The sequence below is a fragment of the Electrona antarctica genome (assembly GCF_951216825.1).
Source record: "Electrona antarctica genome assembly, chromosome: 11".
NCBI classification, from domain to species: domain Eukaryota; kingdom Metazoa; phylum Chordata; class Actinopteri; order Myctophiformes; family Myctophidae; genus Electrona; species Electrona antarctica.
This window is the reverse complement of record NC_136792.1, coordinates 37,270,420-37,410,716: the sequence shown is the minus strand read 5'-3', so window position 1 is coordinate 37,410,716 and position 140,297 is coordinate 37,270,420. Positions and strand designations below refer to the sequence as shown.

At 42.2% G+C, this 140,297-nt stretch overlaps 3 protein-coding genes across 4 annotated transcripts in view; 1 reads left to right on the top strand and 2 right to left on the bottom strand.

Moving 5' to 3' along the window:
- ccdc92ba (coiled-coil domain containing 92Ba) overlaps positions 1-4,159 on the bottom strand; it is a gene marked incomplete at both ends in the record, with an annotated part of 9,696 nt that extends 5,537 nt beyond the window's left edge. The window contains 2 exons of the mRNA XM_079513840.1: positions 934-981; positions 4,024-4,159. Coding sequence (XP_079369966.1) covers positions 934-981; positions 4,024-4,159 — 184 coding nt within the window. The remainder of the gene's footprint in view (positions 1-933; positions 982-4,023) is intronic.
- Positions 4,160-24,655: 20,496 nt separating this feature from the next.
- On the bottom strand, positions 24,656-57,163 carry tlcd2 (TLC domain containing 2; the record flags this gene model as incomplete). Its single annotated transcript, XM_079514297.1, has 4 exons — positions 56,894-57,163; positions 56,079-56,161; positions 48,505-48,587; positions 24,656-25,039 (listed from the first exon to the last, which is right to left on the bottom strand). Exons 1-4 carry the CDS (start codon positions 57,070-57,072, stop codon positions 24,656-24,658), a joined length of 729 nt encoding a protein of 242 aa, XP_079370423.1. The 5' UTR covers positions 57,073-57,163.
- A 4,335-nt stretch (positions 57,164-61,498) lies between these two features.
- Positions 61,499-85,482, top strand: aifm4 (apoptosis inducing factor mitochondria associated 4). 2 transcript variants are annotated; one of them, XM_079514327.1, is made up of 19 exons: positions 61,499-61,794; positions 65,004-65,064; positions 65,233-65,342; positions 65,529-65,638; positions 66,193-66,237; positions 66,348-66,429; positions 67,611-67,723; positions 69,479-69,565; positions 72,987-73,078; positions 73,871-74,001; positions 74,919-75,034; positions 75,508-75,579; positions 75,884-75,947; positions 78,333-78,409; positions 81,103-81,220; positions 81,445-81,540; positions 81,689-81,764; positions 83,332-83,436; positions 84,385-85,482. In XM_079514327.1, exons 1-19 carry the CDS (start codon positions 61,677-61,679, stop codon positions 84,413-84,415), a joined length of 1,704 nt encoding a protein of 567 aa, XP_079370453.1. In that variant the 5' UTR covers positions 61,499-61,676; the 3' UTR covers positions 84,416-85,482. The 2 variants fall into 2 exon arrangements, with proteins under 2 accessions (XP_079370453.1, XP_079370454.1); XM_079514328.1 differs by having other exon boundaries at positions 61,674-61,799.
- The last annotated feature ends 54,815 nt before the right edge of the window (positions 85,483-140,297 follow it).

The window sequence follows — 140,297 nt, the reverse complement described above, 5'->3', positions numbered from 1 at the left end:
CTCAAAACGAACACAAATTGTTGTCACTGCACGTACTCGTACAGGCTGGGGTAGTGCCTGACAGTGAGGAATGTTGAACGGGACGAGTACTACGGTGTCCTCTCAGTGGGGGCTGGCAGGTGAGCCAGTAGGATACAACAGCAGTGGGAGAAGAAATGAAAGGGGTAAAATATAATTGGCTACTGTCAAATAAACTGCAAATACCACAGCATGGTTGTATGCAGAATACATCCATCCGCTCCACCTCAGCACAATCCATCTCCCAGGGCTCTAGTAGCACATTGAACGGGGATAGACTCCCTGCATGCTCTGGCTGATACCGACAATAAAGGCCCACACATACTCCAGTTTTAGGTGATAAGCTACTCACCTTTAAGGTTGTTAAAAACAGAGAGATGTGTTGGAGTGAGCGGTGAGTCGCTTATAGCCGCGGTGTGACATCATGTTGTACAGTAGTTTTCCCAACCACCGCAGTGAGTTATCACTCAAAAGCTGGAGTATGCGTCCCGCTTTAGCCTCTCCGACATACTACTACTATGATAAAAGACACGTAAATGCCCCCTTTCCATGCCTTAACCAAAGGCAGAATTCAGGAGAATTGCCTTTTCCAAACTCTCCTCCTGAACATCAATGCAGCATTTTATGTTGAAAGAATTGCTCTCTGCTCTGTGTATAAAATCCATGCCGTATCTCCAGGAAAGGCTGTATTATACTTAATAACTTATACTGAAAATGGACGATCTGCGTGACGATCTATTTTCGCTATGCTTGACTAAAGTGGCCCTTTTTAAAAACAATTTCAGGCCATGCTGCTCATCTCACATTCTCTGCACCACCCTGATAAGAAGTGAGAGGTACAGTATGAATACAGTCAGCAGCAGCATGCACTATGTACAGCAGCACAGTAATAGACAGAAACATTTTGTGACGTACCGATTTGGCTCCTGCCCGGAGGCTTCACCTCGTACTCCGTAGTCAGCTCTGAGAAACACAGGAGGAAGAGACACTTCAGGTTTATTTGAGTGACAGTGAGAGAGAGTGAGACAGACAGACAGACAGAGACCTGCATGGGACAATGATAAGTCAAAACGCCAAAATGACAGACAGACAGACAGACAGACATACAGACAGACAGACAGACAGACAGACAGACAGACAGACGAGCTGACTGCCAGTAAAGTATTGATTGACGTGTGCTTCCACAGCTGCAGAGATGGATACAGTACGAACACAAAACCCTGAAGCAGCTTTCTTTTTTTTAAACACAGAAAGAATTCCAAGCTTGTTCTTATACCATACCATGCTGTCTTATGCCGGGCTCACTCCCTTTGTATCAGCATTTACAAAACTGCTATTTTCAGCGTAAAAATAATAATCAGTTTTCAGTGTTAAAACTGACACATCTTCCGATTTTAACCCATTTCAAACCACCTAGAAATGTTTCTCAAAATCTGATTAGCAATTATTATTTTTGCCGTTCAAGCCTGATTCCAATCCGGATTGGCCAAAAATCGGGACTTTGGCTGACATTATCATTATCCTGCTCATTACTGTGTAATGTATTATATATACATAAATATTTGTGTTTGAGCACAAAATGCATTTTAAGAACTCACAAATCTTTTGCGTGCGTGCTTTGCGCGCACACTGTGCGGCCCCCCACACACAATCATTCTACAGTTGTGGCCCCCGGCCTAATCTACTTGAATACTGCAGCAGAGTTCACCTGTTCAGCACCCTGGACAGCTCCACCAGTGACCATTTCAAAGCAGTACTTTGCTAGAAAGTGAAAGGGAGTATTTTCTAGTTTCTAAGTCCCTGGGAGTTGTGTGTGGGAATTGCTTCTTCTTCTGCTTTGCCCAGCCCATGGCTTCAACATTATACAATGACTTGTATCATACTGGCAACCTTCCCATTCCCAGAGTACAGTACAGTACAGTACAGTACAGTACAGTACAGTACAGTACAGTACAGTACAGTACAGTACAGTACAGTACAGGTTGACTACCCACTCAGCTACGGCTGGGTTGGTTTACAATGGAATGTTTCCATTGGCCTTTGGCTACATTAACCCATTAAGGCTGATTCTACAAATGCCTCCTGAATAGTAGTTCTCAAATGTCGGGATATAAATCAGGAGAGAGAATTAATTATTATTAGTATAAAAGATAAACAGCTGAAATTGGAAGTGATGAGTCTGAAACAAGCAGACAATATTGGGACTGGAACACTATAAAAGAACGATTACCATCAGAATACTTTAACCTTTTAACAAAAAAACAAAATATTTCACTTGACACTTGACCCTACAGGGCCTACACATACAGGCTTTTTGACCGGATGTAATTGTGGAGGACAGTGGACAGTGTCAACTGACACCAGATCTGAGTCGTCCGTCCGTCCGCCCGCCCGCCCGCCCGCCTGCCCGCCCGCCTCTCCATATAGAACAGTGGAATTTGTATAGGTTACTGTGTGTAAATGGATTATGTATGATTTATTGATTGACTGATGCTATATTTGTGCTGTGCACTGGCTTGCATTTCGTTGCTGTCGGGCAGAAACCTTGTATCGCCATATTTCAGTTGTTTCTTTTTCTCATATTTCAACGCGCTACTTCACCTTACAAGAGTGTCGGACAAAAGTAGCAAAAATAGCATATCTACACAAGCTCACAGCGTGTGATACAGTAAGTCTGTACAGTGGATAGGTCTGTGGGGTTTATGAATATTAAACCCACAGTCCTGTGCCTATGTCTTTGGCCGATATGGGTGCTCAGCTGATAAGGTTAACTCAATAAGATGAAATCCACAGAGGTGGAAAGAAGTGGCACTCCAAAGTAAGTTACCATATTCTTTATTTCGACATTATGCCTTCATCATAGAAAGTAGAAAGTTTAAAATGAATACACATTCACACGACCCCTTTTTATAGGGCATGACATCGATCCTCCCCACCTGCAGGGGGATGTTTTAGTTTGGGAGTGTGACATCATTCAATCACAGACAATAAAGGAAAGTAAACGGTTGTTACGATAACCATCCATTTGACAGTGTAGTATAATAACTACATTTGGATCCATTGGAAACCCAGTTTTTTCCCATTTCCTGAAAAGTAACTGTTTAATTTGTACATACAAGGTTTCCACCCGACAGCGACGATATTCATGCAGGACTCGTAATAAAGCAGAAAGCCTGGATGTCCATTATGACCCATAAGCAGGAAATGATGTAATCTACAGGAACTATAGGATGACATCAGCGTATGTTGTCATTCATTGGGTGTGATGGATGGTCCAACAGACATGCAGCAGAGTAGCAGACAGTGACAGCTTTCTAATGGCCCTGCAGTCTCGTCTATTAAAACTGTAGCTGCTGCTAACTCAATAGTATAGAAGTGTATAGGCTAGGTCAGGGGTTCTCAATGTGGGAGCAAGGGTTCCTTGGGGGGAGGGGGTTCCAAGGGGTCCCCAGCTAAATGACTGATACAGTTAGGAGTAACTCTGCGGAATGTGTAAATCGAACCAAATGGACCCCTTACAGGTACACTCTCAGACTAACATTAAACACTGAGGATCTTACAATGTAGATTTGTGTCCCCACGCACGCACGCACGCACGCACGCACGCACGCACGCACGCACGCACGCACGCACGCACGCACGCACGCACGCACGCGCACACACACACACACAGTAAAGTGGTGGTTCCCAAACGTGGTTTGCCCGGGACCCAAACTAGTGAAGATAGCAGATCTACAAGCTCACAACGCGTAGCTTCGATCCGCATTGTGAGCTATTTTCACTACATCTTCAAAAATAAATTCCATAACTTATTTTCAAATCTTTGGAATTTCTTTGATTTCTTCGTTAAATAATATCATTAAAATCATTTTTAATTCGTGTTTTGAAGTGTCCGCGACCCACAAATGTGTCCCACCGACCCACTGTTTAAGAAACTGTTCCATCCAGCGCTGCAAGTAAGTAGTAAGTACAGTAGTAGTCAGTATTACTCAGTAAGTGTCTTACCGGAGCATCGTTTCTGCAGGGAGAGGATCTCCATGTGCAGGCCGTGCAGTAAGGTGAGGTGTTCCTGCCTGAGGAACACCATGCTCCTGTCCACCGCCTGGATCTGCCGGGTCAGGGTGCTGTCCGCCGTCTCCATGGCCCCGACCTCCCCACTCCTAATGTACACCAGAGGCAACACACACCCATGAAGAGGAGAGACATCCGTGTCCATGATGGCTGCTCCTTGCCTCCTTCCTCGCACCTGCGCCCAGGACAACAACAAAAAGAAAGACATGCCATCTCCGGTTTACTTCCCGTATCTGCGTGAAGTATAGGGGGTGCATCTCTCACTGAGAGGAGGTAAGATGTATAGGAAAGTGCTTGCTACCAGGAAGACTTTCCAGGAAGACATGACACTTTAGAAGAATTTACGTCCCACTTCTCTAAACAAAATGTCCTCTGCTTTTCCTTTCCTTTCCTCTCTCCTCTGCTTCATGCAAGGATGTGTAGTAAATGAGGATTTAATTTAAGTTAAATTTGAGATGCACCCTATACTGGAGGCTGCCTTATTAGGAGACTGGAAGCAGGTTGGAGTCTATCCTTATTTCCAATTGGATAGTGAACGTGAACACAGCTTCCGCCCCATGGTCACTAACTAAATATTAGATGCGATCACCATGCACAAAGCCACACAATATTTCCAAGATTTTCATACTAAAAATTTTCAGAGAGATAAATCTACTTTATTATCGATCTTTCTCTGTCCCAGCAACACACTAGTGGACTAGCGCCAGTAAACATAGGATTACTGCGAGATTTTCCAGACGGCAGCACCCACTTAGGAGACCATTTGGATTTGTGTACCATTTCGCCTCTAGTGGCTCCATTTAGGATGGTGTTTCTTCATAAATTAACCATCTTTGCCCCTACACACACTGGAGACAACACACACACACTGGAGACAACACACACACACACACACACTGGAGACAACACACACACACTGGAGACAACACACACACTGGAGACAACACACACACACTGGAGACAACACACACACACTGGAGACCACACACACACACTGGAGACAACACACACACTGGAGACAACACACACACTGGAGACAACACACACACTGAGACAACACACACACTGGAGACAAAACACACACACTGGAGACAACACACACACTGGAGACAACACACACACACACACTGGAGACAACACACACACTGGAGACAACACACACACACTGGAGACAACACACACACTGGAGACAACACACACACACTGGAGACAACACACACACTGGAGACAACACACACACTGGAGACAACACACACACTGGAGACAACACACACACACTGGAGACAACACACACACTGGAGACAACACACACACACTGGAGACAACACACACACTGGAGACAACACACACATCTGTCCCTTTACAGAATCATTATGGTCACATCACAGGTTTACTGGTTTAGATCTAAATCATATTTTTAGTTACCGTATATGCATTTGTCATGTGTACAGTGCATGCAGTAATTTCAGTATTTGCTAATGTACTGTATTTAAGTACATTTTGTATACTTCTACAACCCTACATCCCAGCTAGTGGTAGCCTAAATGGCGTATACGTTTTAGCCACTACATTTTTTTAAATGATTACAAAAACATATATTTTACTTAGTCTCAATTCACAAATAGCTACATATCTACAAGTTTGCATGCCATCATAATCCTGGCTATATGCGCTCGTAGATCGTCTATTTAGAAAAAAGTTTGGCAAATGTTGAACGATTTTGATCAAAATTATGAAATGGTGACATTGTAAATAATGAGTAAAGTAGCCTAAGTAGGGCCTATAATTCAGAGTATACTACTTTCCACCACAACTGGACTGGACAGATCATGGTTAATAGCCATATGCTTTTGTGTCAGCCTTGGAAGACTATTATACTGTAGGTATGCTATTTCATTTTGTATACGAAAGAAAGTCAGACTCGTCCAAATACATAATGATAGGCTAGTCTCGATCCAAAGCTACTTTTGTGTATTTGCCTGGAAGAGAGAAGAAAGCTAAATTAAAAGTCATTATTCATGCGAACAAGTGATAACCCTTTCTGTCTCAACATTAAATGAAGAGAACCGGATCAACTGCAGGATCAACTGTGCACAAGCTAGGCTACATCTTTCTATTGAGGTCATGTGGCATCGAGACAGATTAAAATGACATGCAGACAAGCAGCAACGCATTAGATAGCATCTCCAATTATTCAAAGCGCTCCATTAGCCTAGAGAGAGAGAGATGCTGCAATGATGATCTGATGAGGACGAATATTAAATGGTTAATATTCGACGTGCAACGACGGTGCGCTTACCTTTTCCAGGAAATTATGTTTATGTACCAAATCTCATGAAATATGATCCGATGATGAAGCTCTATAAATAAACAAGTCGCTCGACCACCGGAGCATGCTGCGGTTGTTTGCTGGGTTGGTACCATAAATCATGAAGGCTGCGGGACGTCCACCATCAAAGACGTTTCAATAGAGTCAAGACAAATAGCTGCATATATGTGCCGACGACGTTTTTCATGGTGATAGAAAAATAAATGATCAAGGAAGTAATCAATGCTATAGCCTTATAGGCCTCCTCCTCCTGCAAGAACCAGAAATACGGTAAACACTGCCTCTTCGGCGCTGCTGCACCACAAACTGTCCTGTTGTAAAATAATGGTCCCTTTGCTGCAACATCTGCGTCAGATCAGAGAGGATTTCTGTTTAGATGTTTAGAGAGGAGGAGAGGAGGTCAGTGGAGGAGAGGAGGAGATGATGATGATGATGATGATGCGCAGTCCGTTATGGAGCACATCTCTGGACCTGCGCCCGCGGAGCAGACAGACAGACAGACAGACAGACAGGCAGACAGACCGGCAGTCAGTCAGTCAGTCAGACAGACAGACAGACAGACAGACAGACAGACAGACAGACAGACAGACAGACAGGCTGTAGAATGATGAAAACAAGCCATCGTGACCGGAACAATTGCATCGTACGACAGACCTCACAGTGCATGCTGATTGGAAGATTGCTTCGGCAATGTCACGTGTTTTCTCATGCCAATAAAGCTCCTTTGAATTGAAATTGAATTGGAAGACCCCCCCCCCCCTCCCTCCCCCCTTTGGAGACTTTGGCGAGAGGATGGATCGTGTCAGACTCAGAGCCATAGGGTCAGAGCCCCTGCGAAAGTAGGCAGGCGGCAGGCATATAACAGTTCGTAGGCCTATCAATAAACATTAATGTTAGTTATATTCATATATTATTTATAACGTTCTAGACTACACAAAACACATCCTCCCCCCCAACGGCAGCAAAGTGCATTAGGCTATGGACCATGCATGCAGAGCTAAGCCTATAGGGTCCCCAAATTATTTTTGTGGGCCCCCAGGTGATTAGCTTATTAGTTTACAAAAGTAGTTTAGTTTAGTTTTAGTTGACAATATATCATTTATCAGAGATTGTGAGCTTTTAGATCAGCTATTTCAGAGCGATATACCTGAGCTCAACCAAACATAAAATTACTTGTCTTTTAGTTCTGGATCCAGACAGTAGGCCTATAGTCCCTCTTAACATTTTAGTCTATTTGTTGATGAAATTGTCAATATATATTTATCATTACATCACATATATCACTGAAAAAAGGTATTCAACTAACATTTTTTAAGGGACTAAGCCCTTCTTCCTTCTTCTTCTCCTTCCGCCTAAAATAGCAGTTCTGGCTCAATCGTTTTTTGCGAAACTTGGCTATATGGTAGAGGGCTATGCCAAACGGTGAGGATGCAAAGCCTACGACCATTGGCCAAAGGGTGGCGCTATAGCACTCAACTGAAAATGCAAACTTTGAACAGGCATAGTTTATGAACCGTTTGTCCGTCGGGAATAAAACTTCGATACACATATGAGTCTCCTCATGCTTAACAACTTTCGTGTTCTGACTTTTGACTTTCGACCTCTGATCTTTAGATCACACGCCATTTTGAATTATATGAAACACAGTTAAAATCGATCTCCTCTTGGGATCTTTGATGCATGAAACTTGCTACACGTGAACTTTGGACGAATATCTAAAAACTGGTGTCTCCTTTTTGTTTTTAACTCCATTATTGCTCGCTAGGTGGTAGCATAAGCACATCAAACCTGTGCCACCCGTCCGCTCTCACTCTATGATCCTTCTTTCATTTCCGGGTTCTCAGTGAGGTGCATGGGGGCTGTTGTTGTGAGGACATTGATCGTTAGCCGTAAGCTCATATATACCGTGTAGCTCTCGTTAGAAGCAGTTACATTTCCGTAGCGATGTTCACGGTCGTCGGGATGCGCAACAGATCACCATGGACAGCGCTTGAAGCTTTAGAGATACAAGGCTTTGAAAATCCTGTTATAATGGAGGCTTAATGGAGCTGGATTTAAAAATCCCATAGCTAGTGAGGACGGAGGCTCTCCATAGCAACTGGAGCAATAACTGTACGGATATAACTAAACTTTGCTGTTTCATAGCTTTGCTTAATTACTGATTCAGACCCTCCGCAAAGGGGTTATAACAAACAGGTCTGGTAACTGTGATTTAACACACACCAAGGTAACATTTATATTACTCAAACACACATAGCCTCGACGTTGCAATAATGCCCGTAAACAATCACTTGATTTTGGCCATTTTATTACTATTATCTCATAACACACTCACACACGTACAAACATACTTCTACTACACTTGTGTACAGTATAAAGCCTTATTTGCCTTGTCTGGCCCGTGTTAGATCTAATACAATAGCATGATGATCATTACAACAAAGGAATCTGGGACCGTGGCGTTTAGGTAATAACTGCGAACACAAGGGAAACACAAGATACATACTATTAATTCACAGATATAGCGACTGCATAGATGCATCATTTATGACTGAATTTAGAGCATTTAACGAACATATAACACATTAAAAGGACTTACTTAAACGCGTCATCCCGTTTGCTACATTGTTTCTGTAGGAATGAACGAACACATCGTGCCCCCTGGTATAGCTCGCCCCTTCCTCTGTCACCCGACACTTCCTATCCCCATACCATGTCCTGTCCTAGTATGAACTCGCATTCCTGGTATATAGTATTAGTAACACATTGGTAACACATTTACCCCCCAATTAGCTGTATTAATATCTACATCCCTGAGATATACTGCAATTGGTTGATAAGAGGATCTCTGTTCTTATATAACACAGAGTATTTACTGTATAGGCAGTGAACTTCATAATAGCACCAACACTCTATACATAAATGACACAACATGAAGTTACAAATATAAGCTGGGCCGGCACTTAATATTATAATGATCCCACTCACGGAATAAACCCGACACCTCCCACTTTTAGGCTACGGTTTGAAATAAACCCAGTAGGCTAAATAGATTCCCCACAATCATTTGCAAACAAAAACATTCAAACAAAAATAAAAAATAAGTATATCAATCATGCTTCTAATCGATGAACGCCTCCGGATGGCACTCACCAGCTGAACTTATGAAATAATAAACCTAGTTTACTTTCATGCACTGAATTAATTTTGATCTCAATCTGACTGTAGGAGGTAGGCACCACCGCTTTGCTCCTTACTGAGTGACAAGTATGCCCCATCACCCAGCTGCCTCAAGTAAACACCCACTGACTAGTCTTACTCGCGCAGCATGCATATGGAAGAGTTCGTTAGGGTATTTCTCAAGAGGACTTTCTAGTCTAATTCACTGATCTTCAACCGGGATTAGGACAACCAGCCGCCGCACATCACGATGGAGGATGACGGATGGCCATGCCACCACGTCTTTCACCACCTGCGACCAACTGATGGGCAGACTTGGACATGTCCGCACCTTTACGTCCCTGACGACACCCTGGTTATCTGGATTCACCTCCACGACACGACCCATCCGGAATCGACCTCGTAGAGCATTCTGGTCCGCGACCCACACCAGGTCGCCGACGGCCACATTCCGTGCTGGAACGTGCCATTTCTCTCGGATGAAGAGATGAGGGCCCGCCAGCTGGCTCCACCGCTTCCAGAACTTGTCCACCTCGCGCTGTACCGCCCGAAGACGACTGTACGGGTAGCTAGGGAAGTCAAAGCCCAGGATGTCTCCCCTGGGCCCTGCCCGCCCCAACAGCAGAGAGTTGGGAGTGATGATGTCCACGGAATCCTCGTCGACTTGAGTTCTGGCTCCGATGGGTCTTTCGTTGGCCAGGTTAGCAGCAAGGTAGAGTAGAGTCTGGAACTCCAACGCCGACAGATCATCGGTGTCGCCGACGCTGCTCAACGCCCTTTTCAGAACATGGACGGCAGCTTCGGCCGCCCCGTTCCGATGCGGTGAGTCCGCTGGGCTAAACTCCCATGCCCAGTCGGTCCCTGCAACTGCTGCTCTTTGCTGGATCTGCTCCTTGTCAATGTCCCCTAGGAACTTGTATAGATCCTCCAGTGCTGGCCTCGCGCCAACAAAGTTCGTACCCTGATCAGACCACAACTTTTTTGGATGGCCTCTCAGAGCAGTGAATCGCTGGTAGGTCTGCAGAAAGCCTTCTGTAGACAAGTCCTCAACTAGGTCTGCATGGACAGCCCGTGAGGCCATGCAACTGAAGACCACGCCCCAGACTTTTCTCTTAATGCGTCGCTTCACAGTGCCCCTGACAGTGTAAGGACCGAACAAATCCAGCGTTGTGTACTCGAACGGAGCTGCTGGACTTGTGCGCACTGTAGGAAGATTAGCCATCACTTGACTGGATAGCTTAGCCCCCCGTTTGCGACAAAACAGGCAAGAGTCGATCACCTTACGTGCGACCCTTGGCCCCTGAACCACCCAGGCTTTCTTCCTGACTCGCAGGAGTGTCCCAGCCACGCCCTCGTGGTTTGCACGATGGGCCTCCTCACACAGTAGTGTGCTGAGTCGTGCCTCGTAAGGAATGATGGGCACGCCCTGGCTTTCTTGGTCAATGGTCTGAACCCGGCCTCGGCATAGCAAGAGACCTGTCTTGTCGTTCTTACTAACTACAAGACGGTTTAGTGTCGTTGTCGGGAAAGAAATTCCCTCTTGGGCGGCAAGGCACAGCTCCTTAAATGCTGTGTCCCGCTCTCTGACAGAGAGCACCGCCCCCCACTGTACACGACTGCCGGACTTGAATAAGCCTCCGTGGCCGTGCAACACTCTGCGGACGTAGCCAACTGCCCCGCAGAGTTTTGACAGTGTGCTGCATCTAGCCAAGTCCATTTGGTTCACAAGGCCTGACCCCCACAGCTGTTCAGTTTCGTCATTAGATGCTGCCACAAAACCCCCATCACTGACTGGTGAAGGACCCCTGCTGACCGCTGGAGACCCCCCATTGTCTGGTGAAGATCTGCCACTGACTGGTGAGGACCCGCCACTGTCTGGCAGTGGCGCGGACCCCTGGTTCTTAGTTTGGGATCTAGTAACAGCAGCAGAGAATGCTTTCATTTTGAACACTTTTCTCTGCAATGTACTCACGATTTCCCGCGAGGAAGCAGCCACCTCAGCAGCTGACTTCATAGGCCATTGGTCGACTGGTCTGGCTAGGAACTCTGGTCCCTTTTGCCACAGGGAATCACTGTCTAATTGCTCAGGAGAACCCCCCCTCGTGACTAGATCAGCTACATTTTCCACCCCGGGAACCCACCACCAGTCAGTCACAGGCCCCGCCTTCTGGATTTCCCCAACCCTATTGGCGAAGAACGTTTGGAACCCATAACTGTCCCTTTGAATGGCACCCAGCACTGTCTGGCTGTCGACAAAGTGATACCACTTCTCGATTGTCAGCCTGCTATGCTTCAGCACGTACCCTTTCAGTCGTGCGGCAAAGACAGCCCCGCAGATTTCAGCTTTCACTGCATCACCCTTTTGGTCTAGAGGAGCCAACTTGGCTTTTGACTCCACCAGACGAGTCTCCACCCCGCTAGCAGTTTCCCACCGCAGGTAGAGCACCGCTCCGTAGGACTCTGAGCTCCCGTCGGAGAAGGTGATGCCCCAGGGTTTCCCCACCCATCCGGGCGGAGTGATACACCTGGGGAACGTGATCGCACTCAGCTTTGCGTATTCCTCAAAAAGTTCAACCGCTCTCACGCGGAGATCGCTAGACAACGGTTGATCCCAAGTGTCTTTGGTCAATGACCCCGCCTCTTGGAACGCCCTCCTGACTAGAATAACGCCTTTCTGTTTCAGAGGCGTCACAAGGCCAATGGGATCATACAGCCCCGCTACTTGACTCAGCAACATACGCCGAGTCAGAGGATCTGGCGTCTTCTCCGCCACCTCCCCCAGAGCAAGGTTTTCCTCGCTCCGCACTTTCTTTTTTCTGGCGGAAAAGTTTATGGCAACCATGATGAAGAGGCTGTCCTCCTTCACATGGTAACCAACCCCCAGAGCCTTATTGTCCTCCTCTCTCATCTGATTCGGAAACAACATAGTCTCTGGTTTCATTTCTCCATCTCCTTCCCTCCCACTTTGGCCTGACCGTACCCAGGGCTTTAGGTGAAACCCCCCGGTAGCCAGAATGGTTTTAACCCCCGCCAGTACCTCCTCCAGCCTCTGGGGGCAGTTGTGAGATAGAAAAATGTCATCTACGTAAGCGTTCTCCACGATTACGTCCCTCTCGTCAACCATGTGGGTGAACTGAGGTAGATACGCTGTCTCGCGCATCGCTATTTGAGCTATGCTACCCGCTGGACGGTCTCCCATATTGACCCGTACAACTGCATAGTCTTCAATCTTGCTGTCAACTGAGTCTCTCCATAGGAACCGGTGCAAATGTACCTCCCGCTCTTCTAGCCAAACGGAGTGGTACATTTTGCTTACGTCGCCAATGGCGGCGTATTCCCCCTCCCTGAAACGCAGCAACACTGCTCGGATCGGGTTCAAAACATCGGGCCCCTTCAGCAGGATACTGTTCAAACTCACGCCCCGGAATTCTTGACTACTGTCCCAGACTATCCTAACTGGCGTGGAAACTGAGTGTGGGTTTGGTGCCATAAGATGGTTGATCCACCAAACAGCCCCGTTCCACATGTCCATGGCAGCTTTAGACAGCTTGACAGCAGCACCTCTTTTGAGCATTTCATGCACCTGGCTAGCATAGGCCTGGTACCACACGGGATCTCGCCTGAGACGTTTCTCAGACTTTAAGAACGTGGCCTCAACCGCCGCCCTATTATTTGGTAAAGTAGACGGGTCCTCTTTCCAAGGATAGCTCGCGTCCCAATGCGACTCATCGCTGTGAGAGTCGCTTGTCTTAAAAGTCAGGCCCCTCTTGACAATCTCCATTTCTCTCTCGTCAGCGAGAGACATCTCTTTGCCACCAGGGGCGCATTTTCCACAACGACAACCCCCACACAGGGGATCGCATGCCGCGCCAATACTGTCCCAACGCCACCAAGACAGTGCCGCGCTGGTGTCGGTATGGCATGTAGCAGCCTTAATTTCAACGGCTCCACCTCTCATTGAAAGAGCAAAATGGGTTGACGCCCACTGTCCTGTGATCATTTCACTGGCGTCGAATAGAGACGGATGACATCCGCTAACCGTCTTACCCAAAATCCCCGACCACAGTACCAAATCTCCACATCTAGCCAACCGCTGTGGGGCTAAACGACCCTCACGCGCACTGATAAGTATTTCCACTTCCAGTGGACGTCTCAACTCCTCCGGATCGGTGCCCGGGAAAAGATCTGCAATGCGCCTAGGATTAACTGGACAATTGATCTTTGCAATCTCATTCAGACCATAACAAGTCATGTCATGGTCCAGTGGAGAAGAGCCCTTTTCCCCCATTGTCTTCAACTTAATGGAGTATTTTTTCGTCTTGAATGTCTTTCTCATCCCCCCAACGCCCTGCACGCTCAGAGTGACAGGTCTTCCTTTCAGCCCGAGCCTGTCTGCAGCTTTGTGGGTGATATAATTCGTATCAGAGGCGAGGTCAATCAAAGCCCCCACCCAATCACCGCTTTTCGTGGTTACTTCCAGCGTCATCATCAGAGCAGGCATCTCTCCGCCCTCAGTGCAGCCTGTCGCGGCTGTATTGTTCGTGTAAGCTTTGCGCACTATAGCTAGTTGCTTTGGCGTCAACTCGGCCTCAGCAAGCTTAAGTTCAATTTCATGTGTAGGCCCACGTGAGTCCCTCCCCACGCTACTAGCCCCCCCTCTCGCGCTGTCACTATTATTATTACTAGTGCTACTATCCCCATTACGTGGACGCGCCTTGGGGCACAACTTGAAATTATGAGGAGGCGACGAGCCGTCCCTTTTGCACTCACTTAACCTACACAGGAAATTGTCATTGCGCACTCTGCATTGGCCGTCATGTAGATATAAACACTTAAAGCATGCTTTATGTTTTTTCGCATACGCACGCCGGCCTTCAACGTTGGCTTTCATGAACATTTTACAACGGAACAATGCCCCTGAGTGATCGCTCTCTCCGCAGATTACGCACGAACCCCGCGCCTCCTCGCCGCTAAACGTAGCCCTTGTCGAAGCACGCTTCTCGCGCGCCCCGTTCCCCGGCTTATCATTCTGTCGGTCATTATTACGGCTACGTGGGCTCGGATCACTTCGTTTGGTCCCTATGCCTTTTGCATTTAATTGTTCTTGTTCAACGAGCACTTTTGTATGCTCGCGTAAGAAGGCAATGAAATGCGGGAACCTGTTTTGGCTATCAATATTATTATTTGGATTACAACGCATCACAAGCCACCGTTCTTGCATTTCTGGCGGCAATTTAGCCTCTAAATTGTGAATGACGAGCTGATTTTGAATGACGTCGCCAGCATTCAGATCCGCTAGATCCAGCACCGATTGCTCTATTAATCTAACAAGATGTAATGTCTCCTTTGGCTGGCCACTGCTTACAGCGGGCACACTTTCCAACTTCATTATAATCTCCTTGACAATCTGTCCTACGTTTCCGTAGTGGAGTTCTAATTTCTGGTAGACCTCATCTGAAGTCTGGCAATAATCAAGCCTTAATTCATCATTTATCCTTTTATCAATGGAATCAATCAGTAGCTGGTAACGCATGTCATCACCCCATCCAGGATTGTCAAAGAGTGCATAAATCCTATGCCACTGTTTCTTCCATCTGAAGTATTGCATGCGTTCCCCACTGAATTGGGGTAATTTCATAGGCTGAGCAGCCAGTTTGCTACCGGCTGACTTCTTTCCTCCATTGTCAACGGCGAGAGGTACACTTTCTTGTTTAATTTCCTCTTTCATTTCTATTACTATTTCGCCTTTGTGCTTTAAATCCTGGAGATTGGCACTCTTAAGTGCCTTCAAAGCATATATCTCAGCTAATACCTTGGCCAAATTCTCGTCAGAAATGCAACCTTCCCAAGAGTTTAGTAACGTCTGCATGTCTGTTAATGATCGCTCAATTACACTCTCCAGCCCGTAAATAAGACTTAGGTTAATATCCTGTTCTTTGTAACGGTCAGGACGCGCTCTGCCTGCTGCCTCTGCCGCCCACTTGAGGGCGCGCTGCACAGAATCTTCTATGAACCGCGTCCATAAGTTTTCCTGCAATTCTGTCCGAGCCAAAAGATAGGATATCTTTGCGGCATTGAGTCTCGTACTAACGGTAGCTATGTCCAAAGCGTTTTCACCAGCCTCTTCCATTGCACTTTTATAATCCGTGCTACAGGTTAGAAGCTCATCAAAACCTATATCCATGTCTTTCAGTAAAGCCTTAAGTTCACTTTCGGACTTATGGGCAGCCGTACTTTTGGCTTTGGTCGTTAACCTTGTTAACGCGCCTTGGCTCGCCGAGCGCGCTTTCTTTAACGCATCTAAGGCTGCCATGGTTACACGAGGCTACTCGCTCGCCCCCCCCACCAACCTTGTCTCTCTTTTTAGATGGCCGGTCGGCGTTCCTCTCTGGCGGCCAGTCGTGCTGTGAAACATACACAATGCGTAGCCCCAATTCCTATGCTATTAGCGTTAGCATTGGCTAGGCTAGCCCCAACAACATCCAACTGGAGTTACCCTCCTTTAGCTTAGCATTAGCGTCAGTCAGCCCTCCTTTAGCTTAGCATTAGCGTCAGTCAGCCAGTTAGCCACCGTTAGCCTAATGCTAGTTGGTTGCTAGGCACAATGCAATGTCAATGGGAAGGTGGCTAGCTCCTTGCTTGTTTACAATTTAGCTTGGTCTGGTATACCCCCCAAAGTCAATGCACAGTTCCTTTCTGCAACACACAATTCCAGCGATATTCCCCCCCAATGCACAAGCACTCATGTGGGCACTGAAACTCTTTATTTAGGTCGGCAAAACCGGATGCTTCCTAGCACCCAGGGCACAACCTCTTTAGCAGCAGGATCACGCTGCTAGCATCCTTTCCCGAGTTAACTCAGGTCACCTTGGTACGGCACGGATGATTCCCGCAGATATCAGCTACCTCCTGCAGCCTACGGGTTTCGGTCGCTGGTCCTTGGACACGGCGATCGATGACGGGTCAGCGGTGCTCCGCAAACGCTGGATGGCCGTCTCTCGTTGTCTTGCTTCCCAGCTAGCGTCACGCTAACAGCAGACAACCACCATTGATCACGTAGTAGCTAAGCTAACAGCTAAGCTAACACGGGCCAATGGCTTTCATTAGCATTGCGGATCACACAATGCTCGTATTACTTTGAATAGCTACGGTGGATTAAGTACCGTTGCTTCAGTAACACGTCGGTGGGTTACACCGCAATGAATTATTACTCACCGGTGATTACACACGGTTAATTATTACTATGGTGAATTACACCACATTTAATTATTACTCTGGTGAATTACAGAGCATTTAATTATTACTGTACGGATATAACTAAACTTTGCTGTTTCATAGCTTTGCTTAATTACTGATTCAGACCCTCCGCAAAGGGGTTATAACAAACAGGTCTGGTAACTGTGATTTAACACACACCAAGGTAACATTTATATTACTCAAACACACATAGCCTCGACGTTGCAATAATGCCCGTAAACAATCACTTGATTTTGGCCATTTTATTACTATTATCTCATAACACACTCACACACGTACAAACATACTTCTACTACACTTGTGTACAGTATAAAGCCTTATTTGCCTTGTCTGGCCCGTGTTAGATCTAATACAATAGCATGATGATCATTACAACAAAGGAATCTGGGACCGTGGCGTTTAGGTAATAACTGCGAACACAAGGGAAACACAAGATACATACTATTAATTCACAGATATAGCGACTGCATAGATGCATCATTTATGACTGAATTTAGAGCATTTAACGAACATATAACACATTAAAAGGACTTACTTAAACGCGTCATCCCGTTTGCTACATTGTTTCTGTAGGAATGAACGAACACATCGTGCCCCCTGGTATAGCTCGCCCCTTCCTCTGTCACCCGACACTTCCTATCCCCATACCATGTCCTGTCCTAGTATGAACTCGCATTCCTGGTATATAGTATTAGTAACACATTGGTAACACATTTACCCCCCAATTAGCTGTATTAATATCTACATCCCTGAGATATACTGCAATTGGTTGATAAGAGGATCTCTGTTCTTATATAACACAGAGTATTTACTGTATAGGCAGTGAACTTCATAATAGCACCAACACTCTATACATAAATGACACAACATGAAGTTACAAATATAAGCTGGGCCGGCACTTAATATTATAATGATCCCACTCACGGAATAAACCCGACAATAACTAAAAGGTAAATTAACGGTCGCCGCTTTCATATATGGAGTATACGGTTGTCTACGAACATGTACGTAGTTAGCACCTCTACCCTAGCTACGATTATAATCGTAGATAGCAGAGAAAAAGTTAAAATTAAGCTTTTATGAGCCAATGAAAATGTCAGTGTTATGAAAATTCTTCTTCTACCCTGAATACATACATGCAGTGTCACATGTTTGGTAGAGAGTCATGCCAAATAGTACTGAAACCAGTCTTACTCCAATTGGCCAAAGGGGCGCTATATCAATTTTGAACTTTGAACAGGCATAACTCATGCCTCATTTGGCCAAAAGCCATGGCACTTGTTTCCACATCTGTGGGGAACACATCTGTTACTTTGACTAGACCTCATCAGTTTTCCCCACATTTTGAGCAGTTTAAAAAACGCTTAAACCTGATTTTCTGCTGGGACTTTTGAGCAATTTGCGTGAAATGTTCTACACACAATCTATGGGCCATTATCTGAAATCCCAGTTGAAGAAAAGTTTGTACGTGAAAATTTGTAAAAAATAATAAAATAAAAAAATTGTCTGCAAGCAGCGATAGCAGGCACTTTGAACAGGCATAACTCATGCATTGTCTGTCTGTCTGTCTGTCTGTCTGTCTGTCTCGCTCTCTGTTTGGGGTACGAACATCTGCAATACCGCTGGGTGACCTAAAGTGGCACTGTTGAGCAACCGAAAAGGGCTTATTGCTTGGTCCCGCCTTATCGCTGCTTGCAGCTATACTTGTCATACTATGTCATTGTGTTAGTAGACGAAATGAACACTGCTGTGATCAAAATACGATTGTACATTCTCTAGTTCTAGCCTATTTACTTCTTTAACCACTCTTTATGACTGTGTTTACAATTGCAAATACACACTCTGCCTTTATTGTCACATCACTAGTTTACATGTGTAAAGAAGTTGGTGAAAACCCACGGTTGTCCAGAACCGCCACAAAAGGCCTCTGCCCGGGCTCTGGACAGGGCCCCTGCGCAGGTATAGAGCTGGCCTGACATGCATGTTCTGACATCACAACACTCCATATTTGGGCATGCCTGACACAGGCTTAAACAAGCAGAGTTATAAGCCCCGGGAGAATAAATTAGTTTTAAGGACCGAGCAGACTACTGTATGGGCAGTCTGTTCCAGTGGCTGGGGCCGGTCAGGAGCAACTTGTCAGCCGACCTCAGGGCCCTGGTGTATGGGCCAATACATTGATATTTAATGATATGTGTGAGGATATATACCGTACATGTGCATGGTGCTGGGCTCCACTAGGACTCAAATGAACGAGAGAGGGAGACAATACTTTGTTCTTTAGTTTTTATTTTCACATTAAACTATAATTTCTGTTATTGTAAAACGAAAACATACAAATTGGAACTCTTAGTAATTACAGAACCGGAATTACAAGTACAAAGTATATGTACACTTTAGACACAGTTTGGTGAATAATCATGTTCATGGAAGGTATAGGTGATTTATCCTATAAAAAATCCTTAAAAATGTATCTCTTAAAAAAATAAAAGGAAAAACCTTTGGCTGTTCCCTTCACTGTCTGAAACGATTTGGAACATTTACACCTATAATGACATGCACAGTATAGGGAGGTCAGGTTAGAACGTGGTTATGAGCCTGTAGGTTTTCTAAATATTGAACCAATGAAAAGTAGAGCCATCCAAATGAATACATATAGTTGCTGTTAGGCAGAAACCTCTGATAAGTTTTGTGTTTTTTCGTAAATTAACAGCCTACTTGATCACACTACATCACTCATACAAAAGCATCAAAAGTAGCAGATGTGCAAGCTCGAAATGTGGCGGGAAGCGACGTGTTTTGAGCTTGTAGATCTGCTACTTTTAATCATTTAGATTTTTTAGATATGAGGTTTCCAGTTTCCAGAAAACCAGAATGCAGGGAACACTACAGCACTGTAGTTGTGCTCAGAGATGCCTCCATTCTTTTTTTTTTTTTATTATCTTTATCGCACAATTTTGTAACCCATTTTTCACCCAATTATCTAATGTGATCCTGGGCTCTACACAGCACACCCTCCACCAACCTGGGGAGAGCAACGGACTTGAACTCATGCTTCCTTCATGCATGAGTGTCCAAGTTGCTCCTTGGTTGGACGTAGCGCATGGAAGGAACACGTTATTCCAACCATTTCCTTTCCCCTCCATCAGGCGCCCCGGCTGGCGAGGGGGAGGCAGTTTAGAGACCAGGATTACTGCATGTTTTTTGTGAGGGTACACAGGGGGAACATGCAAACTCCACACAGAAAGGCCCTTTCGCCAACCCCGCCTCGGGTACGGGCACTGATGACGCGGAGGAGAGAACACGTCGCCAGCACCCACAGCATCACCAGCGGGAATCGAACCCATGACCTTCTATAGCTGTGAGGCGACTGCACTACCGACAGTGCCACCGTGCCCCGATGCCTCCATTCAAACATTACTACAGCTTCTAAGGCTACTGTGGCATGTTTAGCATAACGACGACTGATATGGGAATCAAAACATTACATTTGACAATACAGTTATGAGTTATTATTACACATTCATAAATACAAGTTTGCCAAATGAGAGAGAAAGTACTGCTTTCAAATGCCACTCGCTTCCACAAATAAACAAAAAACATTAAGCTGCCATAAGAATCTGCTGAGAAAGAAATTAATACAGTGCGTACGTTGACGGTGAAGAGGAAAAGTTACTTCATCACAGACAGGAAACCATTAAAGGATGACTTCACTCATTTTCAACCTATCTTCATGTATATATATATATATATATATATACATGAAGATATATATATATATACAAAAACTGTCCATATATATGGACAGTTTTTGTTTTGTTTTTTACGCGAGAACTTTCATTATAGCATGCTAACTTTCCAGGAACAGAAAGCCTGCAGTTTCTATTAGCTTGGATTCGCCATTGATGACGACACTGGTAGGCGGGTTTCTGAACTGTCCACAGCCCTCCCTCCTCTGAGACGCAGTAGACACAAATGGTGCCATCTTATTGGTGGAGACCAATTATATGACGAGAGGTTAAAAATGGGTGAAGTCGTCCTTTAAACACCCAACAACAATTCACCAATGAGATTGATCATTAGACACTTTAACTGTCAAACATCACTAGCACAGTGTTGTATTGAGCCATTTTTATATGGGTCACACAGTTAATATCCAGGTTTTTGCTATCCTCAGAAAATAATATGAATTAAAAAAATATATAGTTTTACTTAAAAGTAGACATTAATTACAAATATACAAAAAAAAGAAAACTGATTGCAAATGTATAGCATTGCAATCCATTTTCTAACTCTGTAAATGAACACCCTAATCCTAATTGATCATACTACAGTGTCACACAAAACTATCCAAAATAGAAGATGCACACCTGTTTTCAGCTTGTCCTTCTGCTATTTTGTTATTTGAATCCTGAAAAGTAATATGAGGTTTCCACCTGATGGAGACAATATAAAGGTTTACAATGCTATGACGGTGGTTGTGCCTTAATGGCATTAGACAACATGGACTGCAAATGAGCCCTGCACAGTGAGCCCTAGACAGTTTAATTTGGTAGAAAATATGTATTATTATAAACCGTCACAAGTAAGTCCTTGATCACAGTTCATTAATGTCTTTAGACTTTGACTGTTTTTAAATTCTCCATTTGAGGCAGCCTAATAGCTGTAGTGAGGATAATAATTATTATGAGGTAATGGAGTGTTGCTGGCCTCTTCAGGCCAAACGTGGTACAGCAGCCAAATTAGCCAGCTTTGACCGCTCAACAGCTGCAGTGTGTGTGTGTACTGTGTGTGTGCGTGTGTGTGTGTGTGTGCACGCGTGCGTGCGTGCATGTGTTTGTGTGTGTCATCCGATTTTGTGCAAAATAACTGAAAACAGCTCTGATCTACAAGCCAACAACACATTGTTATGTGACATATTGTTAGCTTGTATATCAGCTATTAGTATAAAATGGAATTTTGGGGAATCCATTCATCCTTCATGATAAATCAAATTTCTCCGATCCAACATTTTGTGAAACAGAAAATGTCTGTTCCACTTAAGCAAAAATAGCCGAATTGAATCATGATCTCATAATGAGAGACATGTCTAAAATAGAGAGGAATAGGTTGAAACATAGTAAACCAACATGTATTGTGTTGCTTGACACTTGCAACTGGTAAACACAACAGACTCACTAATATCTTGGTTCTTTATCGATGTACCAAGTTATATAACTGTTCAACAAAACAATAAAAATCTACTAATAATCTACGATTAAAACATGGGAGCGCTCACAGGCTCAACTACCATTTATAGGATCCCAATGTGTTTTCCTTTCCATTTGGTCAAAAACAACAACTCAAATAATAAACATTGATTAATACTATTCGCCTTTCCAGAAGTGCTATAACATTTTCCTTCTATTTGTGGCAAAGCATAAAAGGGTGAGTCAGGTGACCCCTGCTGAACATTAAGAGCAAGGCATGTTGTTAGAGCAGCGATTCTCAACTTTTCTTTAAAATGACCCCCAATCTGAATTTAGTTCGACTCAGTTTCATAGATACATATTGTGAAAATAGCCAAGCTTGTAGATCGGCTATTTTCCAGGGGGTCCCCACTAGCAAAAACAATCATTTTAACCACTTTCTTTAACCATATTTTATATGTTAGCTATTAAAAAAACCTGATATACAATCTCATTGCACATCACTTCCTGCCGCTTCCTCATATGAGCATTTTGAATTCAAAATTTTGCTTCTGGAGGTCCAAAGCATTTTCAGATGGGGGTCCGCCGCCAAATACATATCAATTTGGGGGGTCATTTATGTGGAAAAGTTTGAGAACCACTTTTTTAGAGAAACATGGAAGAGCTGCTACACGCTTTCTGAGGTAGCAGGTGTTTTTTAGTTGAGAAGAGGCTTTTAGTTGTAACGTAATGTAACGCAACATAACGTAACGTGTTAAAACATCAAGGCAGAGAGCTTCTGAGTTCCAGTGATGATCAATATACTGTCTGTATGTAGTGTAACATTCGCTGCTGTACCAACTCTCTGGTTCAACTGAATTGTATAGTACTAAAGCTGCACTATGTCACCTTCCCGTTGTACCCCGGATTTGAACCCAGGTCTCCTGCGCTGAAGAAGTGCTGAAATCTTTACCACCGAGCTAATAGAGCCTGCCTGCCATCTCTGGAGACTATTCAAATTTTGACCTTCGGGTCAAAATTCATGTCAAACCAGAAACAGGATCGTGTCAAAGGTTGTGTCCAACCAAGACACAGGATCAGAGGAGCAGTAAGACCAAATACAACCACCCCCAATTGTATTAAGATATATTGTATTAACATACTCTACCCTATAGATTGGACAGTTACATAGTATGGCTTTAAGTTATATATGTTTTGGTTTCTACAGCTTATAGGGTGAGTGATGGTGGGCCTGTCTCATCACGTTAGCTTTGATTTAGCTCAAAACATACTGTAAAGCCTAATTTATGCTCATGGTATGATGATGATGATGGTGGTGGTGGTGGTGTCACAAAAATAACGCATTTTGTCCTTTTCAGCAAGTTAAGGAGCACTTCGCCTATTTTCAACCATATCTTCGTATAACTGGTCCTCACTAATGTCTGCTATAGGATGGCAGCATCTACTCACTCTGCGTCTCCATTGGCGGCTGTGGACAGTTCAGAAACCTTCCAACCAATGACATCAATGGATGCATTTTTTAGACATCCTATAGTGAGCATTAGTGAGGACCCATAAAGTAAAAAGGGAAGAAAAAGGTAAAATGTTCCTTTATAAGGCTTTTGATGTCACTTCAAAACAGTTCATTCAAAAACCCCTAAATGTACCATGTGTTTGTTATACAGCATGCATAATCTCGCGAGCCAGACTGTTGCCTCCCACAGTTTCCAATGCTTCCGTCCTACAGTCGGGAGCAACGGAACGCTCAGAAAATTATCAAGCAGATGTGATGCCTCCTCCACGGTCGTGCAAATGTTTTTTTATGTCTAAGCATACATAAAAAATATCAAATGTGCGGTACAAATATTTTAAAATGTATTTCCGTGAACGGAAATGACGAACAGATGACTTCCTGTCTCAGCTTTCGGGAGGTGTAGTTCCAAACTCTAGTATTCAGGAGGTGTAGTTCCAAACTCTATGTAGTATTCAGGAGGTGTAGTTCCATACATAGCATTCAGGAGGTGTAGTCCCATACATAGCATTCAGGAGGTGTAGTTGATCCATACTCTTATGTAGCATTTACCTAATCTTGTTAATCTTTCTTGGACTGTGTCTTGCCACAACAAACTAAGTGCTGCCTCCTTTTCCAACATGCATGTTCATATTTATACTCTGCTATTATTATTTCATTTGCATGTTGGTACCGCATGTACTCTGCTCATTTTCATGGTTTTATTGTGCTTTGAGTATGCTGTTTTTTTCCACAAGAACAAGTTATTTATGGGTTGAATCAGTATCTTTGGGAGAGCTTTTGTTCTGTTTTGTCCTGTGTGTGTATATACATGGATGTACTGTTGTATTGTTTGTGTACTGTATGTATTGTATGTACTATTCATTTGTGTTGAGGACCCCCTCTAAAATGAGATGAGGCATCTCAAGGGGATTATCCTTTCAATAGGTATATATATAATATATATATACGTGTGTGTGTGTGTGTGTGTGTGTGTGTGTGTGTGTGTGTGTGTGTGTGTGTGTGTGTGAGAACAGTGCACCAATGAGATGTTGACGTACAGTGATGGGTTGGGGACGCTTGTACGAATCCCACGATTCCTCCTCCTTCTTGCCCTCCTACCTACATCTCCTTCTCCTTCTTGGCCTCTCGGGTGGAGCTGCCCTTGAGGAAGTCGCTGCGCAGCAGCCGGCCGAAGAGCACGATGTTCATGGCGGTCATGATGGCCATGCCCACACTGCCCACGGTGTAGGCCGCCAGGGGCACCTTGTCCCGGTTGAGCACCAGCCAGCGAGTCATCCAGGCCAGTGTGTTGATGCGGAACACCACGTAGGTGCCCAGGTTGACCATGCTGTTGACGCGGTACGGCGTGCCGTTCGCCAGCCCGGCCAGGCGCAGCGCCTGCCGCAGGTGCAGGAACACAGAGTTGATCTCCACCAGCAGCGCCACCACGGAGAAGCCCACGTAGCGGCGCGACAGCACCGATAGGCCGAAGCACGTGATCACCTTGGAGAGAGAGAAGACAGACGTTCGGTAAATGCACAATATGTCTGGTAGAGAATAGTATAGTGTTAATAGTATAGGTTCATGGGTTCATAAGTTCGGTATTTAGTCCGGAGAAAGAGAAAAGTATGAGAAAAAGATAAAGACATAGGACAAGACAAAGAAGACTAGACTGGGACAATAAGAACTCAGTCACACTCTCAGTCACAACAGGAATGAGTAGAAGCTTAATAGCTAAACACACACACACACAAAGTGAGCCCACACAACAAGTGAACCTCGGAGTCCTCTACAGCGAAAAGTTGGGTCTTAAGCATGTCCCTAGGGTGGGGACAGCTTTGATCCTCAAAGCGAGTTCGTTAATCGTTTCACAACTTCGGTGCCAACACAGCAAAGGGCCGGTCGACCGTTCTTACTGTGCTAGACCGTGGGGTACAACCTATGACTAGTACATCTTTTTTTTTTCCTTTTTCCTTTGTTTTTTCACAGAATAATTCAATACTGGAGTTGAAAGACAAAAATGTTGGCATTAACAGCTTCTCTTAATAAACCCCACAAGTGTAATGTAGAAGAATAATGACTAGTACATATTCAGTGGTTGGAGGTGAGCTGCTACCAGTGGTGGAAAACGTATTATTATTGTTTTTTCACTTAAATAAAAGTATCAATACCGCAATGTAGAAATTCTGTTACAAGTAAAAGTCTGTTATTCAAAATGTACTGAGTAAAAAGTATTGGTAACAAAATATACTTTAGGTACCAAAAGTAGAAATTACTGAATGTCTCATTTCAAGTTTTCAAATGTATACAAATCTTTTGAAAATAGCAGATGTACTAGCAGATCACAAGGTCACAATGTGTCACATCGCAACGCTTTGTGAGCTTGTAGATCGTCAATTTTCAAATGGCCGAAATGTATATAGGGCTGAAGTGGTATTAATAATCTGAATCTACAATCTACAAACTAGTAACTAAAGTTTTCAAATAAATGTAGTGTAAAGCAAAAGAAAAAAAAGTATTGGAAATTGGAAATACTCAACTAAAGTACAAATACCTATTTTATATTTTTTTACTTAAGTACCCCCAATATATATATATATATATATATATATATATAGTAAAAATGGCAAATACGTGCAAGATATAGCACATGATGACATGATTATATGGGCACATTTCCTAATAATGATTGATGACTCAATCAGGCAAGCTTCACCCTTCACCACTTCACCCTTCTTGAGATTCTATCTCCCTTTTCTGTGGAATTTCTTAACCTCAGACTTCCCAGTAATTCTGATAACATTGACACACTTCCACGGAACAGTGCACAAAAGGTTTAGTGCACTGCTCTGTGGAAGAAAATACACAGACCACCTGTTGAAAACCCCTGCCATAGACAATATGTTAGTCTATGCCTGGCACAATGGAACTACATCACAGTAGCAAATACTTTTGGATTTGAATCATGAAAAGTAACAGTTTCAGACCTATATATATAGAACAGTTTTGAAGAATGAAATCATATCAAATAAGAGTGACAAGTGAGTATACTCCTTTAAGCAGGTTTGTATGAAGGTCCAAAGAGAACCTTGAGGTTGCATTTAGGAGACGCATCACATTAAAGTGGGATCACATGACTTTTCCCAAGCTAACCAGTTCCCAAATGGGACACAGCCTGTGACCAATGATGAGTCTGGATACATAAGGATGGGAGTGTTTACAGAAACCATGTCTGCCTGTACATGATCATATTGTCGTTGTCTGTTGGGCAGAAACCTCATAACTGCATGCTTAAAATGTGTTGTTGTGGGAAGGACAGCAATATCCTTTGGAAAGTCAACAACAATATTGTCATGTTTGCAAGTTAACCGCTCATGAAAGCAAGAGGTTACCTGTAGTAAAACACAACGTCCACAAGATGGCAGCAGCAGGAATGTCTATGTCACATACCAACCAGTGTGTGGGTGTGTGTGTGTTGTGTGTGGTGTGGTGTGGTGTGGTGTGTTGTGTGTGTGTGTGTGTGTGTGTGTGTGTGTGTGTGTGTGTGTGTGTGTGTGTGTGTGTGTGTGTGTGTGTGTGTGTGTGTGTGTGTGTGTGTGTGTGTGTGTGTGTGTGTGTGTGTGTGTGCGCGCGGCGTGTGTGTGTGTGTGCGCCGCATGTGCGTGTGGCGTGTGTGTGTGTGTGTGTGTGTGTGTGTTTGAATACAAACTCATCTTGGCCACACATTTAGAATAGAGACGGTCAATGGTGGAACATTGAGTCTGATTTGTTTTTAATTAAGTCAATGTAGGAATACCACAATTTAGAGATACTTCAAATTTTAACTTGCGTAAAAGTAAAGAGGATTAATATCAAAATATGCCAAAAGCAAAACTGCCAGTTATAAAGAATTCTGCTACAAGCTCCAACGTGTATTTTTTTGTGTGTTTTATTTTAATCAAATGTGGCTAACCCTAACCAATGAATGAATGTTTCTTGTAACTAAAGTTGTCAAATAATAATACATTTTAAGTAAATGTATTATTATTAAATGGTCAATGAATGTTTCTGTAACTAAAGTTGTCAAATTAAGCCTCTGAACCGGGATAGGAGTATAGGCCTAAGTATTGAAAAATGTAAATACAATCAAAGTACAATTGTACAGTAAAGGTACAGTAGTACTTTCCACCACTGGAGACTGTGTTTAGTCTGACACCATCAGACCAAAAAGATGACATGAGATATAATCTCATGTTTGTGATGGAAAGAGATGTGGACTCAAGCAGGACTTAAACCACACAGATGACAGAAATGTGCTGATCCCAAAACACAAAGAAGATCTGAGACTACGCGTGGTGCCAGCTCCACCAGGGACTGTCACGTCTGTCCCCCTAGTCAGTCCTCCTATTAAACCCAGCCTGGGTTCATGCATTGGTGCCGGAGAGTCCCCGCACTATTGGGGGATGACTTATCTATCTATCCATCCATCCATCCATCCATCCATCCATCCATCCATCCATCCAGGCCGGTGCTGGGTCCTATTAGACCCAGCATGCAGGAGCCTGGTGCCAGCTCTCCCTCTATACATGGAGTCAGGGACTGTCACGTCTGGACTGTCCCCCCACCCAGTCCTATTAGACCCAGCATGCAGGAGCCTGGTGCCAGCTCTCCCTCTATACATGGAGTCAGGGACTGTCACGTCTGGACTGTCCCCCCACCCAGTCCTATTAGACCCAGCATGCAGGAGCCTGGTGCCAGCTCTCCCTCTATACAGGGAGTCAGGGACTGTCACTTCTGGACTGTCTCCCCCATCCTCCCAGTTCCCCCAGTCCTCCCAGTCAACCCGGTAAACTCACTAGGGCCTCACTCACACGGTCGCAACAGATTGCTGTATGCTTGCTGTATACAAAGGGTGTGACACAGCTTGCCCCAATGCATTTCCAATGGGAGTCACATGGTTTGACACAACATTTGTGTTGTATGAGGGGGAGGGGCGCAGTCGAAACACAGCCGAAAGCCATACAACAGCTTGTATGTGGACTACAAACCATGTGACTTCCATTGGAAATGCATTGGGGCGGCCATGACACTCACAACATTCATACAACAAGCATGCATCAATGTTTTAAAGGTCTGAGTGAGGCCTAGCAGTGGTGGAAGAACTACTGACATGTTTTACTCTAGTAAAAGTATTAATTCCACAATTCCTGAATGTTATTCAGAATGTACTTGAGTAAAACATAATAATAATACAAAAGTAAATGTAAATGTATAAAAATCTTTTGAAATATTTTAGCAGATAAAAGCTAAGCTGTGATCTTGTAGACTGGCTATTTTCATATATATCCAAGTATGGGCTGAAGTGGTTAATGCATGTTTTCTAATAATCCAAATCTAACAAGTAACAAGTAATTGGGTTAGGCTGCAATGCCAGCCTGACAGCGTGCCGCAGGTTCGATTCCTGATCCCGACGACCTTTGCTGCGTGTCACTCCCCATTCTCTCCCCAAATTCAAATAATTGTTGTAAATTGCGTAAAAAGAGTAAAAAGTACAATATTTGCCTCTGAGATCAAAGTATTGAAAATTGGAAATATTCAAGTAAAGTAAAAATACCTAAAAAAGTACAGTACTTGAGTACATAATACTTAGTTACTTTCTACCACTTCCCACTGGTCTTTCATTTACACTCACAGATGCTCACAGAATACTAAGAGGCTAAACAGTGTTTCCGTTCAATCTGAAGCTATGTGAAGTCAAGTCAAACTGTCAATTAAATTCAAAGCAGCTTTATTGGCATGAGAAAACATACGTTTACATTGCCAAAGCAAGTGTCAAAACATAATAAAAACTAAAAAGGGGGAAGTATATACAGTTGGGCGGGGTTACTTGACACTAGAGGTTCCAGTAAAGGGCAGCTTGTGTCTTCTAAAGAGATAATTTATTTATAGATCAGTCACTTTGGAATAACCTGCCTCGAAACCTCTGTTGCATTTACAGTAAATTAACGTTTAAAAAGCATCTAAACTTCCATTTGATAACAGTGAAGTGTTGTGTGTTGTTTTGTTGTCTCACTTGTAATTTTAGCAATTTCTATTTGCTTTTATCCAAACTGTGTGTTGATTGTTGAATAATGACTTTTTAACAATTGTGTATTTGTAATTGTATGTGTACTGGAATGTTTATTCTTATGTGGACCCCAGGAAGACTAGCTGGTTGCTATGGCACCAGCTAATGGGGATCCTTAATCAAATCAAATCAAACAGCATTGTGTTAAATAGGCTAGAGCTGTGTCACATTGCAACGTTATACATATCGTGTATGTTCTGGCGATTCAGAATAATGAAGTGAAACCAAATTAAAATTCAGGTGTCAGGCTAGGGACAATAGACCAATTATTTGTTTACAAACATTATGGGACTGGGGCTCTTCTGCGGCTGGCCTGCGCGCGCATGGTGCTTATCAGTGTGACGTCGTGTCTATTAGCATTTCCCCAAAATGATTTAAAATAGTAAAAGGGCCACTTCACCCCTTTTGCAACCACATTTTAATTATGTTTAGGACACAAGAAACACTTTCCTGGGGTTTTTATGTGTATATATAGTTTTTAGGTATTTTAGTATGATGCCATGTTCATGACCAAAATTTGTCATGAAAATGTGGTCTCACTACCTTCCTGGACTACAAGTCACACCTACACGCAGCTTCCCCCCTCTCCACAAGGAGGGGAAGTGCACCAAAGCATTATGGTCATTGCAGGAATTCAGCAATCCAGTCAAACACACAGACTTCATTATTTTTCTGGCTACAGGGTGCAAAGTTCAAATTGTGCTACTGTTATCTACTAATTACTACCAGTAAGACGCCCTTGGGGCGGGGTCGTGTGCACGCATCCGCCTGGGTGACGGCAGACTGCTGGGCGATCAACATATGGAATGAATTATGTACTGGCCATTCATGGAAAGTGTCTTAAGTGTACAGTGTTTGATGAGGACAGATCAACATATGGAATGTCAGAACAGGTCAGCTCCAATTATGGAGATCTAAGGGTGGCAGCGGGGGAAGTAAATGGTAAATGGTGCATTTTATATAGCGCCTTTATCCAAGGCGCTTTACATAGATTGTGCATTACATTCACACATTCACCCATTCATACACCGAGGCACCAACTAGCACATCGGGAGCAATTAGGGGTTCAGTGTCTTGCTCAAGGACACTTCGACAGTAACTCTGGGGGAGCCCGGGTTCGAACTGGCAACCTTGCGGTTCCCATCCAGGCACTCTACCCCTGAGCCACCGCCGGAAGTGACTTGAGTGTATGGGGTTTGATGAGGTCTGGCCATATATGGAGAGGGTCTTGAGTGTAGAGCGTTTGATGAGGTCAGATCAACATATGGAATGTCAGAACAGGTCAGATGATCCACATTTGGAGATCTAAGGGTGGCAGCGGGGGCAGTGTCTTGAGTGTACAGGGTTTGATGAGGGCCCAGGTAGGGCCGGGCCTTAATTTTCGGGTTTGACGATGTCAGAATGACATATGGAGCATGTGATGTCCCGAGGCGTGATGGACTGACAACCATATATGGAGATCTAAGGGTCTCCATGATGTCACGTGGTGTCACGAGGCGTGACCATATATGGAGGCGTGATATGGCCATATATTGACATTCCCATATATGAGGAAGGGCCCCTCTCAACGTAACTACATAATGGAGAACCTTGATGATGTCATGTGATGACCATACTGTATATGGGGGTGTGATGGACCAACAGGAAATGCACGTTTTCATATTAAATGCGAGACATTGAATTGCATTGAATTGAATGGGGCTATGGGGTGTAGTATCCCAAGCGGCAGACTTTACTACTTATTTCCATGGAAATAAGCGAATTAGCACAAAAACCCAACCCCCATTGAGCTTATGGTAGGGGAAATAGCCAATAATGCACTTTTGCACAAAATAACACCTGGACCTCTTTGGTGGGGACGTAACAACTACAAATAAAGGTAAGAAAGCCTTCTAGTATGGAATTCTCCTTTAAAGCTATTGTTGAAACTGCTATTGTTTTGCAGTGGTTTAGGGCATGGTTAGGCGGTGTCTCCCTAAATAACTTCATAATATTCAAGTGATGTGTTGACGTGTGTAACACTTGAAGATTTATCGCCACACACACACGCATGCACGCACGCACGCACGCACGCACGCACGCATGATACAGGGAGGGACAACTGTCACACCTAGAGCAGAACCGCGCGCACGCACGCACGCACGCACGCACGCATGATACAGGGAGGGACAACGGTCACACCTAGAGCAGAACCGCGCGCACGCACACACACACACACACACAAAATCTGTATAACAGATGCATTAGTTATGGCTGGTTATGTGTCTAGGTTTTATTATGGTGAATTCTAGATATGCATGTGTGCAGTGTATGTGTGTACTGTATGCACGCATCCTTTAGGTACTTTATGATGTTTGCAGAGTGTGTTGTATAGCTGTTATATAGGAAACACCTGACCTTCCACCTCACGACCACTGATGGTAAAGTCTAAAGTGGCTTGGCAATCTGAACTACAACACACATTGTGTGCACCGTCTCTGTCAGGCGGAAACCTCATATGTCCAAAACTGTGACTTTTCAGGATTACAAAGCTTGCAGATCTGCTACTTTTGATGCTTTTGTAGTGTGACGAAATAGGGCAGGGCTTTCCAACGGAAGTGTTATTTAATTATTTATTTAAATTTTGCATTTATGCACTCTATCAGCCTGCAGCAATAGTTGGGTGTGATGATTGTACCCTTACTTTTCCTTTGTGAAGACCTGACTGGTTGACCATTGTTGTGAGTAGGCCTATTACAGTATGGGAGAGGATTCAACCCTTCCAGCAGATAACCAGATGATTTCAGCAACTGGTCCTGAACACAGCAGCATGGCTGCCCTTTTTCTATGGCCATTGATTAGGACCAGCGCCAAGTTCCTGCTATAGTCACCCATGACAGTCAGCCAGGCTCCAGCCTCACACCCTGCACCACTGTCAGCAGCAGCACCCTTGGCCCGGGCTGAAGTCCTGGTAATCTCCCTTTTATTCTGGCACGTATCAGACCATTAGAACGATTCAGCATTAGATGGATCTGCCTTGGTAAGCCCCTGCTGATGCTGCTTGGCTTTCAAGACCACCATGTCTGCTGCCATCATCCAGTTACATATCAACAAGGACACATTCTGGAAATGGAAACCAGTGCTTCTCAAACCTTTTCAGGTCAAGGATCCCCAAACTGATATCATCGCTGTCGGGCAGAAGCCCAAAAACACGAGGAGCACTGGGAAAAAACAGACACTAGGAACAAGGAACACTAGGAGATAACTTCAAAAACAGGAGCAACAAGAAAACTGTGACTATAACTAATAATCCGACAAGGAACTGCACAAACAGGGGAGTATATATAGACACAGGGATTAACAGGACACAGGTGAAACTAACTGACAATCAACACAGGGATAGGGTAAAACTAAAATGACACAAGTGCAAACATAGGCAGGTACAGAATACAGGGGCAGACAGGAAGGCACAAAACAATACTACAAAATAAAGGTACACAGTGCAAGATCAACTCTGGAGATAAGAAACATGGAACACAAAACTACAAAATCACAGGAAAACAGTAAAGTAAAACACTAAATAACTAAAAACCAAGAAACGCATGCAAAATGCCGAACAGGTTACAGAATGTGACACTGCCACCGTTTTTCCTTTGTACATATAGGACCACAATGGAAACAAGTCTCCAAGACCTTTTTGTGTTATCCTTTTAGCCTTTATGACGGTACATGCTGTTTACATTTCTGACTAATAAAGTATTCAATCAATCAAAAACGCTGTCCATCCATGGAGCCAATGAATAGGAATGTACCTTCACCATTCAGGTGCAGATGAGAGCTCAATGATAAATCTAACCTGAAGGATAAATCAAAACCACTGTCTATCTCTTCTATCTATGCTATCTCTTAAACATCTGCGGTCTAGAGGTGGGGATGCCTCTCTCCACCTGGCAACAGCAAACAACGATAAAAATGTCGCTCACTAACTGCATGCTGCTGTCACAGAGCAAGACCACAAATGTGATGAGTTTCAACACTTGCAGCCAATAGTTCTTCTGTGTGTTTAGCAATGGAGCTTGTTGAGCAGGAAGCAGACAAAGAATGTTGAATGATCAGACACTGTATTTAAAGACAATAAGACAAATACGGTAAAGTAGCCTACAGTAACTGAGTCGGTCGCCACATTATTCCCGTCGATCAAACACTGGAAACAGTTGGTGTTACCGTGGCGACGAGCCTGTTTGGCTGGTTGTCAGTGTTGTTTACCTCCCTCCCCTCAGATCCACACCAGAGCAGAATGAACACATAACTACACCTGACCATCCACAGCTACACCTGTCTGCATTTACTAAGGTTGTCATGTCGCCTGTCTGCCTGTTACACCATAGATACTGGATTGACTGATTGACTGACTGACTGACTGACTGATAGATATTAGCAATTAGGGGTTCTCTTGCTCAAGGACACTAACTCACTAACCTTACATCCGAATCAAAGGAACACAACAGAAAAGTAAAACACTAGACTAGTACGCCGAGGAGCACTTTTTCCTAGTTTTATTTTCATTTTCTCATTCTGCTTTAATAAGTTGAAACCAAATGATTTGAACCTCGCAGTGGCCAGACACGAATCTGCCAGTTCCAAAAAAAAGAAAAAAAGAAAAGAAAATGCCCTCGGCATATCCACACAGTGTGATATTAGTATGGCCAAGAAGCCAAGCTAAAATGATTTTACTCTCTTTATACTCAATATAATGGGGGAGTAGCCTTAAAGAATATTGAATCCTATACTTGATACATTTTCTTGTCTGTATTTACAAGTAGGCCTTTACACACACATGCACTAGGGAGAATTCTATTTGGCTCCCATTTACGCTGAGTGTGTATATTGTAAGTGACAATAAATAACTTTGAACCCGAACCTTGAACATTATTATCTGTTGAATTATAGCTTCACGTGAATTATGTTATTCTCTCTCTCTCTCTCTCTCTCTCTCTCTCTCTCTATATATATATATATATATATATATATATCCTTGTAACTGTTAAGTGCTCTCTAAACATGCTATAACACAGATCATAAGGAAAGCATGAAAGGGTCTAGAGAAGTTAATGAGGGGGGGGGGGGGGGGGGGGGGGGGGTAGCCCTGTTCAAAGAATGTGCAGTTGTGGAAAACCAAGACTCATATAACTGATGATCACACTCGGTCAAAGGCAAATACACATGCAAAGAGTGAACACACACACACACACACACACACACACACACACACACACACACACACACACACACACACACACGGTGCAAAGTCCAAACACGCACACAATACATGTGCAGATAGGCCGTTGCAACGACCTCAGGACCTCTCCTTGACTGATGAGGGCCTGGTAAGTAAGTCACAAGTCATGAGACGTGCGTTAGTTCTAATGGGATTGCAGAGAGAGAGAGCGGCTATCAGCTGACAGCAGCAGACCGCTGCAGTACAGTACAATAATAATAATTATACATTTTATTTATAACACCCTTTACATTTTCGCAAACCTCAAAGTGCTACAGAGTTTAAATACCCCGGCCATGTTACTGTCCCCTTAGCCTCGGAGACCACAGACCAAAAAAAGGCCTGGGTGAGAGCCCCTTCAATTGTGGCATACAGGAGTGCGAACGCTTCTCTCTATTTCCGGATTCAATTTTGTGAAGTTTGTCAGAAAGACATCAGGTTTTAGGGTGTCTTTCATAAAACTGCCTTAGGTTTTAGAAGGCCGTTTCAAAATCGGCCTCAGGTCTAAATGGGTTAAAAAGGTAGGTTTTATTTTAAAAAGCATCGGTGGACTGTGGTGCTCTCAGGTGTTCAGAGAGGGCATTCCACAGACGTGGGGCAGTAGAGCAGACAGCCTGGACGGCGGACACCCAGGGTGCAGAGCTTGGTCATGGTTGGAGGGGAAGGTTAGTATTGGAAGAGCGGAGCGACTGAAGGGTGTGTGGCGAGGAGGAGTTCTTGGATGTTTAGGTTAGGTTTGAGGGGCTACAACTGCGCCGTGATGATTATAGGGAGCGCTCCCTCTGCAACTGGAGGTGGGGTTTGGGGGACAAATGCTTTGAGAATTGCTATTATTATTTACACACAAGTTGACACAACATAAACCAAGGTATACATTTCAAGAGCGAGAGATCACAGTAAACATCCACCCTAAACCTTCTTCTTCCACACTGGGAGGAAAACATCATCTGAAAGTTTGTCTACAGTAGACATCAGTTTGATTGTCCTCTGAGATTGTAACGATCTCACATTACACTATGCTACTGGTAGCATCTGTGACATGCACTGTGACATCCACTACATCAGTGGTTCTGAAACAGTGTCAAGGCAGTAGGCACACACTAGAGTGTTAGCCGTGACTAATAGTGTAAGAATTTATTTATTTATTCCAATAAAGAGGCAAATTCTATACCCTAAAAATATATATATTTAACCACTTTCAACCTGGCATCCCTGTTTTGGGCAGGTCACTATCGGTGAAAGTTTGTAATTAAATACTTTTATCAAATAATGTATGCTATTTTGCACTGTGTGCTCTTTCGTGTGCCTTGAGCCCGCAAAAGGTTTGAAATCCCAGGAGCAAAATGATTGCTTTATGTGTCTCTGCCATCTTTATAGGCTAAATACCATATGTGTCCACTCATCATCTCCTCTAATACTACAGTATCTTAGCGAGGCAGTGAGACATGACTCTTGTGTGCGTGACTTAGCACTGACTCCCCATAAAAACCCTCCCATAGCTGTTGACTCAGTGTACAGTGTAATACTTTCCTAAAAGCTGATCATTAAGCCAATGTGAGAATCATCACAGGGCTCCGAAATTGTTCTGTACAAGTCATGTTCTGCAACAGCCCATTAACCAGTTTCTCAATCACTTTCTTATGGGACTGGCAAATAATATAATATGCTTTATAGGTTCAATCAGTGATACAAATAGATGGAAGGAAGGAAGGTAGGAAGGAAGGAAGGACGGAAGGTAGGAAGGAAGGAAGGACGGACGGACGGAAGGAAGGAAGGAAGGACGGACGGACGGACGGACGGACGGACGGACAGACAGACAGACAGACAGACAGACAGACAGACAACTAGATAAAGTGCCCCTAGGGGCACAGGTCTCCACCAGGGCAGGTCAGGTTGTGGCCTCCTGGTGGCGCTATAATAGGCCAATGTGATTAGGGTGCCATTTCTTCTTACGCCCTGGATGGCAATTGGATGATTTGAGGCATTTTGTTCCAAAAATGTGTTTTGCAAAAATCCACTTGTTGGTGGTGCTATAACAGGCCAATGGGAAAAAGATATATTCCTCAGCCTAGTAGGAAAGTCCGTGAAATATTTCAAGTATATTGCACGAAGCGTTCATGATTTGAGGCTTTTTGTTCAAAACGGGCCAATCCTGCAAACTTTGAAAGCCAATGTTAGCCAATTAGGATTGAATATGAAATATCAGACAGATGATAGATCCGTCTTGAACACATGACTATAGAGATACTGTGTAACGATTTGCGGGATGTTTTACAAAAGTCGGCCTCCTGGTGGCGCTATAACAGGCCGTAAATAAGTAAATAAATAAATACATGCTTTTTAAACTGTAGTTACTGTATTTTCAGGCATTACTTGCTTTATGTTGTTTGGTTATGTTGGTTGTAAACAATGGAGTTATTGAACAGACAATATTTTGATTCATGATTAATCTGGAAAAGCATATTATTTGTCATCTACAAATCAATCCCTTTCAGAAGTCAGCCGAATATTTCCTAAAACGTATATGGTAGTTCAAAACAATCCCAGATTGGGCCTTGAAGCGAAAATAATATCATTATCATATAAAATATATATAATTGTATGACATTTAGTTTATTTATGGTTTGATGCTAGCAAGAATAAAGTTGGTTTATTTTCTTTTATGTAAAGCGACTTTGGGTACTTAGAAAAGCGCTATAAATCTGAGCAAAAATACATATTGATTATCTGCTTCTTCTAATGAGTATAAGTAAATAACTTTGTCAGGCTGCACCATGTGCAGTAATTTGAGGAGTTTATACATAATGAACCTTTAAGTAGGCCTAAGTAGCAAAGGAATTCACAGAGCATTGAGGCAGGAAGCCAGACAACTTGGTCCCTCTGTGCCTTTGTGGCCTCATAGCCACAGGGTGTGTCACTCACTCACACACACACACACGCACACACGCACGCACGCGCGTGCACACACACACACACACACACACACACACACACACACACACACACACACACACACACACACACACACACACACACACACACACACACACACACACACACACACACACACACACACACTCACTCACACACACACTCACACCCCCATTTTTGGTGAGTCCTATAGTATATAGACTAGGGTATGTGGCTGTGCATCTGGAAGTTATGTGGAAACGCCTACTGAGTGTCCTTGACAGCCCATACTGTACATCTAATCAGAAAAGTCCTATCTGATTGCATTAAATTACGTTAAACAGCGTCACTTTGCCACTCTGCCACTGCCACCAGTGATTCTGGTGGAACTAGCTATGAGGAGTAGGAGTACAGGGGGGATGGGGGCTATATGTTTGGAGGGAACAGAGGATATGGGGTGGAGGCCAGGGGCTCTGTGTGTGTGTGCGTGTGCGTCTCATGCAGCCACCAGATGTCTATCTGAATAGGGGTAGGGCTAGGGAGTAAGGGAGTCCCGCACGCACGCACGCACACACGCACGCACGCACGCACGCACGCACGCACACACACACAAAAAAAGAGCAGACAAAATTGGAACTGGAAAACATTTAAACAGATTATCTTTGTGGAGTTATATCTCCTGATTGGATAAAATTGTCATCCTGATCTGAAATGCTATTATGTGTTTAGCAAAGAACTGGAGAGTCAGGGAGATCTTACTGAGCAAACACTCTAATAATATAGAGCTTTGAGTTAATAAAAAAATAAATAATAGCCAGTGTCAGTCAGTCAGTCAGCAGAAGAAGACTACTTGTCTGGCCACTACCACTTAAGCCGTACATGCTCAGTTCAAACCTTTGAGTGTGCGACAACTATGCTATTGTTTATAATCTCTACGCTAAACCTTTTCTCAGAAAATAGCAGATCTGTTTGGTAACATCCAGAATAGGGATGCTAGTTACTAGCTAGGGTTCAAGTGGTTCAACATTAGGGCTTATAAGGGCTTCCATGCAGGCAGCATAATGTATGTACACAGTCACACTGACACATGTAAGCAGCTACAGTACCACATCCTTGCATCCTTATTAGGCTGTTATGGGTCAGTCACCTCAGTGGAGAAGCCAGGAGGGAGCAACCCTTTAACAACATGAACCCTGGCTGACGTCCCTATTTTGGGCATGTCGGGTGAAAATAATTGTCGCACAACAAGCATGAGCCGATAGATAGGATATTCGTCGTACAACAAAGTAGGCTAAATAGTGCTTAAGCAGATAAATTATGGCCATCATCCACGACACAACATTCTGCATTGTGTACTCTGATGTAGTTTAGCATGCTGCTTGGGTAAATCAAGAAGCATTTTAAGAATGGAGAGGTCAATATACAACTAAGTATACAGTAACTGTATTCCAGAGTGAGTGAAGGATAGTTGTGGTTGTTGGTGTTGGGTGGCTATTCCAGAGTGAGTGAAGGATAGTTGTGGTTGTTGGTGTTGGGTGGCCCTTCAGAGAGAAGGGGGATAACTACAGGTCTGCAGGGAAGAGAGGAGAGTGGAGCAGAGAGGACCGAGGGAGAAAAGACAGAGCATGCCAGGTGTGGTACTACATACACTGGCATTCCGAACTCCCTATTCCGACGCATCGCCATTCCGGCGTGCTACATTACTATTACTAACCCTGTCCGTAACCTTAAACCTTACCGCACGCGGAAGCCATGTAGTCGGAATGGCTGAACCAGCTGAATCCAGTGATGGACGAAGTACTCACATTCCTTACTCAATTAAAAGTAAAGTAAGCCTTGAGGCCCATAGGGCAGGAGCCCATCTCATGTTTCTGTAGCAGCTTGATGTACAAGTACAAGTACAAGTACAAGTACAAGTACAAGTACAAATAATGATACAAAAGTACAAAGTGTTGCAAGTTTTCAGATGTAAAAAACTACAAATTAATTAATTTAATTGTAGTGGAGTAAAAAGTACAATATTTGCCTGATGTAGTGGAGTAGAAGTAAAGTACTTGAGTGAATATATTTAGTTAATTTCCACCACTGCCAATCAATCGTCAAGCAGCAGACAGTCTGTACAGTGGGTCCCATTCATATCCGAGGTCTCTGCTCTTTATACCTCATGTGGAGGAACCCCTGGAGTTGAGCTGGAGTTGAGGGGAAAGACGCTAAAAAGCCAGGCTGGCGTTCAGGGTCTGATAAGATGCTGTTGCTATATAGAACTGTGGTTCTCAACATGTTTTGAGCTCTGGACCTCTAGCATATTTCTTACAAAACTCAAGGACCATTTCTTAGTAAGAAATGATTAAATGAGATTCATACAGGATATAATAGACTAATTGTCTTTAGTTTAGAGAATACATAGCCTGGTGTGTCCTTACAGAGCCTTCAATTACTGACAATGACCAGATTATTTACTAGCCTGGTTGTAAACAACTTCTCTGAGAAAGTGCTCACACAAGGGTTATTGTCTTGAGGAAATTATGTAAAAATATGCCAGTGGTCTGGATTTTTCATATGTTTGTATCAATAAATCATCATCAATGTATGATACATTTATATATCATAAATAAATAAATACATTTTATTTCGAGACAGCGGCCTGAAAAGAACCACTACTGTAGAGAAGGAGGAACACATGAGAAGAGATGTGTGATTGAAAACAGCGTGGCTCAGTAACTCTAATATGCAAACTCAATTGCGCTTAATGTGAGAGGGCTGAGGGCCATTTGTGGACGGAAATAGCAGCAAACACCATGGACAGTGATGGAAGAAGTATTGACATCTTGTACTTATTAAGTAAAAGTATCAATACCACTCACAAGCTCACAACATTACGTTGTGAGCTTGTAAATAGCCAAAGTATATATAGGGATGAAGTGGTTAATGCATGTAACTCATGTAACAAAATCTGACAACAACAAGTACAATATTTGCCTCTGAGATGTAGTGGAGTAGAAAGTATTGAAAGTATTGAAAATGGGAAATACTCCACTAAAGTCAAAGTACCTCAAAATTGTATACTCAAGTACAGTACTTGAGTAAAACATACTTGCTAAAGTTGCTACTTTACACCACTGACCATCTCTGAGACAGATAGACGGCATATATTAAGAATGCAGAAAACTCAGCGACGGTCAAGTGACTTCATTATTCATGTTCAATGTTCTTGATTAAAGCTGCAATGCACAACTGGAATCAAAACCCGGGTGACCTCGGCCCGGGCATGAGCCTGTTTGGGGCGGAGGATATAATGCGTTTTGAGCTTCATGTATAATACCTCTTTGTCACATGGACACGGATGACATGGATTTCACCTACACATGTATTTATTATATGATATCATTGTGGACTTTAGTCTTTTAGTTTTAGTTCTGCTTGTCTTGTTTACTACTTAATAATTGTATGTAACACATAAAGGTTGATTGATTGATTGACTGATCTTTAATGTTTTTTTTTGTGGCTTTCGCCTTTATTTTATATTTTTTTATGGAGGGACAGACAGTAGGCTGACAGGAAATGGGGAGAGAGATGGGGGGAAGACATGCAGTAAAGGCCGTCGGGATCGGGAGTCGAACCCTCGGCACACTGCCAGACTGGATTACCAGCCAAGGTGCCTCGACCACTGAGCCATGGCCCAGGCCGATTGACTGATCTTTAACCAAATGAACCCTAGCATCCCGATTCACAATAGGTCAACATTTGGCAAAAAATAGGGGAACAGATGTCCAAAATAGTCGATTAGCAATTTTCAGCAAAGAGATTTGGTTTAGAGGGAACCAAGTAGGGGACTAATCTAGACCCCTGGGGGTTACCGGTCGATAGTGTTGAAGTAGTTCTACAGTAGGTATATAGACGTAGTCAGTGGAATTGCTTTGCTATGGAACTGCTTCAGACTATTGCAAGTATATTTCCTGTCAGTTATCAATGTCCACAAATACTGCAAAATAAAAAGCTTTAGTTTCACTGAGGACTGCAAATACATGTCATGAGGGTTAGTCCATCCGCCTGCTCTGGCTTATATAATAAGCCAGCCTCAGTATTTCCAAGCATGGAGGGCAACTGAAGCCATGGCCAATGGCACATCTACAGTATATGCTCACAATGTGACATGCTGTGAGCTTGTAGATCTGCTATTTTTGTGTTTGTACCACAAAGTATAGAGCTTAACAACTTAAACCCCACCATCCGCATTGTGTCAATCTGCTAATTTCTACAAAAGCTTTCGCCACAGAAAACAGGAAATACACTAGTATAGAGGGACTCCGCTCAACCACATATGATTTAAGTGGCTCGGTATGGTTCGGAATTCAGTAGCTAGCTTATTACTGCTGCTAGCCTAGCAGCCCTTTTAACACAATCTGTGCTGAAACGAGAAAATCGCGCTTATTACTCCTTTTTCTACTCAAAATGAGCCAAAATCCGGTGTTTGGAAGGTTATTATTCTTACATCGCGTGGACCAAAACAACTCTGCCGCAGGTCCCGCCTAGTGTAACGGGAGGGAATGTGTTGAAAAGGTACTTCATGAAAGATGTATCATACAACATGTTGATGTATAGAAGCAGCCAGGCACCCTGCTTCTGGTATGGCTATCGGGATGTCCTGTTTCCAAGCGGAAGGGTAAAGGTCAAAGGTGACAGCAGAGGGGGATTGGCTAGGCTGCTGCACTTTTTCTCAGACAGAAACAAGATGCTCACTTCTATGGCAGCATTATTATAGTATTGAACTAAAACTGAACTAAAAATAAAAATCACACCCGTGTGAAGTGAGGCGCTCTTATCATCATACATCATCATACATCATCTCATTCCGGCCAATTACAAATTTTGTCCTCACCTTTGTCTTCAATGTTTGTGTTTACGCAATGTTTGTGTTTAGACAAACACTCAAAACTGGCCATTCATTGTCAATGGCATTGATTGTTTGTGTTAACACAATGTTTGTGTTAACACAAACACTCAAAGCTGGACATATAGGAGGGGCTAGCGCCCCTCAAAAATGAGGTTGTCACAACTTGCCACAACCTCCACCCACATCCGCACCCTATAGGTGTCATTTTCAACCCCACCCTTTTATTCCTCCCCCAGGTAAACCACATGACCAAAAAAAGCATTCTTTCACCATTGCCTGTCTCCGGCCCTCCCTGACATCCTCTGCTGCTGAAACCCTCATCCACGCCTTCATTTCATCCCGGTTAGACTACTAGCATTCTCTATAGAACCACCTCCAAAACACTCTATAAACTCCAATATGTTCAAATCTCAGCTGCCCACCATCACACCAGTCCTTCACAACCTCCACAGGCTCCACAGAGGATTCAGTTCAAAATGCTGCTCACCACCTACTGTAAAAGTCCCATAAAACCCATCTGTTCACAATTGCCTTTCCGAATTGACCTTGCATCATCTCGTTTTTATTTTATGTTTTGCTTTTATCTCTTTCTTACTTGCGTATCTTACTTTTTCCCTAATGTAATGATATGCTTCGGTAGTCCCAGTACTGCTTGGCCTCGTCTGGTGTCTCTGACTTTTCGTTGGGCCAGCCCTGGAGGATGACTCTTTTCAGCACTGCGAGGATCTGGTCCTTTGCAGTCTCTGTACAAATTTCCTCTTGTCCGGCAGGTGCTATAGGTAAACACATGACTGCACAAACCTGTACATCATCATTTTCACTTTCGTTCCTGCTCAGTGCATCTGCTACATACAGTTATTTTCCTTTCTTGTACCTCACTGACATGTTGTATTTCTGTAGTCTGAGGAGCATTTTCTGGAGTCTTAATGGGGTCTCCGCCAAAGGTTTTTTCATTATACTTTGTGGTCTAACGGCTTGTGGTCTGTTTCCACTTCAAAGAGGTATTGGTAGAATTTGTCACAGCCGAACACGATAGCAGCCAGCTCCTTTTCTATTTGTGCATATCGTTTTTGAGCGTCTGTAAATGCTTTTGATGCATACGCTATGGGGCGCTCATCCTGGAACAGCACTGCTCCGACACCGCAGCTAGAGGCATCCACACTTCTCCCAAGTCAGGTGCAGGATTGAAACGGTAAGTATTGTGTAATAAAAACTTAAGTTCAGTTAACAAAAATGTTTTTTTCAATTTTAGTTTTTGTTATTTTGTTACTTTTAGTTACATACTAGACCAGTGGTTTTCAACCAGTGGTCCGGGGACCACCAGTGGTCCTTGAGAGGGTTCGAGGTGGTCCCCAGCTAAATGATGGAGAGTTGGTAACCAAATGGACCATTATTAGATCTTTAACTTTTGAGAGCGTACAATCTTACACTCTCAAGTGTTAAATTATTGTTAAACATCTGCATTACTTCAGACCGGAGACTGCCAAATAAATAATGGGCCTTGATATGAAAAAGGTTGAAAACCACTGTACTAGACCGGTGCTCGTGTCAGAGTACCCGTTCCACCCATCTGTCTGTGTCCCTTTTATGCCCATATACGTATGGAGATTTCTGTATCTGTCCCTTTATTCCTATATATGGAGTGTCAGGCATGCCCATGCAATGCACGCACGCGCGCACACGCACGCGAGCACACGCACGCGCACACGCACACGCACACGCACACACACACACACACACAAGCAATAACGGAGGGGGTTGCAGCTGGTCTAAAGACACTAGGAAATCAGAGAAAAATAATTAAATAAAACAATGATTGAATGACAAAACAGAATCAGAGAGCATGAGGGAGGGAGAGAGTGAAAAGCCTGTCAGCTGGTTAGAGAACATAGTGAGCCGTTTGAATGAGTCAAAACAAAGTGAGCAGTGTGGAAGACAAGAAGCTGGAGGTCCGTCGACAATCAGGACAGACTCAAAAATGAAATGAAAAAGAAATCTGAACAAGTCAAGAATAACAAAATAATTTGAAAACATCAGTAAACGTGATGTGAAAACCTTTTAACACATCAAAATGTTCTAAACTAGCGAACAATAGCAGATCTACAAACTCAACAATTTGCTGTTTTGGCTTTATGTATACACCACGAGGTAGGCTATAGGGCTTAAGTGGATAAGTCACCAAATGGGCAGGTTGCAGTCCAGAGCAGAGCTCCTGTTGACTGCTTTCCAGGAACGCAGTGAACGGGAGAAAAAGAAGCAGTGTTGACAGACGGACGGGCGGCTGGGGGTGTGTACACTGTAGTGTATAGTATGTATACTGTATGACTGTGTGTGAGTAGCCTCGGGGACCGCAGGCGCTTTGTTTTGAAAAGAAAAAGAATGTCTGGGCGAACGATCGAGGCAGGAAATGTGACATACTGTAGGAGTGGGAGTGTACCTTGTATTTCACTAACTAACCAATAACTGAACAACGTAAATTATGTATAATATGCAATTTTTGATACACAAATGTCGACTTTGTTTGTATGTGTTTTTTCTTTTCCCTTTTTTGTTTTATGTTGTGTTCGTTGCAAAAAAGGGGAGGAGGGGGGGTTGCACAGATCGGTGAACCAATAGGATCAAAACAAGTTTTGTTTTTCTTCTTAGTAATTATTTTATCGGCCCAAAACATTGTGTTTATTGTCATGATTTGTCACAAGCCGAGTGGCTTTTTAAAAAAAAACGTCTTTAAACAAATACTTTTTGAAACGTCTATGGGGAAAATGAACAGGGAATTATTTCCTGGGTCCTCGTCGTTCTGAAAGGGGGCGGGACTTTAACGCTCTATTGCACTGTACTGTACTGTACTGTACTGTACTGTACTGTACTGTACTGTACTGTACTGTACTGTACTGTACTGTACTGTACTGTACTGCCATCTGTGAGTGACATGAGTCAAACAGAGCTCACTCAGCTACCCAAACCTTTTAGCTCAAGACCCAAAAGAGAAATGTGAAATCTCTGTGGGATTTTTTCTAAATACTAAATTAGGAAAAAGTTTAAAAAAAAAAAGGATATTTACTGTGGTCCCGACCCACTGTTGTGCAGTTAGTCTACAATATGGCTACCACTTCACTATTTGAGGATGATACGAGAGAAGAAGCCGCGATTCAATATACTGATATTCTTCTCTTCTTCTTCTCAAATTATGTTGCAGGTCTACTGTTTGTCACGGACACACATGCACGCATGCACGCACGCACGCACGCACGCACGCACGCACACTCTCACACACGCCGCACACACACACCTGCATTGTGCATCTACTCCACACAAATTCTGCCAAAGTTCAATGAAAATAGACTTAGTGTACTAATACACTAATACACTATATACGTACACGCTCACACACACGCCGCACACACACACCTGCATTGTGCATCTACTCCACACAAATTCTGCCAAAGTTCAATGAAAATAGACTTAGTGTACTAATACATATACGTAGGCTACAGGAAACGTAAAATGTGCTGGATGATAGTTACAGCATGATGGAGGTTAAACACTTTCAACCTGGTGTTCCAATTTTAGGCATCTCACTATAGGACCTTTTTTAGATCACTATTATTCATACGAATGAGTGTGTACTATAAAACATGACGTCATGAACCCTAGCGACTCTGCCTGGGCATGTCACAATAGGTGAACATTCTGCAAAACTAAAAAAACATTGGAAGAAAATAGTCAATTTACAAGCTTGTAATGTGACGCATTGTACCTCGGCATTTGACGTGCAACAAAGTACATGCTGTTAGTGTTAAGTGGTTAACAGCAGAAACAGTCTCCTAAAGAAGTGGTTCTCAAAGTGCGGAACCCTGGGCCCAGGGGTCCTCGAGGGGGTCCCCAGAAAAAAACATGTTGATACAGCATCACAATCACTTTAACCACTTTATCCATATACATTGGCTATGGAGTTTCCTTAGACCCAGTGAAGTGCAGATCCTGGCTTCATCCACTTTGCATATTTATCTCTTCAATAATGGTTTAAAAATCAAGGGCCGTGGGAGACAGTACAGTAGGGACATACAGTGTAGGGTTAACAGATCACCAGCTCTGCCATTTATTTCCCCAAATGGTAAAAGAACAAAAGGCCATTCTCCCCCAAAAGAACAAGGAACAGAGTGACGCTGCCTGTGACAAGTGGCGTGCGTCTCTTCACACCAACCAGGTGCATCATCCACTTGAAGGCCACTGTGTCATTAAAGAAGAAGCTGCCAATCTTTAATGGGAATGTTAGCAATAATAAAGGGGAAGGAGGGCGCAGTCGCAAGGTTATTATACTTAACTAAAACTAAATGGAACAACGAATGAGATAAGAGAAAGAAAAAGACTATCCTAAAATGTGTTAATGTGTGTTTATTAAAACTAAAACTGAGAAATATTACGTGCTGTACTTTGTTTTGTTGTTGTTAAAAAGTTTATTCTGATATTAATAATTATTATATAGACTGTTTGTTCAGTAAAGGGGTCTCCGCGTCAAGCTTTAGTAAACAGAAAATACACTTTGAGTTGAGTCACCACCTCCTTAAAGTGGGCTCTGCTTGCCCGGGCCTAAGGGGTATGTTTTTCCCTTGAGGGAGGGGGGAGGTTGTTATGCAGTATACATATAGGATATACACACAGTCCTGCTGTCTTCTACTGTGCTGAGCAGTGAGCAACATATGGTAGGGCCTGAATGCCAAATAAAACATTCACACTTGAATTTACATTATATAAGTTAAATGTTTTTGATCTATTCTGACTGAAATGAAGAAAATGCCAGCACTCATTATATGTCCTTTTCACATGATTTTATTTACCTCTGACGAGAGTGGACAACGTATACGCGTTTCGCCCTGGTTGGCCTTCCAGTCAAGTCTATTCTGACTGAACTATAATAAACCTTGTGGCAGTGACATTGGGGAGGGTGCTGGCTCTCTCGACGGATGAGACACATTGTTAGACGCTTTTATGCTCAGTGCGGATTGTCACCCTTGAGCTGTTGTCTCTTTGTAACTTTTGGAACTATTCTTTGCAGCTGGACAAGAAGAACAGGTATTGTCTTTGTTTTAAAAGAAGGCCTTGTGTGTGTTGCTTGCGACACACAGACAAGTGCTGCTGGTTTGGTTTTGGTCTGTGCCGGCCATAAGTAGTAGTACTGTCAGTGTGTGTTCAAGGTAGTTTTTGTTGCTGAGTTGGTGACTTGATGCATACCAGCACAAGCAGGTGCTCATGGTTTCGAATGTTTTGACGATGAGTGCATTTCATTGCTGTAAAACTAAAAAGTGGTTTGGCGGGAACAACTCCCACCAGAAGCCAGTCAGTAGAAGTGATGGATCAACCGTGACAGCACACAGTGCTGCAAGCAGTGCTTCAAAGATGGCCTGCAAGGTGCACAAATATTATCACGGTGCAACAGATGTTTTGGCCACAATCGAATCGAGTCACTTACTATGACTGAATGCACTTCAGCAGGGTCTTTTCCACCCAAAAAAACACTTCAAACTTGTAGGCAAAGAGGTTTGGTGAAGATGGAGCCCAGTACAGACCCCTGGGGGACCCCAATCAACATAAGGTTTAACTACTACACAAAATCTTCACCAAAAATAGCTCGTAGATCTTGTAGATCGGCTGTTTTTGGCAAATGCCCCCCCCCCCCCCCAGAATAGGCATGCTGGTGTCTCAAGTGGTTTAAGAAGAAGAAAAAGTAGAGTTAATTGGCCAACTTTTGTAAAAAAAAATAATAATGAAAAAAATGCAGATGCATTTTATTTTGCACTTACCACCACGTGATGAAAGAGCAGCTCCCAGGACTGGCTGAGCCTCTGGTGAAGTACCATGTCAAAGAAGTCATAGATGAAGTAACCTGCATGAGGGAACCGTGTGGCGACAACTCGTTAGTGCTTAATTGAGCACAAACACAGCTAATGAGTGACACAGTGACATCTTGTGACAACAACAGTGACCCTGAATACATCAAGTGTGTGTCAGTGAACCTTGATGGATATGATCATCATTCCTTGTTTATTCACTTTATTTTTACTTTGTACCTTTGGCTGTGGGTATTAATACTGTTACTGTCTTATTTTTTATTTAACCTTTATTTAACCAGTAAAAACACATTGAGACTGCGTCTCTTTTACAAGTGGGAACTGGCCAAGAGGCAGAAATAAAATTACACTTCAATACCACATCCTCAATGTTACATTTTGGAACAGCAAATAAAACATCCATAATACACCTCAAAGTACCTATGAATAAATACAACACCTCAAGTCTTACTTTTTAGTAGCAGGGCAAAATACACAATATACACGATCTGAACGGACATAATAAATATATAGGCATGAAAATAGGCTAGTACATATCCAAACGTGCAGGTGTTGGACTGTACTACATCTAAGATGATCCTTTTGAAACTTCTCAAGGGAACTTTCAAAGCCAATTTTAGTTTGGACTGTAGATCGTTCCACGACCAAGGGCCAAAGAAGGCCAGACATTTTTTTACCCCCCTCGGATTTTAATGCTGGTACTACACTACTGGTATATATACAGTATAGGCTATGTGTATTGTGTATGTATGTATATATATATATATATATATATATATATATCTTTTTTTTCCCCATTTTCTCTGGGTAGTTCTGAAAAAATCAATTATTATCAAGCACCAAACAATGTGTCCATATTGTTTTTGTATTTTATTTTATGGTTCGATGTAGGCATGTGTATATCTGTGCCATTTGTTCCGCAACGTGTCTGAGGCTGAGGCTTGAGGCTTGAGGCTGAGGCTTGAGGCTGTCTGTGTCTTTTTTTTGTTTTGTCTTTGTCATAAAATGTAAAAATCAATAAAAATATTATTGAAAAAAAAAATTGTGTGTGTGTGTCAGTGGCTACCATGACGACTGTGAGCATAGCAACCGACACATGCAGCTTGGAGGCGATATTTATAAATCCACCCACCCTATACCAGCGGTATCCATGGAGACAGCTATGTCGATTAGAACACCATTTCCCAAACTCCAACAGGGTTGGAACTGGGGACCCATTTGTGAGTCGCGGACACATTTGTATGGGTCCCTTTATTTTTGTTTCCTATATTTTGTTTTTAATTATTTATTTGAAGCAACAATTGTAATGATAAAAAAAAAATCCAATGATTTCCTTCCTGAAAGCCAAAATTACATTTGAATGTGTATATTATAACCACACCCGGGGGTCTATAATGTTAACTCCATAGACACATACAAAACAGAAAAAGTACAATACTATGGCACTTTATCATTCTGTTATTATTTTACTCACGTTTTATTGTTACATCCACTGTTATCGTCATTATCTTTGTTGTATACATGCACATGAATGCACATGAATCTTATACATATACATACATACATACTGTCAGCACAGTCATGTGGAACATGACACTGTAGTACCTATCTCTGTAGTACCTGTATGAGTGTATTAAGTGGTTAAATGTCTGAAAAACAAAACAAAAAAAACATTTATTTGAATACACAACACTGATAGTCAATAAAGCTATCTATGAAATGTATGAAAAAGTTTAATCTACAACACAATTTAATACAACATGTCTCGCAAACCACTGGACCGATCAGTGATTGCCAGTAGGCCAAGGATTTAATATTTTTTATTTAATTTTTGAGTGGTGCAAACCACTCCCTTACGGACTTATGTGTGTGGGTGGGTGCCTGCCTGGCTGGGTAGGTATGAGCATGAAAACAGCATGGTTGTTTTTCACCACCTGTGCGCAACCTAACACACACACAAACACACACGCACATATTAACTGTATATATGATGATTTGGGGTGTGCCAGTACAGTACAGTGACAGTACAGTACAGTACAGTAGAGGGTACAGTAGGGACCGGCACACAGTAACTCTGTCATTTCTCAACCGTTTCGGACACGGGGTGGCACGTCGGAACCGGCCCGGCCCCCTGGGCGCGTTCCTGTGAGTTCCTGTGAGTCTGAGTCTGAACCCCCACACGGAGTTGCACCACTCACTTCACACGGGTGTGATTTTTTATATTTAACTTAAACTTTATAATGGAAATCACTTATCATCGGGTGAAAACCTAAAACCTAAACTTTATAATGGAAGTCACTTATTCTCTCTGTTGGGTGAAAACCTCAAACTGTTACTTTTCAGAATTCAAATATTTTTATTTAATTATTTAACTTAAACTTTATAATGGAAGTCACTTATCCTCTCTGTTGGGTGAAAACCTCAAACTGTTACTTTTCAGAATTCAAATAAATAATATAAATGAAAAAACAAAAGCAAAAGTAGCAGATTGACAAGCTTGACGATCTGCTACTTTTGAGGGACGCTGTAGTATGATCAAGTGGGGCGTTGATTAACGAAAAAACTGAAAATGGAGATAAGTGGAAGCAACGATATACCGGCAGTGGTTGGATGGGGCTGAAAGGAACCTTAATACTTGGGGAGTCATACGTCACAGATACATCATAGATCATTGGTTCCCAAACCTTTCAGGTCGAGACCCAGAATAGAGTTTAGACGTTTGCCCGGGACCCAAACTAGTGAAAATAACAGATCTGCCGTGTTGTGAGCTTGTAGATCGACTATTTTTAGTACTTCTTAAACATTTGTTTTCCACTCTCTCACAGAGCTCTCTTATCTCACCTACTGTGTTTCATAAGGACCCATTCAGAGCTCTCTTTCACCTTTGTGTTCATGTAATTACACATGTGAGTAGAGTAGGTAAAAGGCTTCCATGTACACATAATACAGGTCAAGAAATACATGTCAATGCAATGTTCTGTCATGGATATCATTTTGTGTTTCTTTTTTTCTTGTAAATTAACACCCTACTTGATCATACAACTGTATCACACAAAAGGTTGAGGGTGATCGCACTATTAATTATCTCTACTACCCTTTACAATAATCATACTACAGCGTCACAAAAGCATCAAAAGTAGTAGATCCTCAAGCTCGCAGCGCCAAGTGACGCGTTTTGAGGTTGTTGGTCTGCTATTTTAACTATTTTTTAATTTGTAAAGCAACAGTTTCGGACATATGAGGTTTCCACCGGACAGAGATGATATGTAACAATGGTAATGCTTCAAATGCATTGCAAGTGTGGCTGGCTTTGAATGCTAAAATAATGTATAATGTTGTACATACTGTATGAAGCCAGGTCTATATTATACCAAGTACAATGAATACAGTATATAACTATAGCAACTTCAACTACTCCATTCTGCTAGAAGCTAAATGTACACCTGCCTTTTCAGAACATTTCATTTTATGGTATGCAAATATCTGAAGTTGTCCCTTATCTGTTGCCCATGTCTATCTTTACACAGATACTCTCGATAAACATCCTTTGGAATGATTAATTAAGTCCTGCAGGAGGAGACTTGGCTCAGATCTGAACCTATTTGATTTGGCTTTAGGAATTTGTTGCGAGCGGCCGTATGCCTATGCTGACGTCAACCCCAGGGGGTCCCCAGAAAACTTTGTTAAAATAGCGTCACAATCATTTTAACCACTTTAACCATAGGCTATTTTATACTTTGGCTATAAAATAAATTGCAGATATACAAGATATACAAGTATATGTTTTTTTCCCCTTGTTTTTTTCAGATGGGGGCCTCATTCATTCAGCATCAGGCCACACTATCCTGAAGAGGCTCTCCACTTGTGTGTGTGTGTGTGTGGGGGGGGGGGGGGGGGGGGGGGGCTCCATTCTCTGTGACTGGCGGTATTTGAACTGGACAGCATGCATATCAATCAGCTTCCCTCTTGTGCAGTCGCCGCCCACTGGGCAGTGTTGCCAGTTTTCGCGAGAGAAATAAGTAACTAGGTGTATGAAAACAAGCCAAAAGCAAGCGACTATTATAGGTCACATTAGCATCGGATTGAGAACCATTGGTTTTAACAGCACTCATGAAGCAAGACCAAAAACTAAAACGCAACACGCAACTACCAATATCTCACAATCGATTTTACAGAAAAATACGTCTGTCGCTTATAATAAGCAGATATGGCAACAATGGTGAGCACGTGGGGGGGTCAAGCCATGCCCACGCCACGGTGCCTGGGACGGACCCATAATGCCCCCCATTCATTTTTGTTTTAAATTACACTCGACGGCTTCCACTGACTGCCTGCTTCCAGAGGTTTGGCTTGTTAAAAGAATGCCAAACATCCTTGGAATTGGAGGGGAGCCCTGGTTGTTCACCACGGGCACGGTGGCAACCGCTCAATAAATTAGTAGGGTAACGGAGCTCATCATGGGCCGCTGGCTGCTGCTGAACTAGAGTTGTTGCTATTTTGAGGATGTGGAAAATTGGGCATGTGGAATTGATCAAGCGAAGACTAAGTGGTTCCCAAACATTTGAGCTTGAGACCCAGGAGTTACTGCGAGCAGTTGTGATCTTGTAGATCTGCTATTTCCACTACTACTAGAGAGAGAGAGAGAGAGAGAGAGAGAGAGAGAGAGAGAGAGAGAGAGAGAGAGAGCGAGAGAGAGATTTTCTATTTATTTATTCAATTATTTCCCCAGAAAGTAAAAGATAATATGGAAGAGTTTGATTTTTGAGGGGACAATTTGAAAATCAGTGAGCGCCGTTATTTGAGTTGACCACGTTGGGAGTTGCTGTCAGCCTTGTAGTGCAAGGGAGTGTGTTCGCAGTCAAAGCCAAGGTCACACATAACAAGAGACTTTGATTTGAAGGGAGGGAGGGCGGGAGGGACATAATATGGTATCTGTCAGGTGGAAACCTCATGAATTCTGCTTCAGAAATAACAAAAGTATCAGATCTACAAGCCCAAAACGTGTCACTTCGTGCTGCATTTTGAGCTTGCAGATCTGCTACTTTTGATGCTTTTGTGTGACTATGTAGTCTGTAGTATGATCAAGTAGGACATAATTTTCGAACAAACACAAAAAGTTAAAATATGGAGATATGAGGTTTCTGCAACAATATATAAACGTGATCTCTGTGTGTAGCGACACAGACACTCATCACATCACATAGTAGGTCACCATCATGACATTAATTAATTGGTATGCGTATAATTGAGATTATAACGATGTCACTGTTTTTGGCACTGAACATTACATTACATTTCAGTTTTTTTCCTTTTCTTTCAGGCTTGGTAAACAAACAATCAATTCAAAATCTAATCCAAATTAATATGCACTATGACCATATTAATAATTAAAATTTGTTTTAAATAGCAGAAATGCACGCACACAATGCGTCGCTGTCAAACACGTTGCTTTCTAAAATTAACATTTTTCAACAGATTTATAGAGATGTAAAGGAAAGAATTATGAATATTATACTTGGACTCATCACTGCATCCTGTATGATCGGGTTGGCCACTAGATCTGAACTGGGAAAACCAGACCCACTAACTGCTTCTAAACTTGTGTTGTCATACGTTAGGGGGAGATTTCCGTTTTGTTTTGATCATTGATGTGAATATTGATGTGAAAATGAAATTGTACTGTAATGTATCTCGACAGCACTGCAAATGAGGGCAACCTCAATGTCTTTTAGAATAAATAAAGGTTTGAATGAGAAAAATATACAATAGTGAATGATTATCTCACATAATTGAGATTAGGTGATTTTTATAATTCTGACAGCCCTAGCTGTCTGTCTCTCTAGTCTGTCCCTGTCTGTAACTCTCACCTCTTTAGAGATTCCCGGACAGAGTACAGTTAGTGGGTAGACAGTATGACACTGCTGTTGGGCAGAAACCTCTTATGTCCATATTTTAACTTTCACACAACAGCGTCACACAAAAGCATCAAAAGTATCAGATCGGGGGCACGGTTGCCTCACAGCTAGAAGGTCTTGGGTTCGATTCCCGCTTGGGACGCTGTGGGTGCTGGCGGCGTGTTTCCTCCTCCGCGTCATCAGTGCCCATACCCGAGGCGGGGTTGGCGAAAGGGCCCTTCTGTGTGGAGTTTGCGTGTTCTCTCCGTGTCCCCTAGGGTAGGTACCCTCACAAAAAACATGCAGTAATCTTGGTCTGTAAACTGCCTCCCCCTGGCCAGCCGGGGCACCTGATGGAGGGGAAAGGAACTGGTTGGAATGACGTGTCCAACCAGGGAACCTCCCCCCTGTCAGGTGTAAAGGAGCAACTTGGACACTCAGGCATGAAGGAAGCATGAGTTCAAGTCCGTTGCTCTCCCCATGTCCCCCATATATGGGGACTAGGTTGGCGGAGGGTGTGTAGAGGATCACATTAGATAATTGACACAGGGGTGAAAAATGGGTTAGAAAATCGTGGGATAAAACATGTATTATTTATTATTTATCCACAAGCTCGAAACGTGACGCAAGCTTGTAGATGCTTTTTCAAATTTGTATTTGATTTCTGAAAAGTAACAGTTTGACATACAGTATGAGGTTTCCACCCGACAGAGAAGACGAGTTCCTGTATTTCTTCATCTCTGACTATGCCTACTATAATTTTCACCAGGCAGGATGTTTGTACAGTATACGGTTCTATACTGTTTATTTTATTTTATTAATAATTGATGGTGTATTTATTGTGATGTTACTCTTCCCTATGAATGTATCTTTATTAAATGTACTTTTAATTTGCTGTGTATCTGTATCTTAAAACTGCTGTGATCTGTCTAGCGCCTGAATTTCCCCCGTAGGATCAATAAAGCTATATCTGACTTGTGTGTTGGGTTCATAGAGGAACACAACACACAACAACGTCTGTGATTTGGGGCGAGCTTTTATTGTATTCAATTATCCAATTAGACATCGGCACGCACAGGCCAGAGTTTGAACAACAGGGGGTCCTGGGCTGCAGAATGTGACCACCCAGCCGGAATTCAGCGGAGGTGTCCAAGTGGAAATGTGTGGTCAGATTTCAGTCTCTGACCCTCACTGCTTGTCTTTGTTGGCCCAGAAACAGGTTGTTATCCACTTAGAAGATGCTTATACTATATGGTTTACACTTACATGTTTACAAGTGGTCACATTGACAATTTTTATGGTCTCACTCTCACTAAGACATTATATAACTTTCACAGAACACACCATACAAAGACAAGCATGTATATCTTCCAGTTCAAGGACTTTAACCACTTGAACCCTATATATATATATATATGTACCCATTATTCAACAATAGCAGATAGGCCTACAAGCTCACAGTGTGGGTTTTTATAGTCTTTGGGTGGGGGCCCTTGGCACAAATAATGTTTGAGAACCACTGGCTGCTATATACTTCAAAAATAGTTGAGAATAGAATAGATTTGACACGTTGTGAGCTTGTAGATCTAGCCTATTCTTTCCATTAAACATTTAATAATAATTAAGACTTACCAATGGACACAGAGACTAATGCGTGTGAAAATGTGGAATATGTCTCTATCAAATCTTCAGCCATCTCTGGGTGAAGGACAAAGCTGAGGAGATCAAAGGAAATCAAAGAATAGGAGTCAATTTGTCTTAACCCAAACCCAAACCAAAGCAAAACACAATTTACTGTAGAAAAACTATTCACCCATGCATGGCCTTGAAGTAATTTACTATGAGGCTATTCAACTTTCATCTTAACTTATGGGATATAAATCAAACAACAACACAATTATTACATTTTAATATCAATGCACTGTTTTTGAGTGGTGCAACCACTCCTATACAGCTATGTGTGCGTCCCTGTGTCCGAGCACAGAAATAGCATATTGTCACCACCAAGTGTCACTGTTGTGCAGTCTAACACACAGACAGAGGCCAGGGAGGAGAGCTTGTACAGTACAGTACAGTACAGTACAGTACAGTACAGTACAGTACAGTACAGTACAGTACAGTACAGTACAGTACAGTACAGTACAGTACAGCACCACTCACTTCAGACGGGTCTGATTTTAAGGTATCCACCAGCAAATTAAGTGAATATTCCTTGTCCTTCCATTTTCAGTGTGATTTGATAATTTGATGTCAGCAAAGAACTCTCCATAATCCCAGTTAGGCCACACATATTTAACATTTAAACTGCACCACATCCCAGTTATAAGTTAACACAGTTTAAACCATTTAAACTCACCACATTCCAGGAATACAATATTGTAACTAGTTTATAAACTCACCACATCCCAAGAACAACAGATTGTATTGTAACCAGTTTATAAACTCACCACAGAACTGCCCATATCCCAGTGATAACACTGTGGACGAACGACGTGGAGATGTTTCTCCATTTCCAAGTGTTTCTGCAGGAGGACTCTGGGATGGGGAGCTTGCCGAAGCCAGCGTTCACCAGCCTGAACAATCCGACCGAAGCTCCGGTCGTTAAAACCACCGAATGTACCTCCATGGTCTGGAAAAGAACCCAACCGAATCTTGAAGAACCGTTGAAGAAGATCTGTCTGTTCTGTTGGTCCTTTATAGCAGAAAAATACTATAGTTGAAACTCTAGTTCTTTCTTCTTCTTCTTCTTAGACCGTCAGGTTCCTCAGGTGGATGTTGTGAATTCGTTCACAATGAGAGAGACAATAAATACCACACATGCCATATATATCAATTCAAATGCCAGTCATTCATAAAAGGGGGAAAAAAACCTCACACACGCTTTTGTCTTCAGAAAGGAGGCGTGGAAAAAATCTGTCAAAAAATTGAGGGGTTTTTTTCTCTCTCACCCACTCACTGACACGTGTGTAACCTATGTGAATGTCTTCTGTAATGATGATGATGATGAGGAGGATGCAGATGATGATGAAGATGGTGATGATGATCAGTGGTGATGATAGGTTGGCGCGGTGGAAGCTTCTCTGTGATAAAACACACTGGTCTTGTCTTGTGTAACTTTCTGCCCATCAGTGTGTGTCAGGGAACCAAACAACAAGGATTTCCCCGCCCTACTACGAGGGGGCGTGGTTAGTATACTACACAATACATAACACACCACGTTTGTGTTATTCAAGGATTTGAAATGGATCCGTTTTCTGTGTAATAGCGACACCAAGTGGTTTTTTGATTGATTGAAATATTTATTAACAGTTTGCAGAATTACAGTACATTTCAAGCACAACTCAATACAAAGACTGTTAACTGTCAGTGGACGACCCAATAAAGCATTACACTTGTTTACAAGAGGGTCCTTGTTCAATTCATCAAAACATTTAGAGACGTACAAATAGACACTTCTACAGCCAAAGAACAGAACAGGAATTCATCATAAAGGATGTAAAAAGGGAAAAGAAACATACAGTGAGGGGGAAAAGGGGGGGGGGGGGGGGTATTCCGATTTTACGGGGGCCAGTTTCGAATTGCAGCAGGGTGCCCTTTGAGAGCGGTTTTGAAGGAGTCATGGGATTCGCATGTCTTAATGACTGTTGGTAGGGCGTTCCACATTTTGGTGGCATAGGAGTGAAAATAATTTAGTCCCTTGTGTGTGCCGAATCTGGGTTGCACATGGTTTGTTGCACTCCCTCTGGTGTTGTGGGTGTGGACTTTGTTAACATTAAGGAAGTATTTAAACAGGTACAATACATGGGTATCAATTGTTGGTGTATCGAATCTTGTGGACCAGACCCAGCATTGCAAGATGCTGTACTCTGTCGTCGACCCTAAGCCATTCTAGCCTGTCAAAGTGGGCAGGGGTGAGGTGGGTTCGGGGGGTGAGGGCAAGTAGGAGCCTGGTCAGAGAGATATTGATCCCACGGGGGAACAAGCGGACTGTTTTGCAACTGCCCTCAATTTCTGAAAATATTTGGAACAATGCAAGATTTATTTTGTTAAAATGTTTTTAGGATTCAAAATTGTTAAAATCGGAAATAAATGCTAATTCAGCATATAAACAATTCAAATGTGAAGTTATGAAACAAATACATGAGTAGACACACTCACACACTAAATTATCTTTGATTGGATGAAATTGAAATTGGCTAAATAGGCTATTTACTGGAGAGGCGGTTATAGAAATTATAGCTTACTATCAGAATATGTAACATACAATAACAGCTAGAGCTTTAGATTTGTAACTGTAGGCTACAGTTACAAATAGACATCACGTGATGTCCATGTCAAATAAAACAAAGTAACAAACACATAGGCCTAGCCGCCTACACAAACATAAGCAAATATGTAGTTGCAACTATTGATTTCATATTGATATGACACTGTACGTCGGTGAACTGGATATAGGCTATACAGTTTGAAAGCATGCCTAGGCATACAATGAGTTCAAGATCGACTGAGCTTGAGTGCAAATCCGTTTTACACCTGATATTGGATTTTCAAGGGATGGAGGGGGGGCCAGGGGGGTATTTATTTTTCATGACATTACAGATAATTCGTTTTCAAAGCTGCAGGAGATTAAAATAAAAATAATAATTAAAAAAAGAGCATAATATTCGCGGTCATAAATGGGGATGGGGAAGTCACACAATTAGGAAAACAAATAAATAAAATCCATTGACATTTTTAGATTGGTCTGTGACATTTCCATTTTTATTAATCTGAATTTTGAGGGAACATATAGGCCTATCTCATTTGAGGACTTGGTCTGTGAAAAAGGATGTTCCATTAAGTAACAGGTACGCTCGCCCCTTTTCCAACTCGCCCCCGCGAAAAGTGAAGACGGCTCGCCCCAGGCCGTGGATAGCTCGCCCCCAAAGCGTGGATATCTCGCCCCACCGCGTGGATATCTCGTAATAGTATTAGTTTAGTGTTAGTTTAGATTAATACACGATAATCAACACTAACACTTTAATTTAGAACACAGCCAAATCAAATCATAGTACATAGGCCTACGTATTCAATCAATTATTCAATCAAAGCAAACGGCACAAACAATATTAGTTTGCCTTTTCTACAAACATTAAAGTTACAAATTACTGTCGCGTGTTGCCATTCTCTTGTACTTACGTATTATTTCCCACCACGGAGTAGCCTTGCATCTCGAAGGACAGGCAAGACGGGCAGTGTCGGTAGGCCAATCAGAGGCAGGCGGGGCGTTACCATGTCTATGCTTGGACGTAGAAAGAATATACGCTCACCTGATGCATGAATCACCCTCCATTCCTCCATTGGTACTGAAATTAGTTGTTGTTGTACTATTCTGCTTTGTCTGTCTAAAAGTACAGTACTTGTTAGAGTTAAAGGAATATATCCCACCCCTTTCACATTGGCCTGTTACAGCGCCAACAGGTGGATTTTTGAAAATGACTGAAATCATGAACGCAGCGTGCAATTTACGTGAAATCTTTCACAGACTTTCCTACTAGGCTGAGGAATATATCCCACCCTTTTCACTTTGGCCTGTTACAGCGCCACCAACAGGTGGATTTTTTAAAATGACTCAAATCATGAACGCAACTTTAATTTCTCTTCTAGATAGTTCCAGTGATCCTGGTTGAATGGAGTGATAACAACGCTCTCATCATTAACACAAAAAAGACAGAAGAGATTATTTTTGGTGCACCACTAGAGACACACAGATCCCCCATTACTATTCAGCTCTCAACTCTGAGGCTTAATCAGGATTTTGGCCAGGACTAGACTGAGCTGTGGACATTGCTCTCTGCCCTTATGTTTCTATGTATGTAACTGTATTTTTTTTGTCCTGTGTTATGTCAAGTAGTAGTATTGAAGAAGCGTTGTATATATTTTTTTTATTCAACTTTTTTTTAAAGTCGCATCTGTATATATTAACTTGACCTGTTCACTCAGATAAATGGTTACATTCCTACAGTTGATCTGTTGTTGTTGTTGTTGTTGTTGTAGTAACGACCCAGCACACTCAAACAAAAGAGGCTGATGACCCCCCTTGGGCCCCCTCCACTCTCACTATAGCTAGACACTGTGGTTGTGTTCGGAAATGTGCCCTGAACGCACTGGTGTGCTCTCTTGTTGTTTGTTTATTCAGTGCACTCGGTGCATTGTCGTTCGAAAATCCAGTGCGCTGCGCACCGGGTGTGCCGAGTGCCCGCACTGAGCGACCCTACCCTGAAGCTGGGGTTGTCCGGTGTGAATGCGTCACAGCTGTGGTCGTTCGTAAATAAGGCACACTGAACGCACTCTGTGACGTCACCGTCACACTCAACAAACTGACCACATTCCCGGTGCGCATTTCCGAACGCACCCTTTACCTCCTCCTCTCTCTCTCTCTCTCTGTTTAAAAGTACAGGAAAAATCTCATAGTACAGGTAAAAATCTCTCTCTCTCCCTCTCTCTCTCTGTTTAAAAGCACAGGTAAAAATCTCTCTCTCTCTGCTGTTACCTCGAAAATACAACGGTTTTACGGGGCGACTTGTCCGGGCTTTGGGGCGACCATTCTTCCCGTTGGGGCGACCGTTCTTCGCTTGGGGCGAGTTGGAATTGGGGCGAGCAGTGACATCCGATGTGGTGTTCTGTTGTATGCCTATATAGGCTAGGCTACTACTGTGTACGTAATTTTGAAGTCGGATTGATCTTTGGAAATTGATTCTTTACCAATAGTTACCGTCCTAGTTTAAATAATTCTCCTCGTCATTTGTTTCAATGAAACATGAAATAAAGATTGTAGGCAGTGTAGTTCTTGTATTAATGTGATTTATAATTAATTATATTTATTATTTTTTATATTCATTAATGTTGTTTAATTTCTTAATTTTATTGAAAAACTAGATGACTACGTCACGTGGTCCTATGACGTTCACCGTTAGCTTTTATTTTGAAATCTAGACGTTGGCCCGGCATCAAAGCAGTGTTTTGAGCGTGTGTTTTACTGTTTTTCCACTACGTCGAGCAATCCTCCTTTATATACTCTATGAGCAATCCATGTCGTTTTAAAAGCCTGGCCCGTTGTTGTACTGATGGATGCGTGTGCTGCTGTGCAATAGATAGATTAGATAGGCGGGCTACTACTATCAAACACCACGTGTTATTATAAAACGGTTGGAGAGCTCATCCAGGACATCCTCATTTAATTTCTACGCGATGTCAATGCATATCGGAGCGATTCGTGTTTTGACAAAGTTGACGCGGCACCTTCATCTTCGTCTTCAATTCAGATCCATTCATCTGTCATCAATAGTGGCCAGCAGCACACGGCCAGGTCAGGTGGGTTCTATTCATTCATAGACCGCATCACTAGAGTGAGGATACCCGGGCTGCATTGCTGGCTGTCGCCGACAAGAGCTGATCTACAAACCAAAGGCGCTTGCAAGGCGCAGATCAGATCTTGTCGGAAAGCGACACCATATCGTGAAAAAGGGAGCGTAAATAAACTATAGCCTATAGGCTATAGTTATATATGCCATGGCATATATAACTATAGCCCTGAAACATGACTGTCATGATTATCATGACGTACGAGCGTCATGTGAACCATGGCTAATATAACTATAAGTCTATATGAAGAAACACTGCCTCGTGCGGCAAAGTAGTAGTGTAGCGCCTGCTTTGCGCATGCATGACTTTAAAAAGTTAAAAGTATTTAATAGGCCTACTGAAATAGCAGCATGTTTTTAGTTGATTTATCACTTAATGGTCATAATTACTAAATTACCATCTATTCGCATTCGCGCCCGGTGTGTGGAGACCTTGTCCACTCTTCCGCGCACCTTTTGTAAAGGCAAACCGAACAACAAAAAGAAGATGCCAGTGGCAGCTGGGGGAATGAGGGATGGTAAATCAGGTCTTCGCTTTGAGTGCATTTAAAAGGTTTATTTTGATGCATGTAAACAAAAGCCCGGTGTTTAACTATAAATTAAACAACAAAGTTGTCATAGGAAAATAATCTGAAAATAACTCAAAACTAAAACGGATTCACGAACGATTGAAAAACTGGCGTTTCCAATGCCCAATTCCCTCCTGTGTGTAACGCCCGGGATTCTAACTTGGGCCTCCCGCCGCGTGAAAGTCCAACATCTTAACCACTAGATAGATGGTTTAGATGTTGGACTTTCACGCGGGAGACCCGAGTTCGATTCCCGGGCGTTACATGTGCACCTGTGACACCCACAAATAGGCTGTCGCTTGATTGATTGAAGTATTTATTAACAGTTTATATGGAATTACAGTACATTTTATTTTCAAGCAGCACAACTCAATACAAAAACTGCAGGTGGACGACACGTCGACACCATATCATTACACTTGTGTAATGTGTAGAATATGGGTCCACCATTTTCAATTCATCAGAACTGTACCCCGAAATTGGCTGAATTATGTAATGTGGCCCAGGTCACTCAGTCAATATCATAACACCCACCTTCACACACAATAAATCAACTACAATACAAATCATCAAATTGGCTACAACATTTATATTTATTTAGATAGGCCTACATACACTGCATACACTGCAGTCTATTTTCTGCAGACTATTTATTTGGTTAATTTCCAGAACAGCTGTGATGGTGATGCCTGGCTCCAGCCCATAGCTCCAGCCCCTGGATAGAGCTATGGGCTGGAGCTATGGGCTGCAGCCCATAGCTCCAGCCCCTGGGCCTGAATCGATCGCTTGCCACGCCCGTTTCAGGCATGAAATGAAATGAAATTGCAGGGGCCTGATCCTATAACCTGACTCCGCCGCTGCCCCATCTGGCGGAGTCAGGTTGCTGATCCTAGGCCTGATTAAGGAAACCCCATATCAGGCCTAGGCTGGGGTTGCCATGGCGATCAATTGGCTCAGTACAAGGCCACTGCCAGAGCCTTTTCAGTGTCAGGCTAGTGATGGTGGAGAGTGAAGGTTCATTTCTCAGTGGATTTGTCCACTATGAAGGTTAAATAACAAAATTGAGCCCCAATGCCCCTCAGAACGGGAACCCAGTGTACTCTCTGCTGCCCCATCTGGCGGAGTCAGGTTACCTCGCAACAATGTGCTGCAACAATGTGCTTTGATGAATTAGTAGGCGGCCTATGTGAGGACACAAGTTAACAAACAAGCCTAAAGGCTTTTCTGACTTCATCCTGGCTGCATACCTTGTATTATGGTATTGCATACCTTCATCCTGGCTGCATACCTGTTACTACTGTACTTCCCTGTGCCTTGCAAACTGTTAATAAAGTATTCAATCAATCAATCAGCCTACAATGCTGATTTCTGACCTGATTTGTGATTCCATCCGTGGGGTCCGTGAATTCATAATTTGATTAGCAGATTTTACACATTTGTAATCTTCAACTATTGGACTGGTATACTCCGTCCTCATCATCACTACTGCTGTCAACTGAATAGCCATGTGACGTTAGCTGCACGGGGCAAGAGGGGAAGGCTGTGATCGCTCGGAATTTCACATTCACGAGTTTTAACCGTGACCAATGTTGTAGGATGCTCTAGTCTACTGGTTGTCTAGCAGGTCATACTAGAGCTAACAAAACAATGTACAGTAGTTTGTCCTCCTTTCATGAAGATCCAGTGAGTCATCACAAGGTGTGAGGCTCTGGCCTGGAAATGATCCAACTATACTAAATACAGTAGTTACTGTTCGCTCTCACTCTGTGCATAAGCTTATCGATAGTGGGAACACATCAAAGTCATACGATTTGTCACACACGTTACCGCATACCGCAGTGAAATTTGTTCTCCGCATTTGACCCATCTCTTGGAGCGGTGAGCCGCAGCCAAGGAGCGGTGAATTGCTCAGGTGAATCGCTCGGGAATCATTTGATTAGTTGATTTGACCCCCCAATCCAACCCTTTGATGCTGAGTGCCAAGCAGGGAGGCATTGGGTCCCATTTTTACAGTCTTTGGTATGACCTGGCCGGGGATCGAACCCCGACCTCCCAGTTTCAGGGCGGACACTATAACCACAATAATGAACTGTCTGGTTACATTTTGTCACTCCCTTCATTTAAGAGTCAGTTAGTTGGTAGCTTTATTGTTACACACTTGCAGAGCATCAATAAGCCAACAATCTAACACAAATACTAACAACGATCAGAATAAACATACATAACGCATACAAACATGAAAGAAAATGCACTTCCACAAATCAATTTACTTCATTGGCTGCATTCGGCAACAAAGGGAATGAATGGGGAAACCCAACGAAAAAAAGCTATGAACACTGAAAACAAAATGAATCGAAACTTATAAAATATAACACAACGTAAATAGTGGCGAGGAAAGTGCCCGCACCGCACGGCCGCCGCCATTGTAATGCATTGGCCCTCAAATTCCCATAACTCTTAGCCAGAGCGACGGATGTTTTTGCGATGACATCATTAAAACACCTATCCCACTCTGTCCAGTGGAATCCCTGTATGACTTAAAATCTATTAATATATACCGTATTGCTGTGTGTCATATCTTGCAGCTATGAATGAAGAAGTGGTGACTGGACTGGTTTGTCAGGAGTCTGAACTGCAGGATGGACAGTGAGTCTGTTAACAAGAATGGACTTGTGTTTTTTGATTATCTCTTACATCTGAAATTGGACGATGGATGCAGTTTTATCGTCACACATGATCGTGTGTGTGTGTGTGTGTGTGTGTGTGTGTGTGTGTGTGTGTGTGTGTGTGTGTGTGCGTGTGTGTGTGTGTTAGGATGAAGGAGGTGATGGTTGAGGACCAGAAGGTGTTGTTGGTTCGAGTCCAGGGCCAGTACAACGCTATTGGAAGCAAGTGCAGTCATTACAATGCACCGCTTATTAAAGGTAAACGTTGTAGTAGTTCTCGAAGACCCATAACTCTGAGACCAAATGAACCATGACTTGTTTGTAAATGTGTACACTCTCAGAGTGTACAAAGGGACAATACTAATTCAATGGTATTAACGCTATTTGAATAACCGAGTCTGCTGTTTGTGCAATAATGTAAATAGTACATGTCTGTGGGTTCAGGAACACTGGTTGGAGACCGGGTGAGGTGTCCCTTTCATGGAGCCTGTTTCAATGTCAGGAATGGAGATATTGAGGAATATCCAGGTTTGGACTCTCTGCCCTGTTACAAGGTACAGTATATTGGTTTGTGATGTGATATCCAGAATAAGAATAAGATACAATGAATGAATGTGATGATTAAACATGCTGACTTCAGCAACTAACAGATTAGGAATTTGCGTTATCAAGCAATCATTTGTGTCAAATATCCATCCAATATCCATATGCCCAGGGCAGTTATGCGTTTATTTGTCAGGTTGAAAACTCATACTGTACGTTCCCCACCCTCCATAACGGTACAAAATGAGGTGATGCCACCATGAACCCAGCACTTAAAAGGTTTGGTCATGAATCTGACAAACGGTGTGAATGGGTCCAATTTTTTTTAAGGGATTCTGGCCTGTCACCAATTTAAGTTAATGTTAATTAAACATTAATTCGCTTAATATCTTGGACATGTCTTTTTTTAAATCTTTTGAAATAATACTAAAAAAGTATTATTTCCCAAACATGGGTCCCAACAGAGTGTTTGGGAAACACTGTATTAGACCTTGCCATCTTCATTACACAAACATACTACTCAAAACGATGCTAAAAAGCAACTATCCATTTTATAATTTAATAGGTCAAAGTGGAGGATGGTAGCGTATATGTGTCCATCAGCAAAAAGGTGAGTCAGACATTTACATTTCCCAACATGTTAGTTTGACTGCGTTTCCTTGCTTGGAATAACATTCAAATTAAAATACTTCCCTGGCTGTTTGTTGTGGATTCCTCCAGTCTCTAAATCTGACCAAGAGGGTCAAGGAGATGAGCAGCAGGGTGCCAGGAGTGGACCATACCATCCTGCTGATAGGAGGGGGTAAGGACCTCATGCAGCGTAGGCACACCTGTGCTTCCATGCGCGGCCAAAAGCCGCTGTCTGCCGGTGTCTCTTCCTGGTTTTTAAGACAGCTGGTGGATGGAAATGAAGCTCCACCCACGCGGTGGGGCAAGCTTTTCAGTGAATCTGGCCGACGCGGGCCTGGGCCATGGCTCAGTGGTCCAGGCACCTTGGCTGGTAATCCAGTCTGGCAGTGTGCCGCGGGTTCGACTCCCAATCCCGAAGGCCTTTACTGCATGTCTTCTCCCCATTTCCTACTGTCAGCCTACTGTCTGTCCCTCCATAAAAACATATAAAATAAAGGCGAAAGCCACAAAAAAAAAAAATTAATCTGGCCGACGCGGCAATCTGCAGCGTGGGTGGAGCTTCATTTCTATCCACCAGCTGTCTAAAAACCCGGAAGAGACGCCGGCAGACAGCGGCTTTTGGGAGCGCATGGAATCCTAGTTGTGCTTATACCCATACCAACACTAGGCCGAGCCTAGTCTGAAAAAAAACGCTCCCTTTTCTTGGCATAGAGGGGTGGGGCTAGCGCTGGAAACGGAAGCCGGCTCCCTATTGGTTCACCAACCTGAATGTTCTCAAACATAAACTTTAATCAAATCTTACGTTTTTCAAATTGATTATAAGCCCACCCGCTGATGCCTAGACTTCAGTCCAAACTAACTACATTTCGGAATGTTTCTGAATATGAATAATGAACAGAAAAGCATTGCGCACATGTCTTTTGTGTCCACGCCCTGCCTCTCTGTTGTGGGCTGAGGCTCTCTGTTTGTGTCCACTATAGTGCCACTGCCTGCCCCTACAAAAACTGCACTTTTTTTTGGTTTGATAAAAGTGTAGTTTTTGCCCGTCACAGAGCTGCGCCGTCTCAAGCGAACTTGAGCGACGTGAGGCACCACCGAGCGAGCTAAAGCGAACGAGTTGCCGTGCAGAACGTTGCGAAGTTCAATTGAGCTGACTCGGTGCCGTTCTAGTTGCGTCCCGATTGGCACAGAATCGTAAATCATGTGGTTGGCCCCAACTGCCACTCAAAGTGGCTACTGGTCAATCACAGCTCGTCTTTGCACAAGTGCACTGGCCAATCACAGTGCGTCCTTGCACAAGCGGTATCGGCTTTGGGATGTCGATGCTGAGACGGTTTGTTGTGTCCACTATAGGCCCTGCCTCTCTGCTGTGCGCTGAGACTCTGCGACAGAACCGCTATGAGGGTCGAGTTGTCATGGTTACCAGAGACACACTGCCACCATTCGATAAACCCAAACTGAGTAAGGTAAGTACAGAGTTGATCGACTTAATGAAAAAGTATCTTGTAGCAATTGCCAATGGATGGAACACACCTCGGGGTCATATGAGACACACACAGCAGGTTTGAGACCGTTGGGTCGGATGCTGTTCCGAGTGACACACAGATTTGGTGAATTCATAGGAAGACTGCATGTACAGTATCTCACCATTTACATAATATACTAGTCAATCCGGACATTCTGCTGCCCGGCCCTTGAAGAGTGGAAATTTCCTACAGAACACAACCAAACCAGAATTTTGGCTGGTTGAAGACCAAGCGAGCTGCGGCATTTTGGATCAGTTGGAGAGGCTTAAGTGCACATGCCAGTAAGGAGGGAGTTACAATAGTCAAGTTTTGACAAGACTGCTGTCTGGATTAGGAGCTGGGCTGATTCTCACTATTGTATATAGGCCTACTGTACTTCAAAAGAGATTCATGAATCATTCGTGTGTGTGTGTGTGTGTGTGTGTGTGTGTGTGTGTGTGTGTGTGTGTGTGTGTGTGTGTGTGTGTGTGTGTGTGTGTGTGTGTGTGTGTGTGTGTGTGTGTGTGTGTGATCTTTGGGTGCGACCTTACGTTACCCAACCCACAACTGAATCGTCTACAGTTAAACAAAGGACATGTAGAGTACATTAACAGGTTCACTCCACTCCTCTGTCCACATTATGTCAACAGTAGTTCTATAAAAGATTCTAATTCATCAATCAAATTCTTAGTTGCATTGTATTCGAGCCAACTTCAGTGATCTCATCACACCAGGTGTGGCTGAAACGTTCTCTCTTTTCCTCTGGTCCTCTGACTCAAATCTTCCATTGACTTTAAACATTGATTTCTTGCCGACATTTGGCCAGGACTGGTGGTTTTTACCACTTAAACCCCAACATCATTACATATTATGTACATACGTATATATAATACAAAGGATATGTAGTAGCAGGTATGTTTTTAGAACATTAATATCATATCATCTCTGTCGGGTGGAAACCTCATGTCCAAAACTGTTACTTTTCAGGATTAAAATTCAACAATACCAAAATTAGCAGATCAATCGTGCCACTTTTCGAGCTTCTAGATCCGCTACTTTTTATGCGTTGTGTGTGTGACGCTGTAGTATGATCAAGTAAGAAAGTTAATTTACTAAAAAACACAAAGTTAAAATAATAAGTGACAATAAGGAGAGTGGTTTCTGCCAAGATCCCAGAACTACGGTAGAACACTGAAGCGGCCATCGCCTGGTGGTCAAATCTGGGATAGCAACACTTCTGCATTTAAAATGCTATGTTTGAAAACCTAGTGCGGCTGCTCGGTGCTCAAGACTTCTGCATTTGGGCACCAAAATCGTCTAATCTCTCGTTTGGGTCTAACTCATCCCCACACACTGGCACGAGTCACGACAGCATCTACAACGGCCATCTTTGTCCTTCCTTACCCTCTACAATAAGCATGTTTTAAACCTCTGTTGGAGGAACCCTAGCCACTGAGGTGGCAGGTGGTGATGTCTTGCTACACTAATGTGAAATGTGAACTTTTCCGTAAAATAATTTAAAATGTAAGCAATATTTTAACTGGTCTAAGCACAAAAGTGAGACATATGCTGGCCAGGAGTGTTTTAATGTGTGTTATTTATAACGTTGAGCCCTGTTGAAAAAGTTTACTGTTTACTATCTGCTTTCAACAGGAGGTACTGTAGAAGGGTTGTTTGTGTTAACGTCACAATATAAACTAAATAATGTCTTTGCAGGCAATGAACTTGGACAGTAGCAACGTCCTCCTGCGTTCCAGTGACTTTTTCCAACGGTATGACATCGAGGTGTGGACACAGAAAGAGGTGAGCAGGACAAAAATAATCACATTTCTTCACTGCCGTGCAGAAACCTTGTATCTCTAATTATCCATAGTTCATGTTATTAGTGTGGTTGCCTATGGGCAACCATACTATTGTTCCCCTTACCTTTTATTTTTCTTTCTGTATAAACTTTATTTTGATGTGCTACTCCTCCCACAGTTTTTGCCGCACTGACTTGAGCCATATGTCAAAACGACCGGCTTCATCGGGAATGGTGTGCTTGCTCGTTTCTAAGAGAAATGTTGTATAGTTTAATTGATATTAATTAATTAGTGGATTAAATGTCCCCATTGACATGAATGGGAAAATGCAAAAACTCACATTCAAGTATTTTTTCCTCTGAGACCGTACGGGCTACAGTTACAACACTTGGGGGGAAGGTTCATAATAATTACTAAAATTAATAACCGTATAAGTATATTGATCGGCCTCATGGTGGCGCTATAACAGCCCACTTTACGTTTTGGCGTATAACTCTTGAACCGTAGGTCGTAAAATCAAAATTATTTTTTTCCTGGATTCCTTGGGTCATGACGCATCCCATATAGGCCACGCCCATTTGCGTCTAGATAGATTTTCCGCCATTTTGAATTTTGTTCAAAACCCACTTTTGGATCCTCCACCTACAGATTTTGTCCAAATCTCACAAAAATCGGTACACATGATCTCCGGACCTATCCGATTAAAACAGCACAGTCAGAATTTTGATCTTCTGTATCGTTCGTCCGTAATCGTCTTCCGAAGTTAGTGGGAGGGGCCTATTTTACAAAAAATGCCACAATTCACGCACGGAATGTCAGATCCATCCCAAATCCAAATCACATGTCGAGGGTGGCTTAATCAACGCAGAGCCAAAAGCAATTCCATTTTCATCCATAGGGGGCGCTACAATTGCAAAAACAATTACCCGTTTATTGCAAAAACATGATTTCAGGGGGGAAAAAACACTCTGAATTACTTACACATGATCACAAGGGTTACTTGACGTTGTCATTGGCTAGCAAAATTACTGGGAGGGGCCTATATCAGCGAGTGAGGCAACCACACTTTGCAATTTCCCAGAATTGCTTCTTTCTAGTTATGTTCTTTTCCCCTGTAAATTAATGTTAATTGTATTTATTTTTTCAAATACGGTAAGCATACAAAATACACATGACTTACACAAAAGAAAAAGACAAGAAAAAACAAACAAAACAAAACACAATTAGCAGTCAAAAACTACCCTAAATGGACAACACCCCTCCACATTCTGTTGTTGACAATAGTGATTATATCATCTGTAATGTATTACATATTGTAAATGCAACCATCCTTTAATATACAAATAAAAGTAGTCTCATATTTCATGGAACTTTCCTTTGACATTGTTCCTCCTAAAGGCCTATTCATAGTCTGGATTTTCGGTGGTGAGGTGACCACCGCTCCGGTGGTGAGCTGACCACCGGAGCTGAAATAACGTTGAGCGGTGGTGAGTAAAAACAGAGAAGGGCTGGAGCGGTGGCGGTGGTTTGCTCTTCACCGCGGCTTGTGACGTCATGTTGTAGTTCGGTGGTCACCTAACCACCGAAAATCCAGACTATGTATGAGCCTTTAGCCTGATTATCAGACTGTAGCTTTCAAGAGACGCAGTCCACTCAGAGAGTGGGCGGGGTCTTTGGGCTGGATCCAGGCTACTATTCGAAAGATGCAGTTTCAGTCATAAGTTGGGTCCAGTCTGTGAGCTCTGGTGTAGCCGAGCTCGTCCAGTTTCTCAGTATCAACCTGGCTGCTAATGCACGTTGTGCCTTGGTGACCCCTTGTGGCAACAACGTGCTATCTCCCAAGAGACAGAGCCTTGGGCATTCTGGTAGTGTTAATCCCAATTCGAGTGGTAAAACCACATGTAAAAATATACCATTCCCTTACATTTCCAACACCTTTTGTCCAAGGCCATGGAGGTATTTGTAGGTAAGGAGGAGCAATGTGAGGCGTTGTGAGCTTGTATAGACTATTTTTGCTATTTTAATGATAAAATATGGAGGCCAGGTTGAAACTGGTTAAGTCTGTCTATTTTATACATTTTCAACCAATGAAAAGTATTGACAAGAGCTTGTCAATAACTACATTGATTACTCATTGGAACACAGATTCTGTGGTGGTTCAGGGGTAGAGTGACCGCCCAGTTCGATACTGGGCTCCCCCAGAGGTAAAGTGTCTGCACACAGCATGAGTTTTTCGGGACGAATATCAGAGCGAATGTCAGAGCAGGGAAAAAAATGATCGACCTCACGTAATGTCATTCACGTTTGCACACTGCCACCGAATATTGCATCTGTAAAAGGACTGGGGTCTTTCACATAGCTAGACATGGTCTTTCAACCTTTGAGCAGTGATGTGTCATTCCAGACCAAAGCTCCGCTGAGAAGTTGATCATCTCGTTGAAAATCCTGATGTGGCTGTGAACACATAGGCAGCAACACACACACACACAGACAGACAGACAGACAGACAGACAGACAGACAGACAGACAGACAGACAGACAGACATCGCATCAACTTGGGACTGTCGGTCCAAGTGTGTTTGTGTGATCAGCGGGCAATGGGCATTGCTGTCCCCCTCCCTTGCATCTGAACAGCGGCTTTCTCTCTCTTTCCCCCGCTGCACTGTTCATACAGTAGCGATCCACATACAGTAAATATCAAATATGTTTGAAAATGATCAAACATATTTGAGAGTGGCCCCGATCAACTCGGGAGGGTTCAGATTGGATCTTTGAACACTCACAGATCAGGGGATCATCCTCACTGCTGCTCCACTCAATTTCGGTCTGGGAAAATATTGCAAATAATTTAATTTGCATCTCACTCAGTGTGCAAGGATGTTTTGCGTGACGTTGGTTTTTGTGGATTTCGGATCTGTAAAACGCACAATGTGCAAACACCTTTAGTGTCGATGTGCCCTTGAACAAGACGGTGCCTTACATGGTTTCCTCCGCCATCGGTGTATGAATGTGTGGGTGAATGTAATGCCTTTCCTATCCTGTGCTTTGGATAAAGGCGCTATATAAATGCACCATTTACCAAAGTTTATGACCCGGCAGTAACAAAATACTTAAATCTCTGTAGTTTCATGAATTAAAAAAAAAGTATTATTTAATTGTTTTTATATAACATGGCTGGTTTGGACAAACATGTCAGCTGCACAATACTACAACAATACTACTAACATTGATAATTCCAACACACATTTATGATCAATTACTGTACAGTATGTTTGTCAACTGCCCAACAAGGCGTTCTTAACTTCTTATTGTCCCTCCAGTTAAAAAAAATCCCCCTACTCTCTTTCCCCACCGTAAATTATAGACAGGGAAAATATAATAATAATAATAGTTTATCAGGAGATGTGTTCTGTATGTTGCAGGTGGTGTCGGTAAACCCATCTAACAAGATGGTGAAGTTGAATGACGGCACTCAGCATCACTATGACCAACTGCTCATCTCCACTGGCTGCAGGTTGGATTCACTACTTCTTTCTTGTGCTCAATTCTCCTCTGATCATTGTACAAATCAACAACCCCCATTGAGTGCCCGCTGCCCGGATGAGCGCAGTGGGGACTGCACATTAGTCCGACATCCCGTTAGTCTGACTACGATGTGGCCAGTTAAGACTCACCCCGTGGCGTCCACCTGCTGTTGGGGTTAGGGTTTGGGGTCGGACTAATGAGCGGTCGGACCAGTGTCACGCTACCAAGTGCAGTGGTAAAGTCTCCGATTGTGGCTTCGAATCCACTGTGGTGCATCTGGCTTTGTCGGGCGTCTATTCGAACCCAATTGGCCCGTGTGCGGGGGAGGGAAGCCGGGAGAGAAGGGTGATATCTGTCACTGAATGTATTCCTATGGGCTGGGGCGGCACCTGTCAGCAGGGAGGGTTGGTCGGGAGGAGTAGGACGAAGGCTCTACGTCCACCCAGTGGGGGCTCCTCACTGGCAGGTGAGTCGGTAGGATATAACGGCAGTGACAACACAGAAATGTGTGTGGGGAGGAATTGATTGGCATAACGACTAGGTTCGGAAAAATGGGACCCAGTGCCTCCCTGCTCGTCACTCAGCATAAAGGGTTGGATTGGGGTAATCCCTGCGACATACTAGCATCATGTCCAGGAGGTGTACTTGTACACCAAGCTGCCTCACGCTACCTGCTCTATGGGCCACATGGCTCAGCAAGGCTTACTAATTCACCTGGGGACCTCCTGGACATCACGTTGATAACCATGTGTCATAAAGCACCTTGTTGTTGTCCTCTTAGAGCGCGGCCACTCAGCTGTCCTGGCTGGGATCTTCAAGGAGTCAAGTTGTTGCAGTTTTATGAAGACGGCAAAGACATCCACAGCTGCTCTGTGGGCCACAAGGCTGTTGTCGTCGGAGCCTCCTTCATAGGTGATAACTTTTAGGGCTGTCACGATTACACATTTATGTTGCCGATTAATTGTCACACAAATAATTGCGATTAATGATTTAATTGCGTTTTGGGTGGTGGAAATTGAATATGAATAGATTTTCCATTTGCCTTTCTAAGGCTTTGTAATAAAAAAAAAGTGCACCGGGCAGATATGAAAGAAATTGTTGAAATTGTTTTAAATGTTATACTTATACTAAAATTGAGGAAATGGCATGATCTACAAGCTTACAATGCGTCAAGTGACGGGGAGAAAACGACAAAGCAAAGAAAATCAATTTCATTAGGGAAACACTAAGAAAAATAAATCAATAAAAACAGTGGAATGGTGAGACAGGGTGTGCAGTTTGCTGGCAAAAGTCATATTATTTATTGAAGAAGACATAGACTTATATTCTGTTGCAAAATGGACATAACAAAAATAATACATGACTATGATGATCATTGATGTTGTGATTAGTTAATTTCCTACTTCCTTCTATTGTAGCCGAGACCAGACATTCTGGTTTGATGCTTCCTACCCTGGTGATGTTATCTTTAAAATGACAAATCTAATCACATTTTCATCTCCACTTCCTTACTGACGTCTTCAAAAATCTTTTGAAGCCGTTTTCTCTAATTTGCCTATTCTGGCTTAACAAGCTTCAAATTGACCATTATCTTCTTCAATTCTTTTCCTATTTCAATAAATGACACATCATTTGAAAGCTTACATTCTGTACTTTCATAATCTGTAAACAAAAATGAAAAAGAAGAGATTTGATGTGGAGGTGGGGAAAGGCCCAAGTATAGACCCCTGGGGGATACCAGTCAAGTACACCAAGTATAGTGGGTTTAAGTGGTTAAACATAACTTGTATCACAGGCCATTACAACCTGGTTCCTTGTTTGTGCCATAGGCATGGAGGTGGCATCCTACTTGTCAGACAAAGCAGCCAGTGTGAGCATGGTTGGCACCACAACATACCCGTTTGAGCGCTCTCTGGGCCCACAGATTGGCAAGATGACTATGCAGGTAACACTGACCCCTAGTGGTCTGTCATTGTGAGTGCCCAAACAAAGTGAATCCACTTTGATATGACAAAAGAATATCCAAGTGTTCTACTTCAGTTTTGTTACAACATTATTATTATTTAGTATATTATAAATAGTAATCATTGCTATAGACTAGTGTTTGTCCAGTAACTAATACATGATACAGTTTAAACAAGTGAAATTGGAAGTGATGACAAAGAAATTAGCAAACAAAATTGGAACTGGAATGAATGAGTACACTCTCCTGATTGGCTGAAATTGGCAAACCAGAAAATGAAAATGTATTGTCTGTGTATTAAAGGGCTGGAGAGATGGGGAGACTCCTGTTACTGAACAAACACGCGCCATAGCAACGATTACTATCAGAATATAGTACTTTGACCAGTTAACATTTTTTAACCAAAAATATCACTAAAGACAACTTCTAGTTCTAACCATGTTTCTTCTTTTAAGATGCTAGCAGAACAGAATGTCAAGTTTTACATGAATGACACCGTCATTGGGATCAGGGGAGAGAATGGAAAGGTAATTCTACATTTTGTTGATTGATTTGATCTCTGATCTCATATTTTAACGTTTTGTGCCCCCCCCCCCCCCCCCCCTGTAAATTAAAGCCCTACTTGGCTACTTGATCATTCTACAGTGTCACACAAAATAATCAAACGTAGCAGATCCACAACCTGTGAGCTTGTCGATCTGATATTTTGATGCTTTTGAATTTGATTTCTGAACAGTTTTTCCACACTGGACAGTGATGATTTACTCTATTACTACTTGCACTGAAACCACGCCCAGTCCTGGGAATTCATAGTAAATGTGCTTTGTCCAGGTGAAGGAGGTGGTTCTGAAGAGTGGTACCGTCCTGGAGGCTGACGTGGTGATTGTAGGAGCTGGTAAATAATTATTATTAAGATAAAAATCCTTAAAGTCATAGTATGAACTTTGCCCTCAGTTTACACAACAAAATAATCCATGTTTTACCCAATCATTTACCTCTATAGAGGGTATGCGGCGTGCGTGACATGATCATACCTGAAGTTGCGGCCGGAAACGCCTACTGAGGCTTCGTACACACCTGTCGGACACATTGATCTGTCCGACCGACCACTGATTACATTTTTATGATTTGATGCCTCCATGCCCCACAATGCTTTGCGGGATTTGGGCAGTGCAACGATGAGCGGAAATAGATGCACATATGTTCAGTGTAGTTTTCTTGACTGCAGCTAGCGGTAGGTTGTCGAGGCAGTAGAAGGTTCAAGGACCAAATATTTGCATTTTGATTTTGGTCCGTTTGGTGTTCGCACTGGACTTTGTAAAGCGTACCAAATATGTAAACAAATGACACATCTTAAGCGAACCAAATAGTGAAAAAAATTAAAGAGCTCATTTTACGATGGAGGGAAAAAGAACATCAAATCGACGGGCATTTCCATGTCATCTTATGGTTTAAACTTGAAGCCGTGCTGGTCAGTTAAGCTTCAAGTCAGAACAGCTCCGCTGCAGTTGACCTAGATATAATGTCTTTTGCTATAGTAATGTAATCAATTAATCATTTAGGACCACCTGTGTAGCTTATTTAACATTTCCTCCATTGGCTCTTTATGCGTGCGGCCGTGCGCTAGAGCGAGACAGGATGATTTTAAATATTTCTCTGTCTGCGTCTCTCCCATAGAGCTATAAAATATATCGGGTCTCTCCCCCCACATGTGCGCGCGTCATAACTTTGCGCGGTGGCGCATGCTTAAAATAAACAGATCTACAAGCTTACATCGTGTACCATACCGTAAGTACCATTCGTGTCGATAACTTGTACATCTGTTATATTTGCGCATGTGAACCTCGTACGCTGCCATTACATTTCTACTCTAGGCTACTCATAGACATATATGCGTCTACTATTAAAATCAATATTGATCCCCGTAAAAAAAGACATGCTTTTAGAACTAATTATTAATGCAGCCTCACAACTGCCGAGGCCCGACGGCTATTTTGGCTATCGTCCTGTATATAGAATAGAACTTAGTACCAGACTGGACTCACTCACTGGAGACAGCCGTGCGCAACTTGGACTCTCCAAGTTACGCACCACCGTAGCCAAAAGAAGACATACAAACAAGCGATATAATAGTCTGTGTCACGTAACTCAGAAGACTACAGCCTAAACCCCACCCAGTGCTGTCAAGAACGGAAGTTCTCTCCTATTAGTTGGCGGTTAAAAACCACCCTTCTGTCCGATCTGAAGTCCCACCCTGTTCGTTGGCTGTTTTGACTACAAGGTGTCCGATGTGTTTGTTGTGCCCTCCGCCCCCACATCGGACAGGTTTGTCCGATCAAACGACGTGACTCCCATTGAAAATGAATTGGAGCAGCAATCAAATAGCAATCAGGCATCGCACACGGACCGAACATTTGTTCTTTAGGTGTGTACGCAGCCTGAGAGGCAAAAAAAGACTTTGACCTTGACAGCCCATACAGAAATGTCCTATCTGATTGCATTAAACGATGTTAAACTCACTTTTACACTCGATTTGCCAATCACTTTTTGTTGTAAAACACATTTTTTGCTATTACTCCTCCAGATTTCAAAATCACGCAAATCGTTACACAGTATCTCTATAGTTATGTGTTCAAGATGGATCTGTTATCTGATATTTCATATTCCATCCTAATTGGCTAACATTGGCTTTCAAAGTTTGCAGGATTGAACAAAAAGCCTCAAATCATGAACGCAGCGTGCAATTTACGTGAAATCTTTCACAGTATGCATTTGTTTGTCATTTAACACGGGCTGTATCAATTTATATTTGTTAAACATTACCATTACATGTTGACTTGGCCTTTCCTGAGTTGCTAATGCTATAGTTTACAAGTTTACAAATATTTGTTGACATTCCCGAAGGCGTGAGAAAAATTAAATAAATGGCGAAATAAGACATCTAAATCTATTAATATAAATTAGTTGATGGCATCATACAGGCATCATACAGTTTGATGCATTTATTCACAGTGTGGAAACTCCTCCTGTCTGTATGCAAGAGCAGAACTTCTGGGAACTCGGATTACAGAAAACGTTTCAGAGGCTACAAAAAACTGACGTTGAATAAAAAGTACATCACTGTACTATTAGTGTTTGATGTGGATGTATCATGTACTCTAGTTTTAAAAAATCCACCGTGTCTATCTACCGTGCTTGGCAAACTAGATCATTCTTATTTGTGTAGAAGATGTATAGAAACTAAATGTGTATTGAATGATAATGGATTTTTCTCCCTCAGGTGTCATTCCCAATTCTGACTTCTTGGAAGGAAGCCAGATAGAGGTGGATTCCAGGAAGGCTGTGATTGTTGACAAGGTATTATAAAAGGAATTGATAGATGACAATTTTAGCAACCACTTTGTAATGAATGAGGTTCATCTTAGGTCACTGCAGGCAGATGGCTCAAGCACACGGTACAGCACTGAGATTGGCTGAAAACCACTCAAACGGGAACAGACTTTAGTTCCAACACACCGAAGGTCCGACAGTCATTAGACCGACAACCTAACCTAACCCTAACCGCAAGCATGACGCAACGCATGCCGGACCAACGCATGCCGGGAGTGAGGGATGATTTCATGATGTCGGACCTTTGGTGTGTTGGAAGCGTGCGCACCCCACTCAAACAAGCTGGCATGTACAGTAAAGTGCACACTATTGACGATATGCACACGGCTGCCATCTTGCCAGCAAGGTGCTAACTAGGTGCAACTTCCCATTGACAGCCCATTCATCCAAACAGAAAAGTCCTATCTGATGTAGTGATGGGCGTCTGATACTGAAGCTCCGACACAAGCTTCAAACCCCGCCTTCATTTGCATATGAACCAGTGCTTCGAAGCTTGCTTCAGTAGGGAAAAAGTCACGTGACCAATGACGTCCGAAGCAGTAACTGGTTCATTTCCTCGAACTGGTCTAGGAACTGGTTCAATACTTTGAGTTGCCACGGATCGGCTTGCGCAACCATGATAAAACCTACAGGAAAACCCTATCAGTAAATTACTGCTGTGGCTTGTCTGTTGCGTGCTGGACTCATAAGCGGAGGGTCGTCAGTTCAAACCTTGGCTGGGGTACTGCAAATATTTTGATGCAATACAGTAGACGAAAGTGGCACATCTATATTTGTAACTAAGCGTTATTTAATCAATACGTTTAATCAACATTGCGATGTGCATCTGTGCAATACAACGTATTAAATTAAATCTGACATGAATGTATTAATTTGCCATTAGCAATACATTAGATGTGTCAAATATTTCCCCATCCTACAAACATATCACACTGCTCCATACAAAACACTATTGTGTGTTTATGTTTGTTTATTTTCTTTTATTTCAATGTTTAATTACAGTTTAGGCATTTAGACACACTCAATCCAGGTCCATGAATTAGAGGATAAAGCTCACATGTTGCCCAAATAGTTGAATACACAAATGAATCAATCAACTTCAAGTCTTTATTTGTAGAGTACATTCCTTCTAAGATTTCACAATTTCTAATCTGATAATATAGGTTTATTTACTAAAGTTTTGCTGTGTCCTGTAGTAAGTGTTTCACTGTCTTCTACTGCCTAAATTAAATGCAGTCTAGCATTTCGCCAGCAGATGTCACTATTCACTGAAGCTTCAAAGCTTAACACATTTTTGAACCAATTGGTTCAACTGGTTCAGAGGTTCATAAAAGCTTCATTGGCCCATCACTAATCTGATGGTATTAAACAACGTCAAACTCACCAACATTGCAGCTGTACGAAAAGCTTGAATTATCCTCTATCTGCAAAGTGTTTGTTTCATAAAAATCCACCGTAGACATGTTATGAGCTACTTCCAAGAAATTCCTTGCAGATGGTTATGAGCTACTTCCAAGAAATTCCTTGCAGAGAGAGAGAGAGAGATTTTTCTAGTGTTTGGAAGCACTCGTTATCAGTAAAGCAACCTCCTGCTGCCTCCTGCAAATTGAAAACAGGTGGTATGCATGGGCTGTTAGTTGAGTGATAGTCAATGAGCACTTCCAAACTCCAGCACTTAGAAAAAAATCACCTGCAAGGAATTTCTTGACAGAAAGGAGCTCATAACATGTGGATTTTTATTAAACAAATACATTGCAGATAGAAGATAATTCAAGCTTTCCGTACAGCTGCAATGTTGGTGACTTTAATACAATAAAGAGTAAATAAAAGTCTATGGGAAGTTGCACCTAGTCTCTATGGGAAGTTGCACCTAGTCTCTATGGGAAGTTGCACTTAGCACCTTGCTGGCAAGATGGCAGCGGTGTGCATATTGTCAATAGGTTCAGATCCAATAGATTCTTACTGCTAAGGCAACAGATAAGGGACAACTTCAGATACAGTATGTACATACAGTACTAAGCCATATCTACACAAAGTACACATCACCAGTTGCTTCTCTATAATTATATGGAAATTCATAAAAATTAGAAACATATCTACTGTACACACATTGTGTGTAAAGTAGGTGAGTGGCTTTCACTGTTTCCTCACTGTATTTTGTATATATAAAACAACTGGGCTGGCCCTTGTCTCGCCATTCGTAGAGAGCAACATTGTGTTTTTTTTATTTATAGGGCCCTGTGTGGCATGCTCCCATTATATTTATTCATTATTCATTTTTAAAACAAAAAACTACAGGATATCAAATGGGCATACTTTAGATCTATGAACAGTGAACAAGAAAAGACTGCTTTCATCTTTTATGCCCCAGACAAATAGAACAAACTCTAGGACTCTGAAACTGGATCGATTGGTCTATCTAGATTTAGAATATTATTTGAGGATGCATTACATAAGGACTCTACCTGCTTTGTGCAGCCCTTATTTATCTGCATTGTGAGGTTTGTAATATTGTTCATTATATTGCACATTATGTAAAAGGGTTTTTTATTTTTATTTATTTGTATATGTTTGTTGTACATCTTGTTGTACTCTTGCTCTCAATGGTCTTCCCTAAATAAATAGTCAATAAAATGTTTAAAAAAGGCCTCCCATTACAGTTCATGAAGACCAGCGTAGCTGATGTGTTCGGGGCAGGAGACGTGACCTCCTTCCCTCTCACCATCCGTGGAGACCAGAGGGTCAACATTGGTCACTGGCAGATGGCTCAAGCACACGGTACAGCACACACACACACACACACACACACACACACACACACTCACACTCACACACTCTCTCTCTGACACTGTCGGGTAGAAACCTTGTAATCTCTGTATTTCCTGTCTGTATGTATTTTCATAAATAAATGTCCTATTTTATACTTAAGATTATGATTTTGAAACGAGGCTTGATGATTGATCTGCATAATTTAGTTTTGTTTTTCATCTCTCGGACCCCAGGGAGGGCAGCCGCCTTAAACATGCTAAAGAAACCAACCAAGATTGATTCTGTTCCGTTCTTCTGGACTATGTATCCGAAGAGTATCCGATATACAGGTGAATGAATAGTTACAAATTAAAAAATATATATATACCGTATATTTTATATATATTATGATATTTGTTTTTGCCACACCCAGTGCTCTAAATCTATCCTAGATCGGACTGAGATTGAAACGTTTTCTCCCCGTTTTCACAATTGCAGGGTTTGGGGAGGGATACACGGAAATCATATTCAAAGGCAAAGTGGAGGAAGGGAAGTTTCTGGCATTTTATATCAAGTGAGTACCAGCAGACTTAAGGTCCATTCACAAGGTTTGAATTGATTGATTGAAAATGTACTTAAGTAACAATTTAGAAAGTACTCATTATGCAGAATGTCCCATTTCACAACAGATAGATCTACAAGCTCACAATGGGTTGCGATGTGAGATGTGACGCATTGTGAGATGTGCAGGGGTCACCAACATGTCCGTACACGGACAAATGTGTCCGTGGCAAAGACATGTCTTGTCCTTGGCAAATTTTACATTTTCAGTTTTACACACATAATGTTCTTATTTTGATCATAACACCCACTTACTGAATGCCAGGTCTACAGGTTTTCTTCAGAATAAGTATGACAATTATTTATTATGACACTAAGGCACATTAGGAGTCCTACTAGTGGTTCTCAAATGTTTTATTTGCAAAGAGTTACAGACCTGTTATGGTCATTCAGGACAATCTATGTGTGTGTTTCTGGTAATATTGTCCACTCATTTTGTATTTACGTGGCAAAAATGGAATGTTGACACAAGCCAATGACCCCTGGAGATGTGACGCATTGTGAGCTATTTTCAAATGGCCGAAATGTATACTGTACTGTAGGGCTGAAGTGAGGTTAAGTTTAGGTAATAAACATAAGCTGAAGTAGGGCTATGTTTTGTAAAAGTAGTAAAATTATTGAAAACTGGAAATACTAGAGTAAAGTAAAACGAATACAAATACCAAGGGTGAGCCAGAAAATGGCAGCCAGGAGAATGAGACGAGCAGGACACTGCCAAATACACCAAGAGCACTTCATATCACAAATACACCAAGAGCACTTCATATCACACTTCAACAACTTGGAAACACTCCCGAGCGATCAGTTGTAATTTAATTGAACTACTCGGCATCAATTTCAATGTCCCAAGGAGGTGTATGCAGTAGGCTATATTATACAAATGTCTATTTTGTAATTGTTTGTGTTTTACTCTGTTTATATCTCTACATTTATGTCATGTTTCTTTTTTGTTTATTTTTATTCATTTATTCTCTTTTGTTCATCTTACTTATTTTACTTATTTATTTTTCCTTATTTTGTTGTATTTAAATGTATTTTAATTCTTATGTTTTGCCTCCCCTAGGACCCGTGGGAGGGTGAACGGGAGGGTAGGCTGGGTCAGCGTGACCACTCTTGGTCATTCTGCCCAACCTACGGGGAAGGGTTGCAAAAAAAAAAAAAAAAACGGGGAATGCCACCAATAACGATGTAAAACTAACCTTGTACCTCTCCCTGAATAAATAAATATATATTAAAAAAAAGACACCAAGAGCTGCCAGCCAGCAAACTAGTGCTGTGGGAACCATCCCACATTAACATATGTGGATGTACTCAAGAACGACGCAGGAGTGCAAAGCACCAACGAGCTGGCCAGATGTATGGAGAACCGGGATGACTGGAAGCAACGATGGAGGGCTCGTCTGAGGCCGACTATAGAGAGACTTGAGTAAAACTTACTCTGTGTGTGTGTGTGTGTGTGTGTGTGTGTGTGTGTGTGTGTGTGTGTGTGTGTGTGTGTGTGTGTGTGTGTGTGTGTAAAGAGAGGAGGTGGTGGTAGCGGCAGCCAGCATGATGTTTGACCCCGCTGTGGCTCACCTGGCAGAGCTGATGTCCACAGGAATGATCATAACGAAGGCACAAGCTCAGTGAGTGTGACCCCTGTATGTTTTTAATAAAAATCACACCTGTGTGAAGTGAGGGGCGCTAATATATTAAAGCCTAACTCATGTTGATTAGGTGATGTATAATAGGTTATTGATATCATTATTGATATCAAAACCGATCGCATCGCTCCACAGCCTGGGAGCGCCTGTTGCGCAACACTCGATGTTGCGCAACAGTGGGACGTCATCGACGAGACCGAAAATCTTAAAACGTTAATAACTCTTGATCTAAATCTTAACGTCTAATTCTAAGCAAAGATCATGTGTTAGACGGCCCACTGCGGCCCCGTCACTAGTCACTGTACGGAAGATTTAATCATACCTCCCGTTGTTGTCGATCGCCTCTAGAGTGTTTGCTACATCTAGCTGCTACAGCCACATCCGGGATAACATCCGGTCCGTCGGTAAAAGTGCTCCGCTGCTATAAATCGCTGGGCGCTATGATTTAATGGATTAAATAACCCCGGGCGATCGGGGTGTTAATGTGCCTATTATAACACATTAGATTGCACAGTATTTCTGGGACTGCCTTTTTTGCAGAGAGTTGGGATGATGGGCGTGGTTATATGCCCAGAAACCTAAGCTCAAACACTATGCCTAAAAGTAGCTCTGTTGGAGTTGGAAATTGTTGTTACTGTGTTAAATTATTATTCATGTCATGTGTGAGTGTATGGGACCCGAATGGAAACAAGACCACAAGGTCTTTCTTCGGTGAAATCCTTTTTTGGACAAAATGCCTGACTGTAAATTGTGCCGTTTGCATTTTTATATGTTGTCTAATAAAATATTCAAACAGTATCTTTGGTGGAGACACCTTAACCCTAACCTCACAGAATAATAACCTCAAAACCACGCCCACCTGTGCGAAAGCTCTGCAAAAAAGTGAGACCCTCCTTAAATATTGATTAAAGGCTAGCTGTCTTGTTTCAGATCTGATGACCTGACCTGGCTGAAGATGTAGCATGCAAACTCAGTCTACAGCAGTGATTCTCAAAGTGGGGTCTGGGGACCCCCAGCTAAGTGTCCTTGAGGTGGAACCAAATGGACCCTGTAACTCTGCTGTAGTATGATCAAGAAGGGTGTTAATTTACGAAAACAAATTAACACAAGTTAAATTATGGAGATAAGGTTTTCTGCCCGACCGCTGGAACTCTGATGTTCACATGTGATGTAAAGCCTGGGATTACCTCAGTTGTGTGGAAAAAAAAATATATTTTTTCTTAATCATAAGAGACCATAAAACATACTGTATGTGGCAGAATGAATGTCTTTATCCTCAATAGTCTAATAGATTAATTAATGTGACCAATTATTAAAGAAATGTATCAAATGTTGTAAACTGACCATGATACTGACATGTTGCTGACCATGATAGTCATGTTGCTGACCATGATACTGACATGTTGCTGACCATGATACGGTCATGTCACTGACCATGATAACTACTCTCTACAGAAGTGATGGTGGGTAGCACACTCAGAATGGCAAGAGTGAGTTAACTTTTATATTTCTTCGTTTCTTTTCGTCTATCCAGCCTTTAAGTGTGTTTGACAGACACTGACAATTGTGACAAATATATTTTATTAACTAGAAGACATCTATTTTACTGTATATACTGTAAACGGCATGTTCTCCCTGACATACAGTATAGGACAGTGGTTGACAGTCATTTCTGGATCGGAGCCCATTTGAAAATATTGAAAGGATTCGTGGCCCAATCTGACCACCTAACATGGCAGCCAGTTGGCGATTCCCAACCCAAGGTTGGATAAGTGGGAAACTCTTGAGTGCAATGCTGCTCCTGTTTCTAGTACACAAACTATGTAATCAAAGAGGCATTCTTTCACTAGTTTATCACTTTCTTTTAAATTAAGTAAAGCATCTTTCGCAGATTTAAAGTGGTGAGGGGACCCCATTCTCAATGGGTGTGGTCTGAGGTACATCGGTTGATGGGGAAATCCCAATACAAACAGGGTCACTCTTCTATACTGGAATGTGGTGACAATAAATAAAAAGATCTCCATGAATCGATAGTTTGACAGTTTGTTTTGGTCCCTTGTATGTCATGTGTAATATTTGTTGTATTAAGTAAATAAATACTTTAATGACAAAAAAAATACATAGTCTTTGTCTATCCCCCTTTTGTGTTAGTAGTGGTGTGACCACCCACTATATTATGTCAGTGTTTAAATGCCAAAACCACCAACCCTATCCTTATGAACAGCACTGCCCTAGAGGAGGTAGAAGCTTTTACCTACCTAGGCAGTATTGTGGACACCACCGGAGGGACAGACGCTGACATAAAAAGCAGAACCAACAAGGCTAGAGTGGTTTAACATGCTCAAAGAACATCTCCATCAACACCAAAATGCGCATCTTCAACTCCAGTGTGAAACAGGTGCTGCCGTATGGAGCCGAGACCTGGAGGACAACAACACTCACAACACACAGGCTGCAAACATTCACTAACACATGCCTCAGGAGAATCCTCCGAGCGGATTTGACCGTTCTCATCCTCCACATCTGGTGGAATTAGGGACAAAGTAAGCAATGTGGACCTGTGGAAAAGAACAAGGATCCCATTGACTTACAGATCCGAGAGAGAAAGTGGAGTTGTATTGGCCACACCCTCAGAAAACCTGCGACAAACATCACCAGTTAAGCCCTGAAATGGAACCCCCAAGGAAAAAGGAAACGAGGTTGCCCCAGGAACAGCTGGAGAAGAAGTATCGAGGCAGAAATGGCAGAGTGGGCTCAACTGGGGAGATCTCGAAAGAACGGCTAAAAGCCGAGTGAAATGGAGGACATTTGTCAACGGCCTATGCACCCTAGAGGAGCAAAGGGCTTAAGTCAAGTCAAAGTGATGAAGCAGCAACAAGATGGGATGCATTCCTAACATTCTGTGTTGTATGCTGAATTAAATCTTGCATCTGTTTTGTATTGTACTATATTAGTGATTGGAGATAAAGTGCCTGTATAGTGTATACAGAAGTACTGTTCATACAAATATTTGGATCTAATTTTCTTTGTTTATTATAGGCCTTATGACCCTATATGGGGTCTTGGCTCCAAAGGAGTAATTGTGTGTGTGTGTGGCTGTCAAGGATCACAAACCAGTTCAGGCAAAAAACATTTATTAAGAAACAATCCTAAACTACACCAAAAAGAACATTACAATTTAGGCTCCCTGACTAAACAGAAACAATGGGCCAAAACTGGGGCAACAAAAGAAAATAGCAGCACAGCCTTACCATACAGCTTCCCTTCTTATGACAGGAAAAGGGGTTTGGGATACTTTGACAGTGGTTTGAGTACAACGATCACTAGGTTGGTCTGTTCTTTAAACACACAGTAAATAAAGAAACCTTTGGCACTAAGCAGGTAAGGCACACAGCCTACAGACACTAGTACACTAGCTACAGACTGGGTTCAGCAGCACAGGTGACGGATGGCAAGAGGCTGACGAGGAGCTTCTCCCAGGCTTTTATGCTGGTGGCTGGTTGAAAATGAGGCCCAGGTGTCTCCAGACACCAAGCCACTCCTCCAATCCATCCTCCAATCACCATACAGCACTGAAAAACACTGACACACATTTTCAAATCATTTCAAACATATAACTCATGGTAGAGAATAGAAGGAGGGAGGGGGGGAGAGGGAGGAGGGGAGGAGTGGTTAGGAAGGGGGGGGGGAGGGGGGTTGTCAATGCTCATATGATACCACTTTTTTGGACTATCAAAATGGTCATGTTTACACTCATTCAGATTGTTGCACCATATCCTGAAATATATGCGGAAATAACCAAAATAACAATGCAGACAGAACAGGCACACAACTAGATTGAATGTATCAAATTAATTAATCATTTCTTGTAGGTACCATACGCAGTGTGTGGATTTGCAGCATTCAAGTCACGGATCTTCCCATAATGTTGTGTAACAAAGATGAGGAACGCTCCAGGAAACTGATGAAGTAAAACATTTGTCAATGTTGACTAATGTTGGCTTTCTCAATATAACATGGGGCCTCGAGGGCCTTGACGTTTATTACAAAGAGAAGGGGAGAAGCAGGGACTCAGGGAACGTGAGGGGTTGGGGTATTGGCTAGCATGTGTCATGCCTCAACCATTATATTTATGCCATTTATGTCATTCCAAATGCAGGGTGCCATGTTAGTCCCATAAACATGATCAAAAGTATTTTAAAACAATGGACTTGAATACATAGGATTGAATAGATATGTTGACACACTGTGACAGCTGTCACTCGCCCCCGGATACGCCCTCCGTTATCCCCCCAGGAAACATTTCAAACTAAAAACGTGTTCTCATGTAGGTCTACTCAATATTCCAAGTATGGGTGTGTCCCACCTTGAGGATGTGTATTACTAATCTGGTTGGTTATGTCATCAATTTATACAGTGGTTGAAACACAGTTTATTTATACAGTGGTGGAAAGTAACAAAGTACATTTACTTAAGTACTGTACAATGTGTGTTAGATGGGGTAACTGTGTGTCATCACATTTTACCGTGAAAAATGGCGTCAGACAGGGAAGCATTTTATCCCCTTTGCTTTTTAATTTATATATGGATGACCTACTGTATCTAAACAGCTGAACAGCTGTGATACAGGGTGTCGGGTCGGTGACACAGTCATCAACCACTTGATGTACGCAGATGATTTGGTCATCCTATGCCCATACAGTGCTGGCCTTCAGCAGTTACTGAGGGTCTGCTCTCAATATGGCTCAGACTGTGACATTATTTATAATGCGAAGAAGAGTAACATCATGATTGTAAGAACCAAGGAAGACAGTAAACTGTCATTTCCAGTCTGGCACAGCCCTTAAAGTCTGTGATGAGGTCAAGTACTATTTCAAGGTCAAGGCCACTATTTAACAAATGACCTATCTGATGATAGGGACATCTACAGGCAACGTAGAATGCTATATGCACAAGCAAACATGATTGTTCGTAAGTTTAGTGTGTTCAACTTCTGTGAAGTCCACACTATTTAAATCTTTTTGCACACCTATGTATACTGCCCACTTGTGGCGGCGCTACAAAAAGGGAAGTATGCAGAGACTCAATGTGGCTTATAATGATGCCATGAGACTGCTGCTTAAAGTGCCACGGTGCAGCAGTGCAAGCAAAATGTTTGTCAGCATCGGCGTACCCACCTGCTCAGCTGTGCTGAGGAACCTCATGTACAAATGTATGTGTAGGCTGTCTGATTCTGCCAACAGCATTATTGTTATTCTGACTAACCCTTTATTGAGTTCAGTCAGGTTTGTTTCTAAACTGTGGAACCATTGGCGTGTAAGCCTGTATAGTATGCATTTGTGATTTTATGTAGACAATGTCTGCCTTTTGTTTGTCTCTGTATTTGTATGTTTTTTTTTTTTTACGTCACTATGGACCTTGTGTCTTTAATAAAGTTTGATTGATTGATTAACTACACTTCTATGCAAAAAAGGAAATTATATACACGGTTAGAAAATAAGGGATTTGTACAGTCTCACAACACCAACTTTGATGAGGCAGTATTGCTTTGTTTTGAAAATATAAGGTTTTCTTAATTTCCTGAAAAATGTATAATTTGGAGTTAAGAAGAGGTTTCTTTCTTCTTTGGCATTGCTTACAGACCAGAACTAACGTGCAGTGTCTAAAAACGATGCAAACTAATGAAGAACATAAGCATGCAGATATCCATGTGGATTTTAGCTCGTCGACATCAAAGAAAAGATTTGTAAACCACAGATACTCAAGGTGAAACTTTTTACTCATTTTGAGAAAAGCCAGTTTTCCGTCAATAATTCCCACTAGGGTGAAGGAAAACACTTGAAACTTCATTTGCACGTAGAGTACGTTGCTGTACATAATACTGACGCGATGACGTCATGATGGTGTTGACCAATCAAGAGATAACGTGTCGTGCATGTTACAACCATGTTCTCAAGTACAAGTACATTTTCATGCCAATACTTTTAGTACATATTGAATTTCGGACTTTTACTTGTAACAGAGTATTTCTACAGTATATTGCAGTATTGATACTTCACTTAAGTAAAAAAACATAATGCAAGTACTTTTTCCACCACTGTCTGCTATACATGAGACTGAGATTAAGAGAATCACATGCCTGGACATCCAGGCTGTTTATTCTGGATTCTGGTTCTCAACCTGTGGGTCAGGACCCCCCCAGGGGGTCCCCACATGATTTTTTTGGGGGTCCCCAGATGACAGTGAACTGACAATTTAAGGACCTTTTAATAGCCTACATTAAAAACAAAACAACTTTTGATTGATGCATTACTGCATCAAAAGTAACTAGAAAAAGTGCCCTTCTGGGCACAGGTCTCCACCAGGAGGATAGGACTGTGTGAGATGTTTGGCAAAATGTTTAGGATTAATATAAACATGTTTTTGAAGCATTTTGTTCCAAAAATGTGTTTTGCAAAAATCAACCTGTTGGTGGCGCTATAACAGGCCAATGTGAAAAGGGTGGGATATATTCCTCAGCCTAGTAAGAAAATGTGTGAAAGATTTCACGTAAATTGCATGCTGCGTTCATGATTTGAGGCTTTTGTTGAAAACGGGGCAATCTTGCAAACTGTGAAAGCCAATTATAGCCAATTAGGATGGAATATGAAATATCGGACAGATCCGACTTGAGCACATGACCATAGAGATACTGTGTAACGATTTGTGAGATTTTTGGACAGAATCTGGAGGAGTAATATCAAAAAATGTGTTTTACAAAAGTCGGCCTCCTGGTGGCGCTATAAAAGGCAGATGCGGAAAATGCAGGTCAAAGGTTTGTCCTTGGCCTCTAGGGAGTGTGCATGCAACGTATCACGCAGATCGGTGCAGTTTTAGGTAAACAATGTGAAAAGCTGCCTCATGGTGGCGCTATAACAGGCCGTTCTGGAAAATGTGGGGCAGAGGTTCATCGTTGGCATCCAGGGAGTGTGTGTGCAAAGTTTGGCATTGATCGGGCCAACGGTGCCGGAGATTAGCTGATAACGGACGGACAGAAGGACGGACGGACGGACGGAAGGACACACACACACACGGACGGAGTGCAAAACATACTCTCTCCCCATGCCTTCGGCCTGGTGGAGACAATCAACAAGAAGTAGGTCGGGAGTGGCTTATTGTCGGTATCAGCCGGTAGCACGCAGGAGTCCATCCCCGTTACAATGTGCTAGACCCCTGGGAGATGGATTGCTGAGGTGGAGCGCCACACCTACCATTCAGCTCCCAGTAGGCCTACTTCCCGCACGACTTGCTGCACCAACCCGTGCTACTCATTCGCTGAGTTGACGGTGCCCGGGATCAAACCCATCAACTTGTGGTCCAAATCAACAAACTACTGTAAAAAATGTTGGCCACATTGTCAAATGATATACGAAAATAATTGTGAAAATAGCCGATCTAAGCTCAACCTTGAAACAAGCAGGCAGCAGATGAAATTATATTGAACAAATAGCACAGCCCTGCCTCCCAGCAATGTCAAACAACACACACGCTAACAAGTCAGCAGCACGCTATATTGAGTTAACACATTTCGACATATTGACTCAACACGTTTCATCTTTCCTGCAGCCCGCCCAGCGTGAATGCTGTGGTACACGTACAGCTATAATGTGATGCGATTGCGATGTGAGAGTGCGGTCTAGCCAACAACTCAGGACTCATCACTCGCTGCCTTCCACACTCTCCTATTACTCCAGGGCCTGGTTAAGATATGTATGCACTTCATTTAGCAGAGAATATCTCAACTGTTCTTGGCTAATATGACCGCTGCGAACAACTTAGGAACTGTGAAAAAGTCTCTATCCGGGGCGAAATACCCCGGAAATGACCACACCAGACAGCTACTTCAAACATGGCTCTATCTTCTAAACTGTTTGTGCGAAGGATTTCCTGAGATGCTCAAAATGTTCAGAATACTCATGTTTGAATACTCAATAGACCATATGCACACTGCGGTCATCTTTCCACAAGTTATATTGGCTGGGTGGAAACCAGCCTCAATTTGCCATTGATCACCCATACATCCAAACAGACAAAGTCCTAGCTAATTGTATTAAATTATGTCAAACTCACTAACATTGCATCTGTACGAAAAGCTTGAATGATGCTCTTTCTATCTGCAAAGTGTTTGTTAAATTATAAAAATCCACCATAGACATGTTATGAGCTACTTTATGTCAAGAAATTCCTTGCAGGTGATTGGAGTTTGGAAGCGCTCCCTTTCAGTAACGCAACATCCTGCTGCCTTCTGCATTATGTGCAAATTCAAAACAGGTGGTACGCAGGGCCGTTGAGTGATTATTCGATGAGCGCTTCCAAACTCCAAAAAGAAATCACCTGCAAGGAATTTCTTGACATAAAGTAGCTCATAACATGTCTACCGTGGACTTTTATGAAACAAACACTTTGCAGAAAGAGGATAATTAAAGCTTTTCATACAGCTGCAATGTTGGTGAGTTTGACATAATTTAATACAATTAGATAGGACTTTGTCTGTTTGGATGTATGGGCGGTCATTGGCAAATTGTGGCTAGTTTCCACCCTGCCATTAACTTATGGAAAGATGACCGCCGTGTGCATATGGTCTATTGAGTATTCAAACATGAGTATTCTGAACATTTTGAGCATCTCAGAACATCTGTAGCTCCAACGGTTTAGAAGATAGAGGCATGTTTTAAGTGGCGGTTATTTTTAAAAGGGTGTGGTCATTTTGGGGTATTTCGCCCGGATAGAACATTTTTCACAGTTCCTAAGTTGTTCACAGCGGTCATATTAGCCAAGAACAGTTGAGATATTCTCCGCTAAATGAAGTGCATACATATCTTAGCCAGGTCCTTGAGTATATCTAGCGTCACTGTCTTGAGCAGTGTTGTTGGCTAAGCTGTCGCGCCACAGTGTGTGAGCGCGTCTTGCCTTTCCTGGCTTTGCCCTATGGGTTGGCTAGTTTGCTTGCCACTAGTTCCGGGTGCTTACGCAGTGCCCTGTCAGTAGGTCCCCATAAACTAGAGCACCACATTTCTGATGTGGTCCATCCATGTGACAGCTATAATAAATGATGCTGAGAATGGATGAAATGCTGCTTAAAGGCAGGGCAACTGATCATTTTAAATACTGGATATTCAAACAATGTAGACTTTGGCATTCTTATGAACATTAGAGTGTGCGGTGGGTGGAATGGGGATCAGCATCTCTTAGGCCATGGTTCTCACCCGGAAACCGATCGATTGTGCAGTCCAAGTAGGGAATACGACTTTTACCAAGGTGAAGGAGTTTAAGTGGTCCCACTGTCCTCATCACCTATCCTGTTTGTGATTTTCATGGACAGGATCTCGAGGCGAAGTCGTGGCAGAGAGGGTATTTGACTTGGTGAGCTAAGGATTGCATCACTGCTTTTTGCAGATGATGTGGTCCTGATGGCACCATCGGTCCAAGACCTTCAACTCTCACTGGATCGGTTCGCAGCCGAGGCGGCTGGGATGAGGATCAGCGTCTCCAAATCTGAGGTCATGGTTCTCAGCAGGAAACCGGTGGATTGTGCAGTCCAGGTAGGGAATTGCCCCAGGTGAAAGAGACTTGTTCACGAGTGAGGGGAAGACGGAGAAGGAGATCAGCCGGAGAATCGGAGCGGCAGGGGCGGTATTGCAGTCGCTGTACCGCACTGTTGTGACGAAAAGAGAGTTGAGCCAGAAGGCAAAGCTCTCTGTCTACCGAGCAATCTTCGTTCCTACTCTCACCTATGGTCATGAAGTGTGGGTCATGACCGAAAGCATAAGGTCGCGAATACAAGCAGCCAAAATGAGTTTTCTCCGACGGGTGGCTGGCATCTCCTCCTAGAGATAGGGTGAGAAGTTCAGTCACGCGAGAGAGACTCGGAGTAGAGCCGCTGCTCCTTCGCCTGGAAAGGAGCCAGCTTAGGTGGTTCGGGCATCTGGTTAGGATGCCTCTCGAGCGTCTCCCTAGGGAGGTCCTCGATGCACGTCCCACTGGGAGGAGACCCTGGGGCAGACCAAGGTGCAGATGGAGGGATTACATCAACTCACTGGCCTTGGAACGTCTCGGGATCCCCCAGGAGGAAGTCACTAATGTTGCTCTGGAGAGGGAAGTCTGGAGCTCTCTGGTGGAGCTGTTGCCCCCGCGACCCGACTACGGATAAGCGGTTGGAGATGGATGGATGGATGGAAGGAGTTTAAGTATCTTGGGGTCTTGTTCACGAATGAGAGAAATGGGAGGACGGAGCAGGAGATCCACCAGAGAATCGGAACAGCAGGAGCTGAATTTCTGAATTTCACTGTTGTCGTGATGAAAAGAGAGTTGAGCCAGAAGGCAAAGCTCTCTGTCTATTCTATACCAAGCAATATTCATTCCTACTCTCCGGATAAGCGGTTGAAGATGGATGGATGGATGTACCGGCCCCTGCCCCCCAACATACAGTTGAGCAGTTTAGTGATGTCAAGAGTGGAGGAATCCAGCCTCGTAAACTCACCTACCTAAGGACCCCAATGGAAACAAGCCATAGGCTTTCTTGAATAAATAATTTTAGCAGACCTTGTATTGTACTGTACTTCTCTGTGCTTGTCTATGCAAACTGTTAATAAAGTATATTAAAATAATTATGTGCGGTTCATAGCAAGCTGCCTTTGGGGGACAGAGAGGTGAGAAAGTTCACATAAAGTACAGTATGTCAATAGATATTATGCCTCACGGTCACGTTGTGCTCTAGTTTGCTTTAGGCACAGTGGGTATTAATTTGTTAATTTATTAACATGTCACAATGTAAGGATTGTGACATTCCTGCAGCCCTCCCAGTGTTGGTTACACAACTTTATGGGACATTGCTCTACAGTGCTGTTGGGTGATGCTTCTTGCCTTTCCTGGCTTTGCCCTGGGTTGGCTCCATAGTGTCATTTTGCTTGCCACCATTTCCGGGTGCATGACGCAGTACCCTGCCAGCCTCATCTTCTCTCTCTAACTTTGTTTGTGACCCTTGGTACAATTATAGGTCCCCATAGACTAGAGGACCACATTTCTGATTTGCTCCGTCCATGTGAAAGCTATAATAAATGATGCTGAGAATGGATAAAATGCTGCTTAAAGGCAGGGAAACAGATAATTTTAAATACTGGATATTCAAACAATGTAGACTTTGGCATTCTTATGAACATTAGAGTGTGCGGTGGGTGGAATGGGGATCAGCATCTCTTAGGCCATGGTTATCACCCGGAAACCGATCGATTGTGCAGTCCAAGTAGGGAATACAACTTTTACCAAGGTGAAGGAGTTTAAGTATCTTGGGGTCTTGTTCACAAATGAGAGAAATGGGAGGACGGAGCAGGAGATCCGTCAGAGAATCGGAACAGCAGGAGCTGAATTGCACTGTTGTCGTGACGAAAAGAGAGTTGAACCAGAAGGCAAAGCTCTCTGTCTATTCTATAGAGGGTATGCGCATGCTTAAAGTGAATGGCACATCGAGTGGCAAATCGAGTGGCAAAGCAACATGCAAAATGAGTTTAACATTGTTTAACGTTGTTTAATGCAATCAGATAGGACTTTTATGTTTGGATGTATGGGCTGTCAAGGCCAGAAAGTAGTTTTTTGCCACTCAGTAGGCACTCAGTAGGCATAACTTCCGGGTTTGATGATGATGTCACGTGCATACCCTCTATACCAAGCAATATTCATTCCTACTCTCCGGATAAGCGGTTGAAGATGGATGGATGGATGTACCGGCCCCTGCCCCCCAACATACAGTTGAGCAGTTTAGTGATGTCAGGAGTGGAGGAATCCAGCCTTGTACACTCACCTACCTACTGTAAACTCTATATATGAACAATGTTTCGATGAATTGAGCACAAAGGACCCCAATGGAAACAAGCCATAGCCTTTCTTGAATAAATCATTTGTATGATTGTATAAAAAGTTTGACATCAGTTTATGTACTGTACTTCTCTGTGCTTGTCTACGCAAACTAAGCAAACATAAAGTATGTTAAATCAATTTTGTGCGGTTCATACCGCCTTTGGGGGACAGAGAGATGAGAAAGTTCACATACAGTATGTATTAATTTGTTTAATGATTAACATGTCACAATGTAAGGATTGTGATTGGCTATGCTCCTTAGATCATGTATATAACCAGGATCCCATAGCAGTAATGATCATAGGCGTAGCAGTCCGCTGTTGCAGGTAAGTCTGGGTTAACTCAAAGGGGGAGTCTAGCACAGAATTTTACAGTCGGTTTTTATTACTGGCGACGTCTTTCACACTTTTATATGAAAAAAGTGTGTTGGCCACACACACACACACACACACACACACACACACACACACACACACACACACACACACACACACACACACACACACACACACACACACACACACACACACACACACGTTTAGGGTGCTTTGTGAGGTGCATTAGGACTGCACCTGCTTCCTTTATCTAATTCATGCATTTGTTTTTATAGGTTTTATGTTTTTTTCATTAGTATAGCATTTCATATAGTTGGAGCCTACAACTATACAGTTAGGCTACTTGTTGTACATGCTCTTATCAGGGGTCCTTGTTTTGTATCCCCACAAATACGCAATAAGGCTTTCTCATGATATAGGGGCTTTTATGGAAATTGCTCTCAGGAACAGCTCAACTGATTGGTCGTACGCGTGATGTCATCTGTGTCAATTCCTCCCCCTCTTCAGTCTTCAGTTCCAAATTTGAATTTCCACTTTGTTTAAATGTCCACTACCATTGTTGATTTTCTAAACTGGCATGGAATGGAAACAAGCCTGCAGTTTATCTAGCATCAGTATTATAATGACACAAAGATACAATAATTTGCATATCCTCAGGACATTGTGGTAGGCCTACTGCAGCTAAAACTGCTTCAGAAGCCAGAAAGAAATGACATGGACTGCTTAGTATTGATTTATGCTCAAACCATTAAAATTACATCTGAGGGGCATAAACAATATGATATTAAATATTAAAAACCGTTTTAAAATGCATGTTGTAGTTCCTTAAAAAAATATGTTTTTATGTGGCCACACCCACCATCATTAAGTATGCCTGGTTTTCCTGGTGGGTGGTGATCCACCTGAACTGAAGCTGCACCCATACTAGGTGCTGCCACATGGTCAAAAGAGCTGCGCACGTTCTCGGCTGCGCGCTGCTTAAAGCTTGAGTTTTTAGACAGCTGGTGGATGGAAATTAAGCTCCACCTCCGCCGAAGACTTGAGCGGAGGAGAGCGTTTCCGGGAATCTGGCCGTCGCGCAAGTCTTCGGCGGAGGTGGAGCTTCTTTTCCATCCACCAGCTGTCTAAAAACTCAAGCTTTAAGCTGCGCGCAGCTTAAGAAGTGCGCAGCTTAAGAAAGTTTTGCGCTATGGTGTGGAGACGGTGACTGTAGCTGTTGTTGTATGATAAAGGGGAGGGGATGATATTGTGATGTCACTATATCATTTCGATTGGGCCTTTTGACTCAAAGGCTTTCAGCTTTCAGGAAGAAACCAAAAATACACAGGGAAGACATATTTGCATATTCTAACCACACCATGGTCTATTAGAGTAATGTTAACTCCATAGACACATAGAAAACAGAAAAAGGGCCTGGACGGTTAGCTCAACCGTCTGGGCACCTAGGCTGCCAAGCCAGCCTGATGGCGTGCCGTGTGTTCGACTCCTGATCCCGACAGCCTTTGCCGTGTGTCTTCCTCCCATCTCTCTCCCCATTTCCTGTCAGTCTACTTTCATCTTATCAATAAAGAACAAGCCAAAAAATATATCTTTAAAAAATAAAACAGAAAAAGACAAAAGTACACAGATCACTGGACTCGATCTTTAATGGAATGAATCCAGATTTATCATTCAGCTCTAAGCCACATTATTTATTTGGTGTATTTGTCTTTGTGTCTTTCAGTCATGAGGACCCAGGTGCTGCTGTGCTTGCTGGTGGTTCTTGTCGCCGTGACACTTACTGAGAGTTGGGGGCATCGGGGGAGGTGTGGGAGAAGGGTTAGAGGGTGCAGTGGAGGCTCCTCACGAGGGAATGTGGCCTGTGGAAGGAGGAGAAGGACGAAGTGCAGTGGAGGCTCCTCACGAGGTAAGACAGTTGCTAAATTAATGGCATGAGTCATTTTATTGGGTAAAGGATGTTTTTGCCTAAATCATTGCTTCATGACACTGGCCACCTCTGGCAAAATGGCCTGTATCATGTATCATGCCGTTACCGCCCCAGTAGTAGAATGGCCTACATACACAGTATGTCCACAGTTATGTGACCTAGGACATTTTATGTGCTACAAGTCAAAGACAATGAGACTTAGCCAAATGGCAAAACATAAATTGGCCTATAAGTCATTAAAATCCTTATATGATAATTGACAGACAACGTTATTTGTATGTGTAGCAGTGGCTCAGAGCCTCAGCCTGATGGCCCCAAAAGTCTAAACTGGATACCCCTTTGGTCTAGTCTAGTGGTTAAGATGTTGGACTTTTACGCGGGAGACACGCGTTTGAATCCCGGGCGTTATGTATGTCAATAGTCATATTGTTCTAATCTAAACATTTGCGTGAATTGATAAAGAAATATCATCATATTGTATGTTTTTATTGTTTATTCTCTCTCTCTCTCTCTCTCTCTCTCTCAAAAGACATACTGTAGGCCATTATTTTACAAGGGTGACGACTGACGAGTGGGAACACATACATGTTTACACGCACACACGCGCACCCATACATTCTCTCTCTCTCTCTTCTCTCTCTCTCTCTCTCTCTCTCTCTCTCTCTCTCTCTCTCTCTCTCTTAGATTCTTAGATTCTTAGATTCTTATCATATCTTATCTTACCCAATTGTACATTTTGGGATCATGCCTTCCTTCACAGACATTTGAGCAATTTGGCCTGTGTTCATCTGATATTTGTATATCATCGTTTTTTGTTGTTGTTTTTTTCTTCATATTGTTCTTGAATCATTTCATGTCTGGGTGTTGTTCTTCAGGCCCTACTTGGTCCTGTGGCCACAGGAGGAGGAGGAATCGCTGCATGAAACGGGTACTGCCCACTGGACCAGGTACCAGTAATGTATATGTAATTTATATATTGTATATTATTGTCTCCACCAGGCCGAAGGCATGGGGAGAGAGTATGTTTTGCACTCCGTCCATCCGTGTGTCCTTCCTTCCGTCCGTCCGTCCTTCCGTCCGTCCGTTATCAGCTAATCTCCGGTACCGTTGGCCCGATCCATGCCAAACTTTGCACACACACTCCCTGGATGCCAACGACGAACCTCTGCCCCAAATATTCCTCAACGGCCTGTTATAGCGCCACCATGAGGCCGATTTAGGCAAAAAACATTTATGAAGATTACTCGTACACATTTTATCCATACATCACACAATTCGTTATACACTATCTCCATAGTCATGTGATCAACATGGAGCGGCACCATTTCCCATCTTCCATCCTGATTGGCTAAGATTGGCTTCCAAAGCTCACACGATTGGTCCGTTTCGAACAAAATGCCACAAATCACAAACACAGTGTGCAATTTCCGTGAAATTATACACGCACATTTCCACTAGGCCGAGGACGACATGCCACAATTATTTTCCCCAAATCAGCCTCACGGTGGCGCTATAACAGGCCAATTCCTGTTTTTAGCTATAACTGCATCGATCTGTATACAACTTATGTATGCGCACTCCCTAGAGGCCATGGAAAAACATTGTCCCTGCATCGCTCCACATCTGCCGGTCATAGCGCCACCATGAGGCCGATTTCTGCAAAACACATTGCTTATGTTAGTCGCACAGATTTCATCCAAATCTCACGCAAATCGGTCCACATGATCTCTGTAGTCATGTGATCAAGACGAGTCTGTTGGATTTCTCCGATTCTACACTGATTGGCTGAGATTGCCTTCCAAAGTTTTCAGGAGTGGCCCGTTTCGTTCAAAATGCTGCACATGTCCTGCTCATCCAGAATTCTATCCTCAGAGATGCTATGAGTGATCTGGCTCTGCATTTCCTCAACAAAATGAAGACATTTTTTGCAAAAAACTAAAACAAAAAAACATTTATATTATACTCCTAAACATTTTGCCAAACATCTCACACAGTCCTATCCTCCTGGTGGAGACCTGTGCCCAGAAGGGCACTTTTTCTAGTTATTATTATTATTGTCTCCACCAGGCCGAAGGCATGGGGAGAGAGTATGTTTTGCACTCCGTCCGTCCGTCCGTGTGTCCGTGTGTGTGTCCGTGTGTGTGTGTCCGTGTGTGTCCGTCCGTCCGTCCGTCCGTCCGTCTGTGAACAGCTAATCTCCGGCACCGCTAACCCGGTCGATGTCAAATTTTGCACACACACTCCCTGGATGCCAACGATGAACCTCTGCCCCAGAATTTCCATTCAACGAAACGGGTCTTTCAGATTTCTCAGACTCCATCCTGATTGGCTTCCAAAGTTTGCAGGAGTGCTCAGTTTCAAACAAAATGCTGCAAATCATGGACACATCGTGTGATTTCCGTGAAATTGTGCACGCACATTCCCACTAGGCCGAGGAAGAAATGCCACGTGAACATTTTCAACTCAGCCTCATGGTGGCGCTATAACTCGCCGAAAAGTGTTTTTACCTCTAACTGCACGGATCTGTGGATAACTTTGTATGCCAACTCCCTAGAGGCCAAGGAAAAACCTTTGCCTGGAATTTTTCACATCTGCTCTTTATAGCGCCACCAGGAGGCCGACATATGTAAAACACATTTTCTAATATTACTCCTTCAGATTTTATCCAAATTTCACGCAAATCGGTACACATGCTCTCCATAGTCATGTGATCAAGACGCGTTTGTTTGATTTCTCATAATCCACCTTCATTGCCTACGATTGGCTGTGTGTGGGTGTGTGTGTGCGTGCGTGTGTGTGGGTGCGTGCGTGCGTGCGTGCGTGCGTGCAAGCTTTTCTATTCGCTGCACAGAGCTGTTGTGTTGTGTTATGTTGTGTCCACATAGCAGCAAATCTAATTTACTTCAAAGTTCCAACAAGACTGGAGCCTGGTCCTGTTGAAGTATTTATTACAGTGTCACTGTACAACAGAAAACATAGCTACAATTCGATGTTGGGCATCTTTCATTCATCCTTGTTTTTCATGCTTCTTTCAAGGTCCAAATGTGGCAAGAGGTGGAATTGCTACACAGTCATCTCTATATAATCGATTTGGAAAGCCTCAAAATGCTATTGATGGGAATCGTGCAAGCAACTGGAACCAACGGTCCTGTACGCACACACGACATGATTATAGACCCTGGTGGAGAGTGGACCTCCGAGCGGACTACAAAGTCACCTACGTCACAGTCACCAACAGAAAGGACTGTTGCGCTAACAGACTCAATGGAGCCGAGATCCGCATTGGAGATTCTCTGAGCGACCATGGAAACCGCAACAAGTTGTATGTTCATTTCAACTTCAATTTCAATTCAGGCATAATAGCAGAAGCCCTTGTCTAGAATGACTTACAAGTACGACATCAGAGTAATCGCGAACATTAGTCAACAAATAACATGTAAATTGTTAATTAAGTGCAGAGAGAACAAAGTAATGCATCCATGAATTTAGGAAAAATAGTTAAACAACTAAATCGGAATAATAATAATAACACGTTTTCAAAATAGCATTCTAATAGCATTCTTTTGAGTGGTGCTAGCCACTCCTATACAGCTATGTGTGTCCCTATGTATGTATGCGTGTTCCTGTACGTACGTATGTACGTACGTACGTGTCTGTCCAAGTAGCGTTTGTTGACGACCAAGTGTCACTGTTGCGCAGCCTAACATGCACGCACGCACGCACGCACGCACGCACGCACGCACGCACGCACGCACGCACGCACGCACACACACACACAGAGTTTGTACAGTACAGTACAGTACAGTACAGTACAGTACAGTACAGTACAGTACAGTACAGTACAGTACAGTACAGTACAGTACAGCATCACTCACTTCAGACTGGTCTGATTTTTGTATTGCTTGGCCCCGTCTTATCGCTGCGTGCAGCTATAGTTCACTCTTGCTTTTAGTTACGGTAACTTTTAATTATCTGTGTCGTTATTCATGTCCTCACTGTTTTGCCTTATTCACTGCATTACATGCTATTATTTTAATGTTGTTTTATGCTTTTGCTTTCTATTTTCTTTATTGCTCTGTAAAGCACTTCATAATTTCATGTCATGAAAGGTGCTATACAAATACAGTTTTAGTATAATTATTGTTATTATGAAGAGTCTATATTATATGTGGAGTGTTGTCCAGGGTTTTTCCAGAATATTACGCCTGGAATCGGTTAATAATCCATTGAAAGAAATTAGGTTTTATGAGTAAACTTTTTTAAACTTTTCATATCAATCTTTTTTTTTTTTATGAGAGCAGTGTGTAGTGTATGTGTATGTCTATGTATATTAAATGGATGTCTGTGATATTTGGTTCTAAGGTGTGCTAAGATCGCGCATATCGGAGCTGGAGTCACCAAAACCTTCAGTTGCAGAGGGATAACAGGTCGCTATGTCAACATTGTGATTCCTGGAAGGAAACAATACCTGACTCTGGCTGAAGTGGAGGTTTATGGTGTGAAACAGCCTGCTATCAACTATGGTAGGTACTAATATGTAACATTAATATCAGTGTTGGTAGTAAACAGTGTTGTTCAAGTGACTTTTAAAAAGTAATTAGTTATAGTTATAGTTACTAGTCTGAAAAAGTAACTAATTATGTGTGTGGGTGTGTGCGTGCGTGTGTGTGTGGGTGCGTGCGTGCGTGCGTGCGTGCGTGCAAGCTTTTCTATTCGCTGCACAGAGCTGTTGTGTTGTGTTATGTTGTGTCCACATAGCAGCAAATCTAATTTACTTCAAAGTTCCAACAAGACTGGAGCCTGGTCCTGTTGAAGTATTTATTACAGTGTCACTGTACAACAGTAAACATAGCTACAATTCGATGTTGGGCATCTTTCATTCATCCTTGTTTTTCATGCTTCTTTCAAGGTCCAAATGTGGCAAGAGGTGGAATTGCTACACAGTCATCTCTATATAATCGATTTGGAAAGCCTCAAAATGCTATTGATGGGAATCGTGCAAGCAACTGGAACCAACGGTCCTGTACGCACACACGACCTGATTATAGACCCTGGTGGAGAGTGGACCTCCGAGCGGACTACAAAGTCACCTACGTCACAGTCACCAACAGAAAGGACTGTTGCGCTAACAGACTCAATGGAGCCGAGATCCGCATTGGAGATTCTCTGAGCGACAATGGAAACCGCAACAAGTTGTATGTTCAATTCAACTTCAATTTCAATTCAGGCATAATAGCAGAAGCCCTTGTCCAGAGTGACTTACAAGTACGACATCAGAGTAATCGCGAACATTAGTCAACAAATGACATGTAAATTGTTAATTAAGTGCCGAGAGAACAAAGTAGTGCATCCATGAATTTAGGAAAAAGAGTTAAACAACTAAATCGGAATAATAATAATAACACGTTTTCAAAATAGCATTCTAATAGCATTCTTTTGAGTGGTGCTAGCCACTCCTATACAGCTATGTGTGTCCCTATGTATGTATGCGTGTTCCTGTACGTACGTACGTACGTACGTACGTACGTACGTACGTACGTGTCCGTCCAAGTAGCGTTTGTTGACGACCAAGTGTCACTGTTGCGCAGCCTAACACGCATGCACGCACGCACGCACGCACGCACGCACGCACGCATGTACAGTACAGTACAGTACAGTACAGTACAGTACAGTACAGTACAGTACAGTACAGTACAGTACAGCACAGCATCACTCACTTCAGACTGGTCTGAATTTTTTTATTGCTTATCGCTGCTTGCAGCTATATTTCACTCTTGCTTTTAGTTACGGTAACTTTTAATTATCTGTGTCGTTATTCATGTCCTCACTGTTTTGCCTTATTCACTGCATTATATGCTATTATTTTAATGTTGTTTTATGCTTTTGCTTTCTATTTTCTTTATTGCTCTGTAAAGCACTTTGAGCTGAATTTCATGTCATGAAAGGTGCTATACAAATACAGTTTTAGTATAATTATTGTTATTATGAAGAGTCTATATGATATGTGGAGTGTTGCCCAGGGTTTTTCCAGAATATTACGCCTGGAATCGGTTAATAATCCATTGAAAGAAATTAGGTTTGATGAGTAAACTTTTTTAAACTTTTCATATCAATCTTTTTTTTTTATGAGAGCAGTGTGTAGTGTATGTGTATGTCTATGTATTTTAAATGGATGTCTGTGATATTTGGTTCTAAGGTGTGCTAAGATCGCGCATATCGGAGCTGGAGTCACCAAAACCTTCAGTTGCAGAGGGATAACAGGTCGCTATGTCAACATTGTGATTCCTGGAAGGAAACAATACCTGACTCTGGCTGAAGTGGAGGTTTATGGTGTGAAACAGCCTGCTATCAACTATGGTAGGTACTAATATGTAACATTAATATAATAGTGTTGGTAGTAAACAGTGTTGTTCAAGTGACTTTTAAAAAGTAATTAGTTATAGTTATAGTTACTAGTCTGAAAAAGTAACTAATTACTTTACTTTATACAAAAAATAAAGGTTTTAAAAAAATATAGTAAGATTTTCCAATTCAGACACATTTTGTTTTCAAGAAAAAATATTCCCTAATGTCACTGGTCCAGTTGTGGTTTGTTTTAAGATCTACGGGAATAGGAATAGAACACTTATGCCAATAGTACAATATCCAAAATCACAGACAATATCCAGTCTAATGATATGGATATAATACTTACTGATGCCCTGCCCATGTACAGACAGGCCTAAAGTAATGACCCTATGTTGACCAATCATCATCATTATGATGACGTTATGCCCTGTGGAAGCCACTTTCTCTTTCTCGTGTGGAATGTGTTTCACTCTGGGAGCGTACGCACCATGTCAGTTTACATGACAGACTAGTCTGCACTGGCAGGAGGAGGAGACGGTTCTTTTGGATTACATTACTTAACGTGCAGGGTAACTACTAGTAAAATGTAAGTCATGGACATGGACATACAGAGGTTTCTGATGCCTTTGAGGGAAATTGTTTAAAAAATTGTTTACTGTATGTCAGCAAACATCTGTTACAATTACAACTCTACATTTTGGCATTATGCCTTCCTTCACAGACATAAGCTATTTGGTCAACGTTCATACTGTATATCTATGACTGGAGATGAGACATATCAATGTGATGGCGATGACATATTGCCATACTGTAGGTAATGATATTCAGGATATTTATGAGGTTTTTCATGCTTCTTTCAAGGTCCAAATAGGGCAAGAGGTGGAATTGCTACTCAGTCATCTACATATGGAATCGGAAAGGCTCAAAAGGCTATTGATGGGAATCGTGCAAGCAAGTGGAACCAGCGGTCCTGTACGCACACACAGTATAATTATAGACCCTGGTGGAGAGTGGATCTCCGAACGGTCTACAAAGTCAACTATGTAAAAATCACCAACGATTTCAATGGAGCTAAAACAATCAATGGAGCTGAGATCCGCATCGGAAATTCTCTGAGCGACAATGGAAACCGCAACAAGAGGTACAGTATATTCATTCCAATTTCAATGTAGGCATTTAGCAGACACCCTCATCCAGAGTGGCTTATGAGTATGAAATTTGATTCCCAGGTGTACTGTGATCCACGATATCCCAGCCGGAGTCACCGAAACCTACAATTGCAGAGGGATGAAAGGTCGCTACGTCAACATTGTGATTCCTGGCAAGAGACAATTCTTGCATCTGGCTGAAGTGGAGGTTTATGGTCAGCCTGGTAGGTACTAATCTGCAGTTTTTTGTCCGAGTTCTTACTTGGGCAACTTGAAGTTTTGTTAACTTCAGTGTCTGAATTTTATCCATCAGACTTTGAGTGGCTGAAAGTGCACCTCATCCCTACATCGGTCATTGGCCTGACTGGCCATCCCAAAGAGTTCTACATTTCCAATGGGAAGCAGAAAAACCAAATACAGATCTTCCCACGTGGCACGGTGTGGTTCGGTGGTCGGCTCTACAACGTCGGCAGTCGGCTGGTCTTCTACCTCCAGCCATACCAGATTGTCTTTCTGAAGAGCATGGACGTGATGTCTGGCACCAAAGTTATCTCCCAATACCCTGTATTCGTTACCATCGGCCAAACCTACATAAATCCTGGCATGTCAATTGAATGCATTAAAGTCACATAAGTTCAGATCAGATATCTTACATCATTAAGCATATTAAAATAGTCACCATATGTCAGATTGTTGTTAACCATAGTTTTTTTCACATCTTGGATTTTCTAGGCATCGCATCTCTAAGCTGCAGCAATGTGAAGTGCGGCGCTAATCAGGTGTGTCAGATGAAGGGTGCCATACCGTCCTGTGTGGTTAAAAAAGGTAATTCATCTGTTATAATAATGCTTAATGTTTAGACATTTTGTATTTACTATATCGTGTAATGGCTATGTGCCTGACACGATGAATAATTTTTTTGGCGTACAGCACCGTATTTAAAAACTGTGAGATGTGCATATCTTTTTCCTTCTTTTTTTACGTGATAGAATTACAGACTCGAGCAATTGAAGAATGTGGAAGAGATAGTCTGGCACGTTATACCAGTGTCATGTTGATTGTATGCCGAAAATGTGATCTAGAAGGTTGTGTTTTTGTGTCATCCATGTGAATCTTTGTTTAGTTGTCTTCCTGACACAAAATAACAAGATCAATTTGCCAATTGTTTTGTTACAGATTTTCTTTTTACAACACTGTTAAAGTTTGTGTCCATTTTCTTACATTTAGGCAACTTGACAATGATGGTGAATCTTTAACATCTGAATTTTGTCCATCAGGCCTTGAGTGGCTTAAAGTGCACCTCATCCCTACATCGGTCATTGGCCTGGCTGGCCATCCCAAGGAGTTCTACATTTCCAATGGGAAGCAGAGAAACCAAATACAGATCTTCCCTCGTGGCAAGGTGATGTTCGGTGGTCGGCTCTACAACGTCGGCAGCCGGCTGGTCTTCTACCTCCAGCCATACCAGATTGTCTTTTTGAAGAGCATGGACATGATGTCTGGCACCAAAGTTATCTCCCAATACCCTGTATTCGTTACCATCGGCCAAACCTACATCAATCCTGGCATGTCAATTGAATACATTCAAGTCACATAAGTTACAGATCAGATATCTTACATCATTAAGCATATTAAAATAGTCACCATATGTCAGATTGTTGTTAACCATAGTTTTTTTCATATCTTGGATTTTCTAGGCATCGCATCTCTAAGCTGCAGCAATGTGAAGTGCGGCGCTAATCAGGTGTGTCAGATGAAGGGTGCCATACCGTCCTGTGTGGTTAAAAAAGGTAATTCCTCTGTTATAATTCATGCTTAATGTTTAGACATTTTGTATTTACTATATCGTGTAATGGCTATGTGCCTGACACGATGAATACTTTTTTTGGCGTACAGCACCGTATTTAAAAACTGTGAGATGTGCATATCTTTTTCCTTTTTTTTTTATGTGATAGAATTACAGACTCGAGCAATTTGTAGAATGTGGAAGAGATAGTCTGGCACGTTATACCAGTGTCCTGTTGATTGTATGCCGAAAATGTGATCTAGAAGCTTGTGTTTTTGTGTCATCCATGTGAATCTTTGTTTAGTTGTCTTCCTGACACAAAATAACAAGATCAATTTGCCAATTGTTTTGTTACAGATTTTCTTTTTACATGACTGAGCAGTATCCCTGCCTCAGGGACAGACTAAGTGTGATTACACTTACAGTATAGACCACATACTGGTTGCATTGAAACAAAGTTTCCTGACAACTGGTTTCCACTCCAAGTACATACCAGACACTATTTTAGTAATTTAACAGCTTGGCTCGTTTTGAGAATGAGACAGTATATATATATATATATATATATATATATATATATATATATATAAAGTCAGTGATAACTGGACACAGCACACTGTGTGACATAGAGCACGAACCGAGGACCTTCTGTTTCCTCGAGGGGTTCTCTACCAAAACACTGGTCCTTGTGTTTACTTTTACTCTGTCCATCCGTCTACTTCTTCCTGTCCTGTCCACGTACCATCATCCCAGAGCTGACCTGCTACACTGGCAATGGCAATAACTATCGGGGGACGGTTGCCAAGACCTTCTCTGGGAGAACCTGCCAGAGCTGGTCGGCCCAGAGACCTCACAGACACAACCGTACGCCCAGAAGACACCCACACTCGTAAGAAGACCCAGCCATCTATCTATCTATCTATCTATCTATCTATCTATCTATCTATCTAGCCATTATCTATCCTTCTATCTAGCTGTATGTCTGCCTGTCTGTTGGCCTGTCTTGTACATACCTACTGTACCTCTACATATTTTTGTCAGTGGCCTGGAAAACAACAACTACTGCCGTAACCCAGACAATGAGAAGAGGCCATGGTGCTACACCACTGACCGAAGGAAGCGCTGGGAGTACTGCACGGTCCCCAAATGTGATGCCGGTTCCAAGATTGGTACTTCTTTGGGTAAATTTGACCACTTCAATTCAAGACAATAATTGTATTGATTACTCACTCTGTGACTCGCTGTACTGTAGCAGAGTTCAGCTAGATGCCGATGTTCCCAAGCTTATAGTTTACCATTCTGTTATTGAACATCAGTAGGAGCAGTATCCCTGCCTCAGGGACAGACTAAGTGTGATTACACTTACAGTATAGACCACATACTGGTTGCATTGAAACAAAGTTTCCTGACAACTGGTTTCCACTCCAAGTACATACCAGGCACTATTTGAGTCATTTAACAGCTTGGCTCGTTTTGAGAATGAGACATATATATGAAGGCAGTGATAACTGGACACAGCACACTGTGTGTGTGTGTGTGTGTGTGTGTGTGTGTGTGTGTGTGTGTGTGTGTGTGTGTGTGTGTGTGTGTGTGTCTGGGTGTGCGCGCGCATGCGTGTGTGTCTGGGTGCAGCCGTACACACTGCCAGTAGGCCAAGGTATAGATACTCCCAAAATATTAGTCCAAAGTCAGCTTTTTTTTTACCACCCAGCCGTCCAATCACAGCAGAGATGGGGCAGGGCAAGCACCACAAAAGCCTCAAGCGAGCTTTTCTATTCACTGCACAGAGCTGTTGTGTTGTGTTATGTTATGTTGTGTCCACATAGCAGCACATCTAATTTACTTCAAAGTTCCAACAAGACTGGAGCCTGGTCCTGTTGAAGTATTTATTAAATACTTGTTGTACAGTGTCACTGTACAACAGTAAACATAGCTACAATTCGATGTTGGGCATCTTTCATTCATCCTTGTTTTTCATGCTTCTTTCAAGGTCCAAATGTGGCAAGAGGTGGAATTGCTACACAGTCATCTCTATATAATCGATTTGGAAAGCCTCAAAATGCTATTGATGGGAATCGTGCAAGCAACTGGAACCAACGGTCCTGTACGCACACACGACCTGATTATAGACCCTGGTGGAGAGTGGACCTCCGAGCGGACTACAAAGTCACCTACGTCACAGTCACCAACAGAAAGGACTGTTGCGCTAACAGACTCAATGGTGCCGAGATCCGCATTGGAGATTCTCTGAGCGACAATGGAAACCGCAACAAGTTGTATGTTCAATTCAACTTCAATTTCAATTCAGGCATAATAGCAGAAGCCCTTGTCCAGAGTGACTTACAAGTACGACATCAGAGTAATCGCGAACATTAGTCAACAAATGACATGTAAATTGTTAATTAAGTGCCGAGAGAACAAAGTAGTGCATCCATGAATTTAGGAAAAAGAGTTAAACAACTAAATCGGAATAATAATAATAACACGTTTTCAAAATAGCATTCTAATAGCATTCTTTTGAGTGGTGCTAGCCACTCCTATACAGCTATGTGTGTCCCTATGTATGTATGCGTGTTCCTGTACGTACGTACGTACGTACGTACGTACGTACGTGTCCGTCCAAGTAGCGTTTGTTGACGACCAAGTGTCACTGTTGCGCAGCCTAACACGCATGCACGCACGCACGCACGCACGCACGCATGTACAGTACAGTACAGTACAGTACAGTACAGTACAGTACAGTACAGTACAGTACAGTACAGTACAGTACAGTACAGCATCACTCACTTCAGACTGGTCTGAATTTTTTTATTGCTTATCGCTGCTTGCAGCTATATTTCACTCTTGCTTTTAGTTACGGTAACTTTTAATTATCTGTGTCGTTATTCATGTCCTCACTGTTTTGCCTTATTCACTGCATTATATGCTATTATTTTAATGTTGTTTTATGCTTTTGCTTTCTATTTTCTTTATTGCTCTGTAAAGCACTTTGAGCTGAATTTCATGTCATGAAAGGTGCTATACAAATACAGTTTTAGTATAATTATTGTTATTATGAAGAGTCTATATGATATGTGGAGTGTTGCCCAGGGTTTTTCCAGAATATTACGCCTGGAATCGGTTAATAATCCATTGAAAGAAATTAGGTTTGATGAGTAAACTTTTTTAAACTTTTCATATCAATCTTTTTTTTTTATGAGAGCAGTGTGTAGTGTATGTGTATGTCTATGTATTTTAAATGGATGTCTGTGATATTTGGTTCTAAGGTGTGCTAAGATCGCGCATATCGGAGCTGGAGTCACCAAAACCTTCAGTTGCAGAGGGATAACAGGTCGCTATGTCAACATTGTGATTCCTGGAAGGAAACAATACCTGACTCTGGCTGAAGTGGAGGTTTATGGTGTGAAACAGCCTGCTATCAACTATGGTAGGTACTAATATGTAACATTAATATAATAGTGTTGGTAGTAAACAGTGTTGTTCAAGTGACTTTTAAAAAGTAATTAGTTATAGTTATAGTTACTAGTCTGAAAAAGTAACTAATTACTTTACTTTATACAAAAAATAAAGGTTTTTAAAAAATATAGTAAGATTTTCCAATTCAGACACATTTTGTTTTCAAGAAAAAATATTCCCTAATGTCACTGGTCCAGTTGTGGTTTGTTTTAAGATCTACGGGAATAGGAATAGAACACTTATGCCAATAGTACAATATCCAAAATCACAGACAATATCCAGTCTAATGATATGGATATAATACTTACTGATGCCCTGCCCATGTACAGACAGGCCTAAAGTAATGACCCTATGTTGACCAATCATCATCATTATGATGACGTTATGCCCTGTGGAAGCCACTTTCTCTTTCTCGTGTGGAATGTGTTTCACTCTGGGAGCGTACGCACCATGTCAGTTTACATGACAGACTAGTCTGCACTGGCAGGAGGAGGAGACGGTTCTTTTGGATTACATTACTTAACGTGCAGGGTAACTACTAGTAAAATGTAAGTCATGGACATGGACATACAGAGGTTTCTGATGCCTTTGAGGGAAATTGTTTAAAAAATTGTTTACTGTATGTCAGCAAACATCTGTTACAATTACAACTCTACATTTTGGCATTATGCCTTCCTTCACAGACATAAGCTATTTGGTCAACGTTCATACTGTATATCTATGACTGGAGATGAGACATATCAATGTGATGGCGATGACATATTGCCATACTGTAGGTAATGATATTCAGGATATTTATGAGGTTTTTCATGCTTCTTTCAAGGTCCAAATAGGGCAAGAGGTGGAATTGCTACTCAGTCATCTACATATGGAATCGGAAAGGCTCAAAAGGCTATTGATGGGAATCGTGCAAGCAAGTGGAACCAGCGGTCCTGTACGCACACACAGTATAATTATAGACCCTGGTGGAGAGTGGATCTCCGAACGGTCTACAAAGTCAACTATGTAAAAATCACCAACGATTTCAATGGAGCTAAAACAATCAATGGAGCTGAGATCCGCATCGGAAATTCTCTGAGCGACAATGGAAACCGCAACAAGAGGTACAGTATATTCATTCCAATTTCAATGTAGGCATTTAGCAGACACCCTCATCCAGAGTGGCTTATGAGTATGAAATTTGATTCCCAGGTGTACTGTGATCCACGATATCCCAGCCGGAGTCACCGAAACCTACAATTGCAGAGGGATGAAAGGTCGCTACGTCAACATTGTGATTCCTGGCAAGAGACAATTCTTGCATCTGGCTGAAGTGGAGGTTTATGGTCAGCCTGGTAGGTACTAATCTGCAGTTTTTTGTCCGAGTTCTTACTTGGGCAACTTGAAGTTTTGTTAACTTCAGTGTCTGAATTTTATCCATCAGACTTTGAGTGGCTGAAAGTGCACCTCATCCCTACATCGGTCATTGGCCTGACTGGCCATCCCAAAGAGTTCTACATTTCCAATGGGAAGCAGAAAAACCAAATACAGATCTTCCCACGTGGCACGGTGTGGTTCGGTGGTCGGCTCTACAACGTCGGCAGTCGGCTGGTCTTCTACCTCCAGCCATACCAGATTGTCTTTCTGAAGAGCATGGACGTGATGTCTGGCACCAAAGTTATCTCCCAATACCCTGTATTCGTTACCATCGGCCAAACCTACATAAATCCTGGCATGTCAATTGAATGCATTCAAGTCACATAAGTTCAGATCAGATATCTTACATCATTAAGCATATTAAAATAGTCACCATATGTCAGATTGTTGTTAACCATAGTTTTTTTCACATCTTGGATTTTCTAGGCATCGCATCTCTAAGCTGCAGCAATGTGAAGTGCGGCGCTAATCAGGTGTGTCAGATGAAGGGTGCCATACCGTCCTGTGTGGTTAAAAAAGGTAATTCATCTGTTATAATAATGCTTAATGTTTAGACATTTTGTATTTACTATATCGTGTAATGGCTATGTGCCTGACACGATGAATAATTTTTTTGGCGTACAGCACCGTATTTAAAAACTGTGAGATGTGCATATCTTTTTCCTTCTTTTTTTACGTGATAGAATTACAGACTCGAGCAATTGAAGAATGTGGAAGAGATAGTCTGGCACGTTATACCAGTGTCATGTTGATTGTATGCCGAAAATGTGATCTAGAAGGTTGTGTTTTTGTGTCATCCATGTGAATCTTTGTTTAGTTGTCTTCCTGACACAAAATAACAAGATCAATTTGCCAATTGTTTTGTTACAGATTTTCTTTTTACAACACTGTTAAAGTTTGTGTCCATTTTCTTACATTTAGGCAACTTGACAATGATGGTGAATCTTTAACATCTGAATTTTGTCCATCAGGCCTTGAGTGGCTTAAAGTGCACCTCATCCCTACATCGGTCATTGGCCTGGCTGGCCATCCCAAGGAGTTCTACATTTCCAATGGGAAGCAGAGAAACCAAATACAGATCTTCCCTCGTGGCAAGGTGATGTTCGGTGGTCGGCTCTACAACGTCGGCAGCCGGCTGGTCTTCTACCTCCAGCCATACCAGATTGTCTTTTTGAAGAGCATGGACATGATGTCTGGCACCAAAGTTATCTCCCAATACCCTGTATTCGTTACCATCGGCCAAACCTACATCAATCCTGGCATGTCAATTGAATACATTCAAGTCACATAAGTTACAGATCAGATATCTTACATCATTAAGCATATTAAAATAGTCACCATATGTCAGATTGTTGTTAACCATAGTTTTTTTCATATCTTGGATTTTCTAGGCATCGCATCTCTAAGCTGCAGCAATGTGAAGTGCGGCGCTAATCAGGTGTGTCAGATGAAGGGTGCCATACCGTCCTGTGTGGTTAAAAAAGGTAATTCCTCTGTTATAATTCATGCTTAATGTTTAGACATTTTGTATTTACTATATCGTGTAATGGCTATGTGCCTGACACGATGAATACTTTTTTTGGCGTACAGCACCGTATTTAAAAACTGTGAGATGTGCATATCTTTTTCCTTTTTTTTTTATGTGATAGAATTACAGACTCGAGCAATTTGTAGAATGTGGAAGAGATAGTCTGGCACGTTATACCAGTGTCCTGTTGATTGTATGCCGAAAATGTGATCTAGAAGCTTGTGTTTTTGTGTCATCCATGTGAATCTTTGTTTAGTTGTCTTCCTGACACAAAATAACAAGATCAATTTGCCAATTGTTTTGTTACAGATTTTCTTTTTACATGACTGAGCAGTATCCCTGCCTCAGGGACAGACTAAGTGTGATTACACTTACAGTATAGACCACATACTGGTTGCATTGAAACAAAGTTTCCTGACAACTGGTTTCCACTCCAAGTACATACCAGACACTATTTTAGTAATTTAACAGCTTGGCTCGTTTTGAGAATGAGACAGTATATATATATATATATATATATATATATATATATATATATATATAAAGTCAGTGATAACTGGACACAGCACACTGTGTGACATAGAGCACGAACCGAGGACCTTCTGTTTCCTCGAGGGGTTCTCTACCAAAACACTGGTCCTTGTGTTTACTTTTACTCTGTCCATCCGTCTACTTCTTCCTGTCCTGTCCACGTACCATCATCCCAGAGCTGACCTGCTACACTGGCAATGGCAATAACTATCGGGGGACGGTTGCCAAGACCTTCTCTGGGAGAACCTGCCAGAGCTGGTCGGCCCAGAGACCTCACAGACACAACCGTACGCCCAGAAGACACCCACACTCGTAAGAAGACCCAGCCATCTATCTATCTATCTATCTATCTATCTATCTATCTAGCCATTATCTATCCTTCTATCTAGCTGTATGTCTGCCTGTCTGTTGGCCTGTCTTGTACATACCTACTGTACCTCTACATATTTTTGTCAGTGGCCTGGAAAACAACAACTACTGCCGTAACCCAGACAATGAGAAGAGGCCATGGTGCTACACCACTGACCGAAGGAAGCGCTGGGAGTACTGCACGGTCCCCAAATGTGATGCCGGTTCCAAGATTGGTACTTCTTTGGGTAAATTTGACCACTTCAATTCAAGACAATAATTGTATTGATTACTCACTCTGTGACTCGCTGTACTGTAGCAGAGTTCAGCTAGATGCCGATGTTCCCAAGCTTATAGTTTACCATTCTGTTATTGAACATCAGTAGGAGCAGTATCCCTGCCTCAGGGACAGACTAAGTGTGATTACACTTACAGTATAGACCACATACTGGTTGCATTGAAACAAAGTTTCCTGACAACTGGTTTCCACTCCAAGTACATACCAGGCACTATTTGAGTCATTTAACAGCTTGGCTCGTTTTGAGAATGAGACATATATATGAAGGCAGTGATAACTGGACACAGCACACTGTGTGTGTGTGTGTGTGTGTGTGTGTGTGTGTGTGTGTGTGTGTGTGTGTGTGTGTGTGTGTGTGTGTGTCTGGGTGTGCGCGCGCATGCGTGTGTGTCTGGGTGCAGCCGTACACACTGCCAGTAGGCCAAGGTATAGATACTCCCAAAATATTAGTCCAAAGTCAGCTTTTTTTTTACCACCCAGCCGTCCAATCACAGCAGAGATGGGGCAGGGCAAGCACCACAAAAGCCTCAAGCGAGCTTTTCTATTCACTGCACAGAGCTGTTGTGTTGTGTTATGTTATGTTGTGTCCACATAGCAGCACATCTAATTTACTTCAAAGTTCCAACAAGACTGGAGCCTGGTCCTGTTGAAGTATTTATTAAATACTTGTTGTACAGTGTCACTGTACAACAGTAAACATAGCTACAATTCGATGTTGGGCATCTTTCATTCATCCTTGTTTTTCATGCTTCTTTCAAGGTCCAAATGTGGCAAGAGGTGGAATTGCTACACAGTCATCTCTATATAATCGATTTGGAAAGCCTCAAAATGCTATTGATGGGAATCGTGCAAGCAACTGGAACCAACGGTCCTGTACGCACACACGACCTGATTATAGACCCTGGTGGAGAGTGGACCTCCGAGCGGACTACAAAGTCACCTACGTCACAGTCACCAACAGAAAGGACTGTTGCGCTAACAGACTCAATGGTGCCGAGATCCGCATTGGAGATTCTCTGAGCGACAATGGAAACCGCAACAAGTTGTATGTTCAATTCAACTTCAATTTCAATTCAGGCATAATAGCAGAAGCCCTTGTCCAGAGTGACTTACAAGTACGACATCAGAGTAATCGCGAACATTAGTCAACAAATGACATGTAAATTGTTAATTAAGTGCCGAGAGAACAAAGTAGTGCATCCATGAATTTAGGAAAAAGAGTTAAACAACTAAATCGGAATAATAATAATAACACGTTTTCAAAATAGCATTCTAATAGCATTCTTTTGAGTGGTGCTAGCCACTCCTATACAGCTATGTGTGTCCCTATGTATGTATGCTGTATTGCTTATCGCTGCTTGCAGCTATATTTCACTCTTGCTTTTAGTTACGGTAACTTTTAATTATCTGTGTCGTTATTCATGTCCTCACTGTTTTGCCTTATTCACTGCATTATATGCTATTATTTTAATGTTGTTTTATGCTTTTGCTTTCTATTTTCTTTATTGCTCTGTAAAGCACTTTGAGCTGAATTTCATGTCATGAAAGGTGCTATACAAATACAGTTTTAGTATAATTATTGTTATTATGAAGAGTCTATATGATATGTGGAGTGTTGCCCAGGGTTTTTCCAGAATATTACGCCTGGAATCGGTTAATAATCCATTGAAAGAAATTAGGTTTGATGAGTAAACTTTTTTAAACTTTTCATATCAATCTTTTTTTTTTATGAGAGCAGTGTGTAGTGTATGTGTATGTCTATGTATTTTAAATGGATGTCTGTGATATTTGGTTCTAAGGTGTGCTAAGATCGCGCATATCGGAGCTGGAGTCACCAAAACCTTCAGTTGCAGAGGGATAACAGGTCGCTATGTCAACATTGTGATTCCTGGAAGGAAACAATACCTGACTCTGGCTGAAGTGGAGGTTTATGGTGTGAAACAGCCTGCTATCAACTATGGTAGGTACTAATATGTAACATTAATATAATAGTGTTGGTAGTAAACAGTGTTGTTCAAGTGACTTTTAAAAAGTAATTAGTTATAGTTATAGTTACTAGTCTGAAAAAGTAACTAATTACTTTACTTTATACAAAAAATAAAGGTTTTTAAAAAATATAGTAAGATTTTCCAATTCAGACACATTTTGTTTTCAAGAAAAAATATTCCCTAATGTCACTGGTCCAGTTGTGGTTTGTTTTAAGATCTACGGGAATAGGAATAGAACACTTATGCCAATAGTACAATATCCAAAATCACAGACAATATCCAGTCTAATGATATGGATATAATACTTACTGATGCCCTGCCCATGTACAGACAGGCCTAAAGTAATGACCCTATGTTGACCAATCATCATCATTATGATGACGTTATGCCCTGTGGAAGCCACTTTCTCTTTCTCGTGTGGAATGTGTTTCACTCTGGGAGCGTACGCACCATGTCAGTTTACATGACAGACTAGTCTGCACTGGCAGGAGGAGGAGACGGTTCTTTTGGATTACATTACTTAACGTGCAGGGTAACTACTAGTAAAATGTAAGTCATGGACATGGACATACAGAGGTTTCTGATGCCTTTGAGGGAAATTGTTTAAAAAATTGTTTACTGTATGTCAGCAAACATCTGTTACAATTACAACTCTACATTTTGGCTGTGGGATGTGCATATCTTTTTCCTTCTTTTTATACGTGATGGAATTACAGACTCGAAGAGATATAGTCTGGCACGTCATACCAGTGTCATGTTGATTGTATGCCGCAAATGTGATCTAGAAGGTTGTGTTTTTGTGTCATCCATGTGAATCTTTGTTTAGTTGTCTTCCTGACACAAAATAGCAAGATCAATTTGCCAATTGTTTTGTTACAGATTCTTTTTACAAGACTGTTAAAGTTTGTGTAAATTTTCTTACATTTAGGCAACTTGACAATGATGGTGAATCTTTAACATCTGAATTTTGTCCATCAGGCCTTGAGTGGCTTAAAGTGCACCTCATCCCTACATCGGTCATTGGCCTGGCTGGCCATCCCAAGGAGTTCTACATTTCCAATGGGAAGCAGAGAAACCAAATACAGATCTTCCCTCGTGGCAAGGTGATGTTCGGTGGTCGGCTCTACAACGTCGGCAGCCGGCTGGTCTTCTACCTCCAGCCATACCAGATTGTCTTTTTGAAGAGCATGGACATGATGTCTGGCACCAAAGTTATCTCCCAATACCCTGTATTCGTTACCATCGGCCAAACCTACATCAATCCTGGCATGTCAATTTAATGCATTCAAGTCACATACGTTACAGATCAGATATCTTACATCATTAAGCATATTAAAATATTCATTATGTCAGATTGTTGTTAACCATAGTTTTTTTCTTATTTTGGATTTTCTAGGCATCGCATCTCTAAGCTGCAGCAATGTGAAGTGCGGCGCTAATCAGGTGTGTCAGATGAAGGGTGCCATACCGTCCTGTGTGGTTAAAAAAGGTGATTCATCTGTTATAATTCATGCTTCATGTTTAGACATTTTGTATTTACTATATTGTGTAATGGCTATGTATGTGCCTGACACGATAAAGTTTTTTTTGACGTCCAGCACCGTATTTAAAAACTGTGGGATGTGCATATCTTTTTCCTTCTTTTTATACGTGATGGAATTACAGACTCGAAGAGATATAGTCTGGCACGTCATACCAGTGTCATGTTGATTGTATGCCGCAAATGTGATCTAGAAGGTTGTGTTTTTGTGTCATCCATGTGAATCTTTGTTTAGTTGTCTTCCTGACACAAAATAGCAAGATCAATTTGCCAATTGTTTTGTTACAGATTCTTTTTACAAGACTGTTAAAGTTTGTGTAAATTTTCTTACATTTAGGCAACTTGACAATGATGGTGAATCTTTAACATCTGAATTTTGTCCATCAGGCCTTGAGTGGCTTAAAGTGCACCTCATCCCTACATCGGTCATTGGCCTGGCTGGCCATCCCAAGGAGTTCTACATTTCCAATGGGAAGCAGAGAAACCAAATACAGATCTTCCCTCGTGGCAAGGTGATGTTCGGTGGTCGGCTCTACAACGTCGGCAGCCGGCTGGTCTTCTACCTCCAGCCATACCAGATTGTCTTTTTGAAGAGCATGGACATGATGTCTGGCACCAAAGTTATCTCCCAATACCCTGTATTCGTTACCATCGGCCAAACCTACATCAATCCTGGCATGTCAATTTAATGCATTCAAGTCACATACGTTACAGATCAGATATCTTACATCATTAAGCATATTAAAATATTCATTATGTCAGATTGTTGTTAACCATAGTTTTTTTCTTATTTTGGATTTTCTAGGCATCGCATCTCTAAGCTGCAGCAATGTGAAGTGCGGCGCTAATCAGGTGTGTCAGATGAAGGGTGCCATACCGTCCTGTGTGGTTAAAAAAGGTGATTCATCTGTTATAATTCATGCTTCATGTTTAGACATTTTGTATTTACTATATTGTGTAATGGCTATGTATGTGCCTGACACGATAAAGTTTTTTTGACGTCCAGCACCGTATTTAAAAACTGTGGGATGTGCATATCTTTTTCCTTCTTTTTATACGTGATGGAATTACAGACTCGAAGAGATATAGTCTGGCACGTCATACCAGTGTCATGTTGATTGTATGCCGCAAATGTGATCTAGAAGGTTGTGTTTTTGTGTCATCCATGTGAATCTTTGTTTAGTTGTCTTCCTGACACAAAATAGCAAGATCAATTTGCCAATTGTTTTGTTACAGATTCTTTTTACAAGACTGTTAAAGTTTGTGTCAATTTTCTTACATTTAGGCAACTTGACAATGATGGTGAATCTTTAACATCTGAATTTTGTCCATCAGGCCTTGAGTGGCTTAAAGTGCACCTCATCCCTACATCGGTCATTGGCCTGGCTGGCCATCCCAAGGAGTTCTACATTTCCAATGGGAAGCAGAGAAACCAAATACAGATCTTCCCTCGTGGCAAGGTGATGTTCGGTGGTCGGCTCTACAACGTCGGCAGCCGGCTGGTCTTCTACCTCCAGCCATACCAGATTGTCTTTTTGAAGAGCATGGACATGATGTCTGGCACCAAAGTTATCTCCCAATACCCTGTATTCGTTACCATCGGCCAAACCTACATCAATCCTGGCATGTCAATTTAATGCATTCAAGTCACATACGTTACAGATCAGATATCTTACATCATTAAGCATATTAAAATATTCATTATGTCAGATTGTTGTTAACCATAGTTTTTTTCTTATTTTGGATTTTCTAGGCATCGCATCTCTAAGCTGCAGCAATGTGAAGTGCGGCGCTAATCAGGTGTGTCAGATGAAGGGTGCCATACCGTCCTGTGTGGTTAAAAAAGGTGATTCATCTGTTATAATTCATGCTTCATGTTTAGACATTTTGTATTTACTATATTGTGTAATGGCTATGTATGTGCCTGACACGATAAAGTTTTTTTTGACGTCCAGCACCGTATTTAAAAACTGTGGGATGTGCATATCTTTTTCCTTCTTTTTATACGTGATGGAATTACAGACTCGAAGAGATATAGTCTGGCACGTCATACCAGTGTCATGTTGATTGTATGCCGCAAATGTGATCTAGAAGGTTGTGTTTTTGTGTCATCCATGTGAATCTTTGTTTAGTTGTCTTCCTGACACAAAATAGCAAGATCAATTTGCCAATTGTTTTGTTACAGATTCTTTTTACAAGACTGTTAAAGTTTGTGTAAATTTTCTTACATTTAGGCAACTTGACAATGATGGTGAATCTTTAACATCTGAATTTTGTCCATCAGGCCTTGAGTGGCTTAAAGTGCACCTCATCCCTACATCGGTCATTGGCCTGGCTGGCCATCCCAAGGAGTTCTACATTTCCAATGGGAAGCAGAGAAACCAAATACAGATCTTCCCTCGTGGCAAGGTGATGTTCGGTGGTCGGCTCTACAACGTCGGCAGCCGGCTGGTCTTCTACCTCCAGCCATACCAGATTGTCTTTTTGAAGAGCATGGACATGATGTCTGGCACCAAAGTTATCTCCCAATACCCTGTATTCGTTACCATCGGCCAAACCTACATCAATCCTGGCATGTCAATTTAATGCATTCAAGTCACATACGTTACAGATCAGATATCTTACATCATTAAGCATATTACAATATTCATTATGTCAGATTGTTGTTAACCATAGTTTTTTTCTTATTTTGGATTTTCTAGGCATCGCATCTCTAAGCTGCAGCAATGTGAAGTGCGGCGCTAATCAGGTGTGTCAGATGAAGGGTGCCATACCGTCCTGTGTGGTTAAAAAAGGTGATTCATCTGTTATAATTCATGCTTCATGTTTAGACATTTTGTATTTACTATATTGTGTAATGGCTATGTATGTGCCTGACACGATAAAGTTTTTTTTGACGTCCAGCACCGTATTTAAAAACTGTGGGATGTGCATATCTTTTTCCTTCTTTTTATACGTGATGGAATTACAGACTCGAAGAGATATAGTCTGGCACGTCATACCAGTGTCATGTTGATTGTATGCCGCAAATGTGATCTAGAAGGTTGTGTTTTTGTGTCATCCATGTGAATCTTTGTTTAGTTGTCTTCCTGACACAAAATAGCAAGATCAATTTGCCAATTGTTTTGTTACAGATTCTTTTTACAAGACTGTTAAAGTTTGTGTAAATTTTCTTACATTTAGGCAACTTGACAATGATGGTGAATCTTTAACATCTGAATTTTGTCCATCAGGCCTTGAGTGGCTTAAAGTGCACCTCATCCCTACATCGGTCATTGGCCTGGCTGGCCATCCCAAGGAGTTCTACATTTCCAATGGGAAGCAGAGAAACCAAATACAGATCTTCCCTCGTGGCAAGGTGATGTTCGGTGGTCGGCTCTACAACGTCGGCAGCCGGCTGGTCTTCTACCTCCAGCCATACCAGATTGTCTTTTTGAAGAGCATGGACATGATGTCTGGCACCAAAGTTATCTCCCAATACCCTGTATTCGTTACCATCGGCCAAACCTACATCAATCCTGGCATGTCAATTTAATGCATTCAAGTCACATACGTTACAGATCAGATATCTTACATCATTAAGCATATTAAAATATTAATTATGTCAGATTGTTGTTAACCATAGTTTTTTTCTTATTTTGGATTTTCTAGGCATCGCATCTCTAAGCTGCAGCAATGTGAAGTGCGGCGCTAATCAGGTGTGTCAGATGAAGGGTGCCATACCGTCCTGTGTGGTTAAAAAAGGTGATTCATCTGTTATAATTCATGCTTCATGTTTAGACATTTTGTATTTACTATATTGTGTAATGGCTATGTATGTGCCTGACACGATAAAGTTTTTTTTGACGTCCAGCACCGTATTTAAAAACTGTGGGATGTGCATATCTTTTTCCTTCTTTTTATACGTGATGGAATTACAGACTCGAAGAGATATAGTCTGGCACGTCATACCAGTGTCATGTTGATTGTATGCCGCAAATGTGATCTAGAAGGTTGTGTTTTTGTGTCATCCATGTGAATCTTTGTTTAGTTGTCTTCCTGACACAAAATAGCAAGATCAATTTGCCAATTGTTTTGTTACAGATTCTTTTTACAAGACTGTTAAAGTTTGTGTAAATTTTCTTACATTTAGGCAACTTGACAATGATGGTGAATCTTTAACATCTGAATTTTGTCCATCAGGCCTTGAGTGGCTTAAAGTGCACCTCATCCCTACATCGGTCATTGGCCTGGCTGGCCATCCCAAGGAGTTCTACATTTCCAATGGGAAGCAGAGAAACCAAATACAGATCTTCCCTCGTGGCAAGGTGATGTTCGGTGGTCGGCTCTACAACGTCGGCAGCCGGCTGGTCTTCTACCTCCAGCCATACCAGATTGTCTTTTTGAAGAGCATGGACATGATGTCTGGCACCAAAGTTATCTCCCAATACCCTGTATTCGTTACCATCGGCCAAACCTACATCAATCCTGGCATGTCAATTTAATGCATTCAAGTCACATACGTTACAGATCAGATATCTTACATCATTAAGCATATTAAAATATTCATTATGTCAGATTGTTGTTAACCATAGTTTTTTTCTTATTTTGGATTTTCTAGGCATCGCATCTCTAAGCTGCAGCAATGTGAAGTGCGGCGCTAATCAGGTGTGTCAGATGAAGGGTGCCATACCGTCCTGTGTGGTTAAAAAAGGTGATTCATCTGTTATAATTCATGCTTCATGTTTAGACATTTTGTATTTACTATATTGTGTAATGGCTATGTATGTGCCTGACACGATAAAGTTTTTTTTGACGTCCAGCACCGTATTTAAAAACTGTGGGATGTGCATATCTTTTTCCTTCTTTTTATACGTGATGGAATTACAGACTCGAAGAGATATAGTCTGGCACGTCATACCAGTGTCATGTTGATTGTATGCCGCAAATGTGATCTAGAAGGTTGTGTTTTTGTGTCATCCATGTGAATCTTTGTTTAGTTGTCTTCCTGACACAAAATAGCAAGATCAATTTGCCAATTGTTTTGTTACAGATTCTTTTTACAAGACTGTTAAAGTTTGTGTAAATTTTCTTACATTTAGGCAACTTGACAATGATGGTGAATCTTTAACATCTGAATTTTGTCCATCAGGCCTTGAGTGGCTTAAAGTGCACCTCATCCCTACATCGGTCATTGGCCTGGCTGGCCATCCCAAGGAGTTCTACATTTCCAATGGGAAGCAGAGAAACCAAATACAGATCTTCCCTCGTGGCAAGGTGATGTTCGGTGGTCGGCTCTACAACGTCGGCAGCCGGCTGGTCTTCTACCTCCAGCCATACCAGATTGTCTTTTTGAAGAGCATGGACATGATGTCTGGCACCAAAGTTATCTCCCAATACCCTGTATTCGTTACCATCGGCCAAACCTACATCAATCCTGGCATGTCAATTTAATGCATTCAAGTCACATACGTTACAGATCAGATATCTTACATCATTAAGCATATTAAAATATTAATTATGTCAGATTGTTGTTAACCATAGTTTTTTTCTTATTTTGGATTTTCTAGGCATCGCATCTCTAAGCTGCAGCAATGTGAAGTGCGGCGCTAATCAGGTGTGTCAGATGAAGGGTGCCATACCGTCCTGTGTGGTTAAAAAAGGTGATTCATCTGTTATAATTCATGCTTCATGTTTAGACATTTTGTATTTACTATATTGTGTAATGGCTATGTATGTGCCTGACACGATAAAGTTTTTTTTGACGTCCAGCACCGTATTTAAAAACTGTGGGATGTGCATATCTTTTTCCTTCTTTTTATACGTGATGGAATTACAGACTCGAAGAGATATAGTCTGGCACGTCATACCAGTGTCATGTTGATTGTATGCCGCAAATGTGATCTAGAAGGTTGTGTTTTTGTGTCATCCATGTGAATCTTTGTTTAGTTGTCTTCCTGACACAAAATAGCAAGATCAATTTGCCAATTGTTTTGTTACAGATTCTTTTTACAAGACTGTTAAAGTTTGTGTAAATTTTCTTACATTTAGGCAACTTGACAATGATGGTGAATCTTTAACATCTGAATTTTGTCCATCAGGCCTTGAGTGGCTTAAAGTGCACCTCATCCCTACATCGGTCATTGGCCTGGCTGGCCATCCCAAGGAGTTCTACATTTCCAATGGGAAGCAGAGAAACCAAATACAGATCTTCCCTCGTGGCAAGGTGATGTTCGGTGGTCGGCTCTACAACGTCGGCAGCCGGCTGGTCTTCTACCTCCAGCCATACCAGATTGTCTTTTTGAAGAGCATGGACATGATGTCTGGCACCAAAGTTATCTCCCAATACCCTGTATTCGTTACCATCGGCCAAACCTACATCAATCCTGGCATGTCAATTTAATGCATTCAAGTCACATACGTTACAGATCAGATATCTTACATCATTAAGCATATTAAAATATTCATTATGTCAGATTGTTGTTAACCATAGTTTTTTTCTTATTTTGGATTTTCTAGGCATCGCATCTCTAAGCTGCAGCAATGTGAAGTGCGGCGCTAATCAGGTGTGTCAGATGAAGGGTGCCATACCGTCCTGTGTGGTTAAAAAAGGTGATTCATCTGTTATAATTCATGCTTCATGTTTAGACATTTTGTATTTACTATATTGTGTAATGGCTATGTATGTGCCTGACACGATAAAGTTTTTTTTGACGTCCAGCACCGTATTTAAAAACTGTGGGATGTGCATATCTTTTTCCTTCTTTTTATACGTGATGGAATTACAGACTCGAAGAGATATAGTCTGGCACGTCATACCAGTGTCATGTTGATTGTATGCCGCAAATGTGATCTAGAAGGTTGTGTTTTTGTGTCATCCATGTGAATCTTTGTTTAGTTGTCTTCCTGACACAAAATAGCAAGATCAATTTGCCAATTGTTTTGTTACAGATTCTTTTTACAAGACTGTTAAAGTTTGTGTAAATGTTCTTACATTTAGGCAACTTGACAATGATGGTGAATCTTTAACATCTGAATTTTGTCCATCAGGCTTTGAGTGGCTTAAAGTGCACCTCATCCCTGCATCGGTCATTGGCCTGGCTGGCCATCCCAAAGAGTTCTACATTTCCAATGGGAAGGAGAGAAACCAAATCCAGATCTTCCCACGTGGCAAGGTGATGTTCGGGGGTCGGGTCTACAACGCTGGCAGTCAGCTGGTCTTCTACCTCCAGCCATACCAGATTGTCTTTATCCAGAGCATGGACGTGATGTCTGGCACCAGAGTTGTCTCCCAACACCCCATCTTTTTCACCATCGGCCACATCTACATAAATCCTGGCATGTCAACTAATTGCATTCAAGTTACCTATATATCAGTTACAGATGAGATTAGATACCTGACATTATTATTCATAATACAATAATCATCATATGTCAGATTGTTGTTGACCATAGTTTTTCTTCTTTTGGATTTTCTAGGCATTGCAACTCTGAGCTGCAGCAATGTGAGGTGCAGTACTAATCAAGTGTGTAAGATGGAGGGTGGCATCCCATACTGTAATACACAAGGTAGACCATCTCTCTGTTATAAGTAACCATTCATATCATGCTTTTTTAATAACTTGTCTTTGGTATCATATATCAGTATCTTGAGGCTGACATTTCTCAATTTTCAAATGCTTCCGCCAATCAGTTTGGACTTACATATGGGGCTATATCTTGTACCACCCCTTAACCCTTATCCTTAAACTAATTTGCCATTTTTTATCATTTTAAAAACCCTTTTAAAAAACCTAGTTTTTAAAATAGTAAAAAATAGTTAAAATAGCCGGGTACACACTTCTCTGTAGCATTCAAAGATTGCTGAAGAGATAGTCTGGCTTGAGAGACTAAAATCATGTCATAACAAGGAACCAGTAGTTTTTGTCATCCTGCAAATCTTTTTTCTTTTGTTGTCGATTTTAATGTTTTGTCACAATGTTAATTGATGTTGTCTTCTCTTGGCATAAAATAGTCAGATTAATTATGAAATTGATGGTTTGGTTTCTTATTTATTTTATCAACATAAATTATCGTGACTCTTTAACACCATTCATTTATTCAATTGTTTTCTTCCAGTCACTTCTTTGTGGCGCATAGTCATCCCTTCACCAACCAAACAGTTCTACGTTACCAACGGGAAGGAGAGTAACCGAATACAGGTCGTTCCAACTGCCAAGTTGACGTTCATGGGTCGGGTCTACAACGCTGGCAGCCGGCTGGCCTTCCAGCTCCGTCCATACCAAGTTGTCCAGATCCTCAGCACTGGCGCTCTGACTAAAACCAAAGTCGTCTCCCAACACCGCGTGTTCATCACCATCGGCTACATCTACAAATATCCTGGCATGTCAACTAAATGCATTCAAGTTGCATAAGATACAGATTAGATACCTGACATAATTATGCATAATAATAGTATAGCATATATGTACAATTGTTGTTGACTATAGCCGTTTCTTCTTTTGGATTTTCTAGGCATAACTCTGAGCTGCAGCAATGTGGTGTGCACTGCCCCTCAGGTGTGTCAGATGAGGGGTGTCCTCCCGTACTGTGTTGAAAAAGGTACAAGCAAACATTAATGCCGTTGTTTTAAACTTGTCTTCGTCCTGTTAATATCTTCAGACTGACATGTCTACCACAATTTTAAATGTTTCCGCCTATTAGGTTGTACTTTAGAAGCTCTGAAAATGAATACAAGAATAAAGCCCTGACTCAAACAGACTCTCTGTAGCGTGCTATAAATACGGTATAAGATAACCAGGAACAAGTTGTTTCTTGTCATCCTTTAAATCTTTTAATATTTTGTTGTCTTCTCTTGGCACAAAATCCCTAGATGCATTTTAAATTAGGTTTTGTGGCTTACATTAGAGACAAATGTCAGAGCTTAAATGTAAATATTGTTTGCTGCGCAAGCCCTGAAATGTTTACCACTGAGCTACTAGAGCCTGTCTGGTTGCTCAGCAGATAAATTGAAATCTTGACCATAAATTCAAGTCAGATCCTGTGTCTAGGTGAGACATGACCTTTGACACAATCTAAATATCTCAATAGAGGAGCAGAGAGACAAAATACAACCACCCCATTACTCTGTCCATGTTCCATGCCAAATAAATCGATTATTAATGACAAAATAACATCAATCCATGCTAGCCCTCTAGGGGAAAAGTGGTGCCAGTGCCAAAAAAAAATGCCTTGAAAAACCAAAGAAGAAGAATGGCTCCCTGACTAACCCATAGAGTAATAAAAGGATAGACTGAACCGGAGCGTTAGCCCCGCCCCCCCCCGGTATTAATTTCAGTGGAAGTTGCTCAGTGGTGTTTTGAAGCACCCGGGAGAACCCTCTACTTCTGCATTTGCCAACCAAATGCAGAAGTAACCACGAGGTGTATCCCCCAAGCCCCCAGGGAGGCTCTCCAACGTTGAAGCACTCGGCCCTACTGGTTAGAGTGTCAAGTGCAGGCGAAACCGTGGATTTATGACGAGGAAACCCAGTGCAGCAAGGCTTTAACATGCAGGGCATTAACATTGAGTGCTCGTTTGGCCTATATCCTTTTATTACTCTATGGTATCCCGCCATAGCTGTAGTTGTTGTCAGGCATGGAGGACCAGGATCGGCCGGCGGTAGCAACAGCATTAGCTGTTTTCATGTTTTATAAGCTCCTAAAGATCCCAGATTGTCTCATTTTGATCAGAAAAAGGACAGGATAAGCGTGCACGCCCGCGTGCACGTCAATTCAGTTTGTAGGCTGTCTAATATGTGAGTCAAATATATATATAAATATATATTAGCCTACTGGATTAAATGAAATTAAAGAAAGACCGATTTTCACGTTCTAACAGAGGCGGCTTGTGGAGAGAAAAACAGATTCTCGAACCCGGGCTACCCCAGCGTTAGTGTCGAAGTGTCCTTGAGCAAGACTCTGAACCCCTAATTGCTCCTGATGTGCTGGTTGGTGCCTTGCATGGTTTCCGCCACCATCAGTGTGTGAATGGATGAATGTAATGCACAATCTATGTAAAGCGCCTTGGATAAAGGCGCTATATAAATGCACCATTTATACAACAACAGCTGTGGGAGAGCCTTAAGTTCAGGTGGGTGGTGCTGGTAAGGTGAAAAACAGGTATACTTAATGAACTGGTGGGTGTGGCCACATAAAAAACACTTCACTATCATTGTAACAGTTTATGACTGTAGGCTACACTTCCTTCCACATCTTCCTCCTAGTATAATCATAGTACCTGATTATATTGATCATGTTTTGGTGGGAGAATCACGGCACTCCATCTTTAACATCATTGTGTATTTTCTTTCCTTTTTCTGCCAGTCATTATGGAGCCTTTGTGGCGCATAGTCATCCCTTCACCAACCAAACAGTTCTACGTTGCCAACGGGAAGGAGAGTAACCGAATACAGGTCGTTCCAACTGCCAAGTTGACGTTCAATGGTCGGGTCTACAACGCTGGCAGCCGGCTGGCCTTCCAGCTCCGGCCATACCAGGTTGTCCAGATGCTCAGCACTGGCGCTCTGACTAACACCAAAGTCGTCTCCCAACACCGCGTGTTCATCACCATCGGCTACATCTACAAATATCCTGGCATGTCAACTGAATGCATTCAATTTGCTTACAGCTACATAATATCATAAGTCAAATTGTTGTTGACCTTTATTCGTCTTTTTCCTTTTGGATTTTCTAGGCATAACTCTGAGCTGCAGCAATGTGGTGTGCGGTGCTCCTCAGGTGTGTCAGATGAGGGGTGGCTTGCCTTTCTGTATGAGTTCTTCAGGTAAGCCATCCAAATAAGCCAACATTCATGCTTTGTTTGTTTGTTTTAGTTTTACTTCTACTTAGTCTTTGGTGTAATGTAAAGCCCCCTACATGCTACCATTATCTGGCATTCAAACTTTCTTCTTATGACCAATCCGAAAAAATACATATTCCATACTCCATACTGCCAACTGAACTGTTCTGAGAGATGATACCCATGAGTGGCAATGGCGCATGCCCGGCGTTGAGCAATTCTCTTCCTCCTCTCTCTCCTTATTTAACTTCCTCCAGTTTAGTTTATGCGCCATTGAATAAAGCCTGTTTTGACCAAACGCAATCTGAGAAAAGAATCAGAGATAAATGTATCTTTCTAAATCTGATAACGTGGAGGCGGACGGCCCGTGAACGTTTCACTTCGCCTAGCAACCTAGAACCATCCTTGTGTTGGTGGTGTGTTCTTAGGTTGTTTTCTTTAGGATAGTGTGTCAGTGTTTTCATTTTCTACATTTTGGATTTTGTATATGCAGCACTGGAACTGTTGGTGGAAGATGTTTTGGTAAAAATAACCCCCGACCACACAAATATGATATTTTTATGAATAAAATATTCTCAAACTATTAATGGTCTCAATCTATTTGTCAGTTATCAGACTGCATTTCTTTAACGTCAGTGTCTGGTCTTGTGTCTTCCAGTGATCACGGTGACTATGTGGCGCACAGTCATCTCTACTCCAGGCAAATCCTTCACCATTAAGAACGGGAACGAGAAAAATCAGATAAAGATCACCGTAACTGGCAAGGTGACGTATGGGGGTAGGAGCTACAAAGCCGGCAGCCTGCTGGTCTTTGAACTCCAGCCAAACCAGAGTGTCAAGATCCAGAGTGCAGACATGCTGACCGGCACCAAAGTTCTTTCCAAACACCGCGTATCCATCATGATCATGGCTGCCAGAGGCTGACCAGGAAGAATTGGTGTCTAGGCTGAAGGAATGACCATACTGTCCCCCTCTCCCCCACATTCACTGCATATTGGTGGCTTCTGAGAGCTAATCCAGATTGAATAATAACATAAAATAATAAAGTTACCGTTAATGTCACATATTTGTTAAGTCAAACTGTCCTTCCTCATGCAATATACAGTAATGTTAGTGCTATAGCTTTTTGGAAGAGTATGAACATGGTCTTTACTTCTAGCCTGTATTAGTAAAGGTTTACTGGAACTTTAATAACAACTGAGAAATAAACCTTTTGACAACTCATATGTGAAGATGTTTGGATTATTAATTCTCATGTATAAATGTTATTTTCTTAAATGTGCACTGGTTTGCATGTGTAGTTTTATCAGCAGGCACAAATAGTCCGGAGGCTTAGTGAAATGATAGTGCAATTGCGGATAAAAGCGTAATTTTTTGCATGATGGTTCGTTAGGGTCAGTTATTGCATTTTAGCCTAGGAGCCCTTGTCAAATATCTATTTTAAATATCAAATTGCAAGACTATTATTATCAATGAAATATGTGAAATATGTGAAAATCCGCCTAGTATTTTTCAGACTATATACATCATAAAATGATCAGATTATTTCCAAATGTGATAAAGTTGACTTATTTTGACATTATTAAAGTCACAGAACATGAAATATCATCAATAACACCTTTATTGCAATGAAGAATACATACAAATGAACTAGAACTCGACCGGCCATCGGACGGTCTCGCGCCACACCATCCAGGTGGCCAGTTGTCCGGGTGGCCACTTGTGCAGGGTGCCCACTTGTTCAGTCAGACTACATTTTGGGTGCGATACTGAACCATACTGTAGCGTACTGTACTGTACCATACTGTACCGTACTGTACAATACTACACTGTACTGTACCATACTGCACTGTACTGTACCAGACTGTACCGCACTGTACCGTACTGTACTGTACCAGACTGTACGTTACCGTACCATACTGTACTGTACCGTGCTGCTGTGTGCGTGTGTGTGCGTGTGCATGTGCGTGTGTGTGTGTGTGTGTGTGTGTGTGAAGTGAAGTGAAAAAGGGAGGGGTCGGTGAATGTGGAAATTGTGATATAATTTGCGTCACAGCAAAATGTTGCACAATAACAGTATGGCACACAAAAGCAATATTTGTACAATACATATGACAGGTGAGCGGAGGCAATGTAGTGCAGATGGATTCCTGTGGCATGTAGAATTTTTTTGTGCTTCTTCTGTCGTATATGTCCTTAGACCTTCAGCTCCATTGCAGCAAACCAGTCCAGTGTGTCATTGTCTAGGTCAATTAAGCCTTGATCACCATTTGGTGGCCGGTATGTGGGGCAGCTGGTCAGCACGTGTTCCACAGTCTGTAATGGATCCCCACATTCGCAGTGGGCACTTTCTGTGACATCCCACTTCTGCATGGATGCACCAAAGCATCCCACACCCGTCCTCAGGCGGTTGAGGGTTGTCCACTCCCTGCGGGGGAGGTGCTGGCCAGGAGCATCTGTGAGATCCTCGATGTAGTAGTGAAGCCTGGAAGGATCTGCTGCCTTCCACTGGTCTCTCCATCTTGCCTTCACCCAGGAAGCCTTGGAGGTGTCGGCTGGTGTTGTGCCGAGCAGTTCCTGGGCCTGTGTGGCAAAGGGCCGCCGGGACTTGAGACACGTACGCTGTGGTGTCTCCGTGACGACCTTGTGGAGGAGGTGAGATTTGCTCAACTGTGCCTTCCGAGTGAGGGCCAGTGTGGCTGCTTCTCGCCTGACCTCTGCTGGGGCGATTCCAGCAAGGACTGGCAGTTGGTTGGTTGGCGTGGCTCGTAGGCATCCAGAGACCATGTCCAGCTTTTGGATATGGGAGCTACGGCTCCAGGCTGAGGCACAGTATTCAGTGGCAGGGAAAACTAGGGCCTCGGTGGAGATGCGCAATGTCTTTGTGGTGACTCCCCACGTGGTGCCAGCTAGATACCGTATCAGTGCGGCACGGGCGGTGGTCTTTCCCTTAACACTGTCCAGGTGTTGTTTAAAGGACAGTGTCCTGTCGAGCTTCACTCCAAGGTATGTCGGTGAGGACTGGGACTGTAGCCGGGCACCGTCGACCATGATGTTGATTTGGCGAGTTGCTTCCCTTTTGTAGAGGTGGAACATTGTTGCTACAGTCTTCTCAACACTGAGCTCCCCCTTTCCATTATAGTACAAGGATATGCATCATAGTGTGAAACATGTTATAGAGCTGTGCTTTCTGCCTAGCTGTCACAATTGCATTTGCAAAGTGGGGAACAGTCCAAATTTGCATTACTGCATGTTCAGGTACTACACTACAGTCACCTTTACAGGTGCATGTAAACCTGTAATGGTCAGCCAAACTGGCACCCATGACCCTTCTTCCTTAACCCACCCATAGTTCTGTGGAGAAGGAATCACTTGGTGCAGGCTTCGTGTGCTGGTGGCCCAGATGCCCGCTTGGTAGACTGCAAAAGCCTAGGGGAACCCAAATCTCGAGCCCTGCCTATGTTTCATGCATATTCCGGTTGTGACACAACATATGCCTTAATAGCCGGGGAGCCAGTCACCCAAAATTTGAGAGGACCTGTGATGTCATAACATACTTTTTATTTGTGTTTTTTTTCTATTAATTTGGTCAGAGCAGACCTCTCATTCTGTGGACCTTAATGACCTAGTGAATAGAAAAAACACAAATAAAAAGTATGTCATGACATCACAGGTTCATCTCTATTCCCGCTCCCCGGCTATTAATGGAAAGGGTAAGAAGTCAGCTTGGCGGACCTGGCAAGCCTATGATGCTGCGACAGAAACATTCGTCAATCTGGCAAAGCATCCCTTCCAGCAACTAGATGTTGACTGCCAGCACTTCCGGGAGCTTGAAAGACTGACAGTAATTTTGTACGACAAATCCAGTCCTTTGAGCTCCATCAACGAAAAAAGAAAATAACTCTTCTGTGAACAAAATCGAACGATAGAGAAATTACCTCCCACCCAGGGTGCACTCACATGTGAAACGGGCAGTCTACCAAGCAGGCATCTGGGCCACCAGCACACAAAGCCATCAAATGATTCCTTCTCCACAAAACTATGGGTGAGCCAAGGAAGAAGGGTCATGGTTGCTAGTTTGACTGACCATTCCAAAGGTTTCCAGAGCTTGCAGAGAGCTGATCAGATGCACCTGTAAAGGTGATGTATACCTGCAAATGCAGCGATGCAAATTTGGACTGTTCCCCACTTTGCAAATGCAATTGTGACAGCTAGGCAGAATGTGCACAGCTCTATAACATGTTTCGCACTATGATGCATATTAATTTGCAATTTTGCAAAATTGCAATAAAGGTTGATGATATTTCATGTTCTGTGACTTTAATAATGTCAAAATAAGTCAACTTTATCACATTTGGAAGTAATCTGATCATTTTATGATGTGTATAATATCTGAAAAATACTAGGCGGATTTTCACATATTTCACATATTTCATTGATATTGATAGTCTTGCAACTTGAAATTTAAAATAGATATTTGACAAGGGCTCCTAGGCTAAAATCATTTAGCATGACATAAAGAAGCCTCATACAAAATTTGGCGCTTTTATCCGCAAGTGCACTATTCTCCTAAAAAAGTGCACTAAGCCTCTGGACTAAAAGGATTAGAATCATATGGATTAGTTCATATGAACTGGGTGAAGTGGTGATAATATGATGACACATGCAAATATCCGATAAAATATAGAGGAAAACAGACATCCCACCCTAGAAAAAAATCCTATCATATATGAACATATATTTTATATGCCACCTATGATTAAAGGACCACTTCACCACTTTTCATATCTTCATATTATAGGTCCTCAGTAATAATCATGAAAAAATGGCGCAATTATTTTCTACTCAGTCTGTGTCTCATGGGAGGGCTGTGGGCAGTTCAGAAACCCGTCCACCAGTGACATCACCGATGGGGAATACAAGCTAATAGAAACTGCAGGCTTTCTAGTCCTGAGAAGTTGCAATGCGAAAATGGAAGCCATCGTTCTCACGATAATACAAATCTAAACATTTTTGTAAAAAAATTATCTGCCTAATGATGATGTCAATGCTGGACGGGTTTCTAAACTGCCCACAGCCCTCCTATGAGACACAGACTGAGTAGAAAAACATTGTGCCATTTTATCATGATTATTAGTGAGGAGTCAGGACCTATTATATGAAGATAAGTGGAAAAGTGGTGAGGTGGTACTTTAACATGTGGATATATATGAGCTACTGTATATATGACAATTTCCTATAAATCCACATACTGTACGCTACAGTGTATATACTGTATGCACATGAACCTGAAGATCATATATATGGCATATATACAACATTTATTCTGTATAGGCTATATTTGCCATATATAATATTAATTTTAAATGTTCACAGGGCTTATAGAGAGATGACTTCCGCACACCCGGTAGGTAATTTGGAGCAGGTGCGATGATGACGAGGCGTTAAATGTTCACAGGGCCAAATTAGCCATTGGGCCAGTGGAGCCATGGTCCAGGGGCCCTTGGCTCTCAGGGGCCCTGCGGGGAAATCACTCTGTACTGGGTTTGAGCTCCTGAAAAGACCTCCTGGGAACCTTCATTAGCCATTGATTTTGGTCAATTTGGGTCAAAGATTTGATAAAAACACGAAAATATATTGTACCGCCCCAGGGGTTAATCCGTCCCTGCAGTATATTCATATATTTCCTTTCCTTGTGGGGAGTGGAAAAACACCTTTTATTATAAATGCACTAGACCAGTGGTTGGTACCAGACCTGGTACCATATAGGAGAGATAACGTTGATCGAAATAACAGTTATTCTACATTCTCTTATGGTGTAGACTACTTTAAATTAAGTAGTGCAGATGTTTAACAATAATTTAACTCTCTCAAGAGTTAACAATCTATAAGGGTCCATTTGGTTACCAACTCTCCATCATTTAAAGGTATATTCAGTGATTTCACTTAATTCAAATATCACTTCATTTTTTGTTTTGTTGGACCACCTGGAACTGCCTCAAGGACCACTGGTGGTCTCCGCACCACTGGTTGAGTAGAACCACTGCGGTCTAGCCTACACCAAATGTTCTGCTCTCCATCAGCAGTCACAGAGACGTCACCAAGACACAGGCAGCAGAGGAAGAAATATTGAAGAAACTATACAATGACATCCCTGCCTCCCAGCAATGTAAAACAACACACACCCTGAACTAATATTAAAATAAAGTAAGTATCCACGCTATATTGAGTTAACAAATTTCGACATATTGACTCAACGTGTTTTTAGTTAAACAGTTAATCTTTCCTTCAACACTGGGAGCAGTGTTGGTTACACAACGTTATGGGTCATTGCTCTACAGTGCTGTTGGCTAAGTTTTTTGATTGATTGATTGAAAATTGTATTAACAGTTTGCAGAATTACAGTACATTTCAAGCACAAACTCAATACAAAGGCTGTTAACTGTGAGTGGACGACCCAATTAAGCATTACACTTGTTTACAACAGGGTCCACCATGTTCAATTCATCAAAACATTTAGAGACGTACAAATAGACACTTCTATATAGACAAAGAACAGTACAGGAATTCATCATAACGGAGGTAAAAAGGGAAAAGAAACATATACAGTGAGGGGAAAAAGGGGGGGCGGTGGGGGGGGATTCAGATTTTACGGGGGCCAGTTTCGAATTAAAGGGGATGCGCTTCTTGCCTGTCCTGGCTTTGCCCTGGGTTGGCTCCCATAGTGTCAGTTTGCAGCCTCATCCTTCTCTCTCTGACTTTGTTTGTGACCCGTGGTAGGTCCCTCAGGCCTGCACTAGCCACTTGACGTACAGGGCAAATGCCCAGTGGGCCGCCCAATGAATGGGCCTCCCCCTTTGCTTTAATATTTTTTTGCACATGAAGGGATGTTTTTCAGTATAAAAGTGGTGGTATTAGGACTTGTTTGTTTGTGTGTGCCTCCACAGAGCGGGCGGTAGAGTATCTGCTATATCTGCTTGCTGGTTGTGGTGGGCCGTCTGGGCCAAATGTCAGGGCCGGATTTTTGACCCAGTCGAGCAACCCTGAGGTCCCCATAGACTAGAGGACCACATTTCTGATGTGCTCCGTCCATGTGACAGCTATAATAAATGATGCTGAGAATGGATAAAAAGCTGCTTAAAGGCAGGGAAACATGTTTTTGGCCACTTCTGAGGCCATGGTTCTCAGCAGGAAACCGATGGATTGTGCTTGTAGATCAGCTATTTTCAGTGCAGAACACCACGCTCAACTAATGTGGAGATGCTTTTACAGAGATCGAGGACAGTTCTTAAAATGCTTCATTCAAGTCCAGGAGAGTAAGGAAAAGGCAAATCTCCTGAATTATGCCTTGGGGTAGGTAGAGCATGGGAGAGGCAGCATTTGCATTCTCATCACAGTAAATGCTGCATTCGTGGCCTCTGGAGAGAGAGGGCACTTTTCATAGTCTACGGGTATAGAGGTATGGGCTCAAGACCCATTTGATGTATTTGATGTGCACATGCCTGACAAAGTCGCTCTGGATTAAGAGCGTCTGCTAAATGCCTAAATTGTAAATTGTAATGTATACTGATGTAGAAGTACATTATGTGTATATATCAGCTTCCTCCACCCCTGACGATTTCGCAGTCTCAAAGCCACTGGAAATAAGACTGCAAAAAAGCTTCTTTCCACGAACGATCAGATACCTGATGTCATCAGTGTGCAGAACTATTCTGTTAGACTTTTGTATTGTTCTTAATTGAACTTTTAATCAGTTTTAAATCAATTGACCTCATACAGGAAAGGATTCCAAATAAGCCAGCTGGCTTCTTCCTTTCCTTGCATTGCATTTTTGTTGTTTGATATGTATTGTCTATCTTTTGTACTACATGCTAAATAAATAAACCTAAACCTAAAATGTACCTGTATGGTCACGCTTTCAAAACTTTATGAAAAAAAAAAGAAGCTAAAACTGATGTTGTTTAGATATATACTGTACTATTATTATACTATTTAAATAGTATAATAAATAGATAAGTTGTCCCTTATCTGTTGCACTGCCTTTAAATCAGCAGGTGCGTTGCAACATACTGTACATGTATATAGGCTATATGCCTAATCTGGCCCTCAGGTTAATATTGGAATACTGATATATTATTGATTCCAGCTGTTACAATTCCAAACATGCATGTAATTACGTGTCCAATTTATTTGGTATTTACTTCGTAAAGTTATAACTATAAGTAAATGCATTTGAAATGAAATAAAAAGGTTACTTTTCAGGATTCCAATTAAAAAATAACAAAACATTATTCAGGATTTCAATTCAAATATAGCAAAAATAGCTGATCTACAAGCTCAAAATGCGTCGCACTACGACGCGTTTTGCCACAACATTAGGCTAATATGCAATGTAGCCCTCTGGAGTGAGTGTGGAAATATAGTGGCCCTCACCATCGTCAAAGTTGTATAAATGATAGATAAGGGTTCAGGACAACGAGGCGGCCTTTTCGTGGAGGGGTCAGAATGAAATTTGGACTTAGACTGTTTTTCGTCTGTGGTACTCATTATGTCCATCGTCATCACTGACTATGCCTATGAGGCAGTGTGAGGACAAAAACCTGTTCATAGCAAGTTGCCTTTGGGAGACAGTATGACAGTATGTCAATAGATATTATGCCTCACGGTCACTTTGTGCTCTAGTTTACTTTAGGCACAGTGAATATTCATTTGTTAATTTATGAACATGTCACAATGTAAGGATTGGGATTGGCTATGCTCCTTAGATCATGTATATAACCAGGATCCCATAGCAGTAATGATCATAGGCGTAGCAGTCCGCTGTTGCAGGTAAGTCTGGGTTAACGACTCAAAGGGTAGATTAATTTCCTTTACAGTAACAAGTCTCGATTTGTCTTCTCAGTAGAAAGACCATTGAACAATCTATACCTATCCTAGTGTATGGTGGAGGACAATTTCATGATAAATTAGTATATCTCTGCGACCTTTTGTGAGCGTTTCTTTTTCACAATAAACGACATATTATCGTCCCATCCCTATCTCCATATGAGATGTTTAGGGTGCTTTGTGAGGTGCATTAGGACTGCACCTGCTTCCTTTATCTAATTCATGCATTTGTTTTTATGTTTTTTATGGTTTTTACTTTTTTCATTAGTATAGCATTTCATAGCGACAAAAAGAAAATCGACCAGGTGCTCGATGGAGATGCAAAAAGTAACAGTGTAAAGTAGGCTGGTGCTTCAAAGATCAGTGGCACTGGAATACTAAAGACAAGGCGGCGATCCGAGGACTCAAAAAGTTAGAAATGAGGAGAGGGTGGATAAAAATAGATAAAAATCTATTTTTATCAACCCTCTCCTCATTTTTTACTTTTTGAGTGCTCAGATCACCGCCTTGTCTTTTGTATAGAATTTCGTAGTTGGAGCCTACAACTGTACGGTTAGGCTAATTGTTGTACATGCTCATATCAGGGGTCCTTGTTTTCTATCCCCACAAATACGCAAGTTTGAACATTGTGTATGTTCAAAATTAGGGTTAGGGGAGGGGATGATATTGTGATGAGTCTATCATTTCGATTGGGCTTTTTGACTCAAATGCTTCCAGCTTTCAGGAAACCAAAAATACACAGGGAAGACATATTCGAATATTCTAACCACACCTGGGGGTCTATTAGAGTAATGTTAACTCCATAGACACATAGAAAACAGAAAAAGACAAAAGTATACAGATCACGGCACTCAATATTTAATGGAATGAATTGTTATCCAGATTTATCATTCAGCTCTAAGCCACATTATTTATTTGGTTTATTTGTCTTTGTGTCTTTCAGCCATGAGGAACCAGGTGCTGCTATGCTTGCTGGTGGTTCTTGTCGCCGTGGCACTTACCGAGGGTTGGGGGCATCATATGGGGAGGTGTGGGAGAAGGGGTAGAGGGTGCAGACGAGGCTCCTCACGAGGCTCCTCACGAGGTAAGACAGTAAGGTAGATGGCAGTGTGTCACCTTGCTAAATTAATGGCATGAGTCATTTTATGGGGTAAAGGATGTTTTTGCCTAAATCATCGCTTCATGACACTGGCCACCTCTGGCAAAATGGCCTATATCCTTATTGAAAGTATCATGCTGTTACCGCCTGATAGGGACTTTATGTAATTATGAATATTAATATTAACCTTTGAAATAATAACTAATGACTGTATAACCATAGGCAGAAAGCCTCAAATGTAAGAATGCAAGTAATTAAAGTAAATACTCTAGGACCATTTCGGCGTACAAAGCCATGAATCATTTAGATAACCTTTGAATTAGGAGAACATATAATTTAGCCGGGACTCGGGAGAGATCCGTTGTAAAATGTAATAGAGTAAAAGTACTCAAGTCCAAATGTACCTTGTATCTTTAGGAGAAAACCTTTATCTTTAATGGTATAATGTTAATCTTATAGAAAAATGTAATACTATATTAATACACCTTTTAAGGAAATAAATACTTTAGAGGAAAAACTACAATACTTAAAATGAGAGAAGAGTAAAAGTATACCAGAGTATACCAGAGTACCTTAGAAGAATTGACACACAAGGATAAAAAGAGAAGTTCACAACCGCGGCATAGGGTTTTTAAGATGATATATTCCAATTATATGGGGGAGAAATCATGGTACATCAATCACAGCGTTCAAAGATCTCCCACTGCCAATTCATCCGTGGAAACAATATATAGTAGATTAATCCAAACACTCTTTGACACGGGAAGTATTATATTTTGGGTTCAGAGGTTAACAAAAATTAAATAATAGCGACACCAGTGGCTGGGAGGTTTACTAATGGTGGCAGGGAGACGTGGCCATATTACACTTCCTGACGAGACGCGAAGACCGTACGGGCGACGCCATGTTGCTCCATGGTGCTCCATGGAAGAAAAAGAACATGCGCAATGGGCTATATGCAGCCAACACTTCCGCGTTCAGCTTCCTTGGTCTCAACTGCGCATGTTTCTTTTGTTCCATGGAGCACCATGGAGCAACATGGCGTCGCCCGTACGGTCTTCGCGTCTCGTCCTCTTTAGATAGTCCTTGGTAATTCCAGGAAGCATGGATGTCTGGGAGATGTAGTCTAAGAGTATAAATAGTAGTTCCCACTGAGGACTAATTTAACGTTAGAGACGAATTTAATGTTACGTGGGGGACTGGATGTCTGCATACAAGGTCAAAAACATGTCCCACAGATACACTGGGTGCTCTGGGGCAAACGGGAGAAAACAATTCTTATCTAAACGCTGGCTGGGAGAGAAGTGAGATGTAAAATCAGTGGGACAGCCGACAGTGTGACATGAAGAATATAGGACACAGGGCACATGAAACGATTCATGAAGCTCAGACGATTCTGTCTCTCTCTCTCTCTCTCTCTCTCTCTCTCAAAAAAAAGAGTGTGTGTGTGTGTGTGTTTGTGCGCACGCGTGTGTGCGTGTGTGCACGTGTGCTTGCTT

What these genes read in the sequence shown, in the direction of transcription:
- aifm4 (XM_079514327.1), top strand. Translation starts at nt 61,677, where the DNA reads ATGTCAATGCATATCGGAGCGATTCGTGTTTTGACAAAGTTGACGCGG. An exon ending in AGGCTGTGATTGTTGACAAG is followed by an intron (nt 78,410 to 81,102) that starts GTATTATAAAAG and finishes CTCCCATTACAG; the next exon opens with TTCATGAAGACCAGCGTAGC. An exon ending in ATAACGAAGGCACAAGCTCA is followed by an intron (nt 83,437 to 84,384) that starts GTGAGTGTGACC and finishes GTCTTGTTTCAG; the next exon opens with ATCTGATGACCTGACCTGGC.